This window comes from Cibotium barometz, chromosome 3 (genome assembly GCF_041138505.1).
Source record: "Cibotium barometz isolate CiBa-2024 chromosome 3, ASM4113850v1, whole genome shotgun sequence".
Classification (NCBI taxonomy): Eukaryota; Viridiplantae; Streptophyta; class Polypodiopsida; order Cyatheales; family Cibotiaceae; genus Cibotium; species Cibotium barometz.
In genome coordinates, this window is record NC_141048.1 from 28,556,080 (window position 1) to 28,700,258 (window position 144,179).

General features: G+C 44.7%; 1 protein-coding gene across 1 annotated transcript; it reads right to left on the bottom strand.

Annotated features, from left to right (window-relative positions):
• Positions 1–14,141: 14,141 nt before the first annotated feature.
• LOC147639903 (uncharacterized) lies at positions 14,142–87,301 on the bottom strand. The gene is made up of 6 exons (XM_086775228.1): positions 87,145–87,301; positions 86,941–87,077; positions 16,112–16,211; positions 15,953–16,019; positions 14,692–14,770; positions 14,142–14,527 (listed from the first exon to the last, which is right to left on the bottom strand). The coding sequence occupies exons 1-6, from the start codon at positions 87,197–87,199 to the stop codon at positions 14,483–14,485; spliced, it is 483 nt and encodes a 160-aa protein (XP_086631354.1). The 5' UTR covers positions 87,200–87,301; the 3' UTR covers positions 14,142–14,482.
• Positions 87,302–144,179: the final 56,878 nt, after the last annotated feature.

Here is a 144,179-nt window from a genome sequence, read left to right on the forward strand (position 1 = left end):
GTAGAAACAGCCTCAGCCCAATAACAATGGGGCATATTCTTCTCTTCCATCAATGCTCGCGCAATCTCAGCAATGTGCCTGTTTTTCCGCTCAGCAACTCCATTTTGCTGCGGAGTATATCTGCATGTGAACTGTCTCCGAATACCATTCTTCTTCAAGAATTCAGAGAACTCATTGGAGAAGTACTCTCCCCCTCCATCTGACCTTAGGCACTTTACATATTTCCCTGTTTGCTCTTCAACCAAAACTCTGAAATTCTGAAAGTGAGTGAACACCTCACTCTTCTCCTTCATGAAATATACCCACACTTTTCTTGTGTGGTCATCAATGAAAGTGACATAGTACCTGCAGCCTCCCATAGACACGGTCTTCGTAGGACCCCATACATCTGAATGCACAACATCTAGTGCATTTCTGCTCACATATCTGTTACGTGGAAACACATGCTTTGTTTGTTTCCCAAATTGGCATGCTTCACAGATTTTATGCATACCTTCCACCTTAAATTTTGGCAGCCCTGTCACGATTCCTTTTGTCTGCATAGACTTCAATCTCTGAACATTTACATGTCCAATTCTTTTATGCCATATGTCTGTGTCTGCAACAACTCCTGAACCATTTGCAAACATTGCAGCACTCATTTCAGGCATGTCTACATTCAACGTAAACATTCTACCCACTCTGTTGCCTTTTGCAACCAACCTGCACTTGTCTTTAAAGTCTTCAACATAACACCCATCAGGGTTAAACCTAACCTGCAAACCCTGCTCAATCATCTGGCATAGATAATGGCACATCTCCAACGTGGGCAATTGGATGAGCAGTGTCATCCCCTGTTTCCACAAAACCTGGTCTTTCCGGGTTTTTCATCTCCTTGAACCACTCCCCATGACTCGTCATGTGGTTCGAAGCGCCTGAATCCACATACCATACATTATCTTTTTGTGCTGCATCAACATTTTCAGACATGGCATTCACGACATGCTGCATAACAAACAACCTCTCATTATCCTCATTATTTCTACTTGAGGATGCATAGTTGTTTTGCTGCACTTTCCCATTTTGCATGTCAGCCTGCTTTTTATAACATTCTGCCTGCACATGTCCAGGCTTACCACAATAATAGCATTCACGTGCATCACTGTATTGCCTTTGCCAATTTCCACGGCCTCTTTGACTCCCCCTGCCTCTGAATTTGTTTCTTCCACCTGCGTGTTGTTGTTGTTGTTGATTCTGGGACTGTTGTTGTTGCTGCTGCTGCTGGCCATAATTCTGATTACCTGTTCGGCCACCTCCTTGACCGCGTCCACGGCCTCCTCTACCTCGTCCTCTTCCTGAACTCGTGTAGAAAGCCTGTTGCTCTGAACTGTTTTTGCTTTGTGAAGACTGTTGGTCTTCACCCAAGTTCTTCTCTTCGATAATCAGCATAGACACCAAATCTGTAAAGTTGGGAATGTTTTCCCGAGTCTGAATAGACGTCTTAAACGCCTTGTATTGTGGCCCGAGACCACGTAGACAGACTTCCACCTTGTCATCATCATCTACTGACACACCAATAGATGCAAGGGATTCCACAATACCCTTTATCTTCAGCGCATAGTCATTCACAGACATGCTCTTTTTCTCCACAGTATGTTCATTCTTCAACTGTATCTTGCGTGCCTTGGTATTTGTTTCATAAAGCTTTACCAAGGTGTCCCACGCCTCCTTGGGAGACTTGGCATCCTGAATGTGACCAATCATGGTGTCCTGTATACTAATGGATAGCCAATACATAACCTTCCTGGCTCCTTGGTTCCAGTCTTTAAACTCTTTCACATCTGCAGCAGTAGGATTTATGTCCGGTATCTCCGGTGCCTCTTCATGTTCACCTTTTATGTAGTCCCAATAGCCTTTTCCCATCAGGAAATTAGTGAACCTGAACCTCCACGCATGGAAGTTATTCTTATCCAGCTTCTCTGCCACAATCTGTGTTATGCCATCATTAGACATCTTGTCAAACACACAATTTTACCAGAAACTGCACTCTGGTTTTTCTGCACAAATGCTGTATTTTCTGCACAGCGGTACTGTAGCCCACTCAAATGTCACAACCAGTGACCTCAATGCACATACATACACCCAATGGCAACTGTAGACCTCTTTGCAGCACCCACAGTGTCTGCACAGTCAATCTGTCTTCCTGCAGTACTTAAAACAGAGTTCTGCAGAGAATCGATGACTTACCCGCAGTGCTCGAAATCGCCTGCTTTCTGAAAAACGGAGGTCCAGACGCGCCCGAAACGCGTTTTCGGCCCGAAAATTGTAGTCCAAAGGACTGTATAGTTGCCCTATAGCTTCACTCCCGCGAAGAAAGCTCCTCAATCGGAGATCGTTTGCCGGTGCCTCCCGTAGAGCTCCCAACAAGGGTGTAGTCACCAACAAGATAGGGAAGAGTAGTTGAAGCTCTTACCCTCGTACCGCTTCCTGTGGTTCTCTTGCTTGCAGCTCAGCCCTTAGCACGAACCAGGCTCTGATACCATGAAAAGATGCAAGGGGGAAGAGAGCTTGAGCTCTTGCAAGCACATACACACACTCACAAAACCCTAATAGAGAACACACAAGGTGAGAGGCTGAAAATCTTCTTCTTCTCTACTCAACACTCAACACACCATATACAAGAATAAGAGTACACACAATATGAAAGGTACTCAACCAATAGATACACGGGTTCTCTATAGTGTGAACCCGACTAAATGAGCTGGCGCTATAACTATGCCAGTCTCTAGAATGGCTGTCACACAGCCTGTCATCCCACTGGCAGCATATCACCCAAGATCTCACCAACCATGCCAGTGGTGTAAGTGCGGGGCCTATCCCCCAGGCGGGTCATCAGTGTCCACCGCCTCACTAGAGCTCGATATCTCAACAGTAATACAAGTGGAGTACACACATCTTCCAGAATAAGTGCTAGAGCACCTTGTTGGTTCTTTTCGCCTATCCATTGGCCCAAGGAGTAATAAGCACATGACTTGCAGTGGAAGATCTTATAGCTTCTCAGTAAGGTGGTAATGATTTCATTGAGACAACATGGAAGCCTCTATCACTAGTGACTTCCAAGAGACAACCAAAGCAGACAAGGATGTGCTCGTATAAGAACCAAGCCATCGTGTTAGCCGTGCAATCCTTGGTGGCTTGGGCTTTTGCCCACTTGGTTGTGTAATCGGTGTGGTGTCCCACTGGGTCGCCCCACGAAATCAAGACCCCATTTCTTGAATGAGGACCAAGAGAGAGAGAGATCTAGAGAGACCGGTTAGATTAACGGCAAGTGAAAAGATTTGGAAAACTTAATGCAATCTTTAAACATTGTTGGCCACCACAGGTGCCGTGCTAGAACAAGAGGGCACCCGAGATGTGGGTGGGGATAATGACCATGACTAGGGCCGGAATGGGCATCTTTGACCAAGTGAGGTACTTCATGAGGGCTGACACACCATCGTAAAACACCATCATGACCAGCCTTGTAGAGTTGGCCAGCTATGATTTGGAAGGGTCAGCTCTTCACAAAAACTGGCACTTGTCCCAGGGGGACTAGCGCCAATTGGAAATTGTCCTATGGAAAGCAAGGCAAGAGCATCCCCATACCAGTCTGGTGCGGTATCAACTTTAAAAAGAACACTATCAGGAAGGTCATCCTTAATACCTTTAGGAAGGCTCCCCAATGTCGATGCTAGGAGAGGTGGTCCGCCATGACGTGATGTTTTCCCTGTCGAAGGAGGATCTCAAAATCGATTTCTTGGAAGACCAACAACCACCACCAGACATGACCGCCACCTAGGGTTTGTTGAGAAGATACTTGAGAGCATGGTGGTATGAGATGAAGATGAAGTGGGAGCTTGAGATAATGTCAGAACTTTTGGCAAGCATACATTATGGCCAAGCCTTCCCCTTAGTGGTGGTGTAGTTTTGTTCAGTGGGTGTGAGGAGGCAACTGGCGTAGTAGATTGGTATGTCCATCTTTTATTCCACACTAGGTTGAGTAAGAACCGCGCCCACAGTAGTGAGGCTTGCATCTGTATAGACATGGAAGATGATCATCTAGTCGGGTGGGATGAGAATGGGAGCTTTGATGAAGCGCTTTTTAAGGTAGGAGAAGGCGGTAGAGGCTGGGTAAGACCAGTAGAAGATTGTGGATGGCTTACTAGGCGAGTCAGTAGAAGGGCCACATCGACATACATATCGATAAAATGGCGATGATAGCTAGTGTGTTTGATAAAGACTTGGGTTCCTTTAGGGCTGATGGGAGGGGAAAGGCAAAGGATGGCAACAATTTTATCAAAGTCGAGAGACAAACCTCTAGAAGAGATGATGTGACCTAGGAGTGTGCCCTGAACCACCAAGAAATGACACTTAAAGGGATTGAGGCATAGCTGGGAGGAACAACACTTGGCAAAAACTAGACCTAACTGAGAAAGATGTTTTGAGAAGGCCTCTATCCTAGAGACAAGGTGAGTGCCTGTGAAGTTAGAAAAATCATCGATGAAATTACAGAGAAAGCTGAGGAGGTACTCCATGAAGATATTGGTGACAATGCATTGGAAGGTGGCCGAAGTGTTGCACAGCCCAAAGGGCATCTTGCTGTAGGTGTGAGTTCCTGCTCTACGAAGTTAGAAAAATCATCGATGAAACTACAAAGAAAGTTGAGAAGGTACTCTCTGAAGATATTGGTGGTAGACAATCTGTTGGAAGGTGGCCGGAGTGTTGTACAACCCAAAGAGCATCTTGTTGTAGGTGTAGGTACCCCATTGGCTGACGAAAGTTGTCTTGGGGTGGTCGTCCTGGTAGATGGCGACCAGGTTATACCCACTAAACCCATCCATGAAGTTTTACAGGGCATGCTCCGCAACATCCTCTAAAACCCGATCCATGAATGGGAATGGAAATCCATCCTTGATGGTTGCTTTGTTTAGGGACCGAAAGTCCACAGACACGGATCTTGTTGGTCTTCTTCTTGGGAGAGATGACCATGGGGGAAAGCCATTCAAAGTGATCCACTAGGGAGATGATTTCCGTGTCCTCCATCTTTTCCAACTGCACCTTGACAGCCTCTCCATATTTCTGATTAAGCTTATAGGCCCACCCACAAATGGGTCGAGTTGATTCTTGGAGGGACATGGTGTGAACACCAATATTAGCTAGAATGCCTTCCAAGTTCTTTTATGTCTAGGCAAAGACATCCTTATAAGATTGAAAGAAAAAAACTAGCAGGATGGGACGAGGCTCCTCTGTAGTACCGAGATTGAATTCCTAGACGGGACCTTGACAAGAGGGAAGGCTAGCCAGATTGTGGTAAATTGGGAAGGTGTCATAGTGGTCTTCCACCCAAGACTTAGGACACTCCCCCACGGGAAAAGTTGGTGCTTCCACAGACTCGTGTGGTGGTTCTCTATGCTGCGGCAGTGGGGTAGTGGTCAGGTGCTTGTCAACCTTGTGTGAGAGGGATTTGAGCATCTTATGCCCTCTGTGGAGATCGGTAAGGGTTGGTGGAGTCATTTGGTACCTTTGATGTCCACCATGTAGGATGCGAGGCCTTCTACCACTTCAAGCCAGTTAAGTAGTTCCAACTCACAACCACCATCAGGGACAAGGCCTCCTTCCTACATAGGCCAAGAGGTGGTCTTCTAAGAGTTGAAAGATGAAGTGGGGGCTACTATGACACCACAGATCCCTTGGTCTATACCTTCCTCCAATTTTAGCTCCTATGGACGGACCATGCTCTTGAGGAATCCACAATCGATCAAAACACTAGTGCAGGACATGTGTACTAAGCCATGGTCGACCAATGAGTAATGAGTAGGTCCCTCTGACTTCAAGAAGCCGGATCACTACAAAGTCTAGTAGAAATGGGATCCCCTGGATAACTACAGTGACACCTTCTACCATGCTAATGGATGTCACCTCCTATTGTTCGGCCATCCCAACACAAAAGTTGGCTTCCCGTGTAACCTTGAGACCTACTGCATAGAGTGTGAATTCTAGCATAAGGTTTACCCTAGAGCCACCCTCTGACAATTGCCCCAAAAAGTGGGGCACCATGAATCTCCACACACAGAGGCGGGGTATTTGTAAGGGAGGGACTGGTATAGCTGATACCCATGTAACCAGCAACACTTGACCCTGTAGGCAGTGGAAACCCACGATACTTCCCACCACTAGAGTTGGGTGGCATCCCATTGAGTTTCTCTAGTAGTGCACGGAGACATGGTCAGACACTAGGGCTAATCTAGAGAAAAGCAAGGAGGTTCACTATCATTGCATTTCCCTTAGTATATCCTCCACAGAGAAAGGTGTAAGCTATGTTTGGAATGTGGGAGGAAGGAGGTAGGTGGTTTGTCTAACACAGAGGGGTGGTTGTGGAGGTTCTTGACGGCTTGCAAGAAGGACAGGTCTATGACCCGGCGAGGGAGTGGAGGAGTGTTATCCTCCCATTTCCTCCTTAGGCATGGCCTTCCTTCGTGTTATCGGGTAACCACTATTGAGGATGGTGGATCCTCATGATGGTTGGTGTGGGAAGTGGATGGTGGATGTCCTAACTAAGACTAAGTGGGTGGTTGGGGCTGGTGGAAATGTTAAAAGTGGATGCCCTTTGCTTGGGGAAATCCCAAGTATAATGATCCTTGGATTCTGATAGTGCCTTTGCAGGGCGAAGCACCTTCAGGAAGGGGGAATTGGTTTTGCTAATGACCATATTCCCCACATCTGTAGGGGTTGGGGAGGGCGAGTAGGGTAGTTCATGGGGGCTGCTACCACGGTGGCTAGTGCAGGAGGATTAGGAATGAGTGGTGGAAGGTAAAGTAGGTTGCCACCAAAAGAGGTGTAGGAGTGTGGAAAGTTGGTGGAGCGAGGGCGGCTACGGCACACTAGGCTAGCTTGGGAGCTGTGGCGATGGGGTGAGGGGCTTGTTGATGAAGTTTCCAGAACCCTTTCAAATAATAGCAGTCTTTGTCTTCATGTCGTCCTTTTTTGAAAAAGGAGAAATACCTCCTCTTTGGGCATTATTGGATGGTGTGTCCAATTGACTGCCATACAGCACACCATAGCCTCTTCTTGGCTTCTTGTTGCATCTTCAATTCCTCAATCTCTCTTTTAAGTTGGAGTAGGATACTTTCCGCGCTCCAAGATTTTTGACTCACTTTGAGTGCCTCCGGCTCCCACTTCATCCAATGGTGTCACCATTGGATGTACAGAGCCCATATTGCTCACATGAGTCATACATTTACAAGTTGGAAAGCTAGCTCCTAGAATTGCAGCAATATAGTTGGTGGGGGCCGACTCTCTCGAATCTTCTATTAGGTGGACCTGGGCCAGACTTGTAATGACACACCATGAAGTCGTCGGGGTAAGTTGGTGAGCGGACCACAAGCACCATGGTCCATGTCATAAGTTCCAATACCCTCTCCCTTGGTACCAGTTATAGCCTCCCCAACTTTTGGAGGACGCGGTCCTCATAGTTACCAAGATGGAAGGTGCATAGGAAGGTGTTCTTCAAGCTGGTCTAGTCTGCAACGTGGTCGGTTGGAAATTGATTGAGCCACTTACACGTACTAGTAGACAGTATGGAGCGAAACACAACACAAGTGACAATATTGCAAGAGGAATAAGAAGCTGGACAACACTTACACTATTCCAAAACATTGTTACATGTCCTTCACTATATTGTGCACACTCAGCAGAGGTCATAGTGAAGAGGATGAGACACAGCTCAAGGTGATGACAAGTGACTATAGCACCGAAGGCTAAGGCTAGAATGTAGCATGAAGGATTTCCTTCACGATTAGTCGAAGAACCATATAAGAAGTCTGGTAAGACGTGGTGGAGTAGGTGGCATCTCCTATCTTTAGTAGATGCCCTCAAAGTCGCAATCTCTAGTAGAATCTCCTATCTCTGAGAGATGCCCATTGGAGTGTCAGTCGACACCTTCAATGCCGGTGCATGCACCGCTCTTTGTGTCCGTTGTGGTGCGCCTTCGCTTTTGGATGGTCCGTCGAGTACTCTAGGTTGAGCCATTGTGGCGGTGTGATGTTAATGTGGTCCATCCAGTGTGAACACCCTTGGTGGCTACACGGTCAACATTAGTAAGAGGGATATGTTAACCACTCCGTTGGTTAACATGATTTCGCCCATCCAACATATTGAAAGGCGCTTTTCCATATTACTAATGCAAACGAGAACTTAACTTTTATAAGACAATGCCTCCGTGATCTACGCATCAAGAGCTTTCCATAGATATGTTACATGATATGGTTTTATCTGCTAGATTTTAAATTCCATTTTTCCCCCAAAATTCAAATTCGAATAAAGTAGCCGTTTTGAAGCTTCTAATTAGAAAACGTTTCTTCTTAAGAGAAAAGGTTTGACTCCCTTAAACTGCCAAATAAAAGGGCCCAAGAAGACTCCATTGAGTTCCTAATGCAGCGGCCGAGCAGGGAGAGCGCCTTTTCCATGTTACAGTTTTCTTCCGTGGACTCCGCCGTGAGTACCTTCCGCTCCTTTCTAGGCTAGGAGCATTGGTGGGCTCGGTGCTTGAGACTGGCCCCACAGCAGCTTCAGTGGTGGCTAGAGCAGCTGGGCTACCTTCGGTCAGAGTTTTGGTTCCTGACATCTCCTCCCTTCCGAAGGTCATTCAGCTACCTAGGATAGGGGGGGATGGATTGATCAAAGAGTGGAGTTTTCGGGGCTCCCGAACCAATGCTTTATCTGCAGGCAAGTCGGCCACATGGCCAAGGCCTGCCCTCGCAGGAGACCCCGACCTTCACCGCAGCAGCAGGCCCCCGATGGCCCGCCCACAGATGCGGCTCGCCAAGCAGCCTCCGGGACACCTGCTCAGCCCACAGAGACCTCGGAGTGGCAGCCTGGACAGGGGCGCCGTTGAGGGAGACAGCCACAGCAGCACGCCCAGAGACCGATGCAGCAGTAACCACAGTCTCAGCATCACTGGGTTCCCGTGAGGAACAGCTTTGCTCCCCTCCAGGAGGAGACCCTAGCGCCGACTAAGGACCAGGAGATGCCAGCACCCCCTCCTTCGCCCCCACCCCCCCTCCCGCCTCGCTTCCACCTTCGCCTCCTCCCGTTCCCGCTCCGGTTTTGGCAGCGGCTCCTTCTCCACCCCCTTCTCCCCCCCCCCACCCCCCCCGCCCGCTCACCTCACTCCCCGGGAGGCCCTGGTAGTTCCCTGGCGCTCACCTGCAGTCCGGCGGACACTGAGCACCGACCTTGCTCGAGCACCACAGAGGAGACCTACCATGCTGATTCGGGCTTCACGGATATCCTCTATCCGCAGTCGGCTGAGTCGTCTCGACACTAGACAGCGCTCGGAGGCTTTTGATTACTCCTTCACGCGGCTTTCTGGAGCGGAGGGCCCCCATGAGCCAGCACCCATCAGAGTTCATGTAGTGATACCTCCGGCCCGAGGGGAGGAGGCACTTGATTCAGCGGTGGCCTTCTCATTCCCTCTGTGGCCCTAGCGACCGAGAGTGGACTCTGGATCTCGCTCTTAGCATTTTGAAGACTCAGGCAGTTGAGTTTTCTCACCATGTGAGCGATCTGGAGGTGACAGACGTGATAGGCCGACTATGGGAGTTGGCTCATTTTTTTCTTTGATACCGAGAGTGTGGATGCCTCCGGGATTCGACATTTGGTGGTTCGCATAGTGGCAGACTTAGCACTCGACCCTGGATATGTATGCATACACTAGGTTGCTCTGTCTGAGCGGGAGGCAGTCGCCATGGGACACAGCCACTGGCGCCTGATTCGAGATTCTTGCAGCACACCGGGTGGGCAGATTCGTAGCCGCTCGGATGGGGACTATTCTGCATCCAAGCCGCTTGCGAGGGCCCGCCGTAGACAGCCTCCACCTCAACAGGCCATCCATGAGGATCACCTCATGGAATGTACAGGGCCTTGGCGGCGCACACTACATACGTTATCGTGGTTGCTTGAGGCAGGAGCTTCAGAGATGCCTGGTTGGGGGCAGTATTGATATTCTGATGATGCAGGAGCACCATTTGGGTGAGAGCAGGATCCGGAGATACGGTTCGGTGATGCCTGGTAGATGGGACACCTTTTGGTCTGCAGGGTTTGGCCCCTTGGGTGGGCAGGGAGGAGTATGTGTGGTCATTGCGGATGTATGGCGGCAGGCCATTGTGGATCGCGGGATCATTGTGCCTGGTAGAGCACAGTATGTCATTCTGAGGATGCATGATGAGCTCTTTGGCGTGCTCAATGTCTATGCGCCCAACCATGCTAGTGCCAGAGCAGAGTTCTGGACCCAGGTTACGGATGCATTGCCAGAGGCCGCACATTGGTGTGTCGAGGGAGACTTCAACATGCTTGAGGACCCGGCTGATAGGGTGGGAGGCAGTCATGTTACAGTGCACGGCACGGAGCTTGCAGCGTGGGAGCGATTTTGCATGACACTGAGGATCACTGATGCATGGCAACATGAGGCTTTCTTCCGCTCTCAAGACAGTCTTAGTTTCTCTCGGTCGGATCGCCGACAGGGAGGGACTAATCTATCACGGATTGATCGCTTCTATGTGGGCGACAGGTTAGGGGAGCGAGGGGGCTCCGTCGGCATTCTCGCTGGCACCTCTTTTTAAGACCATGCGCCAGTTATTTTGACACTTGAGGAGAGGACACGGGAGACCAGCTTGCAGTTGAGGATCCCAGAGAGGGTACTTACAGATCCTAGTCTCGCTGAGGACATTGAGAGGATTTGGCATGACAGCCAGAGCTCAGACCAGGATGCAGCAGGCCAGTGGGCCCAGGGACTCATCGAGCTCAGCTCTTTTTTGCACGCTGCAGCCTTGACACGGCTGGGAGAGACTCGTGAGCGGGAGCGTCGGTGCAGTATCCTTGACAACATTTTCACACCTTCTGGGAGGCGACGGCCCGAGCTAGATTTCTCGGTGAGGACCTGATCGTGATGCTTCTCGATTTTGAGAAGGCATACGATAGAGTCGATTGGGGTTTCTTAGAGGTCACTATGCTTCGCCTGGGCTTTGAGCCAGTTTGGATTCGAGGAGTGGCGGCTCTATATTCCACAGCTCGTAGCCAAGTGCTGATGGCAGGAGGACGGGGGCCGAGTTTTGAGTTGACCAGATCAGTCCGTCAGGGGTGTCCTCTCGCCCCGTTTCTTTTTCTCTTCTTTGCTGAGGCTATGAGCATGTATCTGACGGTAGAGGAGGTTGGTTTGAGAGGACTCCAGCTCCCAGTCCGGGGGAGGACCTGCTCGATGCTGAGTTTGCTGATGACCTGGGTTTATTTTTGCATGGCCAGGAGGCCAATCTTCAACGGGCAGAGGAGTCGCTTCAGGTTTTTAGTGCAGCTTCGGGAGCATTGATCAATTGGCGCAAGACCGTGGCCTTTTGGATCAGTAGCGCTCCCACTCCGGCATGGAGCCCAGACCCAGGTTTTAGATGGATTCCTCCTGGCACAATAGTGCGGTATTTGGGATGCCAAATTGGACTAGATTTGTCACCTGAGCAGCAGATTGCCCCGCTTCTTCTGAGCATCCGAAAAAAGCTTTTGTATTGGAGTACAGCTCGGCTATCCTTGGCTGGGAGGGTGGTGGTGGCAAATCAGGTGCTTTTAGCGACCATGTGGTACATCACGTCTTGCTGGATCTTCTCGAGCTCTTGCATCAGCCAGGTACAGAGGCTTATCAGGAACTTTCTTTGGTCTGGGCGGGATGGTCAGCCAGCCCGCGCTAAGGTTGCTTGGGCAGTTATTACACTTCCGCTGGCCCAGGGGGGCTTGGGCATTATAGATCCAGTTGATCAGAGTAGAGCCTTATTGGGGAAGCTTATTGTTCGGGAGCTGCTTCCAGGCGGCGCTGAGCCTTGGAAAGAGCTTCTTTTTCAGCGGTTGCAGGCTCGGGCTCCCCCAGCAGGGGGCACTTGGGCACCAGAGATACGATGGATCTTCATAGAGATGAGGAGGACAGGCCTCAGTAGACGATGGGAGGACAGATTTGCCTTGAGCATCCTGCGAGCTTGGGAGTTGCTGAGACCGGGACTCTCAGAGACCTCCTTGTGATGAGGAGCGAGCCAGACAACCGCTCATCTGGAGCCCAGCGGTACGCACAGAGCAAGGTCATATGCTGGGTTCTCGACCTCGTCTAGCTTGGGGACCATTGGCGGCAGGCCTAGCACGTAGTTTTGGAGATTGGCAGGCCTTCTGCAGTCTCCCAAAGGAGATCCAGGTGGAGAGGCTGAGTCACTTCAAAGGGGGGCTGATTATGAGGGATGACATTCAGGAGGCACTCACAAAGGAGTGGTTCACGCCTCTCGAGCCAGTGGCCCCACAGTGGATGGGAGCCTTTACACGGTTGGAGATCCTGATTGCTGTCAGATGCCTCTACTATGAGATCCAAGATGAGGGCAGACTTCAGAGAGTGGAGGCACAGTCGCCTTTGGTTGCAAAGTGCATCTTTCAGAGGATACGGGTAGTGGCCGCCGCTTCCCGAAAGTGGCATATTGATCCAGACCGTGCAGATGTGGACTCTGATTGGCGCATATGGGCATATGCAGCGCGCCCCTTGGCCCGGCTCCAGTGGAACCCTGGCGAGTACAAGTGGCATGATCCTTATGCATCCCCCGAGGCCAAAGAGATCACCTTTTTCCAGTACACTGTTCGGTTGGGGGGAGATATTTTGACGGCGAGGAGGATGGTCTCTCCAGCTGCATCGGAGCATTGGCGGCTACAGGGACTCTCACGGGAGTTCCTGGAGGATTTTTGGACCAGGCTCTGGGCTAGTCGACAGGCACGCACGATCTCGACTTTCCAGTGGTTGGTCGCCCACAGGGGCTCTGCAGTTGGCACCTGGCTTGTCTACAGCGGTCTTCCGACGGCCTGCGTTCGATGCGGCCACCCTTTGGAGACACAGAGACATTGCCTATGGGACTGTCCTCAGGCGCAACAGATTTGGCTGCGGATGCTACGCATTCTGGCCCCCCTCTCTCCAGAGGACATGTATACGTGGGGTGCCGTTGCTTGGTCGACTTCGTCAAGGCCTGCTATGGGCTACGAGACGGAGCAAGACAGCCATGCCATCAGATTCATTAGGGGCCAGCCTCGCCTCGTTCCTTCACCGGATTTCTCGTCCGCCGACTGGACACAGGAGAGGGATCTACGATGGGAGCTCCTCAGCAGCCTCACCATCTGGTTCACCTAGAGAGCCCAATGTTTCAGGGCCTTTGAGGGGAGACTAGAGCCACCAGCAGAGACTGTTTGGGGGATTTGGCAGGAGTTGATCCACACCTTGCGAGGACAGTATGACCGCATCCGGGGCGACTCGGATGAGGCGATCTTGCGGCGCAAGGCCTTTCACATCACTTGGCGCAGCGGCCCCTTCTATACCCTACACACGGGCTCCCCCCGATGGCACTACTATAGGCCACCGGTTTGGCTTTTCCCCCCTCCTATTGTATGATATAGCCCCTCAGTTCTTTGTACTAATATTTATATTTTTCTGCACCTAGGGACCTAATGTGTGTTTTTTTATATAACTAATGAAAGGATCTTTTCTCGGGGGGAAAAAAAAAGAAAAACAAACAATTAAGCCTATGTAGTATTGTATGCATCTTAGGCACACTGTCTTATTCATGCACACACCAAATCTTAGCACTATGTGCATCTAATTTTCTCCAATCTATCCTTAATGCATTGGATTCACATAGCTCACCAACTATATTTTTCTATCTACAATGTAGTGTATAGTTGTTGAGTATGACTTACAAAGTTGTTGAGTATGACTTATAAGACTGAACGAGGCATTCCCTTCTCAAATATAACTCTAATATCATGGCTCCATTTGGCTAGCACATACAGTGTCAAGTAACCAGATAAGCACATGTCAAGCATTCAAGAACAATTAAACCTACACAGTGTCCACCAACTAGAAGTGTTGTTGCAAGTTTGAGAAGGCCAAAGCAATAACCAAATGCTTGTCTGTATAAGAACATCATACAACATAGTCTTTGTAACTTAACCAAGATGCATAGATTCCACCATCACATCCTACATAACGCATTCACTTGCATGTTACATGAACTCAAACCAAGGAAAAAACTCACCCTAAAATATGAATGTGCACAAGTGTCTTTGAAAAATAATGCTGAATACCTGTCTCTATTTGAAATGTATGGTCACAAGGCATGCAGCTTCTAAAAAGGCAGAGACTCAATTGGCTAAAACGAGTAGGAAGATACACGGCTATTAAAAGTGAGCTTTACATACCAAATAAAGAAACCCACCTTCCCCCCCAACACCCCTTTCTTTCCTTTTTAAAAAAGGAATCTAATTTTTAAATAGAATCTCCAAAATATTAATTATGCCCAAGCAAAGAAAAAAAGAACCAGATATGCCAGCTCGCTCAAGAACTTGCAAAGTGATTCCCCACCGCAAATTGGGACAACACCGACGACAAAACGTCCTTGAACTTTTATCCCCGAGGAACTGTTTTGAACATCTCCGCTAGCTCGCCAGACTGCCCAAACAAAACAAGGACGGACATGTATAATTTGGATTTTACATAACTCTTACCCTCGTGTGTGCACACACGCACGTGCATTTGCACACACACGTCCAAGCATGGTGTGAGTGCACTTTCATCAAGCCTTTTTACCGGTGTAGAACTTCGAAATGACTCACCTCGTGCATCTTTTTCAAGATATCAGAGCCTCCGACAAATTCCCCTTTTATGTACACCTGAGGGAAAGTTGGCCAGTTGCTACAAACCAACAAAAACATGAGAATTGTTATTAGATGTAAAATAGTATAATGTTTAGAAAAGTATTAACAAGTCTGCCTGCTTGGTCTCTCTCGTTAGCCACCAAGCAAGATGTTGGCACAAAGTCCTGCATAAAACAGAGAGCTTAGTACGGGGAGTTTATGCAACTATGCTTTAATGGAGGTTAACTTCCAGGTATCTGTAAAAGAGGCTTCCTCTACCGGTAGATGAAACCTTGTACCAAACGCTCATAGGGAGCCTTCTCTATTGTTCGCACAATAGACACAACATCATCTTCTTCATTGGCAGTAATAAACAAGCCCCCCAGAAGGCACCAATGTGATACCAAAGCCCATCAAAACAATCAGGTTTTTGCCATCACCTACGCTTCAGTGGTAAAACCTTGAGCAGGTTGTGTAAGGTAGCTTGCACTCAGACTCGAGGTGCTCAGTGACAAGCTCATGGATCGTGTCCTGGATAAGCAAGAAGCAGCCTATGATGCGGGAAGTTCAGCTTTGTACGGATACTCTCAAACAGGCTCTTTGGGGCTGGGAAACACTTGAAAGAGAGAGCTGGGACGTGGGCGTGCGGGGCAGGGGGGGGGGGGTGCAGGGGGGAAAGAATTGGACCTGCTTGTACAAGAGTATTCACAGACAGGGTACCCTTGTCTTTAGTGGCACTGACCATGGACCTAAGGAGGTGACCTTGGTACGGCCTATTGGGCCACTGCCAGCCTCCATGATCACAAACACACCTGTGTAAATAGCAAACATAACTTTAAACAATCCTAGCCTCCAGCAGCCGGTACATATCCCATTGGTGAGAGGTTCCTTTTGTAAAGCAGTGGAGGTCCTGCGCTCAAAAATCTCACCACCTTTGTCCACCCACACTGTCCTACTAGGCTAAACACTCATACAAGCATCAAAAGGAAAGATGCATGTGGCAAGTGAACATGGCAGCTAAACACTCTGAATTTGCAAGGTGAGATATCAACTGACAACAACCTCCTATTTGAATGGCTATATGCAATCCTTGTAGATCTCATCACACTCCGAGGGGTGATGGGGAGTAGATTCAGAGCGATTTGGTTACTTCCCACTAGATGGTTGTCTCCCATTGACACAACTACTACTTGGCATTTTAGTTTGCTAGTATAGCCACAATTGCACACCAATTGCACACCTAAAGTTCTTCATTGCTTGTCGAAGTTCTTGATCTTCCAAGATGTTTCTTGCTGCAAAAGGCACACCTGCAAGTAAAAATGCAACCCAAATTACCATACCAAACTGACTTTCATAGTAACTAGCACACGCACAAAAAAAAAGAGTGGTTCTTAAGTACCATGCACTTGCAATATGCGAGTGGCCATTGCGCTGAACCCACACTGTGGAGCATCAGGAACACCTTTCATATAAAGCAACACTGGATTCTCCTTTATGTCCTTTAAAAAAGTATGTTACATGTCAGCTTTGGTGATACAAAAAAGAAAAACTGCAATAATAAAACGATTTAATTTTACAAAAAAGCCCTTGTTGATAGGACAAAGAGATATTGAAAACTAATTCCAGCAGAAAAAAAATGGAAGGCTACAAGCATACTGATCAATATATAAACTTTTCTCTATCCCATACATTATCCCCAAATACAAAAGGCGTACAAGAATGAATGCTAAGCCCCTTTGGAGAAAAGTATACCTTCATAAGTGTGGAACATATCCCACCTTACATATTCAAAGATTTTTTTTTTTTTACCACCACCAAAACAAACACAAACAAGAAAAGTATACCTTCATAAGTGTGGAACATATCCCACCTTACATTTATTTAACCACCACCAAAACAAACACAAACAAGAAAAGTATACCTTCATAAGTGTGGAATGTGGAACATATCCCACCTTACATATTCAAAGAATACGCATTTATTTAACCGCCACCAACAACAAACACAAACAAGGGAAAAAAAAAGAAACAGTTTTGCAAAGACTACAAGGACAGAAAACAAACAAATTTCTGAAAAAAATGAGAGTTCAACAGAGAGGAAACTAAGCAGGTTATGATTTGAATCAAGAAAACTGGTCTATAAAAAAAAAGGGGAGAGACAGAGAGAGAGAGAGAGATGTTATTAACATCTACGAGAGATACGAAGGGTATATGAGACCGCAAAGATGTCACATTACATGTGATCCATAAGTAAACTCGATGCCACAACATGAAAAAAGAAAAACTAGCTGCCGAAAGAAAAATACACGGTCAATGTACTATGTAGGCCGTGAAGTATAATATAGGGGGCAGCAGAGGTGTCAGAACTCATAATGAGTTGTCCTCAAAACTGCCCGGGTCAAAAAGAGAGTAAGAGAGTTCAAAACTGACCGCTCTAAAAAGAGAGTAAGAGAGTTAACTGCTCCTTTAAGCCTCACATCTCTTCCCTAAGCTTTGCCTAAACTTAAAAAGCAAAAGTTTGGTGATGGAAAGAGAAATGTAGGCTGAGATCTGCCTGGTGCACGCCTTGGAGTATCCAAAAGGGACGCCCTCTTTAGTCTCTAAAAAGGTTATGTATGCTTTTAGAAGCGTGTAACCTTTTTCACTTGTTCAGATATGTTTGCCCATGAAAAGCAGCCCCCCATTTTTCCCACACGTTTTTTTCATGAAAGGCGTGCACATGTATGCTTTTTCTATTAAAACATATGACTCAACGAGTACTACTAAAAAAACGTTTTTACAAAAAAAGGGGTTTTAATGGTGTTTTAAATCCTCGCATGTGCTTTTTGTCCGGCCTGATGCCCTGGCTTCATACAATGTGTTGTTGTCTCCATCGCCGCTTTTGATTAGCGCAGCCCTTGTGCATGTGCTCATTGCCTCTGTTTGCTTGCCTAACACAACCGCAGCCGATATGCATGTTTCCACGCACTCTCTTCAGCATGCAGTCCATGCTCGACTCATACTAACCCCTCCCATATCACGGCTATGCACACCAACACCAAGGCCACCTCTAGCGTTTCTGCGCTTAGGGTTCCGACATGCAAAACAGCCATAGCACAGCACCTCCCTCTGCATACACCCTCTTTCATGCACTCCCTCTCACACCCAACAGATTTGCAGAGCCTTCTACAAGCTAACCCCATGCTCGATATCCTTGATGGCCCCCTCCTCCTACCGGGGGGTTAGCTCCATAGGTTGTATGAGGATGATGGTCCCACTTTGTATCGTATGGCTCGGATTTGACATTCCCAGCTCATAGCTCTAGTCTTTGTTTTCTTTTGTTCAATGCTGAGATTACTTTTTTTTTTTCCGAGAAAAGATCCTTTCATTAGTTATATAAAAACGCCCGTAGGGCTACAAAAGATCTCTCCTGCTCATAAGAGAAAAAGAGCAGTGAATACAGCAAGGCAGCCCGGGAGACTCTCCCTAGGTGCTGCAAAATACAAGCATCAGTACTAAGGACTGAGGGGCTAAATCATACAATAGGGGGGGGGAATAGCCAAACAGGTGGCCTATAATGCCAACGGGGGGATCCCGTGTGTAAGGTGTAGAAGGGGCCGCTGCGCCAGGTGGTGTGAAAAGCCTGGCGCCGCAAGATCGCCTCGTCCGAGTCGCCCCGGATGCGGTCATACTGTCCTCGCAGGGTGTGGATCAACTCCTGCCAAATCCCCCATACAGTCTCTGCTGGTGGCTCCAGTCTCCCCTCAAAGGCCGTGAAACACCGGGCCCTCCAGGTGAACCAGATGGTGAGGCTGCTGAGGAGCTCCCATCGTAAATCCCTCTCCTGTGTCCAGCTGGCGGACGAGAAATCCGGTGCCGGAACCAGGCGAGGCTGGCCCCTAATAAATCTGATGGCCTAACTGCCCTGCTCCATCTCATAGCCCATAGCAGGCCCTGACGAAGTCGACCAAGCAGCGGCACCCCACGTAAACATACCCTCTGGAGAGAGGGGGGCCAGAATACGCAGCATCCGCAGCCAAATCTGCTGTGCCTGAGGGCAGTCCCAAAGGCAATGTCTATGTGTCTCCATAGGGTGGCCGCATCGAACGCAGGCCGCCGAAAGATCGCTGTAAACAAGCCAAGTGCCAACTGCTGAGCCCCTGTGGGCGACCAGCCACTGAAAAGCCGAGATCCTGCGGGCCTGCCGACTAGCCCAGAGCCGAGCCCAGAAATCCTCCAGGAACTCCTGTGAGAGTCCTTGCAATCGCCAATGCCCCGCTGCCGCTGGAGAAACCGTCCTCCTCGCCGTCAAAATATGCCGTCCCAGCCGAACAGTATACTGGAAAAAGGTGATCTCTGTGGCCTCAAGGGATGCATAAGGATCATGCCACTCGTACTCCCCGGGGTCCCACTGTAGCCGGGCCAAGGGGCGCGCTGCATATGCCCATATGCGCCAATCCGGGAGCACATCAGCAGGGTCGGGATCAATATGCCACTTCCGAGAAGCGGCAGCCACTACCCGAATCCTCTAAAAGGTGCACTCTGCAACCAAAGGCGACTCCACCTCCACTCTCTGGAGTCTACCCTCATCCTGAATCTCATAGTAGAGGCATCTGCCATCCTCAGTGCTAGCTCTGACAGCAATCAGGATCTCCAACTGTGTAAAGGCTCCCATCCACCGTGGGGCCACTGGCTCGAGAGGCGTGAACCACTCCTCTGTGAGAGCCTCCTGTATATCATCCCTCATAATCAACCCCCCTCTGAAGTGACTCAGCCTCTCCACCTGGATCTCCTCTGGTAGACTGCAGAAAGCCTGCCAGTCTCCAAAACTACGAGCTGGGCCTGCCGCTAAAGGTCCCCAGGCTAGACGAGGCCGAGAACCCAGCATATGACCCTGCTCCGTGCGAACCGCTGGGCTCCAGATGAGCGGCTGCCTGGCCCGCTCCTCAACACAAGAAGGAGGCCGCTGAGAGAGCCCCGGTCTCAGCAGCTCCCAAGCTCTCAGGATACTCAAAGCAAATCTGTCCTCCCATCCTCTATTGAGGCCTGTCCTCCTCATCTCTATGAAGATCCAGCGAATCTCTGGTGCCCAAGTACCCCCTGCAGGGGGCGCCCGAGCCTGCAGTCGCTGCAAGAGGAGCTCTTTCCACGGCTCAGCGCCTGGAAGCAACCCCCGAACAATAAGCTTCCCCAATAAGGCTCTGCTCTGATCGACTGGATCTATAATGCCCAAACCGCCCTGAGCCAGCGGAAGTGTAATAACTGCCCATGCAACCTTTGCCCGAGCTGGCTGACCGTCCCGCCCAGACCACAGAAAGTTCCTGATCAGCCTCTGTACCTGGCTGATGCAAGAGCTCGAGAAAATCCAGCAAGACGTAATGTACCACATGGTTGCTAACAGCACCTGATTTGCCACCACCACCCTCCCAGCCAAGGATAGTCGAGGTGTACTCCAATACAATAGCTTCTTCCGAATGCTCAGAAGAAGCGGGGCAATCTGCTGCTCAGGTGACAAATCGAGGCCAATCTGGCATCCCAAATACCGCACTGCTGTGCCTGGAGGAATCCATCTAAAACCGGGGTCCGGGCTCCATGCCGGAGTGGGAGCACTACTGATCCAAAAGGCCACTGTCTTGCGCCAATTGATCAATGCTCCCGAAGCTGCACTAAAAACCTGGAGCGACTACTCAGCCCGAATAAGATTGGCCTCTTGGCCATGCAAAAATAAGCCCGTGTCGTCTGCAAACTCAGCATCAAGCAAATCCTCCCCCCGGACTGGGAGCTGAAGTCCTCTCAAACCAACCTCCTCTGCCGTCAAATACATACTCATAGCCTCCGCAAAGAAGAGAAAAAGGAAAGGGGCGAGACGACACCCTTGACGGACTGATCTGGTCAGCTCAAAACTCGGCCCCCGTCCTCCTGCAATCAGCACCTGGCTGCGAGCTGTGGAATACAGAGCTGCCACCCCTCTGATCCATCCTGGCTCAAAGCCCACGCGAAGCATAGTGCCCTCTAAGAATCCCCAATCAACTCTATCGTATGCCTTCTCAAAATCGAGAAGCATCACGACCAAGTCCTCGCCAAGAAATCTAGCTCGGGCCGTCGCCTCCCAGAAAGTAAAGATGTTGTCAAGGATACTGCGCTCCTTGACAAATCCTGTCTGAGTAGCATGAATCAACTCCCCCAGGAAGGGCTGTATCCTCAAACTCAAGGCCTTTGCTAAGACCTTGTAGACAGTATTGAGGATCGTAATAGGCCTCCAATGCTGAATGTCATCTGATACTCCCTCCCCCTTGGGGATAAGATAGATCAAGCCCTCTGAAAAGCTCTGCGGCATCACCCCAGTGTCCAAAACATGCTGAAAGCCCCTGCGGAGGCCTGGCCCCAAAAGGTCCCAATAGCACATAAAAAAGGCCGGCGTCAGTCCGTCCTCCCCTGGGCAACTATGTCGCGGCAGGACCCTCAAGGCCTCGGCAAGCTCAATCTCTGACAGAGGCGCACCTAGAACTGTACGCATATGGTCTGTGACCCTCCTCTGCACATGGGCCCACACAGTCTGTCTGCAAACATCTCGATCCTCAGTGGCTGGCTCCGCTGAAAGCAGGTCACTATAAAATGCAGTGGCAATGGCTCTGATCTCCCTGAGCTCAGTAGCTACCGATCCATCCGGTCTACTAAGCTGGCGGACTCCTGCTCGCGCATGACGGGGTCCAGTGATCTCAAAAAACTCCCCAGTCACTCTATCACCAAGCTGCGTCCACTGAGAGGCCTGACGACGATAGTAAAACTCATGTCTCTGCTCCTCTACCTCTCTAACCTCCTGACGTGCCTGGCTCAGCTGGGACGCCACCCACTCACATGCAGGCTGCTGCTCCTCAAGGAGCTGTAGCGAAGCAAGGCTACGTCTCAGCCATTGCTCCCGCTCGCGAATCTCTCCCAGTCGTGTCAAAGCTGCAGCGTGTAGAAAAGAGCTAAGATCAATGAGTCCCTGGGCACACTGGCCCGCTGCATCCTGGTCAGAGCACTGACTATCATGCCAGATCCTCTCAATGTCCTCAGCAAGACTGGGATCTGCAAGTACCCTCTCTGGGATCCTCAACTGCAAGCTGGGCTCCCGTGTCCCCTCCTCCAATGTCAATATAACTGGCGCATGATCTGAAAATGAGGTGCCAGCGAGAATGCCGACGGAGCCCCCTCGCTCCCCTAACCAGTCGCCCACATAAAAGCGATCAATCCGTGATAGATTAGTCCCTCCCTGCCGGCGATCCGACCGAGAGAAACTAAGACTGTCCTGAGACCGGGAGAAAGCCCCATGCTGCCATGCATCAGTGATCCTCAGTGACATGCAAAACCGGTCCCAAGCTGCAAGCTCCGTGCCGTGCACTGTAACATGACTTCCTCCCACCCTATCTGCCGGGTCCTCAAGCATGTTGAAGTCTCCCCCAACACACCAATGTGCGGCCTCTGGCAATGCATCTGTAACCTGAGTCCAGAACTCTGCTCTGGCACTAGCATGATTGGGCGCATAGATGTTGAGCACACCCAATAGCTCATCATGCATCCTCAGAATGACATACTGTGCTCTACCAGGCACAATGATCCCTCGATCCACAATGGCCTGCCGCCATACATCTACAATAACCATGCATACTCCTCCCTGTCCACCCAAATGACCAAACCCTGCAGACCAAAAAGTGTCCCATCTACCAGGCATCACCGAACCATATCTCCGGATCCTGCTCTCACCCAAGTGGTGCTCCTGCTTCATCAAAATGTCAATGCTGCCACCAACCAGGCATCTCTGAAGCTCCTGCCTCAAGCAACCTCGATAGCGTATAAAGTGTGCTCCGCCAAGGCCCTGTACATTCCATGAGATGATCCTCATGGATGCCCTGCTGAGGTGGATGCTGTCTCAGCCGTACGGCGGGCCTTCGCAAGCGGCTTGGATGGAGAGTAGTCCCCATCCGAACGGCTGCGAATCTGCCCACCCGGTGTACTGCAAGAATCCCGGATCAGGCGCCAAAGGCTGTGGCCCATGGCGACTGCCTCCTGCTCTGACAGAGAAACCTCGTGTATACTCACATATCCAGGGTCACGTGCCAAGTCTGCCACTATGCGCACGACCAAATGCCGAATCCCTGAGGTATCCACACTCCCGGGATCCAAGAAAAAATGAGCCAACTCCCAAAGTCGGCCTATCACATCTGTCACCTCCAGATCGCTCATGTGGTGAGAAAACTCAACTGCCTGAGTCGTCAAAGTGCTGAGAGCGAGCTCTAGAGTCCACTCCCGGTCACAAGGTCCACATAGAGGGAACGAGAAGGCCACCGCTGAGTCTAGTGCCTCCTCCCCGCGGGCCGGAGGTATCACTACATGAACTCGAATGGGTGCTGGCTCATGGGGGCCCTCTGCTCCAAAAAGCCGTGTGAAGGTATAATCAAAGGCCTCCGAGCGCTGTCTAATGCCAAGGCGACTCAGCCGACTGCGGATAGATGAAATCCGTGAGGCCCTAATCGGCATAGGTCTCCTCTGTGATGCTCGAGCGAGGTCAGTGCTCAGCGCTCTCCGGACTGCAGGTGAGCGCCAGGGAACTGCCAGGGCCTCCCGGGAAGGTGAGGCGGGCGGAGGGGGAGGAGGAGGAGGCGAGGGAGGTGGAGAGGGAGCCACTGCCGAAACCGAAGCGGGGGCGGGAGGAGGCGATGGTGGAAGCGAGGCGGTGGGAGGGGACGGGGGTGGGGGGGTGAAGGAGGGGGAGCTGGCATCTCCTGGTCCTCGGTCGCTACAGGGGTCTCCTCCTGAAGGGGAGCAAAGCTGTTCCTCACGGGAACCCAGTGAGGCTGAGACTGTGGCTGCTGCTGCAGCGGTCTCTGGGCGTGCTGCTGTGGCTGTCTCCCTCGGCGGCGCCCCTGTCCAGGCTGCCACTCCGAGGTCTCTGTGGCCTGAGCAGGTGTCCCGGAGGCAGCCTGCCGAGCCGAATCTGTGGGCGGGCCATCAGTAGCCTACTGCTATGGAGAGGGTCAAGGTCTCCTGCGAGGGCAGGCCTTGGCCAGATGACCGACCTGCCTGCAAATGAAGCACTGGTTCGGGAGCCCCGAGAACTCCACTCTCTGATCTATCCACCCCCCCCCCCCTATCCTAGGTAACTGAATGACCTTAGGAAGGGAGGAGATGTCAGACACCAACACTCTGACCGAAGGTAGCCCAGCTGCTCTGGCCACCACTGAAGCTGCTGAGGGGCCCGTCTCTAGTACCAAGCCCACCAATGCTCCGAGCCTGGAGAGGAGCGGAAGATACTCCCGGCGGAGACCAGGGAAACAAACTGTAACATGGAAGAGGCGCTCTCCCTGCTCCGCCGCTGCTGGGTCAAATCCATGCTGCCAAGGTCTGAAGAAAGCCCGAGCACTCCTGATGTCAAGGGGACTCATGGCAAGGACCTTGGCAACGCTCTGGGCGGCCTCGAACTCGATCTGATAATGTCCCCGGCCCAGAAGCTGTACATCCAGGATCTTGCCCACATCTGCAAGAAGGCGGGCCTGAAGAAGATCCCTGATCTCCCCTCTGCTGGGGCGAGTGCCGACTATACGGCAGATGGTGGAATGAGCCTGGAGGCGTTCCACCTCTGCGGTGAGGCTCGCTTCCTCTTCCGGCGAAAGAGAAAGCCTGATGGGGGTGACCTCAGGGGCGGGCGAGGGGGCTGCGGATGAGTCCCTCTGAGGCGGGGCGGGAGGAGCCTCCATCAGAGTCTGAAGCTGCGGCGAAGGCGAGGCGAAGGCGGGAACCTGCTGGAAACGAGTTGCACACAGAGAGGCGGAATACGGAGCGAAAAATGAAATCAAAACCCCCAGGGGGCGGAAGCAAGAAAAGGAGGGGGGGGGGGGGGGGGGGGGAAGAAGGCGAAAGAGATAAAACCTTAAAAAAAAGGGGGGGGGGGAGGGCAGGGGCTGCGCGCAAGAGGGATGGGCGGAAAAAACGAACTGGCGGAGGGGGGGGGATAAGTCGCCGCAGAGAGGAGGAGGGCGCGAAGACAAGGGGGGGGAGGCGTAAGGGAGAGGAAGGCGGCGAGCAGAGCTATGGGCAGCAGCGAAGGCAGGCGGAAGGGGGGGGGCGCAGCAGCGGATGTAGACGGGGGGGCTAAACGAAAGGCGGCGGAGGTCAAAGAAGGCGGCGGACAATGCAGGCGGCGGGCAATGCAGGGAAGGCGGAGAAGGAGGAAGCGAGGAGGAAACGAGGGGGCGAGCAGGCAGGGAAGGTGAAGGGCGCAGTGCAACAACGCGAGCAGGGAGAGGTGGGCGGGAGCTTCAGCGACCTCTAGATGTTAATAATGCTGAGATTACTTGGACACTATTGTATCACTTTTGGTTACATAGACCCACTGGGTCTTTTGAAGACATTTAATATGACTTTCTTTCTCTCTCTTACCCTCAGGATCACACGTTTCAAACATGCATGAAAAAAAACTGAAAAAGCACCAAACCTTTTCAACCAAGATCAAAACCCTAGCAAATACCATGAGAAAAATGCCTTGGATTCTCAACACACTTGCATTCTCGACAAACTTGCAACCACGCATGAGACATGCAAACCTTGCTTTTCACCTCCGTGTTTAGGTTTGCCCAAATACCAACTGTAATGAGTAGAGAGAGATCACTATGTACTACTGTATATACAATGCTGAATAGAGATACTCAATGGTAGCACTGCTCTTGAGCTCTCAATGACTCAATGATGGCTGATTGATCAATGAATGAATATGACTAAGGTCTAGACTCCTATTTATATTGTCTAATATTGGTGGGTTGGGTACCAAGCCTTATATTAATGTCCAACTAAGTGTGTTCACACAATAACCCAATAACTCTGTCCACACTTGGCTGCTCATTGGGTGCCTAGACAATACTACAAAGGATCTGGCACAATAGCCCTTACAAACACATGAATCCGTCCACATACTCGACCTTTGAGCTAGCCAATGGGTAGAAGCATGTCCACGTCACACTCAGGAGAGTGTGACACATGACATTCCCTCCAGCTTAACTTGGAGCACGGGTGTAAATGATGCTCCACCGCTCCAATCTTATTGTCTCCAATGATGTCACCGCTACTACCTCCACAGTAATTATGGGCATTGGAACTAGCCCCTCTGCCTCTGGATGCTCAGCTAGCATGGTAGACACTACTGCAGAATCACTCATCTCATCCTCTTCCTCAATGGATTTGAAGAGAAAATTCTAAAACTCGCTTAATGACTCCTTATCCTCGGCAACTAGAATGAACTCTGGGATGGGTGGTTGTAGCATGCAACCAGCATGATCATGTAGCTCGCAGCAAGGATTTCTTTATACTTTATGTTAGTGAGCATGAAGCAAGCCACTTTAATCTTTAATACAAAAGATAGAGTTGTACAAAGAGAATATGTAGAGTCGACACCAGATTGGGTCTCAACTACCCACTGAAGGGCTCCCACTTGCAAGTACGACTATTTGCTTTATTGCTTTGGAGAACTTTCTTTACAATGCAGAAAACTTACTGATGACCATCGACTGAGGAATGCCAAACGCAAGGACAAGGTAGACCAAACATCAACTGATACATCAAGCGGACTGAAGAAAACTTTGAAGCCACTATGCACACCCAGATCTGCTGAGGAAAATGCAAGACTGAAGGCTGAATGCTGAAGAGGACTTCAGGATGCCTTGGACTGAAGCACAATGAACAGCAAATTTTGTATGCACAACTCTTAGGACTCAAGCACACATGTTTCTACTCTTATTCACTGCTGAAACTATGAGAGTGAGATGATTAATGCAATAGACTGAAGGCACCTTATATATGAACACCTTGATGCTGGTCAGTTTTCTCTTCATGTTGTCCGCCTGTTAATATTGCTCACGACTGCTGAAAATAGTCATTTATGCCATCGCTTTTCACATGTGGCTGGGCTGCTGGGTCTGCTCACCAACAGGCTGTTGGGCTGGCCAACTGGGCAATACGATGGCTGGCCCCCATCCCAAAGCTCAAGTGCTTGCCCGTTTGGTGGCTATTGGTGGCCCTTGGTTGGCCCCCTTTGGTGGGCCATGGGTTGCCCATGTGCAAGTCACTTATATTGGCCATAAGGCAAGCCTATGCCTTATGCTCTACATGCTTCTATATGCTTGTTATTTATTCATGTGCTAGGATCACCTACATCCTCTGTTCTCCAAGTGGGTTAAGTGACAGACGCTCACACCTAAGGCTTGGAAAGACCTACGTACCTCTTGCCTAACACGTCCTTGGACTAGGGCTCACAATGGGGTCACGGCATACAACATAATCCCTAAAAAGTGAGTAACGTATTTGCCGTCATAGCATTCTCTATCATCTGTGACATGTTTGTTACTCGAGTCTTTATGCAATAGTTACGCACTTCCTTGGGCAGCCCACAACAATACTTCTCCACCTGCTCAGACAAAGGCACTGCACGATAGGAAGTAACTGGGAGTAAAGCTTCCCAAAACTTCTTATTATAATCCTCAAGATTTTCACACTTTGATGCATCCAACTTGTGCCATGTTGTCATTACATCCACCTCAAAAGTAGATGTGAGCCATACGGAAGAGAACAGTTTGGTCCACAATAACCCATAGCTCCCAAAGTTAGGAAATAAACCAAGAAAAGGAACTGTAAACAATAAAGATCGCCACCATAACCATCTTTTGTATCATAAAACTAAAGAAAATTCAAAAAAAAATCAAGAAAATGGATCAAATGCATGAGCTATGATACCAATGAAAGAAAGGAGGGAGGAGGGACTTGTTAATGTGGAGTCTAGACACATTAGACATCATTTACATAGAGGCTAAGGACATGGTGAAGGTCACCATGAAAGCTTTGAGCAAGGCTTGAATTGATATTGAGTAAAAGATGATAAAAGTGATATTACACCTTGGCCTTATAATTGTCTTATATATACTCTTGGCCACTATTCACACTTAATAATACCGGCCCCCACATGAGGCCATGCCTAAGACCATAGTCCATTAGGTCACAAAAACAAATCCATAAAATTAGTTTATAATTGAATATTCTTATTGGATCCCAATGGGTTTGTTGTGTAACATATAACCATAAAGGTTTGTGGTATTAGTTTCTTTATTATAAATTTATTGTGTGTGAAGTTTCCTATGTGATTTGAAAAACTCATCTATAATAAGATATATATTACATTTATAAAGTTTTGAGGTACATCAATATGTATATACATCAAAAATATATATGTAATCAGGTAAGTTATTTGAATATGTGGCATTGTGTGTGAGAATGTTAAAAACAATATAGATTTTGGTGGTGTTGTTGTGTGTGTGTTTGTTTTTTTAAAATCGATTTTGTTATTGTTAATATTATTGTTATGTGTGTGTGTGTGTGTGTGTGTGTGTATGTGTTCATTCATGTTTAATATGATGACTTTTGTATGTATGTATAGTGTATATTTATATATATATATATATATAGATAGAGAGAGAGAGAGAGAGAGAATTTAAGTTTTCCAGATTGTAATAATATTGATACATAAATATTAAGTATAAGAGTTTTAAAGAAAAAATATTTTAAAAAAACCAATTAATCATTTGTGGTTCAATTCTCCACATAGGCAAGCCATTCGCTATATAGGAAATTGAATTACCTAGATAATAGCCCATATTTCCTATTCATTCTCTATACAGGAACTTGAATTGCTTAGATATTGGCAAATATGTATGGGGGCATGCAGCCCGGTATGCATAATGGTATGTTTGGAAACATGGCTGGAATGAGGATTTGCTCTATTCATTCTCTATATAGGAAATTGAATTGTGAACAGTTGTGTTATTTTTAAAGTTGACTAAACTATTACTTATAAGTGCTTATAAGTGGTGAGACATTTACATTTTATAGTCTTCTAGCTTTCAAGGCATGGCATGCACTAAGCAAAGTGCTAAGAGGAACCCTACTAAGACTCGCCCCAACATAGCCCTAGGTCAATATACCAACGGAGACGACCACCATTGCAATGCATTGCCATTGAGAAAAGTCGCAGCTTTTCTCACCTTAGAGGATTCCGTGTAATTTCCACCGGAAAAAGCAGCAACAAACTGCTGTAAAAAGGTAAGTGCCTTTAGCTTATCTTTGGCCCCACTGAATGTGTCAAATTTCACTGCAACTCCCCCTTCCTTATAATCCTTCGCCTTACCCATAGGCGTTAGATTATCGTTAAGGAAGTGGCTTCACAAGATTGCTACCCCCGGCATTCATGCCCATCATAGGGTCAATATTGCCAGTTCCCACACCTGGCATTCCATACATTCCGGGCATGTTTCCAAACATACCACTATGCATACCGCGGGCTGCATGTCCCCATACAATTTTCCTTGCATTCCGGACTGCATGCCACCATACATATTCCCTTGCATACCAGGCTGAAAACTAGCTCCAAAATTCCCTGGCATACCCATGCCTCCCTGAGGATAACCCCCATTCATGGATTGGAACACAGAGCCAACACCAAAATAGCCTGGACGCATAGACTGTTGTGGAATAGATGGCTGTCCGAAAAAGGAACTCTGTGAGTTTGCACCAAAAGTGTGTTGCATGTTCGGAAACTGTCCAAAAGAAGGATCCTGTGGGAAGGCACCACTATTGCCCTGAGGTGGGTTCTTAGAACGCACTTTCTTCTTCTTCTTTTAAGGCTCAGAGAACGGGATCTCATAAATTCAGCAAACTTCTCACTTTGAGTGAGCTGCATAAACACATCCATTACCCCTGCCAAACGATTTTTAAACTGAGCATCATCTTCCTCTTTACTAGGCATATCTTCTGGCTATGTTACATCCTCATATTGTGCATCTTCTGCAGCCTGTTCTCCTGCAAGAATATCCTCAGATTCATTTCTCTCAAGAGAGGCCTCTTACTCTTCCTCTTCATCATAAAAATATTCATCTTCTGTGTCTGACATATTGCTGAATTTTTCAGCAATGACTTTCCTCGAGACAACCACGAGCTCACCCCCTTAATAAAGTTGATGATGGGTCCCGGCAACGAAACCTTGAAACCGGCCTCTGGTTGAAACCAAAGTGCGGTAAACTAGCAGTCACCTTTCCAATTGTAGTCCAGACAAATAACAAATGAACAGGAGCTAGAATGCTCCAGAACAAAAAGGGAAACGACACCTGTTGGCCCCAAATCTTGGCGCCCCTTTTAGTATTTCTTTATTCAAATTCAATGGAAAGTTTAACTGAGTACAACAAAGCCAGTCAAGGAAAGTAAACCTCCATGTCCAATCTGGCAGCCCTCAAGACCTCTTAGCATAGAGGATTCACATCCAGATCTGTGTCCCACAAAAGCAACACACTGTAGTCTCCTCTAATCAACCAAGACAATACAACAGGGCAGCCTTGAGCACACATCTGGCTGTTCCATGTTCATGGCTTCAAACTCAGCCCAAGTACAAATCCATTGTCCAACCCTATTTCCACCCTTCAAACTGCCATACCCCTCCTCTCACAAAGGGCCAGAAGAAACAACTCTGTAGCCGACATAAGCCAATGGAAAGAAAGAGAGAAAGATATGTTCAGAGTTTACCAACTGTTATGCGCAGTTCTGCACCGGAGGGATTGACCGTACCAGTCTGTACTTGCAGCCGCCTGTGTCAGCGACTCTGCAGCACACGTGTGTACCTGTCTGTACTATTCTCCCTGCAGCCGCCTCAAAACTGTACCTGCAGCTGCCTACGTCAGCCAGTCAGCAATAACCGGACGGAACCTGTCTATACCCGTATGCACTTGCAACTGTCCTTTTGATGCGCCGCCTGTATCCTTGTGATGCGCCGCCTATACCAGCCCCCCTTCTGAAATAGGGGAAACACTTAAGATAGTCCACTAAGTCTTAACTTGGAAAAAATTTCCTATTTATCGACACCTTAACGATGTAGAGATTCAAGGATACAATTCATAGGTAAGACCTAGTCCTATCCCACAGGGGGAGTGTGATCTTCTAAAAATCAAATCACCCATAGGGTAATTGATCATAAATTGGGCAACTACTAGACTTGATTTCTAGAGGCAACGCTTTTTTCCTCATCCATGCAAGGCACAGCCGCTGGCTTAGTCTTCTAGAATAGAGTTGCCCAAAAACCTATTTATCTTGCAATCTGTTGGAAAGCTACCCGACTAATCGGGTCCACCCGTCCGTAGGATGGTGCCGTCGAGGCATTCCATCCTCCCAATTTCCACCCTACTCACGCGTCAATTTGTTTTCTAATTAATCCTACCACACTGTTTGACATAAATAAACATGTCCCTTAATTAAGGCCCTTTTCACAAGGTTTGTTAAAACAGTCTTTTTCCACAATACAATAATGCAAAAGACAAGATATATATAAAAAGTTTATACATGAATCAATTCCATACAAGCCAAACCGGCTCTCTTATTATTTTCCTTTATACTGCCGATGATCTAGAATTCGGCCTTCCAGTCTCTACATGCTGGGCAAAACCCTACGGGACCATACACCTCATCGTCGACCGTTGGCGAGGACTCAAGCCGGCCTGTCGCCCTCTCTTAGGCTCCATCGCTCGATCCTCCCGCCCCTCAGAGGAATGTCTACACACTAGGGTGGACTTATTCACCGCACTAGCCTGGGCTCTCAGAACTAGACAGCATCATAATCTCTCGCCTCAATTGGCGAACCTTATTCTCCCAATGGTATGAGGGATACCTTGGGCCATTCTCGGGCTTTGCTAACGACGCCGCCCGGCTACACAAGCACGGAACGGAGTTAGCATCGAAGCCAGGAAAAACTTGCACTCTTTAAGATAACAATTTCAATGCAATTCATTGAATACATCATCACTTAATTCGTAACTTCATACAATTTTATGTCATTATTTTAAAAGGAAAAGATACACGTTTATTAACACTAATATTTTAAAAAAAAACTCTTCTTTAAAAGATGACCAAGCTAACCTGGCCACCATTTCCTTGAGAAGCTTGTAAAGGGAGGGTTGGAGCCGCATCGGGAGCATCTCCTTTAATCTCGTTGTTGTGCGCTCCCCCCAAGGCAATATTCTGATGTTTCCGGAAAGGGGCCATCTTGGACGTCGTCTTGTAGGGCTCACTGTCGTGGTCGAAACGCTCCAGTCAGATCTCAATTCAGAGATCGTTTGCTCACTGTATGAGCAAAAGACCACAGCGCATGAACCCTCTCTTAAGGCTGAAATCTCTTACTAAAGTCCACGCAAATGGGTTGGGGGGGGGGGGGGGGGGGGAGGGGGGTAAGGACACTGCCTCCTAGCAAGAGGGGGATAGAGGAAAATTGCCTTATCTGAAAAGTGGCAAATGAGGGGGTGTGGAGAGGGATGGCTGCAAGGGGTGGCTGTACTACAATAAGTATACTGCACAGGGACAGACGGCGGTACGGACGGCGGCACAGCAGAGCATAAGCTACGCAGAAATGCGTGTTGCCCATGAAGCACCCCAGGGGTTTATATAACTGTGGGATACGGGTATGGGCGCTGCGCAAAGCAAGGACGAAAAGACAGTGTACCAGCAAAGGCTGTAGATCAGTGGCCTGCATGGCTCGAGGGGAAAGGTACGGTGTCGGTTAACAGGGAAAGGAGTGATACGCATGGACCTTATCTGGTCAGGGACAGCATGGGTGTCCACGTAGCGGTACGTGTGGACCACACAGTGGACGGCCGTCCTTTGGTTCTTGTGCGGCCATCCTACCGGCACCCTGGTAAGTGTGTACGGTCCAAAGTTTGGGGCGGGGTGCCCAAATTTGGGATGTCGGCCTCGATTTGCGTGCCGGACCGCCCCGGGGAGCGAAATTTTTTTTTGTCCGAGATGTTCTCCTGGTCGTTGGGGTACAGACCGTTCGTCAATCGGATGTCCGGTCGTGCATTTATTAGGGTTTCAAGGTCGTCGCTTTTTAACTAAAAATGACTAAAATTTACGTATAAGCTTGATCCGGTGTCCGTTTTGGATGCTGTAAAATCCTATATTAGGGTAAAATCGTGCGCAAATTCCAAATTTGGACTCAAAATTTAAAGATTCTAAGTAGAAATGAATCATTTAATAAAATCATTGATTTTTATACCATAAAAACTCATAAATTTGTCTATTACATGGACATTTCTTTATTAGTGAAGATGGGTATGTTACATCCTTCCCTCCTTAAAGAAATCAAGATGTGCTCATCTCGTCATGAATTGGGGATAATCCTTTAAGAGTGTAGCTTCATCTTCCCAAGTTGCATCCTCTTCAAGGTAATCTTTCCACTGTACTAGATGTTCTACAAGAGTTCTATTTTGGAGTTGCCTTTCCCTGGAATCTATGATGCTACTGGACTGTAATTCAAGGACTCTTTGAGTAGGGATTACAACTTGTTCATCATCAAGAATATGATCGAGAGTGGATACATAAGGTTTTAACAAACTTACATGAAATACATTGTGGACTTTGATATGGACTGGGAGATGGAGTTTATAGGCACTTTTACCTAGCCACTTGATAACTGTATAGGGACCACAATACTTAGGGCTGAGCTTTTCTTATATTTCCCAGTGATAGAGAACTTCGTTTCGGTCACACTCGTAGAAGAACTGTCTCCTTCCTTGAAGATCCTTTCAGACCTCTTGGTGTCAGCATAATGCTTTTGTCGATCTTGGTTGGGCAGTTTTAATATCCTTTTGGATTGCCTTGGTTTGTTCCTCCATCTCTTCGAGCATTTTCCTGGATGCCTCTTCCTATGCTCTGATGATAAGATGCATTGTAGGCGACTTCTACCAGAGAAAGGTATTGAATCCACCTTCTTGGTTCCCGTCCACAATATGCTCTGAGAATGTCTTCAATTACTTGATTGACTCTCTCAGTCTGGCCATCGGTCTCCGGATGATAAGCTGTGCTAAAGCAGGGTTGAGTTTCCAGAGCTTGAAATAAGAACTGGCAGAACTTTGAGCTGAAGTCAGAATCCCGGTCACTTACTATCCTTTTTGGGAGACCATGAAGTTTGAGGACTTCTTTGATGAATATTCGAGCAACATCAGAAGCTTTGAAGGTCTTCTTTGCTGGCATAAGGTGAGCTACTTTGGTAAGTAAGTCCACTACTACCAGAATGGAGTCATATCCTTCTTGAACAGTGGGGAGACTTGTGACAAAATCCATACTAATGCACTCCCACTTCATTTGGGGAATATCCAAGGGTTGAAGTTTCCCAGGCATCTTGACCCTTTCAACTTTGATCCTTTGGCATGAGAGACATTGCTTCAAGTACCAAAGGACATCATTTTTCAAGCCTGCCCAATGAAAGCTCCTTCTTACGGCATTTAATGTTTTTGCATAGCCTGGGTGTCCTGCACCAGGACTATCATGAGCTTCATGGAGGATTAGTTTCTTTAAAGCAGGATTCTTAGGGATACATAGCCTGTGATTGAAGTAGAGGCTTCCTTCATGAGTGGAGTATCCCTTGATTAGATTCTTCTCTTTCTCTAAATTTTCCCCTTCTTCTACTAACTTCATCATCCTCTGATAACCTAGATCATGAGATGAGACTTCTTCCACCTTGACCAGTATGGGATTATTTGGCATTGAAATTGCACTCAAGAAAGATTTGTGGCTAAGTGCATCTGCTACCACATTATCTTTCCCAGGGCGGAATTTGATGTCGAAGTCATATTATTGTAGAATTTCAATCCATCTCCTTTGCCGCATGTTAAGGTTAGGCTGGGTGAAGATCCACTTCTGACTTTTGTGGTCAGTTACAAGCTGGAATTTGCCCACCAAGAGATAATGTCTCCATAATTTGAGGCAATGAACAACTGCTAAGAGCTCCAAATCATGGGTGGCATAATTTGCCCACCAAGAGATAATGTCTCCATAATTTGAGGCAATGAACAACTGCTAAGAGCTCCAAATCATGGGTGGCATAATTTGCCCACCAAGAGATAATGTCTCCATAATTTGAGGCAATGAACAACTGCTAAGAGCTCCAAATCATGGGTGGCATAATTTGCTTCATATTGCTTCAGCTTGCGGGAAGTATAAGCGACTGGTCTTCCTTCTTGGCCTAAGACACCACCAAGTGCTAGACTACTGGCATCAGTAACCACTTCAAATTCCTTGGTGAAATCAGGAAGTTTCAGGACTGGGACAAAAGTAATAATGACCTTGAGCTGATCAAAACTGTTTTGATGAATTCGCAGCCACACTATTTTGCAATCCTTCTTAAGAAGATCCGTCAAAGGTGCAGCTACCAAGGCATAATCTTTGATAAAAATCCTATACCATCCAGTGATTCCCAAAAACCCACGAACTTCATGAACTGATTTAGGGGGTGGCCACTCCAGAATATCTTTGACCTTGGCGGGGTCTACTGAAATGTCATCTTTGGAAATGATGAACCCAAGATACTCAATTTGATGAGTAAAGAAGGTACATTTGCTCTTCTTGGCATAGAGTTTCTGTCTACGCAACAATTGCAGAACTCTACGCACATGCTCCTCATGCTCTTCCATTGATTTGGAGTAGATTAAGATGTCATCAAAAAAAACAAGCACAAATTCATCCAAGTAAGGACGGAATATATCTTGCATTAGGCGGTTGAAGGTTGCAGGAGCATTGGTTAACCCGAATGACATTACAGTAAACTCATAGTGGCCATAACAGGTATTGAAGGCTGTCTTGGGTATATCTGCTTCCTTGACTTTGATCTGATAGTAACCAGACCTCAAATCCATTTTTGAGAAGACTTTGGCCCCATGAAGCCTGTCAAGAAGTTCGTCGATGCGAGGGATAGGATACTTATTCTTGACAGTGACTTGATTTAGTCCTCGATAATCTATGCAGAGGCGGAGAGTTCTGTCCTCCTTTTTTTGGAAAAGAACATGTGTCTCCCAAGGAGAGCTACTGGAGCGTACGAATCCTTGCTCAATGAGTTGGGTAAGTTGCTCTTTAAGTTCAATGGCTTCAGGGAGGGACATTTTATAGGGCGTTTTTGAGACGGGTTGAGCTCCAAGGATCACCTCGATTTCATGATCGACTTCTCGAGGAGGCGGTAGCCCTGTAAGCTCGTCAGGGAAGATGTCAGAGAATTCTTGGAGCCAAGAGGGTTCTGTCTCCTTACTAGGTTCAATGGCTTTGTTGAGCTTGACTAAGAAAACTTACCGACCCTTACGTATTCCCTTGAGAACATGTTTTGCCTTGACTACCCTAGATTTAGGTTTTCCTGTTATCCCCTGAACAGATATTACTTTGCCATGCTTATTTTCAAAAGTGATACTCCCTTGGTTACAATGAATGCTAGCTTTGTTTGCAATTAACCAATCCATCCCAAGGATTCCATCATAAATTCCTAATGGCAAGACTCTAAAGTAGTTCGTTCATTACCTAGCTCAAAATCAAGGTTTCCTATAGAGTGGCGAGATACTACTTCTTTCCCACTGGCTAACTCTACAGTCATTCTTCTAGCTGTTTTTTGACCCAAGTTTAATTTTTGCAAACACCTAGGAGAAAGAAATGAATGGGTACTGCCACAATCCATCAAAAGCTGGAATGGCTTACCGTGATGAGTGGCTGGGGTTTGGATTACACCAAATTGTTTATTCGGACCTTGGTGTTCTACTACCGCATGGACGGTGGCGCGCTCTTCTTCAGCCATTTCCAAGGTCGGTTCTTCACTTATAATACAGGCGGTCCTAGCAACTGCTCCTCCGCGGCCTCTGCCACGCCCACCACCTCTTGCACCTTGGTGGATAGGGGTTCCACGGCCTTGATTTCCTCTACCACCTTGGGGAAATGATGTTGTCATCTTGGGACAGTTGGCCCTAAAGTGTCCCGACTCATTGCACTCAAAACACAGAGAGCCTTCTCTGGAAGAAGCAGCATACGAGCGGGGGACACAAGAGTTGCTTTGTCGCCCTCTGTTGTGGTAGGGGAAATTCTGTTGGGTTTCTTGTAGGTTGATCTTTAGGATTTGCTTCAGGATAAGATCTCTTTTGAGGCTTAGGTTTGTCAGTCCTCATTTCTTTCACAAGGGGCTTTGCTCGTATGAGAGCATCCTGTAATGTGCTTGGCCTCATTGCTTCAAGGCGGGAATCTAAGGGTTCATTTAACCTTTGGCAGAAACGAGCCACTTACTGGGAAGTAGTCATAGCTGGGGCATACTTCCAAAGAGTGATAAATTTGGAATAGTAGTCCTCAAGAGTTAAGCTGCACTGCCTAATAAGACTAAAAAACTCATTCATCTTTATGGATTCATGGGATGGGGGAAGATATCTTTCCTTCACGGCCTACTTGATGTCTTTCCACATTTGAGAATGCTGGGTGACTCCCTTGTCACGGCACCACTGTTTCCACCAGAGTTTAGCATCTCCGATTTTGTAATTGGTATCAGAGCCGATCTTAGCTCCTAGGAATTGCCATTTAAGGACTGTTTTGCAATGAATGTTTTACCTAACATAATGCTAATTAATAAAAACATCCTACTAAAAAAACAAGTTGAATTGATGTTTAAATGATTGTAGAAAGAGGAAGATGCCTACTCGAAGTTTCTAGTTTTCCAATGCATCTTCGAGTAGGCATCTCTAGAAACCGTCTCGAAGATGCATTGGAAAACTAGAAACTTCGAGTAGGCATCTTCCTCTTCCTACAATCATTCAAACATCAATTCAACTTGTTTTTTTAGTAGGATGTTTTTATTAATTAGCATTATGTTAGGTAAAACATTCATTGCAAAACAGTCCTTAAATGGCAATTCCTAGGAGCTAAGATCGGCTCTGATACCAATTACAAAATCGGAGATGCTAAACTCTGGTGGAAACAGTGGTGCCGTGACAAGGGAGTCACCGAGCATTCTCAAACGTGGGAAGACATCAAGCAGGCCGTGAAGGAAAGATATCTTCCCCCATCCCATGAATCCATAAAGATGAATGAGTTTTTTAGTCTTATTAGGCACTGCAGCTTAACTCTTGAGGACTACTATTCCAAATTTATCACTCTTCGGAAGTATGCCCCAGCTATGACTACTTTCCAGCAAGTGGCTCGTTTCTGCCAAGGGTTAAATGAACCCTTAGATTCCCGCCTTGAAGCAATGAGGCCAAGCACATTACAGGATGCTCTCATACGAGCAAAGCCCCTTGTGAAAGAAATGAGGACTGACAAACCTAAGCCTCAAAAGAGATCTTATCCTGAGGCAAATCCTAAAGATCAACCCTACAAGAAACCCCAACAGAATTTCCCCTACCACAACAGAGGGCGACAAAGCAACTCTTGTGTCCCCCGCTCGTATGCTGCTTCTTCCAGAGAAGGCCCTCTGTGTTTTGAGTGCAATGAGTCACGACACTTTAGGGCCAACTGTCCCAAGATGACAACATCATTTTCCCAAGGTGGTAGAGGAAATCAAGGCCGTGGAACCCCTATCCACCAAGGTGCAAGAGGCGGTGGGCGTGGCAAAGGCCGCGGAGAAGCAGTTGCTAGGACCGCCTGTATTATGAGTGAAGAATCGACCTTGCAAATGGCTGAAGAAGAGCGCGCCACTGTCCATGCGGCAATAGAACACCAAGGTCCGAATAAACAATTTGGTGTAATCCAAACCCCAGCCACTCATCACGGTAAGCCATTCCAGCTTTTGATTGATTGTGGCAGTACCCATTCATTTCTTTCTCCTAGGTGTTTGCAAAAATTAAACTTGGGTCAAAAAACAGCTAGAAGAATGACTGTAGAGTTAGCCACTGGGAAAGAAGTAGTATCTCGCCACTCTATAGGAAACCTTGATTTTGAGCTAGGTAATGAACGAACTCATGGCCACTTTAGAGTCTTGCCATCAGGAATTTATGATGGAATCCTTGGGATGGATTGGTTAATTGCAAACAAAGCTAGCATTCATTGTAACCAGGGGAGTATCACTTTTGAAAATGAGCATGGCAAAGTAATATCTGTTCGGGGGATAACAGAAAAACCTAAATCTTGGGTAGTCAAGGCAAAACATCTTCTCAAGGGAACACGTAAGGGTCAGTAAGTTTTCTTAGTCAAGCTCAACAAAGCCATTGAACCTAGTAAGGAGACAGAACCCTCTTGGCTCCAAGAATTCTCTGACATCTTCCCTAACGAGCTTACAGGGCTACCGCCTCCTCGAGAAGTCGATCATGAAATCGAGGTGATCCCTGGAGCTCAACCCGTCTCAAAAACACCCTATAAAATGTCCCTCCCTGAAGCCATTGAACTTAAAGAGCAACTTACCCAACTCATTGAGAAAGGATTCGTACGCTCCAGTAGCTCTCCTTGGGGAGCACATGTTCTTTTCCAAAAAAAGGACGGAACTCTCCGCCTCTGCATAGATTATCGAGGACTAAATCAAGTCACTGTCAAGAATAAGTATCCTATCCCTCGCATCGACGAACTTCTTGACAGGCTTCATGGGGCCAAAGTCTTCTCAAAAATAGATTTGAGGTCTGGTTACTATCAGATCAAAGTCAAGGAAGCAGATATACCCAAGACAGCCTTCAATACCCGTTATGGCCACTATGAGTTTACTGTAATGTCATTCGGGTTAACCAATGCTCCTGCAACCTTCAACCGCCGAATGCAAGATATATTCCGTCCTTACTTGGAAGAATTTGTGCTTGTTTTTTTTCATGACATCTTAATCTACTCCAAATCAATGGAAGAGCATGAGGAGCATGTGCGTAGAGTTCTGCAATTGTTGCGTAGACACAAACTCTCCAAATCAATGGAAGAGCATGAGGAGCATGTGCGTAGAGTTCTGCAATTGTTGCGTAGACACATTTTCTATGCCAAGAAGAGCAATGTACCTTCTTTACTCATCAAATTGAGTATCTTGGGTTCATCATTTCCAAAGATGACATTTCAGTAGACCCCGCCAAGGTCAAAGATATTCTGGAGTGGCCACCCCCTAAATCAGTTCGTGAAGTTCGTGGGTTTTTGGGGATCACGGGATCGTATAGGATTTTTATCAAAGATTATGCCTTGGTAGCTGCACCTTTGACAGATCTTCTTAAGAAGGATTGCAAAATAGTGTGGCTGCCAATCCATCAAAACAGTTTTGATGGGCTCAAGATCATTATTACTTCTGTCCCAGTCCTGAAACTTCCTGATTTCACGAAGGAATTTGAAGTGGTTATTGATGCCAGTAGTCTAGCACTTGGTGGTGTCTTAGGCCAAGAAGGAAGACCAGTCGCTTATACTTCCCGCAAGCTGAAGCAATATGAAGCAAAATTATGCCACCTATGATTTGGAGCTCTTAGTAGTTGTTCATTGCCTCAAATTATGGAGACATTATCTCTTCTTGGGGGACAAATTCCAGCTTGTAACTGACCACAAAAGTCTGAAGTGGATCTTCACCCAGCCTAACCTCAATATGCAGCAAAGGAGATGGATTGAAATTCTACAAGAATATGACTTCGACATCAAATTCCGCCTTGGGAAAGATAATGTGGTAGCAGATGCACTTAGCCACAAATCTTTCTTGAGTGCAATTTCAATGCCAAATAATCCCATGGTCAAGGTGAAAGAAGTCACATCTCATGATCCAGATTATCAGAGGATGATGAAGTTAGTAGAAGAAGGGGAAAATTCAGAGAAAGAGAAGAATCTAATCAAGGGATACTCCACTCATGAAGGAAGTCTCTACTTCAATCACAGGCTATGTATCCCTAAGAATCCTGCTTTAAAGAAACTAATCCTCCATGAAGCTCATGATAGTCCTGCTGCAGGACACCCAGGCTATGCAAAAACATTAAATGCCGTAAGAAGGAGCTTTCATTGGGCAAGCTTGAAAAATGATGTCCTTCGGTACTTGAAGCAATGTCTCTCATGCCAAAGGATCAAAGCTGAAAGGGTCAAGATGCATGGGAAACTTCAACCCTTGGATATTCCCCAAATGAAGTGGGAGTGCATTAGTATGGATTTTGTCACAAGTCTCCCCACTGTTCAAGGAGGATATGACTCCATTCTGGTAGTAGTGGACTTACTTACCAAAGTAGCTCACCATATACCAGCAAAGAAGATCTTCAAAGCTTTTGATGTTGCTCGAATATTCATCAAGGAAGTCCTCAAACTTCATGGTCCCCCGAAAAGGATAGTAAGTGACCGGGATTCTGACTTCACTTCAAAGTTCTGGCAGTCCTTATTTCAAGCCCTTGGAACTCAACTTTGCTTTAGCACAGCTTATCCTCCAGAGACCGATGGCTAGACTGAGAGAGTCAATCAAGTAATTGAAGACATTCTCAGAGCATATTGTGGACGGGAACCAAGAAGGTGGATTCAATACCTTCCTCTAGTAGAATTTGCCTACAATGCATCTTATCATCAGAGCATAGGAATGTCACCATTCAAAGCACTCTATGGGCAAGAATGCTTGTCTCCTCTAAATTTCTCTGATCCGACCATAAGAGTTGAGGCATCCAGGAAAATGCTCGAAGAGATGGAGGAACAAACCAAGGCAATCCAAAAGGATATTAAAACTGCCCGAGATCGACAAAAGCATTATGCTGACACCAAGAGGCCTGAAAGGATCTTCAAGGAAGGAGACAAAATTCTTCTACGACGAGTGCGACCTTCTCTATCACTTGGGAAATATAAGAAGCTCAGCCCTAGGTATTGTGGTCCCTATACAGTTACCAAGTGTCTAGGTAAAAGTGCCTATAAACTCCAACTCCCAACCCCCCCCCCCCCCCCCCATTTGCGTGGACTTCAGTAAGAGGTTTTAGCCTTAAGAGAGGGTTCATGCGCTACGGTCTTTTGCTCATACGGTGAGCAAACGATCTCAGACTTGAGATCTGACTGGAGTGTTTCGACCGCGACAATGAGCCCTACAAGACAACGTCCAAGATGGCCTCTTCCCAGAAACGTCAGAATATAACCTCGGGAGGAGCGCGCAACAACGAGATTAAAGGAGATGCTCCCGATGCGGCTCCAACCCTCCCTTTACAAGCTTCTCAAGGAAATGGTGGCCAGGTTAGCTTGGTCATCTTTTAAAGAGTTTTTTTTTTAATATTAGTGTTAATAAATCTGTATCTTTTCCTTTTAAAATAATGACATAAAATTGTATGAAGTTACGAATTAAGTGATGATGTATTCAATGAATTGCATTGAAATTGTTATCTTAAAGAGTGCAAGTTTTTCCTGGCTTCGACGCTAACTCCGTTCCGTGCTTGTGTAGCCGGGCAACGTCGTTAGCAAAGCCCGGGAATGGCCCAAGATATCCCTCATACCATTGGGAGAATAAGGTTCGCCGATTGAGGCGAGAGACTATGATGCTGTCTAGTTCTGAGGGCCCAGGCTAGTGCGGTGAATAAGCCCACCCTAGTGTGCAGACATCCCTCTGAGGGGCAGGAGGATCGAGCGATGGAGCCTGAGAGAGGGCGACAGGCCAGCTTGAGTCCTCGCCAGCGGCTCACGATGAGGTGTATGGTCCCGTAGGGTTTAACCCACCATGTAGAGGCTGGAAGGCCGAATTCTAGATCATCGGCAGTATAAAGGAGAAAAAGAATAAGAGAGCCGGTTTGGTTTGTATGGAATTGATTCATGTATAAACTTTTTATATATATCTTGTCTTTGGTATTATTGTATTGTGAAAAAAGACTGTCCTTGTGAAAAGGACCTAAATTAAGGAACATGTTTATTTATGTCAAACAGTGTGGTAGGATTAATTAGAAAACAAATTGACATGTGAGTAGGGTGGAAAGTGGGAGGATGGAATGCCCCGACGACACCATCCTACGGACGGGTGGACCCGATTAGTCGGGTAGCTTTCCAACAGATTAAGTGAAAGCCCTACGCTAGATAAATAGGTTCTTGGGCAACTCTATTCTAGAAGACTAGGCCAGCGGCTGTGCCTTGCATGGATGAGGAAAAAAGCGTTGTCTCTAGAAATCAAGTCTAGTAGTTGCCCAATTTATGATCAATTACCCTATGGGTGATTTGATTTTTAGAAGATCACACTCCCCCTGCGGGATAGGACTAGGTCTTACCTATGAATCGTATCCTTGAATCTCTACATGGTCAAGGTGTCGATAAATAGGAAATTTTCTCCAAGTTAAGACTTAGTGGACTATCTTAAGTGTTGAAACCGGCCTCTAGTTGAAACCAAAGTGCGGTAGACTAGCAGTCACCTTTCCAATTGTAGTCCAGACAAATAACAAATGAACAGGAGCTAGAATGCTCCAGAACAAAAAGGAAAACGACAACTATTGGCCCCAAAGCTTGGCGCCCCTTTCGGTATTTCTTTATTCAAATTCAATGGAAAGTTTAACTGAGTACAACAAAGCCAGTCAAGGAAAGTAAACCTGCATGTCCAATAATCTGGCAGCCCTCAAGACCTCTTAGCATAGAGGATTCACATACAGATCTGTGTCCCACAAAAGCAACACACTGTAGTCTCCTCTAATCAACCAAGACAAGACAACAGAGCAGCCTTGAGCATGCATTTGGCTGTTCCATGTTCATGGCTTCAAACTCGGCCCAAGTACAAATCCACTGTCCAACTCTGTTTCCACCCTTCAAACTCCCATACCCCTCCTCTCACAAAAGGCCAGAGGAAACAACTCTGTAGCAGACATAAGCCACTGGAAAGAAAGAAAGATATGTTCAGAGTTTACCAACTGTTAAACGCAGTTCTGCACTGGACAGGAATGTCAGTACCCGCCTGTACTTGTCCGTATAGGTCAGCACCTGCAACACACATGACTAATGCATTGCCTGCACATACCCGCCTATGTGATGCGCCGGCCAGTCTCTCTCCACGCAGCGCAGCCCAAATAGTACCTGCAACACTCGTGTACAACTATGATGCGCCAGCTGTCCGTACAGAACTGTACCCGCAGCACTCGTGTGTACGGCTTCCTGCAGGCGACCAATTCCACCCTGTTCTCCATGCAGCCAGTCGACTCCTCCTTCTCCAAAAAGCGAGAGAGAGACGGAGAGGGAGGCGTGTACTCTAAAAGTAGAGTAGCCCCCCTCCATAATTATCCTAGTGGCCCTCCCTTAAAGTTTTTAAAAACTAAGGGCCACCCAAGATTTATAAACCTTATAAAATTTAATACCTCGGTCCCCCCTTCACACTTGGGATTGTCCACACATATTACTTTTGTCCGGACACCCAAGTATGCATCTTTAAGAATTTATCTTGCTCACCAACCACCATGCTCACACTTATGCTGTTCCACTTTCACAGGGTCATGACAGTATTCTGCTTTCTACTCCTCTTTGATTACGAGTGGCAGGCTCAGCACCATTACCTGGGAGGAGCTTGTGCCATAGTCACAGGGGACAGAAGGGACGGACTGTTGGAACGGAGGGACGGCGGGTCGGGACGGTTCAGCAACGAGGACGACAGGGCACGGTCGGACATTCTTCAGACCTTGGCAACATGGCTTTGACCCAACATTAGGAACTCAATGGAGTCTTCTTGCGGACGTCCCCCTGGAGGCGTCCCTCACAAGGGATGGTGAAGGGGACGGCAGTAGAAACGGGGACGGCTAGGAGCCGTTGCGCGCAGTCAGACTGGTTTTTTTTGCCATTTCTAGCCGTTTGCCTTGGCCATTTCTAGCCGTTTGGCGAGGCCTTGAGCCTTTGAGGCTTGGGCCTTGGCCCTTGGCCCTTGCCTCTCTCTTGCCTTGAGTCTTGGCCTTTAGGCTTGAGCCTTGGGGCCTTGGCCCTTGGCCCTTGAGGCTTGGCCCTTGCCTCTCTCTCTCTCTCAAGTCTTGCCCTTGCCTCTCTCTCTTGCCTATCTAATATCTATATAAGAACAAGGCTACAAGGCTACAAGCACACACACACCCCTTCAAGTTTTCAAAGTTCAAGCAACTCTCTCTCTCAACCTTCAAGCCTCAAGCCTCAAGCTACACTCTATGAGTGTATCTACTCTCTCTAGTCTCTCTCCCTCAAGCTTCTTCTAACTTAGTAACTTCCAAGCCTCTCACACAAGGCTCTACTCTCTACTATCTAGACTCTCTCTCTCTCTCTCTCTCTCTCTCCCCCTCAAGCCTCTTGAGTCTTCCAACTTCCAAGCTTCTAGGCCTCTAGGTTCTCTTTCTCTCTCTCTCTCTCTCTCTCTCTCTCTCTCACCTGAGCCTATTCGAACCTGTGTCGCCTCTCTCTCTCTCTCTCTCTCTCTCTCTCTCTCTCTCTCTCTCTCTCTCTCTCTCTCTCTCTCCAATCAGTACATTGAGTCGTGTACATTGAGCCTTCCCTGTCCGCCGCCTTCCCTCCCGCCTGCTGTTCGCTTCCGCCGCCTGCTGTTCGCCCTGCTCGCTTCCGCCGCCTTCCCTCCCGCCTGCTGTTCCCCCTGCTCGCCGCCACCGCCCTGTTCGCTTCCGCCGCCTTCCCTCCCGCCTGCTGTTCGCCGCCCCCTCTCTGTTCGAACTTTCTGTCACCCCCACCCACCTGCTGCCCTGTTCGCTATACGCCGCACAGTTCTGCTGGCAATATGCTGGCCAATATGCTGGCCAGTCTATCTATCCGTTAGGCCACGCACCCCCCCTTTCCCCACGCACCCCCCCTTTCCCCCAAGGCAGCAGCATAACTCTCTCTCTCTCTCGCTTCTTCCATGGCTTCCCCCTTGCGCAACCCGACGAAGGCGACCTTTATGGTCACAAACAAGAGGATAACAAATGTGGAAAAGAAGATGAAGGAATGGAAGGCAGAGATGGAGGGATGGTGGAAGGAGAAAGCCAACTTTCTCCAAATGGTATTCAATGAGGGTAAGCGGTGGAAAGAGGAGAAGGAGGACCTCATAGCGGAAGTCAAAGACCTTCACGGGGAAGTCAACACGCTCAAAGGCGTAATTTCAGCTCTTCAGAGGGAGCTTGCAGAGGCCAAGGCAAATGGTGGACTTGAAGGTGAAATTCAGCCATCCATGATAGAAGAGCTCAAGGTCATCAAGGAACAAGTACGGGCAATTAAGGAAGAAGAGAAGCAACACGAAGCAAAGACTTCCTCATGGGTGGAAGTCATCACCAAGACTCAAAAGAAGATGGATGAAGCGGAGAAGTGGATAGAGGTCGCCAAGAAGGGTAAAGGTAAGGAGATAACAACCCCTACACCTACAATCATTAACATGACTTTGGAAGAGGAACAACGAAGACGTACACGTGCTTTGCATGTGAGGATTACCGGTCTTAAAGACGGGGATAAAGTTGAAGAGGTGAAAGAGCTTATGGGGTTGATGGGGATTGACAGTCCGGCACACGCAAAAGCCTGGAGAGTGGGCAAAAAAAGCGGAGGCAACGGAGAAACATCAAAGGAAAGAGCTCTCATACTTCGCTTCCCCTCTATTGAGGCGAAGAAGGAGTTCTTGAAGAGACGACCCACTTTAAAGAATACAGGCATTTTTCTTGGTGATGATCTTACTCTTTCACAGCTTGCACATATGAAGGAAGTCATGCCAGAGATTAGAGCGGCAAGAGAAAAGGGAAAGATAGCATTTTATAGAGAAGGGAGGGTGGTCATCGTGGAGCAACGCTCTACATGACGGTGCGAGACCTATGGGACCAAATTAAAGCTGGCAGCCTGGAACTGCAATGGATCCCTCAAACTTGATGTAGGTGCCTTTGAGGACAGCTTTAGAGATAGAGATATAGTCTTCTACTCAGAGACTCACCAGGCCCCTGGTCAGATGATGCCACAGGTGACAGGATACAGATGGGAGACAGCTTGCAGAGTAGGGACGAGAACGGTACACAGTAGTAGAGGATCAGGAGGGGTGGCAGTTCTTTTCAGGGAGGAGCTGCAACCGCTTCTACACATCGTTCGGAGAGATGATCAGGCCAGATATATGTGGGTGAGACTGAGGGCCGACACAGGCAGATTCCTGTATATTGCCATATGCTATTTTGCTCCTAGTACATCGACATATGCAGCACCTAGAGGGCAGTCTCCTTTCTCTATGCTAGATGATGACATATGGGAGTTCTCTAGGGATGGAGACATCATCCTGTTAGGGGACTTTAATGCCCGGACGGGCAACCGCTAGACAGCCTTTTATGATACCTCGGAGGAGATGCTGAGAGAGCTGGACACTCTGGATATGGGATTAGACAGACGCTCACAGGATGTGGAGTGCACAGAGTATGGGAGATATTTGGTAGATATGGGGACTGCACATGGGTTGGCCATACTTAATGGCTTGCAGAGGTTTCCGTCAGCAGAGCTGGATTTACTTGCTTTCCACATAGACATGGTGCTAGCACAGTGGATTATGTTATGGCTATGCCCAGCTTTGTTTCATGCATTGAGGACTTCACAGTTGGATCTCGGCCCATTGGGGTAGTAGTGGATCATGCATTGTTGACATTGACTATCTCTTTTCACTGTACCACAGCTCAGAGGACACGAGGGGCAGATCACACTCGATATACTTTTACCTCAGAGACTGATGCTGTCTACACAGATGGGATTTATAGACGTCTGTACACAGAGGAGCCAGGGAGACCTTTGGAGGAGTTGACCCATATACTGACAGAGACTTTACATGATGCAGCGAGAGAGGCATATCCACATACTCAGCCTGGACAGAGACAGCGTTCTAGATGTATGCCCCAGAACAGCTGATATGATGAGGAGTGCAGAGAGACCAGAGCCCGACTGCAGAAGCAGGAGGTTGCTTTGGGAGTCACTACTCACCGACAGTCACGTATTGCCTTCCGACGCCTTGTGCGAAGGAAGAAGCGGGCCTTCCTTGCTCAGCTAGAGCAGGAATTATACCAGCTATTCTTGAGCCAGGATTCGAGGGAGGCTTGGCGTCTGTTTCATGAGTCCTCCCCTGCTTTGGCCATCACTTCTACAGAGGTCTGGGGTAGTTATGCAGCATCTCTATATACAGTTCCTGGACAGAGACCTTTTCCTGACCCACCAGCACCATGCCCACAGACATGTACTTTCTTTACCGCAGAGATGGTAAGGAAGGCCATTGATAGGATGAAGACTGGGAGAGCATATGATCATGATGGATTGGTCGCTGAGCACTTTATTCATGCGAGAGACATGCTGGCAGAGCTTCTAGCAGTGATGTTCAATCGTGCTATGTGCGAAGGCTTACCCGAGACTTGGAGTAGGTCCACCATCGTGCCTATCTTCAAGTCAGGGGACCCTATGGAGCCAAGGAATTATCGCACTATTATGATTGGTCACACACTAGCACGATTGTATGCATCCATTCTTGAGCAGCAGTTGAGTAGATGGGCAGAGAGAGTTGGCATTCGAGCTGAGGGACAGGCAGGGTTCAGGAGAGGTTTCTCTACTCTTGACCACATCTTGACTCTGCGGGCCATTATTGAGGAGGGCAGGTCGCATGGGCGACGGATTTATTGTAGCTTTGTGGACTTCCGCAAAGCATTTGATACAGTGCCCAGAGCCAGATTGATGAGGCGATTACAGGAGATGGGGGTACCCACAGAGCTCATATGGGGGATTATGGCTTTATATAGATCAGTTGCATGACAAGTACGCACCCCAGAGGGGGTCTCTACTTTGGTTCACTCCACTATAGGAGTGAAGCAAGGTTGCCCGTTATCTCCTTCATTGTTTGGTATGTATGTGGATGAGGCTTCTGACTACATTGAGAGATTGCGGGACAGAGGAGCCCAGCTAGCAGGTACATGGATCCCACTATTGTTATATGCTGATGATATTGTGTTGATCTCTGACTCCCCTGAGGGTATGCAGCGTCATCTGGATGCTTTACATGAGTTTGCACATGATAGTGGATTGTCTGTCAACCTTGGCAAAACCAAGGTTATGGTGTTTAACACCACGCCACAGTGGGGTAGGCGATCAGCTTCCACATTTACATATGGACAAGAGATTGTGGAGTATACAGATGCATATACATATCTTGGGGTAGTATTCAGTGGGCCAGTGTTTTCGATGAGGAGAGCAGCAGAGACTAGATTGACTAGAGCACATGCAGCCCTGGGTGGTTTGGAGAGGATGTGTTCGCAAGTTCAGTTTCAGGAACCTCGAACGAAACTTTGGCTTTTTGACACTCTAGTGACATCAGCTATGCTTTATGGAGTGCAGATATGGGGACCTTCAGTGGGCCATCACAGCACAGGCGGGTGGAGAGGTATGGAGAGGCCTTTGGTATCTATGATTGCTACGATTATTAGAGCCAAGGCCGTGGTACCTCATGAGATTATTCGAGCAAAGCTGGCGGCTGCCCCTCTGGTGATTGAGGCTCTTACGAGACCAGTCTCCTACATACATGGCTTGTGGGATCTCCCCCGAGACAAATAGGCACCTCCATAGTGTACCCCTCCGTCCCACATGATATTGTATCCCCTCACTATATTCCACTCACCTCCATAGCGTACCCCCCCTCACTATATTCACACCCTATAAGGGTTTCTGTTTACCTTCCAGTTCCAGTTTCATTTTCTAGGTGCCAGTAGTATCATCTTTATTTTTCATTTTCTGGGTTTTTTTATCCAGACATTGTATCAGATCCACCATGATGTAACTTTTGGTCTCATAGGTCATTATGGCCTTTTGAAGACGTTAATATAACATTTCATTTCATTTCTCTCTCTCTCATTGCTCAAGGCTCAATCCATCTTCAACCATAGCATCCTCCTCAACCGTCAATGCCTTCACTCTTTGATTGGCGTATTTTGTTAATACGACTCAAAAGCTTACCATTTTAGTGTAAATTTGTGCTCATTTTGATGTACTTCCAAAGTAGAATAAGTGTGGAGTAGAAAATCTTTTAAAAAAAAGTATTTTTTGAGTGTCGTTCCCTCCCCTGTCCCCGTTCCCTACTTATGGCCATCCCTCGTCCCGTCCCCGTCCCTGTCCCCGTCCCCGTCCCTCGTTACCGTCCCTCGTCCCTTGTGACTATGGCTTGTGCCAATGGTCCTGGACCAGGAGGAACGTTTCACGAACCCTCCTCACAGCAGAGGTTCGGAGGCCTTAACTAGCCAACGGTCGAAAGGCCGGAATAACACTAAGGGCAAAGGGAAGGCTTCACCGGAGAAGTCTTCTGAGAAGAAGCCCGACTCAGAACAAGAGAAGCTAAAGGCCGAACGATCCTGCAATGATTGTGGCGAGAAAGGCCACTATTGGAGGAAGTGTCCTAAGCGGACTGGGAAGAGTGCTGATTCTTCAGCCACAGCTGCAAAGACTCCTGCATTTGTGCACTTAGAGATGATGGACTCCGATGCTTCATCATCTTCGAGCGAGGAGGCAGTCGACTTCATCGCGAAGGTATCTTGACTTCATCGCGAAGGATACCTGGGAGTGGTTTCTTGACAGTGGTGCTTCCAGGCACATAACTCCATCCCGTGACTTCTTTTTGGAACTGAAACGGCAGTCAGGTCGCATTTTTATTGTGGTGACAACTCCACTATTCCGATACACAGTGAGGGCCGGATGGAGATTATTCCCGACGGCAAGGGGGGCAAGCATGCTTCCCGTGTTCTTTATGTCCCTGCTCTGGGTTTTCATCTTCTGTCAGTGCATGAAGTATGCAAGACTGGCTTTCAGGTGGAATTTGAGGAGCATTCAGTTGCTCTACGGGACCGTGAGACTGGCCAGGCTGTTTGGGAAGGCGGTGTGGAGAATGGTATCTACAAGCTCTCTGCACTCTCCTCGTTGACAGGTTCTCAGGTCGGAGATTTGTGGCACTTTCGTTTTGGCCACTTCAATGTGGATGCATTGCGGCGAGCTTTCCGAGACCAGATGGTGGTTGGCTTGCAAGATGTTGGCAGTAGGCAAGGACGTTGCAGTTCTTGCATACGTGGTAAGCAGCACAGGGAATCCTTTCCGAAGCAGGCTTCTAGGCTTCGAAACCGTTGGAGTTGATTCACACTGACTTGTGTGGACCTCAGCAGACACCATCATTGGGAGGATCTCTCTATTTCATGTTGCTTGTTGATGACTGTACCAGATTCACGTGGGTCTACTTTCTTTCACAGAAGGACCAAGCTTTTGCACGGTTCAAGGATTGGCACGTGATGGTGAAGAAAGAGTCTGGATTGCAGGTAAAGACTCTCAGGGCTGACAAAGGAGGTGAATTCTCCTCGACTGTATTTCTCAGATTTTGTGTAGACCATGGCATCAAGAGGGAACTGGCCAATACAAGATCACCTTCGGGGAATGGAGTTGTAGAACGCAAGAACAAGACTGTGGTGGAGATGGCGAGGACCATGCTGGAGCATCGTGATCTTCCTCGTCCACTTTGGGGAGAGGCTGTGGCAACGGCTGTCCATACCCTCAACCGATCTCCGACGACTTCAGTACCTAACATGACTCCGTTTGAGGCACACTTTGGCAGGAAACCCGATGTCTCGCACTTCCGTGTTTTTGGGAGTGATGCATATGTTCATATTCCGAAGAAGCAGAGGGGGAAGCTTGACTCCAAATCCCGCAAGCTTATATTTGTGGAGTATAATTCTCTTTCCAAGGGATACAGATTGTATGATCCAAACAGGAATGAGATTGTTGTCAGCCGGGATGTGGTCTTTGATGAGCATGTTCCAGTATCCACAATCGAGAAGCCGCCACTTCTTGGAGATCCAGAGGAGTCTGATGATGATTCCCAGACCATTACTCCCGTTGATCACCCTCAGTCAACACAAGAGGTTGAGCCCGCAGCTAGAGTAGAGCCCCCGCAACAGCAGGAGGCTCCACGATCTATTCGAGTACCCAAGTGGTTGTTGGACACCCTTCGGGAGTCAGGTGTCACGGAGTTACCCTCCGAGTGGACCACAGAGGACAGCCCTCGAAGATCACATAGAGTCCGAGACAAAAGCAATATAGCGGAGCTTCTTCTGATGTCTCGTATTATGCGGGACAAGGAGCCCACTTCCGTCAAGGAAGCCCTTTCACAAGATACTTGGAGGAAAGCCATGAGGCGGAACTTGATGCCATCGAGAAGAACAACACATGGGAGTTGGTACCAAGGCCGTCAAAACGGTCAGTCATTGGTGTCAAATGGGTCTTTAAGTCCAAATATGCGTCAAATGGGTCGGTGGACAAACACAAAGCCAGACTTGTGGCTAAAGGTTATGCTCAGCGGCCAGGCATCAACTACGAGGAAACCTTTGCACCGACAGCACGGATGTCCCCGATTCGGACCGTTCTTGCCCTTGCTTCTTCTCAGAGGTGGCCCGTGTATCAAATGGATGTAAAATTTGCGCTCCTTATGTTAGAAGTCATCTCCTGTCTATTTTTATACGCCAGGGCCTCTGTTGTGGGTGTGCCCACCCTGTATAGGTGTTTTATCATTTTTCCTCACCCACCGTATTTTTTCCCATTTTTCCCTTGGTGTGGATGGATGCCAGATGGTTGGCAAGAGCCCATGGTGTTGGCCGACTGCACCTCATGGCTGGCCGACCTGTTTTACATAGTCGTGGAGGTGCTGGTGGCTGGCCGACTTGCTCCTACAATCGTGGAGACTACTACTGCTGGCCGACTGCTTTATGCAGTCGTGGAGGGCCACTAGCGCTGGCCGACTGCATGCATGGGGCATATAAATAGGCCCCATGCTCCCCACCATTGTATCATTCAGTTTTCAGCGGGATCTAGTGTATAGAGAAGAGTTTACACGCCTATTTCTCTGTGTATCTTGTGCTGTCTATTCTACTTGCTCTTGTCAACCCAAGTTTGGTTATCATTTCCGCTGCATATTCTGACACCTTAATGGTGACCTCCAAGAGGAGGTGTATGTTGAGCAGCCTCCAGGCTTTGTTGGTCCAGGATCAGAAGGAAAGGTTTACAGGTTACGTAAGGCCTTATATGGTCTTAAGCAGGCTCCCAGGGCTTGGAATGTTCGGACTGGATTTCAGAGATCGGTTGCAGATCCTAACCTGTATTTCTTTCGGGAACGTGGGATGGTTACGATTATCATCCTTTATGTGGATGATCTCATTCTCACCGGCGGTCATGTGGAGCACATTGGAGTGACGAAGACTGCCTTGTCAAAGGAGTTTGAGATGACCGACTTAGGCTTACTCCACTTCTTTTTGGGATTGGAGATCTAGCAGACCCAGAGGGGGTTTTTTGTCTCTCAGCAGCGGTATGTTCATGAGTTGCTTGAGGCCTTTGGGATGGAGAACTGCAAGCCTATTACTTCGCCGATGGACCCAAACACAAAGTTAACCTGTAATGATCCTTGTGAGCCAGTTGATGCCTCGCAGTACCGGAAGTTGGTTGGTTCATTGATCTGGTTGCTGAACACCAGATTGGACTTGAGCTTCTCCATGGGGCTGTTGAGCTCTTTTATGCAGACACCATTGAAGTCTCATTGGGACGCAGGATTGTGGATCTTGCGGTACCTGCAGAGTACAAAGGATCTAGGACTCTTTTACACAAGAGGGGATGGAGTCAGACTCCAAGGTTGGAGTGACTCAGATTGGGGAGGAGATCCAAACACGAGGAGATCTACTTCAGGATACAGTTTTACCCTTGGCTCAAGAGCAGTTTCGTGGAGCAGTAAGAGGCAGCCAACTATTGTCCTATCTTCGACAGAGGCAAAGTACCGGGCTGCTTGTGGTGCTGCTTGCGAGGTTATGTGGTTGCGGAGGCTGCTAGGCGAGATTGGGTTTCCACAAAAGGAGACCACAGTCATCCAGTGCGATAACCAGAGTTGTATAGCTATTGCTCGGAACCCGGTCTTCCATGCTCGGACCAAGCACATGGAGATACAGTATCACTTTGTACGTCAGAAGATCTTGGCTGGTGACATCTTGTGTAACTTGGTTGAACACAATGCTAATCAATACACTTAAATACACTAAGATTTGAAGGACACTTGCTCATATACAAGAAGTAAATTGCTGAATTGATAAGAGACACACAATGAGCCGGAACAGCCGACCCCTCCCTTGAGTAAATTGTATTACTATTGGAGAAATTCAATACATAGCTTCACGGGCATCCATTGCCAAATCCTCCATGCCAATGCATATGAAATTCAGCATTTAGAAAACAATGGTATGTCAATGTAGATCACCAAGGAGCTGCCTTGATGCCCGGCCCAACTTCAGTGCCCATATTCTCTACCATTGGCTCTATGTTCTACCAAGCAAGGTAGCAACATCTTCAAGAGCACATAGGACAAGAGAAATACTACACAGGGCGGCTAAACAAGAAGTCCTGCCCTTCTACTGAATAAGTAATGACAACACATTGTCCAATTAGCTTACCAGTCTTCATAGAAGTTGTTGCAAGCGGAAGCCTTCACGTTGGAAGCTTTAGAAGTGTTGATAAGCTTTAGAAGTGTTGATATCTTCGATTTGCCGCAATCCTTCGCGACAAAAGTCTTCAAGAGGATGAAGGGAACCCTGGGAAAGCTTCCCCTATGGTTCAACTTGAGAAAGGAAGGCTGAAATTAGGGTTTTCAGCAAAAAGACCAGAAATTACAGCAAAAATGAGAGCTGTTTTGCTGAATTTCAGTCATTGGGAATGAGTAGGAGAGTGATTAGCACTTGGAAACACTCTTGGAAGCTTGGAAAACACCCTAGCAAGTTGGGTATGGCTATGGAGAGCTTGGAAAATGGAGAAAAATGGTGGAAAAACAAAGTTTTCAGCCTCCAAAAATCCTTATGAAGAGAAAACACCAATTTTCTCTTAATAAGTAAGTGAATTGGGGTCCAATCACATGAGAGGACATGGGGAGATGCCCATTTATGAGTAAAAAGGGAGGATCAGGTCCTGGACATTGAGTCTTGTCCGCCTCAGGACTTCAGTGAGTGTGAACTTGGAAGCGGTCATAATTTGTAAGTGACTTTTGGGCGCCCAAACTTTAATGAAGTGGGAACGCACTCACTTATAAATATTGGCCAAGTCCTAAAGGCTATTTGAGCCTAGATTGGGTAATACTTACCACCTGTTCACATACCACACAACCATGTCAGCAGACAGTTTCACACGCACGGTTCACAGGCGGGCGTCCCCTAGCCCGGAACTACACATAGGTAGCGAAGCAAGGCTGCGTCTCAGCCGATGCTCTCGCTCGCGAATCTCTCCCAGCCGTGTCAAAGCTGCAGTGTGCAGAAAAGAGCTCGATGAGTCCCTGGGCACACTGGCCTGCTGCATCCTGGTCAGAGCACTGACTAACATGCCAGATCCTCTCAATGTCCTCAGCAAGACTGGGATCTGCAAGTACCCTCTCTGGGATCCTCAACTGCAAGCTGGGCTCCCGAGTCCTCTCCTCCAATGTCAAAATAACTGGCGCATGATCTGAGAATGAGGTGCCAGCGAGAATGCCGACGGAGCCCCCTCACTCCCCTAACCAGTCGCCCACATAAAAGCGATCAATCCGTGATAGATTAGTCCCTCCCTGCCCCGGCGATCCGACCGAGAGAAACTAAGACTGTCCTGAGAGCGGGAGAAGGCCCCATGCTGCCATGCATCAGTGATCCTCAGTGACATGCAAAACCGGTCCCAAGCTGCAAGCTCCATGCCGTGCACTGTAACATGACTGCCTCCCACCCTATCGGCCGGGTCCTCAAGCATGTTGAAGTCTCCCCCGACACACCAATGTGCGGCCTCTGGCAATGCATCCGTAACCTAGGTCCAGAACTCTGCTCTGGCACTAGCATGATTGGGCGCATAGACGTTGAGCACGCCCAATAGCTCATCATGCATCCTCAGAATGACATACTGTGCTCTACCAGGCACAATGATCCCTCGATCCACAATGGCTTGCCGCCATACATCTGCAATGACCATGCATACTCCTCCCTGTCCACCCAAAGGACCAAACCCTGCAGACCAAAAGGTGTCCCATCTACCAAGCATCACCGAACCATATCTCCGGATCCTGCTCTCACCCAAGTGGTGCTCCTGCATCATCAAAATATCAATGCTGCCACCAACCAGGTATCTCTGAAGCTCCTGTCTCAAGCAACCACGATAGCGTATAAAATGTGCTCCGCCAAGGCCCTGTACATTCCATGAGATGATCCTCATGGATGACCTGCTGAGGTGGAGGTTGTCTCAGCCGTACGGCGGGTCTTCGCTAGCGGCTTGGATGGAGAGTAGTCCCCATCCGAGCGGCTGCGAATCTGCCCACCCGATGTACTGCAAGAATCACGGATCAGGCGCCAGTGGCTATGGCCCATGGCGACTGCCTCCCGCTCTGACAAAGCAACCTCGTGTATACATACATATCCAGGGTCGCGTGCAAGGTCTGTCACTATGCGAATGACCAAATGACGAATCCCTGAGGCATCCACACTCCCGGGATCCAAGAAAAAATGAGCCAACTCCCATAGTCGGCCTATCACATCTGTCACCTCCAGATCGCTCACATGATGAGAAAACTCAACTACCTGAGTCTTCAAAGTGCTAAGAGTGAGCTCTAGAGTCCACTCCCGGTCGCAAGGGCCACATAGAGGGAACGAAAAGACCACCGCTGAATCAAGTGCCTCCTCCCCGCGGGCCGGAGGTATCACTACATGAACTCGGATGGGTGCTGGCTCATGGGGGCCCTCTGCTCCAAAAAGCCGTGTGAAGGCGTAATCAAAAGCCTCCGAGCGCTGTCTAATGCCGAGGCGACTCAGCCGACTGCGGATAGATGATATCCGTGAAGCCCGAATCGGCATGGTAGGTCTCCTCTGTGGTGCTCGAGCGAGGTCGGTGCTCAGCGCCCTCCGAACTGCAGGTGAGCGCCAGGGGACTGCCAGGGCCTCCCGGGAAGGTGAGGCGGGCGGGGGGGGAGGAGGGGGGGGGGCGAGGCGGGTGGAGAGGGAGCCGCTGCCGAAACCGGAGCGGGGATGGGAGGAGGCGAAGGTGGAAGCGAGTCGGTGGGAGGGGACGGGGGTGTGGGGGGTGAAGGAGGGGGTGCTGGCATCTCCAGGTCCTCAGTCGTCGCCGCAGGGGTCTCCTCCTCCTGGAGAGGAGCAAAACTGTTCCCCACGGGAACCCAGTGAGGCTGAGACTGTGGCTGCTGCTGCAGCGGTCTATGGACGTGCTGCTGTGGCTGTCTCCCTCGGCGGCGCCCCTGTCCAGGCTGCCACTCCGAGGTCTCTGTGGCCTGAGCAGGTGTCCCGGAGGCAGCCTGCCGAGCCGTCTATGGGCGGTCCATCAGGGGCCTGCTGCTGTGGTGAGGGTCGGGGTCTCCTGCGAGGGCAGGCCTTGGCCAGATGACCGACCTGCCTGCAAATGAAGCACTGGTTCGGGAGCCCCGAGAACTCCACTCTCTGATCAATCCATCCCCCCCCCTATCCTAGGTAGCTGAATGACCTTAGGAAGGGAGGAGATGTCAGACACCAACACTCTGACCGAAGGTAGCCCAGCTGCTCTGGCCACCACTGAAGCTGCTGTGGGGCCAGTCTCTAGTACCGAGCCCACCAATGCTCCTAGCCTAGAGAGGAGCGGAAGATACTCCCGGCGGAGTCCAGGGAAGCAAACTGTAACATGGAAAAGGCGCTCTCCCTGCTCAGCCGCTGCTGGGTCAAAGCCATGCTGCCAAGGTCTGAAAAAAGCCCGAGCACCCCTGATGTCAAGGGGACTCATGGCAAGGACCTTGGCCACGCTCTGGGCGGTCTCGAACTCGATCTGGTAATGTCCACGGCCCAGAAGCTGTACGTCCAGGATCTTGCCCACATCTGCAAGAAGGCGGGCCTGGAGAAGATCCCGGATCACCCCTCTGCTGGGGCGAGTGCCGACTATACGGCAGATGGTGGAATGTGCCTGAAGGCGTTCCACCTCTGCGGCGGCGAGGCTCGCTTACTCTTCCGGCGAAAGAGAAAGCCTGATGGGGGTGTCCTCAGGGGCGGGCGAGGGGGCTGCGGAGGAGTCCCTCTGAGCGGGGCGGGAGGAGCCTCCATCAGAGTCTGAAGCTGTGTCGAAGGCAGAGCGGAGACGGAGAACCTGCACGAACCGATCTGCACACGAGGGTGGGGGAAGGCGAAAAGTAAAAAGGGAAAAAAATAAAAAATCCCTGGGGGCGGAGAAAAACAAAGAGAAGATGAGGGGGGGCTGAGGCGGCGAAGACGGATCCCAAGGAGGGGGGGGCGGAAACAGCACGAAAAGGGCGATAGAGAGCTGGCGAAAGGGGGGGGGGGGGGGGGGGGTGAGGCGCTGAAGAGAAGGGGGGGTGGGCGCAATGGCGGTGAGCTACGGGAGGGGGGGCGACAGCGAAAAGCAACGGAGGGGGGGGCGCTTCAGCGCAGGCAAGCCAAGCGGGGGGGGGGGGGGGCGGCGCAAACCTGAGGGCAGGCGGAAGGAGGAAAAAACGAAGGCGGGCAGGGTGTTGGGAGTGCAGACAGAAGCGCGAGCAGGGGTGGGGAGCGCGGAGCTTCAGTGAGCTACAAAAAACATGTATCATTCCAAACAGCATGCAGTTTCATTTGCAGGCAAGCACATAAAGATGCTATGCAATGCAGCATTGGCATGAGCAATTTCCGTTCATGAAACCATATAAGATCAGGCGTTTCCAGGCAAGTATATGCGATACCAGACCCAGTGGAAAGCCAATCCTCCAGGCGTTTCCGGGCATGTACACAAAGGCACAAGTCCCAGCGGAAAGCCAAGTCCTCCAGATATTCCGGGCATGATAACGTCAAGTCCCAGCGGAATATCATATCCAACTATACACCATGACACGTGTCAATCACATGCATAGGCACATTCCATAAGCCATGGACACCAATCCAATATGTACATAGTGTGAAAGCAAGAGTGAACCATTCGGGTGGCCAAATGGTGACATTCCCCCCCGCTTCTAAACAGTTGTCCGCAACTAAAATGCATCCAAATATGTCTGAAGCACATGCGGGCAATCTTTGAAGAACTGTTCATCTACCCATTTAGCATCAATGGGAAGATAGTTCTTAAACTTCACAAGGTAACGCCTCACAACTTTGCCTGCAGAGCAAGCTTGCGTTGCTCTGGCTGCAAGATCTCAAGCTCATCCACTTCTGGTGGATCCTCAATGACCATTTCACTGGGCTCCGGCCCTACATACTTGCGAAGGAGACTCACATGAAAAGCATTGTGTATGTGCCAATGACTAGGTAATGCGAATCTGAAAGCCACTTCATTGATCTTCTCGATCACTCGAAAAGGCCCATAGTACTTGGTTGCAAGCTTAGGATATGCACCCTCTTTGCCAGGCCTCTTTGCAAGTCTTGCTTTCTCAAATTTCAGCAATACCCAATCATTCTCTTTAACATCCAATTGCCTTCTATGCTTGTCGGCAGTCTTTTTATGCTTATCTTGTGACCTTGCAATGGTTGTCCGCACCTGAGCAAAAGCAATATCCAAGTCTCTTACATACTCATCAGCTACAAATATCTCATCCTTTGTGCGAAGGATGGGTGGCAAAACCACCTTACCATAAATAATCTCAAACGGGGCCTTTCCCGTAGATGCGTGCACTGTGTTGTTGTATGCAAATTCCACAAGCGGTAAGTACTTCTCCCAAGAAGACTTCTAATCCGCCACATAACATTTCAAGAGATCCAACACAGCTGAATTTGCAGCCTCACTTTGCCCATCCGTTTGAGGGTGATAAGCTGATGAGAAGTCCAATTTGGTGCCCATATTATCAAATAAGGCCCGCCAAAAGAGACTTGTAGTCCTAGGATCTCTATCCCCCACAATGGACTTTGGCATTCCATGATGTTTGAACACTTGTGCAAGATATATTTTAACCATATGCTCAGCTTTGATGGTCTTTTTGACCGGCAAGAAATGGGCTTGCTTGCTAAACCCGTCCACAATTGTCCAAATTGCATCATTACCATGTTGGGTACGTGGCAAGTCCATAATGAAATCCATTGTAATAATTTCCCATGGCTGCGTGGGAATAGGCAATGGCTGAAGCAAACATGGTGCCTTTTGCCTATCAAATTTGACCTTTTGACAGGTATTACATGCACGTACATGTGCCTCTATGTCCTTCCGCATACCTGGCCAAAAGAAATACCGCTCAATCATGTGCGTAGTAGGCATTATGCCTCTATGACCAGCATATGGAGGAGCATGGCACTCATCCAAAACCTTTTGCCTCATGTCAGACACCACACATAGGCAATTATCTTTCATGAGATAACCCTCTTTGATCACATATGAGGCATGTGCATGACCAGCCATCAAATCAGCCCAAATAGTGGCAAAATCAGCATCCGTATGATACAAATCATGCATGGTAGACAAGTCCCCATGAGAGACAACCGAGATAGCTACTACATACGGCTTTCGTGAACAATGCATCGGCCACTACATTCTTCTTTCCCGGGGTGTGCAAGATCTGAAAATGAAACATAGAGAGGAAATTGGCCATCCTCATATGCTTCTCTGATAACTTAGTTTGAGTAAGAAAATACCTCAAACTCTGGTGATCTGTCTTCACAGTGAAATCAGCCCCAAGAAGATAGTGTTTCCATATAGTAAGTGCATGAATTACAGCCAAGAGCTCTTTCTCATATATGCCAAGAGATAGCTCCGCATCATGCAACCTACGGCTGTCATAAGCCACGGCGTGTCTCTCTTGATTAAGGACAGCTCCTATGCAATTTCTAGATGCATCACATTCCACACAAAAAGGCTTTTGCAAATCCGGAACGATCAACACTGGACCATGAGTAGTTGCATCTTTCAATTTGAGGAATGTATCTCTCTCTACATTAGTCCATTTGAACACCGCCTTCTTCTTTGTCAAATCATGCAAAGGAGAAGCAATCCATGCAAAGTGCCGAATGAACCTGCAGTAGTAAGAGCATAATCCAAGAAAACTACGGATCTCATGCACCGAACTCAATTCGGGCCAATTCTGAATTGCATCAATCTTTGCAGGATCCATCCGCACTCCATCTTTGGACACAATATGCCCAAGATAATGTATCTCTGACAAGAAGAACTCACTCTTCTTTGCATTTATGAAGAGTTTATGCTTATGGAACTCTTCAAAAACAATAGCCAATGAGCTTTATGCTCTTCTTCGGTCTTCGAGAAGACTAGGATGTCATCAAAGAAGACACCTGTAAATTTCTTGTACCCACGGAATATGCGATCCATCATTCTATTGAATGTAGCCGGGGCATTTGTAAGACCAAAAGGCATAACAAGATACTCATAAAGCCCAAATGCTGTCCTGAAAGCAGTTTTGTGTACATCCTCAGGGACTACACGCACTTGATGATATCCACTCTTAAGATCAATTCGGCTAAAGCATGCCGACCTATCCAACTTGTCAAGGATGTCGTCTATGCGTGGAATCGGAAACCGATTCTTGATGGTAAGCTTATTCAAAGCTCTATAATCCACACACATACGAAAGGATCCATCCTTCTTTTGAACTAAGAGGACGGGTGAACAATATGGGGAAGAGCTTGGCTGAACCAAACCCTTCTCAAGAAGCTCATTTACTTGCTTCAAGATCTCCTCTTTTTGGGATGCACTTACACGATAGGCTGGCCTATTAGGTGGTGAGCTACCCGGCACAAGATCAATGCGATGATCTTCCGGTCGTATAGGTGGTAACTCATCAGCAAAACAATCATTGTGCTCTTGCAAAAATTTCAACCTATCATTACAAAGAGTGTTTACATGTACATCATTTTCCTCAATAGGATCTCGTACAAAAATCAAGTACGCAAAAATACTCTTTTTCATTACTTTCTTAATTTGTACATGAGATACAAGGGGAATGGTATCACCCTCTTCACCAGCATCAATTACATGTTCTCGGCCTTTATGCATGAAGGTGATCCTGTTAGTCTTGTAAGCCTTGCACGGATCAATACGTGTATACCAAGGCTTTCCAAGCAATAATACATCACAGCCATTCAAAGGCGCCACAAGAAAATCCTCATGATCCACATAGCCTTGAATGTGTATGAGCAACTTGCCAAAAATAGGCATGACCTGCACTTCTCTACCAACAAAGGCAGCCCCTGCTTCAATTTGAGGATCCATGTCCTCCACTTCAATACCCAAAGCAGCTACCATCTGAGTGGATATGAAATTCTCCGTTGCACAATCATCAAAAACATAAACAAAGCAGGCTGATCTTTGAGTTGTCCCCAAGCTTTGCATACAACCCTATCTTTGCTATCATGTGAAGTGTTGCCCTGCACATCCGGAACTATATGCACATTAGGCTTCGGTACATTAGTATTTTCAGCTTTGTTCTTCTTATTTGGGCATGCTCTTGCCATGTGCTCAGTGCTGCCACAAGTAAAGCATGCTCTTATTTGGGCATGCTCTTATTTGGGCATGCTCTTGCCATGTGCTCAGTGCTGCCACAAGTAAAGCATTTGCCTTCACGCATATATTGCTCCTTCTTCTCAGCACTAAGACCAAAGTTTGCCGGCTTATAAGGGCGCTTTTTAGCAAACTTATTTTCAGCTTTTGGACCTAATTTGGCTTGGTTTTGGTCCCTTTTAGGTGGCTGTCCATCATTTTGCAGGTTTTTCACAGCCCTCTCTTTGCCTTGAAATGAGGGTTTAGCCTTATTGGATCGACTCAATTTGAGTTCCAATTGCTCGGTGGCGGTGGCGACTGCGATTAATTGGTGTAAGGTATGACCAGGATACATTTGTAATCCCGCTTTGTACACGGGTTGCAATCCCGATTGAAACCTTCTCTTCCTTTCCGCCTCGGTGACATGCATAAATGGAGACACCTCCAAGAGCACTTTCCAAAACTTTTGTACATATGCATTTACCGATTCCCCCTCATTTTGCTTTACCCAATCCCACTTCATTGTTATCTCATTCAATGCATTGGGAGGCAAGAATTGAGCATAGAACCTCTCCTTGAACTCTTCGCATGATCTAACAGGATTCGGTGAGAGCTTCTCCGTGAGCCACCAATGGGCAGCAGTGCCTTTCATGAACATGCTTACATGCCGGATCATGGATTTCTGAGTGAAATCCTCATCACTGAAAGCAATATCAAACTGGGCAATAAAAGCAAGTGCCTTTGATGCATCATATTCCCCATGATATGTGTCAAACTTCACAGATTTATCTCCGGCTTTGAAGTCACGAGACTTTGATGCATGTGAGTGCATCTCAACATGTTTTCCCCCATGTTTGTCCATTGGGACAGCCCGTTTAATTGGCATCATTTTTGGACCAAAAGGTGATGCATAAGGCATAGATACATGTGCCCTGTAAGCATGAGGCATGGCTGGCCCCTCAACATGCATTGATACATTTTCAGCCGTAACTTCTCCCTCACGAGCACACTCGAAGGCATGAGTGGCATGAGAGATACGCGGAATACCTGCACCAACAGAAAATTGCAGCCCATGTTGCATGTGTTGTGCATGTACATTTTCAGCCGGCAATGGTATTTGACATACATTTTGACCACTGCCATAAACATTGTATCCTTCACGAGCTACATGAGGTATTCCTGCATGGCGTGAAGTCACTGATTGTTCCTCTCCCATAGCATGGAGATTTATCCTCTTAGACATAAGTTCTTGTTCGGGCACCAGTGGGGATTCCAAGACATGTGGGATGGTTGCCTTTTCTGCATAGGCATCCTCGATACGAGCCAAGTATGCACGTGCTGCATCCCTCCGTTGCATGTGCAACTCTTGAGCAATCATTGCCATTGCATGATCCATATAAGATTCAGCTTTCTTGGCCTTCAAACGATCATGTATCAATGGATCCTCGCGGCGATAGAGATTCAATTCTTCTTGTTGCGCATGGAGAAGAGCCTGCATACGAGTAAGTTCGTCCCTCAAGACTATGGACTCTTCTTCTTGCATCTTCTCTTTGCCACGAGACGGCTGTCCCACATATTCACGTTCCCTATTGTGCACCACATGAGTTTGCTCATCCTGTAAAGCATTGGAGGCATGCATTTCATTGTCCCTGCCTCTTGTATTAGCATCTCCAATTGTATGGCTGTCCATAATGTTCTAAGTGTAGAGATAGCTAGTGTTCACGGTGATCGTCTCTCACGATAGAAGTGAAAGAGAACCGTATGCTCTGATACCAATGTAACTTGGTTGAACACAATGCTAATCAATACACTTTAATACACTAAGATTTGAAGGACACTTGCTCATATACAAGAAGTAAATTGCTGAATTGACAAGAGACACACAATGAGCCGGAACGGCCGACCCCTCCCTTGAGTAAATTGTATTACTATTGGAGAAATTCAGTACATAGCTTCACGGGCATCCATGCCAATGCATATGAAATTCAGCATTTAGAAAACAATGGTATGTCGATGTAGATCAACAAGGAGCTGCCTTGATGCCTGGCCCGACTTCAGTGCCCATATTCTCTACCATTGGCTCTATGTTCTACCAAGCAAGGTAGCAACATCTTCAAGAGCACATAGGACAAGAGAAATACTACACAGGGCGGCTAAACAAGGAGTCCTGCCCTTCTACTGAATAAGTAATGACAACAGATTGTCCAATTAGCTTAACAGTCTTCATAGAAGTTGTTGCAAGCGGAAGCCTTTGCGTTGGAAGCTTTAGAAGTGTTGATATCTTCGATTTGCCACAATCCTTCGCGACAAAAGTCTTCAAGAGGATGAAGGGAACCCTGGGAAGGCTTCCCCTATGGTTCAACTTGAGAAAGGAAGGCTGAAATTAGGGTTTTCAGCAAAAAGACCAAAAATTACGGCAAAAATGAGAGCTGTTTTGCTGAATTTCAGTCATTGGGAATGAGTAGGAGAGTGATTAGCACTTGGAAACACTCTTGGAAGCTTGGAAAACACCCTAGCAAGTTGGGTATGGCTATGGAGAGCTTGGAAAATGGAGAAAAATGGTGGAAAAACAGAGTTTTCAGCCTCCAACAATCCTTATGAAGAGAAAACACCAATTTTCTCTTAATAAGTAAGTGAATTGGGGTACAATCAGGTGAGAGGACATGGGGAGATGCCCTTTTAGTAAAAAGGGAGGATCGGGTCCTGGACATTCAGTCTTGTCCGCCTCGGGACTTCAGTGAGTGTGAACTTGGACGCGGTTATAATTTGTAAGTGACTTTCGGGCGCCCAAACTTTAATGAAGTGGGAACGCACTCACTTATAAATATTGGCTAAGTCCTAAAGGCTATTTGAGCCTAGATTGGGTAATACTTACCACCTGTTCACATGCCACACAACCATGTCAGCAGACAGTTTCACACGCACGGTTCACGGGCAGGCGTCCCCTAGCCCAGAACTACACATAGGTCATGCAGGCATGAAAACAACATGCAGTTTCATTTGCAAGCAAGCACATTAAGATGCTATGCAATGCAGCATTGGCATGAGCAATTTCCGTTCATGAAACCATATAAGATCAGGCGTTTCCAGGCAAGTATATGCGATACCAAACCCAGTGGAAAGCCAATCCTCCAGGCGTTTCCGGGCATGTACACAAAGACACAAGTCCCAGCGGAAAGCCAAGTCCTCCAGATATTCCGGGCATGATAACGTCAAGTCCCAGCGGAATATCATATCCAACTATACAGCATGACACGTGTCAATCACATGCATAGACACATTCCATAAGCCATGGACACCAATCCAATATGTACATAGTGTGAAAGCAAGAGTGAACCATTCGGGTGGCCAAATGGTGACATCTTGCTCCTTTATTGTTCGACGGAGGACAATGCGGCGGACCTCTTCACGAAGTCTCTATCTCAGGCTACGCTCAAGCGGCACTCCAGCTCCCTTGGGTTGATTTCACAGCCAGGAGCTGAGAGGGGGTGTTAGAAGTCATCTCCTGTCTTTATCAAACACCAGGGCCTCTGTTGTGGGTGTGCCCGCCCTGTATAGGTGTTTTATCATTTTTCTTCACTCCAGGTATTTTTTTCCCATTTTTTCCATGATGTGGGTGGCTGCCACAGGCTGGCAGGAGCCTCTGATGCTGGCCGACTGCACTCATGTGTTCCTGAAGACTGGCCGACTTGATCAGAGAAGGTCGTGGTGTTTTTCTGCTGGGTGGCCGACTAGCTTTGCCCAGTCGTGGAGGGCTGGTGGCACTTCATGGGCTGGCCGACTGCATCCATGGGGCCATATAAATAGGCCCCATGATCCCCACTTTGTATCATTCAGTTTTTTCTCGGGATCTTGTGTATAGAGAAGAGTTTACACACCTATCTCTCTATCTTTCTTGTGCTGTCTATTTTCTGCACTCTACTTGCTCTTGTGGTCTCAAGTTTGGTTATCATCTCCGTTGCGTATTTTGACAAACAAGGGAACTCTTCTCGGATCAAGAGATCCGGTCCAATGCAGACGTCTATATGCGTCGTGTGCTTGATGATGAAGCACAAATCAAGATGGACGAGGAGCTCATTGCCTACAACAACTTGACCGGGCAATCGTACACTCGTCCTACTTCTAGAAGAAGAGAGGTGATGGTGAAGCCACTCTCATGGTGGGAGACGTATGGCTATTCCACCCCATCTCTACAAGTTTTTGCCATGAGGATCCTTGCCCAGGTGACGGTCATTTGCCATTGCCTCTTCTTATTCTATTTACTCATATTATTAAAATTTAAATTTTTTGTTTTTTGCTCTTAGGATTGCTCTGCAGGTGCATGCGAGAGGAATTGGAGTGCATACTCCCTCATGCACACGAAGATTAGGAACAAGCTTAGTACATCCCAGTTAGAGCGCCTCGTATATTGCCGCGCTAACTTGCGGATGGTGCGAAATCTTCAAGAGCGAAGCAAGTAGACATCTCGATTCTCTAATAATCAAAATTTATAATTTTAATGCTTTCTATTTAGTCTCGACTATCTTGTAACCTAGAAGTTACAACTTACATGTTATTATTCTGTCAACTTCAATGTAGGTAAATCCCGATGACATCCAACTCACTGCAGAGAACCTTAGGAGCATTCAACCAAGGCAAGAGACACCGGAAGATGCCATCTATGCTGAGCTCCATAGAGAGCTACAAGAGATAGATATGTGCGTCACCCGTACTCGAGGTTGTGAGCGCCTTGCTGCTAGTGGTTCTCATTCCACCACCACGAGCAGAGGAGGAATTAGTGTATTAGTCGAGGCTGCCAGATTATACGGGGAGGAGCTCGACCACCCATCCAAACATATCGGCGACGGGGCTCTACTAGCTCTTCTACTTATGCTGCAGATGAGGATGCATCACTTGGTCAGGATGGAGCCCTTGTGGATGTAGATGCTCGGAGCCCCAAGTATGATGATGATGGCAATCTCATCTCAAATGGGGATTTTCATTTAGAATCTAGTGAGGAGCCTTCTCCTAGTAGTGATGAGTCTAATGCCTCAAGTGAGGCTGCTAGTGGTAGATCCGATAGTTCAGACTCTCGAGTCTGAGACTCTAAGTGAATCTTTATGATGATCATTGATGATGGCATGTAATATGTATGAATCTTTTTGATGTATGCATTCTTAATCTATTGTCTTCGACTCTTTTGAGTGTTCAATCATTCTTAATTTTTGTAAAATTAAATGGTGATATCATCTAGACTCGTCAGGACTCACTCTACAGTCTAGACTCTACCGTCTAAGGTCTTGAAAGTTGACTCTAGTCTCTCTCTCTCTCTCTCGCTCTCATAATCTATCTATCTATCACTATATATATATATATATATATATATATATATATATATATATATATATATATATATATATATATCATGATTCATTTATGTATGTATGTATATATATAAGAGACGCCTCTAACACGCCTCTAGCATCTCGAAAAAATACAAGTCTTTCGAGGCGCGTACCAAACGCCTCTGACGCCTCTAACAACCTTGATCCATCTTGCCATAGAAGTTCTCAAACTTCACATCTTTGTCTCCTGACTTGAACTCTCGGCTTCTCTTTTGAGAACGAGACCCGTCTCTAGCCTCATGTCTAGGCTTAGGAGACTCATGCCTGGGTCTCTTCCCACGTACCCAAGACACGCTCCTGGAGTGGTGAGAATCTTCACTTGAAGAACGCTCTCGGCGTGAAGATGGTGATGAGGATCTACATCTCCTGATTTACTGGAATCTAATGTGCTTCCACGCGAGGAGTCCTTTTTGTACCTGCATCACCCAATACATCCTTTTTGCCTTTCAAATAAGATATGGCCAGCTCTCTAGGATCTTCATATCCCATCTCTGCTGCTATGGCCTCAAGGCTACATCGTCACCTGAACCCTTCTTTTTCTTTTCATTCAAAACCCTTTGCACATCAGGGTCATTCTTGAGAGTCCGCAATTCAGCTGTCTCCTCATAATAGCATCTAACTTGACGCTTGAGAGCCTCTAGCTCTGAAAGTACATCGGCCTGGTCAGAATATGCGGATTTAGCAGACCGCTGTGCATCTGAATGCTCACCAGACCTTGCTTGCATGCTCATGTTTCACAATCTGCATGCTCAGCAAAAAGCTTTCCATATGCCCAAAAATCGTCTTTCTCAAGCAAAGAAAGAAACCAATGCTCTGATACCACTGTCACAAACGGGCACGTGTATATACGGAACCAATTCACTACCAAAACAGCATACATACATCAACCATTCCTGCCATATACATGATTACCATCATTGTGAAACATTACATGAGCATATACATCCTGCAAACATAAACCAACTTGCACATGACACAACACTAGGGGCTGGAGTGGGCCAACCCCCCCCCCCCCCCCCCCCCCCCCCCCCCCGAGGTATCTTTATTACCAACAGAAGTATTTATATGTACAAGATGCGGGTGCCCGGAGAGTACACACTCATCCAGCCGACACCAGATTTATCCAACTGTGAAAAACATAGGTAAACACATTACTTGCAACTCCTCGGTCACCAACCACTCTTGTTGCAACACCCTCGTCCACCAACCAAGGTTGAGCGATCACCAACCGCTCCTATAGAAATACCCTCGGTCACCAAACAGGGTAGAGTGATCACCAACCACTCCTATACTTTGATAGAGCGGTCACCAACCCTCTAATAAAGTGATATCCCAAACCTGCAAAACAGTAACCAGCCATGGTTTTGGCTCACTGGCCACCCACAAGTTCCACTAGATCACATCCCCAGGCCTGATACATGTCCAGGGACATGATTGCTCAAGTTTCATTGCGAGAAACCTCTTGCAAACCTGTAAAAACAGCCAATAATGGCCCTTACAACAATCGGCCAGCTCCTGCCGAGGCTCTGTTCACTCCGTCCAAGACCTGTTCTCAGCAGAGTAGCACAAAAACAGTCCCAACAGCCATGCGCCAGCTTCTGGAAACAAATCTAACAGCCTGCAGCCCTGTAGATGCAGTCGGCCAGCCCCTGTTGAGAGAGAAAGAGAGAGAAATAGCAGCTAGCCAACCCTGGGACTCTTGCTCTTGGCATGTACTCCATCTGTAGCTCATGCAAACTGAGTAAACTTGCTGTTCTTCCTGTCCAAACAACTCCTAACAGTCCACGTATTTCAAATGAGTGCTCTACAAGTTAGGGCTTGCCCACATTGGCCCTCCCACACCCAGAATAGCAACTCGTGGAGCTATTTGTGAGTGCCCGGGTGCCCATCTCTCATAATTGGCCTTGGTTCATTAAAAATAGTCCAGCCTGATGTGAACTCACTTATAAAATTATAAGTGTGTTTGCCCACACTTTAAGTGAATGTGAACCCTGCATCCAATAAACCTTAGTAACATGAAATAATGAATAAATTGGGTTAAGTGTGCACACTTACCACCTGCAAAACACATAAGGAAACCATATGAGTCCCAAACAGGTGTGCACACGCGTATCCACGGGTTGTCCAGGCGTCCCCGGTGCCCGTGGACATTCAAAGGCAAAATACCAAGCAATGTCCAGGCATCAAAAACAAGTCATCCATGCATGTGCAACTCACATACATTTGGTGCACAAACATAGTGGATGAAATCTCCCAACTTACATCTTGTACATCCAACTAGCCCCTTCACAGGCGTCGTCCACACAGGACCAAAAAGTACTCACCAAGGTAACCACTCTTCCATGAGTCCAGAGTCACTCACCAGGATTACCACCCTTCCATGAGTTCATAAATCATGCCAGGAACTCACACCACGATACCAATCCTTCCATGGAGCCCTTCCACATGTATTCAATCAATGACATCATTCCAGACGTCTGCCAAAGAAGTGGTGACATACACCATGACCAAAAGTATGTGATCTTGGATCATCCCCACTTGGTCTGAAACGGGCCTCTGGTAGAAACCAAAGTGCGGTAGACTAGCAGTCACCCTTCCACTTGTAGTCCAAATATAAAAACAAATTCAATTGGAGCTAGAGTGCCCCAAAACTGAAATGAGAACGACACCTCTTGGCCCCAAAGTTTGGCGCCCCTTTCGGTATTTCTTTATTCAAATTCAAAGTGATGTAAAACTGAGTACAACAAAACCAGCCAGGAGAATACACCTGTATGTCCAATCTGGCAGCCCACAAGACCTCTTAGCACAGAGGATTCACACACAGATCTGTGTCCCACAAAAGCAACACTCTGTGTTTCCCTCTGATCAGCCAAGACCATTCAGCAGGGCAGCCTTGAGCACACATCTAGCATATCCATTGAACATGGTTCCACAACTCAGCACAAACATACATCCACTGTCAAATGTTTCCACCCTTTCAATCTGCCATACCCCTCCTCTCACAAGGGGCCACATAACACAACTCTGCAACAGACATAAGCCAATGGAAAGAAAGAAAGATGGACAAGTTCAGAGCTTACCAAATCAGCACGTGATTCTGCACTCGTGAGGCCAATCGTACCAGTCTGTACTTTCCTCCTTGCAACTACTTGACTGATACACCAACTAAGCTCTGAGAAAGCTCTGCCTGCAGCTGGAGATGCACCGCTCACTACTGTTCAGGTCTGAACAGAATTGGAACCAGCTGTACCTGTCCGTACAGGTCAGTAAATCACCAATGTACATGTCCGTACAGTCTGTGCAGCCGCATGTACCGTACATCAGTACCTACACAGTAGTCGCCTGCTGTCTGTTCCTGCCAGCGCAAACTGTACCAGCGCCGCTTGACCCTGTTCTGTCCGTACAACTGTACCTGCAGTCGTACAGCTGCCACGTGGACTGTACCTGCAACTGTACCTGCCTGCCGCCTACACTCTGGTCGTCAGCGCCGCCTGCATCCACAGCCGTCACCAGCTCTATACGGCCTGCAGCCCTTGGGTCTGTACGGCCTGTTTGATAGGGCAGTTCTGTACGCAGCCAAACACCAGTAGCAAAACAGTCAACCTTCTTCTCCTCAACGCATGAAGCTTGCACGTAATCCCAAAAGCGAGAGAGAGAGAGAGAAATGAAATGAAATGAAATGATATATTAACGTCTTCAAAAGGCCAAAATGACCTATGAGACCAAAAAGGTTACAACAATTGGTGGATCTGATACAATGTCTGTGTAAGGAAAGCTAAAAACAATTAAACAACTAACTGAAACTGAAACAACTATGAGGAAAAGTACGGTACCAGGAGCTCCTAATGGATAACATGTGGGAGGAAAACTCCAGCAACAAAGGTAAGCATCATACACATCACTATCCAAAGATGTCTCTCATCGGTCGATGGCGGATATCCTCAATGTCCTCCATGGTGAGTACTCTGACTGGACGTCTCCCATGCCGTGCTAGTATGGTCCTGATCCTCTGAGAGAGAGAAACGTGTAACTCCAAAAGTGGAGTTCTCTCTCTCCAAAAATATCCTAGGGCCCAGCTTTAATGTTTATAAAAGTTCCTAGGGACCACTTGGGCCTAGGGGCCACCCATGAAAAAAACATTAAATTTCATTAATGTTCTGGTCTCCCTTCACACCTGAAGATGTCCACACATCATTCCCTTTGTCCGGGCACCCCAAATGTGAATCATTTAATATTTATTTTCCTCTGCAACCACCATGCCCACACTCGTGCTGTTCCATTTTCACAGGGTCATGACATACCCCCCTCTTGAAAAATGGCAAGCGTCCTCGATTGCATTCTGGTGATACAACAAAATATCGAAAGTGAAATATACAATATGGCAAGATCAGTGTCCCAATCTCTCTAAGCCATGCACATGTAACATCATTCACTGCAAACCAATGGCGTAGTAATAGTCCAAGTTGTGTACCACTGTGAACCATACACAACCACAAGATCCAATGTGACTAGTACACATATATCATAGAAGTCCCGTAAACAGATGTACTGTCAGCCATCAGTACCTTCGGGTGAGACAAAAACTGCACCAAGCGACCTCTAGATGTCATCTGAGCCTGTCTGTATCAAGGGAGTGGAGGTGCTACCCCCCTCTTGAGCATTAGGCAATGCTCCAGACCCATGCCCTGCTGAACCTGAATGAGCCAAAACAAGAGTCGGCTCCAACTCAAAGGCATCGAGATAAAGCTGCAAAACCTGAGGTGAATCTATAAAGTCACCTTCCTCCATCCACTTCGCATCCATTGGTGAATAGTTCTTGAACTTCACAAGATAGCGACGGGAAACTTTACCTCGTACCTTTCTTTCCTTATGTGCCAGTATCTGCTCTAGAATAAGAACCTCATCAAGTTTCTCAACTTCCGGCTGAGCCTCATCTGATATATCCTCAGGCACATCCCCACGGAAAGGTCTAAGGAGACTCACATGAAAAGCATTGTGAATCCTCCAGTGATCTGGTAGCTTCAAACGATAGGCCACCTCACCAATCTTTTCCAATACCTGAAAAGGCCCATAATAGCGCAAGCGCAGCTTAGGGAATAAGCGCTCTTTACCCTTCAGCTTCTTGAGCCTGGCCTTTTCAAATCGCAAAAGAACCCAATCACCCAATGTAAACTCTAAAGCACGTCTGTGACGGTCTGCGGCTTTCTTTTGCTTTTGCTGAGTTTTCTGGAGTGCCAACTTAACTCTCCGATAAGCTTCATCCATACTCTCCACATACTGATCAGCCTCAAAGATCTTATCCTTTGTATGCAAAATAGGTGGTACCTTCTTCCCTCCTTCCACAATCTCAAAAGGCGCCTTGCCCGTGGAGGTATGGACAGTGTTGTTATATGCAAACTCCACCAAAGAAAGATACTTTTCCCATTGTTGCTTGTGCTCTGACACATAACACTTAAGAAGATCTAGCACTGTAGAGTTAGCCTCTTCCGATTGACCATCTGTTTGTGGATGAAATGAAGATGAAAACTTGAGAGTTGTACCCATGTTGTCAAACAACCCTCTCCAGAACAAACTCGTCATCCGTGGATCACGGTCACTAATGATATACGTAGGCAAGCCATGATACTTGAAGATGTTCGCCATGAACAACTTCACCATATGATCAACTTTGATCGTCTTACGCACGGGAATGAAATGAGCCTGCTTACTGAACCTACATATGATAGTCCAAATGCCATCATTGCCCGTTTGTGTCCGTGGAAGATCAAATATAAAATCCATGGCAATGCTCTCCCATGGTCTATCGGGAATAGGTAAAGGCTGTAGTAACCCTGGTGTCTTTTGATGGTCAAACTTAAATCCATGGCAATGCTCTCCCATGGTCTATCGGGAATAGGTAAAGGCTGTAGTAACCCTGGTGTCTTTTGACAGTCAAACTTTACCTTCTGACATACGATGCATTGCCTAACAAAGGCATCAACATCTCTTCTCAAGGTTGGCCAATAAAAGAAAGTCTCCGCTGCTTTTACCGTGGCATCAATACCTCTATGACCTGCATACGGTGGAGCATGACTTTCGATCATAACCTTGAGGCGCAATTGCCTGGTAACACACAGTCTACCATGCATCAACAAAAACCCATCTCTGAGAGTATAGTGCTCATGCCACTGACCCTCAGATATCTGATCATACAACCTTTCAAAGTCCTCATCATGGGCATACTGCTCTTTCATTTCATCAAGCTCATGATGATAAGCAAGTGAAACTGCTGAGACCTGTGGCTTGCGTGACAAAGCATCTGCCACAACATTCTTTTTGACTTCCACATGCACAATCTGGAAGTGAAACATAGACAAAAAGTTTGCCCATCGCATATGCTTCTCTGAAAGCTTAGTTTGCGTGAGGAAATAACGCAAGGTCTGATGATCTGTCTGCACAGTGAAATCAGCCCCAAGCAAATAGTGTTTCCATGTAGAAAGAGCATGAATTACAACCAACATCTCTTTCTCATAAACCTGTAAATGCTTCTCGGCATCTTGCAATATTCTACTCTCATAGGCTATCAAATGTCCTTCCTGCATGAGAACTGTCCCAATGCTACTTCCACATGCATCACACTGGACAACAAAAGCCTTTCAGAGGTCCGGTAATACCAATACTGGATCCGAAGTAAGCTTTTCTTTAAGCTTTTTGAAGGCTGTAATTTCCTGATCAGCCCATCTAAACGGAGTTGCCTTCTTTGTTAAGGCATGAAGGAGCGAAGCAATTTCAGCAAAATACCGTATGTACCGCCTGTAATAGGAACACAATCCCAAAAAGCTGCGTACATCATGCATTAATAACCAGCCTATGGTTCCGGAGTTCTGCAAACACAATGGCCAAATGCCTTCTATGCTCCTCCTCAGTTTGTGAATGCACAATCATATCATCAAAGAATGTACCCACAAACGCTCTATGAGGCCGGAAAATCCTGTCCATCATTCTGTTAAATGTGGCAGGTGCATTTGTCAAACCAAAGGGCATAACCAAGAACTCATACAACCCAAACGTGGTTCGAAATGCTGTCTTATGCACATCCTCGGATCTAATACGTATCTGATGATACCCGCTTTTCAAGTCAATCCGACTAAAAAATGTGGAGCCCTATAAGCGGTCCAAAATGTCATCGATCCTCGGAATGGGGAATCGATTCTTGATGGTATTCTTGTTCAGCGCCCTGTAGTCAATACACATGCGCCAAGAACCATCCTTCTTCTGCACTAAGAGTACAGGTGAGCAAAAGGGTGATGAGCTAGGCTGTATCAATCCTTTATTCAAAAGCTCCTGTACCTGACTCATAATTTCTTCTTGTTGGACTGCACTAACACGGTACAGCGGTCTATTTGGTGGAGTACTACCAGGAATTAGATCAATGGCATGATCTTCTGGCCTCTCCGGAGAAAGTTCCCTTGGCAATGACTCGGAAAAACAATCTTGGAACCCACATAAGAAATTAGTCCTGTCCTTATCTAACATAGACAAATTAGACTTAGACTCATCATCTTTTGCATCCTTTACATAAATCAAGTACACAGAAAGATGCTTCTTCATTACTAATGAAATTGCCGAAGCTGATACAATAGGAACAGATTCCCCTTTAAGTTTTACATCCAAAACATGTTCTTTCCCTCTATGAGTCAAAGTGATCTTCCTATTGTATGTATCCACCACCGCATGTACTCTGTGGCACCATGGCATACCCAACAAAACATCACATCCATCAAGTGGCATGATGAAAAACTCTTCGCTGTCCACACAACCCTGCAAATGAAGCCCGAGCTTCCCAATAATAGGAGTGACGGGTTCAGCATACCCTGGACAAGCCATGTTAGCCTCATATAACGGCCCCATCTCCTCTGCACGAATCCCCAATCTGCCAGCCAAATCCGGTGAAATAAAGTTGGCTCTAACACCTGTGTCAAAGAATATCAAGGCATTTTGATCTCTTACTTTGCCCCATGCCCTGCACAACTCAGTCTCTTCACCACCTGGCTGTTCCCCAACAAGATCAGGAACTAACCCTGCAGAAGGTTTTGGTTTCTTTGACTTGGGCTCCCCTTTATTGTCAGAGTCCTTTTGGGACTTTGAAACCGGCCTCTAATAGAAAACCAGAGTGCGGTAGATTAGCAATCACCCGTCCACTTGTAGTCTAGATGTGAAAACAAAACAGATTGGAGCTAGAGTGCCCAAATCTGAAAACAAGGCGACACCTGTTGGCCCCAAAGCTTGGCGCCCCTTGCGGTATTTCGTTATTCAATTAAAATAATATGAATGGCTGAGTACAACAAAAATCAGCCAAGAGTTTACACCTATATGTCCAATCTGTTACAACAAAAATCAGCCAAGAGTTTACACCTGTATGTCCAATCTGACGGCCCACAAAACCTTCTTAGCACAGAGGATCTATGCACACAGCTCTGTGTTCCACAATAACGCACTGTGCCTCCCTCTGATCAGCCAAGACCACTAAGCAGGGCAGCCATGAGCATACATCTGGCATAACTCAAGTGCATGATACATCATCTCAGCTCATACATACATATGCTGTCCAAACTCTGTCTCAACCCTTGTCAATCTGCCATACCCCTCCTCTCACAAGGGGCCAGATAATTCATATCTGCAACAAACATCAAGCAGTAGAAAGAGAGATAGATGAACAGAAACGGAGCTTACCAAATTCAGCTCGTAAAACAGCACCGGAGGAAGCACCGGTACCAATCTGTACTTGCAGGCACTTGTATCCACAACCCTGCTTCACATATGTGCATGTACTTGTCTGTACCTTCCTCCTTGTGTTCACCTCTATGCTGACTTTGAATGTACAGATCTGAAAAACAGCCCCGTACCCGTCTGTACTACCTCGGGATACGTGCCAGGAGTTGTACTTGCACAAGCAGCCTGCTGTCCTGATTCTGGTCGCCTGAATCTGTGTAACCAGGCCTGTCCAGCAACCTGTCATGCGCCGCCTGCAGCAACTCTGCTCAGGGAAGCTTGCATCAGCCCTGTCCGTAAAGGGCTGTACGGCTGTCGTAAAGGGCTGTACGGCCTGTACCTGAACCTGCAGCCACCTGTTGACAGTCGCCTGCTATGGCTGCCTCTGTCCCACAGCTCTGCGCCACCTGTACTCAGCAGTACCTGCAGTCGTACAGCACTGTACGGCTGCTGTACGGCCTGTTACAGCACTCAGCTCACAGAAAACAGCCACAACCAGTCTTCAGCAGCAGCCGCCTAGAGTTTCCTCAGCTTTTTCCACGCTTGTGTGTATGCGCTTGAGAACTCCACGATTCCCAAAAGGGAAGAGAGAGAGAGAGAGGAGAGAGAAACACTCCAAAAGTGGCTCCTCCCCAAAATAATCCCTAGGGCCCCAAACTTTAAAAGTTCCCTAGGGCCACTAAGGCCTAGAGGCAAACTTTAATAAACATTAAAGTTTAATGTTTCTAGTTCCCCCCTTCACACCTAGGGATGTCCACACATCTTAAACTCTGTCCGGGCACCCCCCATGTGAATCATAAAAAATATTCTAACTCTGCAACCACCATGCCCACACTTGTACTGTTCCATTTTCACAGGGCCATGACATACCCCCCTCTTGAAAAATGGCAAGCGTCCTCGATTGCATTCTGGTGATGCATCAAAATATCCAAAGTGAAATATACAATATGGCAAGATCAGCGTCCCAATCTCTCTAAGCCATACACATGTATCAACATTCACTGCAAACCAATGGCATAGTAATAGTCCAAGTTGTATACCACTGTGAACCATACATATCCACAACAATCTCATGTGACTAGTACACATATATCATAGAAGTCCCATAAACAGATGTACTATCAGCCTCAGTACCTTCGGGTGAGATAAAAACTGCACCAAGCGACCTCTAGATGTCATCTGAGCCTGTCTGTATCAAGGGAGTGGAGGTGCTACCCCCCTCTTGAGCATCAGGTAATGCTCCAGACCCATGCTCTGCTGAACCTAAATGAGCCAAAACAAGAGTCGGCTCTAACTCAAAGGCATCGAGATAAAGCTGCAAAACCTGAGGTGAATCTGTTAAGTCACCTTCCTCCATCCACTTCGCATCCATCGGTGAATAGTTCTTGAACTTCACAAGATAGCGACGGGAAACTTTACCTCGTACCTTCCTTTCTTTATGTGCCAGTATCTGCTCTGGAATCAAAACCTCATCAAGTTCCTCAACTTCCGGCTGAGCCTCATCTGATACATCCTCAGGCACATCCCCACGGAAAAGTCTAAGAAGACTCACGTGAAAAGCATTGTGAATCCTCCAGTGATCTGGTAACTTCAAACGATAGGTTACCTCACCAATCTTTTCCAAAACCTGAAAAGGCCCATAATATCGCATACTCAACTTAGGGAATAAGCGCTCTTTACCCTTCATCTTCTTGAGTCTAGCCTTTTCAAAGCGCAAAAGAACCCAATCACCCAATGCAAACTGTAAATCACGTCTGTGACGGTCTGCGGCTTTCTTTTGCTTCTGCTGAGTTTTTTGGAGGGCCAACTTAACTCTCCGATAAGCTTCATCCAAGCTCTCCACATACTGATCAACCTCAAAGATCTTATCCTTTGTATGCAAAATGGGTGGTACCTTCTTGCCTCCTTCTACAATCTCAAAAGGCGCCTTTCCTGTCGAGCTATATACAGTGTTGTTATATGCAAACTCCACCAAAGGAAAATACTTTTCCCATTGTTGCTTGTGCTCTGACACATAACACTTGAGAAGATCCAACACTATAGAGTTAGCCTCTTCTGACTGACCATCTGTCTGTGGATGAAATGACGATGAAAACTTGAGAGTTGTACCCACGTTATCAAACAACCCTCTCCAAAACAAACTCGTCATCCGTGGATCACGGTCACTAATGATAGACGTAGGCAAGCCATGATACTTGAAGATGTTCGCCATGAACAACTTCACCATATGATCCACTTTAATTGTCTTCCGCATGGGAATGAAATGAGCCTGCTTACTGAACCTGCATATGATAGTCCAGATGCCATCATTTCCCGTTTGCGTCCGTGGAAGATCAAATACAAAATCCATGGCAATGCTCTCCCAAGGTCTATCCGGAATAGGTAAAGGTTGTAATAACCCTGGTGTCTTCTGACGGTCAAACTTTACCTTTTGACATACGATGCATTGCCTCACAAAGGCATCAACATCTCTTCTCAAGGTTGGCCAATAAAAGAAAGTCTCCACTGCTTTGACCGTGGCGTCAATACCTCTATGACCTGCATACGGTGGAGCATGACTTTCAATCATAACCTTGAGTCGCAATGGCCTGGTAACACACAGTCTGCCATGCATCAATAAAAACCCATCTCTGAGAGTATAATGCTCATGCCGCTGACCCTCAGACATCTGATCATACAACCTTTCAAAATCCTCATCATGGACATACTGCTCTTTCATTTCATCAAGCTCATGATGATAAGCAAGTGAAACTGCAGAGACCTGTGGCTTGCGTGACAAAGCATCTGCCACTACATTCTTTTTGCCTTCCACATGCACAATCTGGAAGTGAAACATTGACAAAAAGTTTGCCCAACGCATATGCTTCTCTGAAAGCTTAGTCTGCGTGAGGAAGTATCGCAAGGTCTGATGATCTGTCTGTACAGTGAAATCAGCCCCAAGCAAGTAGTGTTTCCAAGTAGAAAGAGCGTGAATTACAGCCAACATCTCTTTCTCATACACCTGTAAATGCTTCTCAGCATCTTGCAAAACTCTACTCTCATAGGCTATGACATGTCCCTCTTGCATGAGAACTGCACCAATGCTACTTCCACATGCATCACACTGGACGACAACAAAAGCCTTTCGGAGGTCCGGTAACACCAATACTGGGTCCGAAGTAAGCTTTTCTTTGAGCTTTTTGAATGCTGTAATTTCCCGATCAGCCCATCTAAACGGAGTTGCTTTCTTCGTCAAAGCATGAAGAGGCGAAGCAATTTCAGCAAAGTGCCGTATGTACCGCCTGTAATAGGAACACAATCCTAGAAAGCTGCGTACATCATGCACGGTCCTCAAAGCTGGCCAATTAAGTATTGCTTCCACCTTTGCTAGATCCATACGGACTCCATGACCAGACACAATATGCCCCAAGAAATGTATCTCCTGCAAAAAGAACTCACTCTTCTTGCCATTCACAACCAACCTATGGTTTCTGAGTTCTGCAAACACAATGGCCAAATGCCTTCTATGCTCTTCCTCAGTTCGTGAATGCACAATCATATCATCAAAGAATGTGCCCACAAACTCTCTATGAGGCCTGAAAATCCTAATTCTCCTGGCAATGACTCGGAAAAACAATCTTGAAACCCACATAAGAAATCAGTCCTGTCCTTATCTAACATAGACAAATTAGACTTAGACTCATCATCCTGTGCATCCTTTACATAAATCAAGTACACGGAAAGATGCTTTTTCATTACTGATGAAATCGCCGAAGCAGATACAATAGGAACAGATTCTCCTTTGAGTTTTACATCCAATACATGCTCTTTCCCTCTGAGTCAGAGTGATTTTCCTATTGTAAGTATCCACCACCGCATGTACCCTGTGGCACCATGGCATCCCCAACAAAACATCACAGCCATCCAAAGGCATGATGAAGAACTCTTCGCTGTCCACATAACCCTGCAAATGAAGCCGAAGCTTCCCAATAATAGGAGTAACGGGTTCTGCATACCCTGGACAAGCCATATTAGCCTCATGTAACGGCCCCATCTCCTCTGCGCGAATCCCCAATCGGCCAGCCAAGTCTGGTGAAATGAAGTTGGCTCTAGCACCTGTGTCAAAGAAGATCAAAGCATTCTGATCTCTCACTTTGCCCCACACCCTGCACAACTCTGTAGCTTCACCACCTAGCTGCTCCCCCACAAGATCAGGAACTAACCCTGCAGAAGGCTTTGGTTTCTTTGGCTTGGGCTCTCCTTTACTGTCAGGGTCCTTTTGGGACTTTCTTTTGGGACAATTGAATGACATATGCCCCTCTTCAGTACAGTAAAAACACTTTTGAGCATCTCTCAAAGCCTATCTTTCCTCAAAAGTCCTCTTGGGCATTGGCAACTTCTTATACTTTGTCTCTGAAGACCCTTTAGCATCACGAGAAGCATGCCCAAATTTTTCAGCTTTCTTGCTCAATTTCTTACTGCCTTTCAATCCAGATGAACCACCTGTGAGTAACGCATTAACTGTCATAGCATTTTCAATCATCTGTGACATGTTCGTTACTCTTGTCTTTATACAATAATCTCGTACCTCCTTGGGCAGCCCACAACAATACTTCTCTACATGCTCAGATAATGGCACGGCACGATAAGAAGTCACTGGGAGTAGAGCTTCCCAAAACTTCTTGTTATAATCCTCCAAACTATCACACTTTGAAGCATCCAACTTGTGCCATGCTGTCATAACATCCACCTCAAATGTAGATGTGAGCCATACGGAAGAGAAAACCTGCTTAAATTGGACCCATGTAGTGGGTGCTATGCCCTCCAAAAGAAGAGTAGACCACCACTGCAAAGCATTGCCCTTGAGAAAAGTGGCAGCTTTCCTCACCTTAGAGGACTCTGTGTAATTCCCACCAGAAAAAGCAGCATCAAACTGCTGTAAAAAGGTAAGTGCTTTCAATTTATCCTTGGCCCCACTGAATGTGTCAAACTTCACTGCAGCTCCCCCTTCCTTGTAATCCTTCGCCTTTCCCATAGGCGTTAGATTATCATATGGAAGTGGTTTCGCAAGATTGCTGCCCCCAACATTCATACCCATCATTGGGTCAACATTTCCCATTCCCATGCCAGGCATACCATACATTCCAGCCATGTTTCCATACATTCCATTATGCATACCTGGCTGCATACTACCAAACATATTGCCTTGCATCCCAGGTTGCATGCTTCCAAACATATTTCCTTGCATACCGGACTGCATACCACCATACATATTCCCTTGCATGCCAGGCTGAAAATTGGCTCCAAAAGGCCCATACATACCCATGCCTCCCTAAGGGTAACCCCCAGTCATGGATTGGAACACCGAACCACCACCAAAATAACCTGGATGCATATTCTGCTGAGGAATAGGTGGCTGTCCATAGAAGGAACTCTGAGAGTTTGCTCCATAAGCATGCTGCATATTCGGAAACTGGCCAAAAGATGGTTCCTGTGGGATGGCACCACTATGACCCTGTGGAAGATTCTTCGAACGAACCTTCTTCTTCTTTTTCTCGGGCTCTGTGCGGGGTTCTATGCGAGATCTCATAAATTCAGCAAATCTCTCGCTCTGTGTGAGCTGCATAAAAGTATCCATAACACTAGCCAAGCGATCTTTGAACCGAGCATCATCATCCTCTTTACCATGCACATCTTCTGGCTGTGTTACATCCTCATAAGGCTCAACATCTGCAGCCTGTTCTCCTGCAAAAATATCCTCAGATACATCTCTCTCAGGATACATCTCTCAGCCTGTTCTGCAAAAATATCCTCAGATACATCTCTCTCAAGAGAAGTCTCTTGCTCTTCTTCTTCATGATAGAAGTACTCATCCTCTGTATCAGACATGTTTGCTGAATTTTCAACAATGGCTTTCTTCAAAGCAACCACGAGCTCACCCCCTTCAGAAAGTTGATGATTGGTCCCGAGGATGGAACCTTGAAACCGGCCTCGGATAAAAAACCAGAGTGCGGTAGATTAGCAATCACCCGTCCACTTGTAGTCTAGATGTGAAAACAAAACAGATTGGAGCTAGAGTGCCCAAATCTGAAAACAAGGCGACACCTGTTGGCCCCAAAGCTTGGCGCCCCTTGCGGTATTTCTTTATTCAATTAAAATAATATGAATGGCTGAGTACAACAAAAATCAGCCAAGAGTTTACACCTGTATGTCCAATCTGACGGCCCACAAAACCTTCTTAGCACAGAGGATCTATGCACACAGCTCTGTGTTCCACAATAACACACTGTGCCTCCCTCTGATCAGCCAAGACCACTAAGCAGGGCAGCCATGAGCATACATCTGGCATAACTCAAGTGCATGATACATCATCTCAGCTCATACATACATATGCTGTCCAAACTCTGTCTCAACCCTTGTCAATCTGCCATACCCCTCCTCTCACAAGGGGCCAGATAATTCATATCTGCAACAGACATCAAGCAGTAGAAAGAGAGATAGATGAACAGAAACGGAGCTTACCAAATTCAGCTCATAAAACAGCACTGGAGGAAGCACCGGTACCAATCTGTACTTGCAGGCACTTGTATCCACAACCCTGCTTCACATATGTGCATGTACTTGTCTGTACCTTCCTCCTTGTGTTCACCTCTATGCTGACTTTGAATGTACAGATCTGAAAAACAGCCCCGTACCCGTCTGTACTACCTCAGGATACGTGCCAGGAGTTGTACTTGCACAAGCAGCCTGCTGTCCTGATTCTGGTCGCCTGAATCTGTGTAACCAGGCCTGTCCAGCAACCTGTCATGCGCCGCCTGCAGCAACTCTGCTCAGGGAAGCTTGCATCAGCCCTGTCCGTACACTGTACGGCTGTCGTACAGGGCTGTACGGCCTGTACCTGAACCTGCAGCCACCTGTTGACAGTCGCCTGCTATGGCTGCCTCTGTCCCACAGCTCTGCGCCACCTGTACTCAGCAGTACCTGCAGTCGTACAGCACTGTACGGCTGCTGTACGGCCTGTTACAGCACTCAGCTCACAGAAAACAGCCACAACCAGTCTTTAGCAGCAGCCGCCTAGAGTTTCCTCAGCTTTTTCCACGCTTGTGTGTATGCGCTTGAGAACTCCACGATTCCCAAAAGGGAAGAGAGAGAGAGAGAGAGAGAGAGAGAGAGAGGAGAGAGAAACACTCCAAAAGTGGCTCCTCCCCAAAATAATCCCTAGGGCCCCAAACTTTAAAAGTTCCCTAGGGCCACTAAGGCCTAGGGGCAAACTTTAATAAACATTAAAGTTTAATGTTTCTAGTTCCCCCCTTCACACCTAGGGATGTCCACACATCTTAAACTCTGTCCGGGCACCCCCCATGTGAATCATAAAAAATATTCTGACTCTGCAACCACCATGCCCACACTTGTACTGTTCCATTTTCACAGGGCCATGATAGACTTTCTCTTGGGACAATTAAAAGACTGTACAGTAAAAACATTTCCGAGCATCCCTCAAAGCCTCTCTCTCCTCAGGAGTTCTCTTGGGCATTGGCAACTTCTTATACCGCGTCTCTGTAGAACCTTTTGCATCACGCGAAGCATGCCCTGACTTTTCAGATTTCTTGCTCGAGTTTTTACTTCCTTTAAATCCAAATGAGACTCCAGTGAGTAACGCATTAGCTGTCATAGCATTCTCTATCATCTGTGACATGTTCGTTACTCGAGTCTTGATGCAATAGTCACGCACTTCCTTGGGCAGCCCACAACAATACTTTTCTACCTGCTCAGACAAAGGCACCGCACGGTAAGAGTAACTGGAAGTAAAGCTTCCCAAAACTTCTTATTATAATCTTCAAGATTTTCACACTTTGATGCATCCAACTTGTGCCATGCTGTCATTACATCCACCTCAAATATAGATGTAAGCCATACAGAAGAGAACACCTGTTTAAATTGTACCCAAGTAGATGGTGCTATGCCCTGTAAAAGAAGAGTAGACCACCACTGCAATGCATTGCCTTTGAGAAAAGTCGCAGCTTTTCTCACCTTGGAGGACTCTGTGTAATTACCACCAGAAAAAGCAGCATCAAACTGCTGTAAGCAGATAAGTGCCTTTAACTTATCTTTGGCTCCACTGAATGTATCAAATTTCACAGCAACTCCCCCTTCCTTATAATCCTTCGCCTTACCCATAGGTGTTAGATTATCGTAAGGAAGTGGCTTCACAAGATTGCTACCCCCAGCATTCATGCCCATCATAGGGTCAACATTTCCAATTCCCACACCTGGCATGCCATACATTCTAGCCATGTTTCCAAACATTCCATTATGCATACCGGGCTGCATGCCCCCATACATATTTGCTTGCATTCCAGGTTGCATGCCCCAAACATGTTTCCTTGCATTCCGGACTGCATACCACCATACACCCCTGCATACCAGGCTGAAAATTTGCTCCAAAAGTCCCTGGCATACCCATGCCTCCCTGAGGATAACCCCCAGTCATAGATTGGAACACAGAGCCACCACCAAAATAACCTGGATGCATAGTCTGCTGAGGAACAGATGGATGTCCGAAAAAGGAACTCTGAGAATTAGCACCAAAAGCATGCTGCATGTTCGGAAACTGTCCAAAAGATGGATCCTATGGGAAGGCAGCACTATGACCCTGAGGAAGGTTCTTAGAACGCACCTTCTTCTTCTTCTTTTCAGGCTCAGAACGGGATTTCATAAATTCAGCAAACTTCTCACTTTGTGTGAGCTTCATAAACACATCCATTACACCATCCAAACGATTTTTTAACTGAGCATCATCTTCCTCTTTACTAGGCATATCTTCTGGCTGTGTTACATCCTCATATTGCTCATCATCTGCAGCCTGTTCTCCTGCAAGAATATCCTCAGATTCATTTCTCTCAGGAGAGGTCTCTTGCTCTTCCTCTTCATGATAAAAATATTCGTCTTCTGTATCAGACATGTTGCTGAATTTTTCAGCGATGACTTTCCTCGAGTCAACCACGAGCTCACCCCCTTAAGAAAGTTGATGATGGGTCCCGGCAACGGAACCTTGAAACCAGCCTCTGGTAGAAACCAAAGTGCGGTAGACTAGCAGTCACCCTTCCACTTGTAGTCCTAATATAAAAACAAATTTAATTGGAGCTAGAGTGCCCCAAAACTGAAATGAGAACGACACCTCTTGGCCCCAAAGTTTGGCGCCCCTTTCGGTATTTCTTTATTCAAATTCAAAGTGATGTAAAACTGAGTACAACAAAACCAGCCAAGAGAATACACCTGTATGTCCAATCTGGCAGCCCACAAGACCTCTTAGCACAGAGGATTCACACACAGATCTGTGTCCCACAAAAGCAACACTCCGTGTTTCCCTCTGATCAGCCAAGACCATTCAGCAGGGCAGCCTTGAGCACACATCTGGCATATCCCATGAACATGGTTCCACAACTTAGCACAAACATACATCCACTGTCCAATCTCTGTTTCCACCCTTTCAATCTGCCATACCCCTCCTCTCACAAGGGGCCACATAACACAACTCTGCAGCAGACATAATCCAATGGAAAGAAAGAAAGATGGACAAGTTCAGAGCTTACCAAATCAGCACGTGATTCTGCACTCGTGAGGCCAATCGTACCAGTCTGTACTTTCCTCCTTGCAACTACTTGACTGATACACCAACTAAGCTCTGAGAAAGTTCTGCCTGCAGAACAGCTGGAGATGCACCGCTCACTACTGTTCAGGTCTGAAAAGAACTGGAACCAGCTGTACCTGTCCGTACAGGTCAGTAAATCACCACTGTACCTGCCCGTACAGTCTCTGCAACCGCCTGTACCGTACAGATCAGTACCTACACAACAGCCGCCTGCTGTTTGTTCGTGCCAGCGCAGAGTGTACCAGCGCCACCTGACCTGTTCTGTCCGTACCACTGTACCTGCAGTCGTACAGCTGCCACGTGGACTGTACCTGCCTACGTCGCCTGAATCTGCAACTGCCAGTCGCCTGCACTCTGGTCGTCAGCGCCACCTGCATCCACAGCCGTCACCAGCTCTGTACGGCCTGCAGCCCTTGGGTTTGTACGGCCTGTTTGATAGGGCAGTTCTGTATGCAGCCAAACACCAGCAGCAAAACAGTCGACCTTCTTCTGCTCAACGCATGAAGCTTGCACGTAATCCCAAAAGCGAGAGAGAGAGAGAGAGAGAGAGAGAGAGAGAGAGAGAGAAACGTGTAACTCCAAAAGTGGAGTTCTCTCTCTCCAAAAATATCCTAGGGCCCAACTTTAATGTTTATTAAAGTTCCTAGGGACCACTTGGGCCTAGGGGCCACCCATGAAAAAAACATTAAATTTCATTAATGTTCTGGTCCCCCTTCACACCTGAAGATGTCCACACATCATTCCCTTTGTCCGGGCACCCCAAATGTGAATCATTTAATATTTATTTTGCTCTGCAACCACCGTGCCCACACTTGTGCTGTTCCATTTTCACAGGGTCATGACATGGTCAATACAGATCAAGACCAACATAGCCTAGACGACAGCATTATCATGGAAAGCCTCATAGGTCAACATCACCTAGACAAGGGTGTCATCAAGAGAAGTTTCATGTGCCCTTTTAGTACTTGATCTAGTAATTATTTAGATAATTAAGTACATGATTTCATGTACATGTGTTACAAAGAGGTCTCATGGTCGATTCAGTCTTGAAAGCCATAAATCTTGAAGGTGCATAAGGCAAACTTACTATTAAATGACATTAAGCTCATGGAATCTGGTAATTTCCACGAAAAGAAACAAAAAAACTTTTATTTATTTAGTTTCAGAAAGTGTAGGGGTTTATTTGGTAGGTAGTGAGGTGAGGTAACCTGCACTCAGGCAAGAACACGCAGACAAATTTTATTTTCTTATTTATTTCTTTGTTTATTTATTTATTTTGAGAAGCTTATCGCCCCGCTCGAATTAAAAAATAAAATGAAATATTTACCTTTTCTATTTGCTCCTTTACTGATGAGATTTCATTAGGAGCTTTGTGGATTGGCTTGAAATCATTGTGGGTTTCCTCCCCTTCAATTGTAGAAAGATTCTGGTGGTGTTGTTGCAGGACAGACCATGCGCCCACTCCTGTACAGCCATGATAAGGATTATTTATATATATTTGCTATTACGAAATTACAGGAAATAAAAATACCTGAATGGTTACATGATCGTCTAAGGACTGCTAAAGCCCTGGAAGCAGACTGCATGTTGCTCTGCTTTACGTTTCTTGAGAGCAAAATTAAAACTTGACCTCACGCAAATTCAAAGAAATATTATTATTATTATTTACATTTCTTCTAAAACTTTCATTTTCAACTTATAGTTTGTGAAAATGGAGGACAGGGGTTTGACACGTCAGACGGACATATGGCGGTGTTCAAAAAGTACCCAGCCATGTGGATACGTCGTGGCCCTTTCTTCCACGTGGCCCAACGCCCTCTCTCTCAACAATAAACTTTTTTTTAAGTCAGAGAAAAAAAGGATGACCTTTAAGACAAATTTTGTAGGCTAACCGGTCTATGACTAAAAAATCAAAAAAAAAAGAATCTTTAAGTTCAAGGCACCGTTTTTCTTTATTCGAACCGTGTAGATTACACAAAGACTGTTTTTTCTGACACTACCCCTATCAGTTTCTTTCTGACACTACCCCTAAATGGTTTCTTTTTTTTGGGGGACCAATAATAGTTATATATTTATATCAGCCAAAAATGATCAAGTACACAAGATGACAACAGAAAACTTTGGGTTGCTCCAATAGACACTTTTTACTTCATTTAACAGTTTACACAACAAATCCTATTTCTTATCTTTAAATAGAAAGCTATACTGCTCCCAAGATATCTTGTAACCAAGCATTAACAACCTCTGGCACTCAAGATTGTAAGATCGTTATGGGACCAGCCTTACTGATTGATTTATGACACACAAGAGTGCCCTACTATGGGTGTGTGGATGCTATTCATAGGGGGTAGGTATGCATGCATGCCTTGTGCGTCCATCATTGCGTATGTGGTACAACCTCTAGGTGATTGCTTTTCCAGCTCCCCCGCCTTTCTTGGACTAGATCTTTGTTGTGGGTCTAGTGCCCACCAGGTTCTCTATGAATGCAACAAAAGTGTAGTCCATCTACTTCTCCTTGAGATACCACCTTTTAGTTCTTGGGCCAAGTCTAGGTGATCTCTTTTTCAGCTCTTCAAACATACGAACCTGCAAAGTAAGCAAAAGTTAGAGGCCAGCTCCCAGTATGTTTGAAACCACATCCAAATTAGGGTAGAAGTCAAGTGATGCTCCTCTGCAAATTCTGCAGCAAACAGTCCAACTTAGCACAACTCATCTTATTTACATTGCATACAGCCCAACACATGTGAATACACTTATGCATAGCATCTGAAGCATCAATTCCAGTGACAGAAACCTTGTGAAATATAATGGCATCCCTTGTACACCAAATCTCCCACTACACACAGGCCATGATTATGTTAAATAAAAATCCAGCTTGCTCATCATTAAAAGACCATTTGCCCAGAATCCAGACACCCCAATAGGTCTAAATATCTAACCCCTTCTCAACCCATTTGATTATCTTAGTCCAAGTTCCTCTGGGCATTCCCAGAACACATGTTTTCCATCCTCCAAATGAGACCTGCACGTGGGGCAAGTTCCACCAGAAATATTTTTACTTTGTAGTTTAGCCCCAATAGGGAGGGCCCACATGCCAACCTTCCATAAAAAAACCTGAAATTTCATAGGGATCTGGCATTCCCAGAGCTGCTTCCACCTCTTTTTCCATGATGCAAAGCTCCAGTTTACTTTACATTGATATCCCCACATCTCATCATAGAGTCTATAGAGGTCTTTGGTCTTGCCAATGGTAATCTTAACACCATTAGCCCAATTCCAATCTTTGATCCATGTGGAATCATCAAATGCAGTGGAGTACCAATCCTTTTGAATCAAAACAACAACCTGGGTCATCAGATCTCTCTCTCTGCTTGATAGCTGGAATTCCCAAGTAATCTGATCCAAATCCTTCCACCCCACAACCTCCCAATCCCAACAGTCCTTCAGATGCCTTAGACCTTTATTGTTTAATTTTTTGGCAGAGAAGGTATCACGCAGACCTAGTGGGGGATTGAACTTATGGGTCCACCATATCCCAAGACTGAGCATATAATTCCCAGTTACCCTGCACCCCCCATCCCAAGACATAAGGCTAAGGCATTCTTTCCATCTTTTACAAAGCATCTTACAACAAGATGAAGTAGTAACTTTAAGAGGAGCAAAGGAAAACAATTTATCAATCCAACCATTTGCCTTTTACATAAACCTTAGAGGCATCAATTATTTCTCTTACCACCATAAATGCCCAAGAGTCACTCTGAAGCAAGCATTTAGGTAGCATGAGAGCACTCCTAGCAATGCAGTGAGTGGGCATATGAAGAATGCCAATCCCCTTGCAACCTTTGGGGCTAACACCTTGTCCCAAGCCAACCAGGCAGGGACTCTTTAGTTCCTTTGCTATTTCTCCATTAAAAATCTCTGACAAGTCCAATAATCTTTTTCCACTGGCATTTACCAAATTCCATTACTGGGCAAAGGAACATAATGTATGCATTCATAGCTGTATTATAAATATCCAATCTGTTGTGGAATGGAACTCTAATGCCCTCCCATTTCCTCAGCTTTTCCAAGAATCCATTGATAGCCCAATTAGTCTGTTTATTAGTGGTGCCCACCCCAAAAGGAATACCAGGCAGTCTAACAATGTGGCCCTTCTGTACCACCTCACAACCCCACCTTTGCATCTCAAAGTCATTATCTGTTAAGCTGATTATTCAGGACTTTTGTATGTTGCATTTGGAACCAGAAGCATCAGCAAATTCCTGCACAGTATCTAAGGCCATTCTAACATTATCATTCTCACCTCTAAGGAAGAGCAAAGAGTCATCAGCAAAGCACTGTATAATCAATTGATCATTATATTTCAATTTGAGGCCATTGATGGTCCCTTCTCTACAAGCATTCTCAAGTGACACCACCAAGGGGTGAGAGGCAATAGAAAAAAGAAGAGGAGCCAAAGGGCATCCTTGTCTCACAGATCTGTTAATCTCAAACCCTCCTATAATCCTTCCATTTAACAGCACCTTAGAAACACCACCCCAAGATAAAGTGTAGATACAAGTTGCCATTTTGTTCCCAAAACCAAGTTTTTCCATAATTATTGCTACAAAGGACCAATGCACCGTATCATAAGCTTTTTCCAAATCCAGTTGAAGCATAATGCATTTTTGTTGAGTATTCATGGCCACATCTCTTCCTAACAAGGCAGCAAAGATGTCATAAATGGACTTGCCCTTGCATTTTTGCTAAGTATTCATGGCCACATCTCTTCCTAACAAGGCAGCAAAGATGTTGTCATAAATGGACTTGCCCTTAATAAATGGACTTGCCCTTAATAAAGCCATATTGTTTTTTGGATATTACTTCTTGCAAGACTGGAGTTATTCTAAGAGCAATCACTTTAGCCAATATTTTGTAGATCACTGTAAGCAAAGTAATAGGTCTCAAGTGGCCAAATCTATTGCAAGCAATTTACTTTGGAATCAGCTTCACCAATCCTTCTTTGAAGTCCTTATGCAAACACCTGGTGCTAAAAGCCTTTCTATAGATTTCCCCAACAATATCTTTTAAAGATGGCCAGAAAGCAATGAAGAATTTAGAAGAGAGTCCATCCCACCCAGGAGCTTTATCCCTTCCCAATTTTAACAAACCCACCCAGCACTCCTCAACATCCACTTCCCTTTCCAGCCAGTTGGCTTTGTCAATATCTACCTTCTGATTGATAAGCCCCAGCAATCTATTTTCAGCTTGAAACCTCCTCAATGAGCAATCCTCCTTCAAGATAAGGGTAGACCCTAGAAACTTTACCCATTTCCTAGCCAAGATATTCATGTCCCTCAAGGGGGTTCCATCATCATCAAGGATAATTCCTGTCTAAGATATTCATGTCCCTCAAGGATAATTCCTATCACCTCTATGTTGTCTCTACCTTTAGCGAGTTTAAATAAACTACTCTTAGGTTTTCTTTTGTTGTTAAATAGTTTCCATTTGGACCACTTTTCCTCCTCACTAGCACATTTGAAGTCTTCACTCCCTTAATGCCAGCTTGACATTTATAGTACAAGTTAGTCTCATCATCAGCATTCAACCCACAAGTTTGTATTTTAAGGTGAAGTTTCTCTAGCTAAGAGGTCCATTTCCTCCTTTCACATCTCTTTTCCTCTGCTCTCAATTTGCCCACAGCTCTAATAATTCCTTGCATTTCATTAGCAAACTATCTCTAAGCCCCATCCTCACTCCCTCTCCTTCTAAATCTGTTAATAGGCAGCTTCCGTCTACTCCACAAAGACATCATCTTTCAGGAGAAGGTTATTGACTCTTAAAAGCTTGGTGGGGAAATGAGAAAGATCAGAATTAATCCCATTAACTTCCTCCTAGCCCCAGAGCAAGGGCATATGATTAGATAGGGCAGAGCTACAGTCAATAGAGACTCTTAATGTGTGAGGAACCCAAGAAGCTTGCTGAATAAAAAAAATCCTATCAATTATGGATGAGGAAGATAAATATTGTAGACTGAAATAGGTGACTCGGTTTATCCCTCCAATCCCCTAACTGCTAACTATCCACCAGACCCAAATCTCCTCTAAGATTGTCCCACATTCTCTTTTCCTTGCCCATTAAAACAATGCTTCCTTCACATCTCTCAACAACTATCCCTCAGCGGGTTAAATGGGTTTGCGTATAGAGCAGGGCTCAAGCTTCCTTGGGAGTTACTATCCCTCAGTGGGTTAAATGGATTTGTGTATAGAACAAGGCTCAAGCTTCCTTGGGAGTCAAATTTATTGACCTCAACCCCTTGATTTCCCTCAACCCCTTGATTACCCATGTAGCTTCCTTGGGAGTCAAATTTATTACCCTCAACCCCTTAATTACCATGTAGCTTCCTAGCTTCCTTCTTAGCTTGTCTCACACTAGATTTTCCTTTCACTCTAACCCACTCCCCCTCTTGACTATCCTCTCTCAATTTATTCATCAGTTCCTTGCCCTTCAGTTCTTCCTTCTGATTCCCCAGATGCAGAGGTATTTTTACCCTCATCAGTTTTATCCTCCTCCTTCACCTCATTTTCCTTTTTTTTTTTCTATTCAGGGCAATTTTTTGCAATATGCCCAAAACGTCCACAATTGAAGCAAGCTCCAAGGAAGGCCCTAAATTTCAAACCCAACTCTAGATACCCCCCTCTCCCAGCCATGCAAGTCCCTTCACGTCGACCACCCATCTCAACATGCAAACACACAAGTGAAATAAAATCCGAATCCAATCCCACTACACCACTCCTTCACACACGTTTCGCTCCCTTCCCACACAAATTTTCACCCCTAAATGGTTTCTACAAGGCCGATTAATTAATGAGGGATAGGAACCTTAGGAATATTTGTTATGGCTCACCCTAGCCCTCATTGAAACACATCCAAAAAGAGATTACCTGGTGAACCACAACTGTTGTGAGGATCTTTCCAATGGCCGAGCTCGTAACCCTTGAGGTCTCCAAGCTCTACAACTCCTTGAGAAGCAATTCCATTGCGTCTCCTACGAGCGTTGTCACACCGCTGCGTTACACTATGGGTCCTTGTCCCTCCTCCTCTCACCTCACTTCACTCACACACACTCACTAGCATGCATTGGCGAGAGAGATTAGCAAGAGGATTAGCAAGAGCAAGACTCAATTGCACAATGGGAGAGTATGTTGTATTATGAGAGAAATTCACTTATAGACATGGCTATAAGTGTTCACACTCACTTAAACTGTGGTCGACCGGGCACTTTAGGCTCATAAGAGGCCTAATGCTATTACAATGACTACTCTCATAATATATCCATGAAGTACATCACTTAGGACTTCATCCTAACTTGTTACCACACGCTCTTGAAGTGAGAATTGCCATGAATACTCCGTCACACCATTATGGGCGCCCGTCCAAGTTGTAGCTTTCGACACTATTACTTCATATCTTGAATGTATGACCCTTTGGTGTATCTACCGTGACTTCTTAATATAAGATAATGGCGATAGCTCTTGTTAATCCTAGAATTGGATTAACATTTCCCCTTCCTGATGGCAATGGCATCCACGTGATCGCGGTGAAGACCTTTATGTGGGGAGAATGAACAAGCTTTGTCGATGGCTTTGATGTTGAATGACGTTCAATGGTCTTTGTTCCTCCGAAAGGAATAAGAAAAGCTAGTTAATGAATGAATAGGTTAGTGGTGTATTGGGAATTCCTAATGGGGTGGGGGGTGGGGTTTTTTGCGAATGATTGCATTTTTATATTTGTGTGAGCTCCCTTTTTTTTGCTCAATTTGTTTCTAGCAATCATTGGCAAGGTTACATGTGATTTTTGTTAGTGGTGAGGACACTAAGAGGTGTTAATAATAGGAGAGAACAGAGAGAAGGATCCAGAGGAATGTAGACTTAATCATCATCAAAACGAGATGGTGATTCTCAGTTCCTCATTTGACTCATTGAAGCGACATTCATCATTTGAAGTAATTGGCTTGTGATGATGTCCCTTTGTGTGGTAGGATTCTTGTCAAATGTTGTTGTGTGGTAGGACCTGATCTTGTCTTCTTCTACCCATGTGCTGTTTATATTTTTATGTATATTTAAGTGCTATTATGAAGCAGATTTACATGAAGTACAAGAATTGAGTCATATAGACTCATATTGAACTGCTCTCTGTTGAAGTAGCCACTTGTTGGTGAGGATTGAAAGAATTACGTCGACTTGCAAGGCTAATATAGATATCTTCACTCACGAAGGATTGAAGATCATTGAGTTGTGAAGATTGTGGTGTCGTTTGGAGAGGTTTGTAATTTGAAGGAAAATTTCAGGCAATGGGTTGTACCATTGACCAAGCTTTCGCCCACCATGGCCCCCCCATCCAAGGATGTACCTGGAAGTTGTTGATTGTGAGGCTTTGGTGTGCAAATGTTCTCTAGTGCATGAGTATGAATATGTACTCATGGACCAATTGCTACATTAATTTAGATTAATAAATATTGAACTTCTCTCTGTTGAAGTTGCCACTTTGGTGAGGATTGAAAGAATTACGTCGACTTGCTAGGCTAATATAGATATCTTCACTCACGAAGGATTGAAGATCACTGAGCTGCTACATATAGACTCATATTGAACTGCTCTCTGTTGAAGTAGCGGTGAGGATTGAAAGAATTACGTCGACTTGCAAGGTTAATATAGATATCTTCACTCACGAATGAAGATCACTGAGTTGTGAAGATTATGGTGTCGTTTGGAGAGGTTTGTAATTTGAAGGAAAACTTCAGGCAATGGGTTGTACCATTGACCAAGCTTTCGCCCACCATGGCCCCCCCATCCAAGGATGTACCTGGAAGTTGTTGATTGTGAGACTTTGGTGCAAATGTTCTCTAGTGCATGAGTATGAATATTGTTAACCTATGACGGACATTGAGACATACTATGTTTTACGTCATTAATTAAATATTATGAGTCATGGGCCGGGCTTGTCGGCACCATATGTTAAGGATGAAGGGATTGGGTGATCGCCGATGAGAGGCGCACCTTGAATATCAGTAGGATAAGGGTTAGGGTCGGTCGGCCATGTATGGGCGCCCAAGTGTGAACGGCCAAGTCACCTATAAGAGTCAAATGTAACCCTAAAATCCTCATTCTCATGTGTTGTGGATACAAGAGTGCTCTTGCCTTATCTCTTTGGTTTCCTTCTCCTGCGTGTGAGAGAGAGAGAGAGAGAGAGTGAGGGAGCGATCGAGCACTGTGTAGCGGCACGGCGGCGGAGAGGCGGTAGAGCGGCGATGGCGGCTCCTCCTTCACGGCTGCGATGCGGGAATCCTTCAAGGCGGCGGTTGAGCGGTGAGTGACACCGCGGCCAAGGCTGAACCCTAAAGAAACCCTAGAAAACTTATCCAAAAAAACAGAAAATAAAAATTTAAAAAAAATATAAAAAATAAAAAATAAAATTTTATTTTTAAAGAAAGAACCAAACATGTGGAGAGGAAAGATTTTCTAATTGGAGAAAAAAAATTTGAAAAGAAAGAACCCCAATTGACCCACGACCCCGGCCCCGGCTTTGGTCTCGGTCTTTTGATATATATGTTTAGGAGAGTGAGCCTCCATAGCTTTCTTTCAAGTGAGAGCTTATGGGAAGTCGTGCCCTATATGTAGCCCACTCCCCAAGGAGTAAAGTGAGCATGTGGGATAAAGCCCTCACCCTTTCCTCCACAAGCAAATAGGCTTTTGCCCCTTTCCCCCAAAGGAAATGGACTGTTTTGAGGACTACAGGAGCTCTAGATAGGCGAACACGGTGCTGTAAAGCACACTAGGACCCTTTGAACGATACGCTCGTTTCGAGCTATCACATGCCCTAGTCCAAGTTTGACCGTAAGTAAGGGGGTCAAAAACGGGTTAAAAACAATCTAAAAACAAGTAAAAACGGGGTGCGAAACACCTAAGAAACCACTTGTGTGAGTTTCAAGGGTAGTTACCAACACACGTAGGTTTAGACTCCTCACCCGGATCTGCTAAGTCTATCTCCTTAACTACCGCAGGACCATCGTAGACACATCTACTCCCATTGGTAGGTGTTCGTTGGGCTTTTGTGTAGACCACTTTACGTTCCCCTGTGGTAAATGATTTGAAATGCTTGGGTGCGGGGTGTAAGTCTACTGGTTCTTGTTGTGCCAGGCTTTTTTCTTTCAATTCCGCCTCCTTTTGTTGCTGAGCTAACTCTTGGTTTTGTCGCCTTCTTGCAGTACGACTTAGTTTCGGCTTCTCTTCGATCTCTAATTGGGCGATGTCATGAGGTTGCGGAATACACCACATGACACTTTGGAGGTATTGCCCCCAATTATCTGCTATCTTCCGATGAGCGTCAATGGCTCCTACATAACTAAGCCATTCTGCAGTGGATCTTTCCTTGTTTATTGCAGTGCGTACATTAGCTTGATAGCGTTGGCGCTTATGTCTCGTTTTCTTCTTACCAAGTTTTTGATTTCTGTTTCTATCAGATTCGAACTCACTTGGTCGATCTTCACTTTCGGATGAGCTGCATGAGGCCACTGTCCTAGGCCTTGAGCACCTTGCTTCCACATTTGGGTGAATATTTGATTCATCCCCCCCATCAAGCTCAGAGTCAGTTTGTTCTTGAGATTCATACTCAGAGTTGCATTGGTCAGAGTCTTTGCTACTTTCAGTGTCGGTGGAGTTGTCGCTTTCTCGCCATCAGGAGTCAAGTGCATAACACCTATCATGTTTATTGGCACTAACGGTGGCATATCTTGCCCCTCAGGTGTTACCCAGCTTGTGCCTCTATTTCCCCATGTGTCTATGGTTGCCGCTAGGTGTACCCAATCCATGTTATCCGACTCAGTCATACCTGGTAGGACATCCATATAAGGAGAATCCTTCCCATCATCAGTCTCTTTTTTGCATGTATAGCAATACCTTAATGGGGCGGAGTGAATAGTGGTATCCGATCGATTATCGATGATAACCTTGCTTCCTAAAGGATGTGCACGACCATTCTCAAGATCAACTCGAATGACAGAGTCCTGGAATTGTAGGTAGACATGGTTTTTCGACCAATCATGCACCATTTGTGCTTCCCTCATGAAAGGACGTCCTAAGATCATTTGATATGACATAGGATGCTTGGAGAAATCCATTACAATGAAGGTATGTTTTACCTTGTATCCCAGGACCTTGATCTTAAGGTCCCTTAACATTCCAATAGGTTTAGCTATGGTTCCGTTTGCCATCTTAACCACTATGTTTGTGACTTCAAGGTGAGGTCTTCCCATAGATTCCCAACAGTTTTTAGTCACAATGCTCACGCCAACACCACCATCAAGGATTCCCTTTAGAGTTAATCCCTTGGTAGTAATGGGGAGGGTTGCATTAGATTCGTCACCTTCAAAGTACTGTCCCAACTTGTTCACAGGTATTTCAACGACTGAGTCTTCATCTAGGTTGGGTTGTAGATCCCAATGTTCCCCTTCATCTTGAAGCGTGTCGGGTCTATCCATATTTGCAAATTGTGGTAGCCCCGCCTTTAGTTCTCCATTGAGAAATGCCCGAAGAGCTAAGAATAGCTCAGGATCTCCGTATAATTTGGATATGATCGTGGTTCTGATCTCAGAGGACATGAAATCCATTAGCTTGGACACATTCAACGGTACTTTTCGAGACATCGCCCCTTGACTAGGGACTGGTGAAGATGGAATCACTTCCTCTTCGATGGGGTCAGGCATTCCCTCACTAAACATTCTTTCAAGCAAAAAGGGTGTTTGCCCACTTCCTGATGTCCTATCCTCACTTTCTTCCCGAATGATACTAGGTATCGCTAACGGTTTATGGTTCCTGTGAGGTTGAACTTGCGTAGGAAACACTGTGTCTGGAATTTTGATTTTTCTCGGGTTTGGCTCCAGTTCTCTTTGTGTTTCTTCCACCAAACCCCTTAAGTGTTGCACTTGTTCAATCCTCCTCAATTGGGTTTGGGTAAGTACCAATCTTTTTCTTGAGGGTTTTTGGCCCACGTGGCTTGTCTTGGGGAGTCTCAGTCAATTTGGGTGATCGAGAGTGCATTAACTGACTTGGTTGTGGGGCCGAGGAAGTTTCCTTCTATTTCCCCTTATTTATGTACTCGCTTGATTCTCCTTCATTGAGCTCCCGTGTGGGTTCCTCCCTTAAGGTAGTGGCTTTGGTCCCCATGGTTTCTATTGAATCAGAATCATCTTCAGGATCATTCATATACACGGGGTCATCTCCTGTCCCTATGTTAGTCTTTGAACTGGGCTTGGAGCTCGTGGCATTAAGCGATCTCTTTCGCCGTGTTTTCTTTTTCTTTGCCTGAGCGATTGATGCAGTATCCCTCTCTTCAAGAATGTAGTTTTGATTTTGAAGCGTTGACCGTGTAACTACATTCGCGGGTACAACAGGTGTGGTTCCTCGTGCTTGGTTGGTGACCTCAACCAAATTCAATGGCGTAATCTTGGGTGCATTAGGATTATGTGGACATTGAGCGATCAAATGATCTATGCCACAACGATTACATGTAAGTACCGGCATTCCTGATGTGCCCCCTTGAATTGGTTGCATTTGAGTAGCGATCTTCTGTAGCCTATTAGGGCACTCCGCTACACGATGCGGTCCACCACAATCGTAGCATTGAAGAGGTGGTCTCCTCGCCAAGGTATTAAGGTTTTGCCCTCTTGTGGCGAGAGCAGCCGCTTGATATACAGGCTTGACTTGCCCGAAATGATCCTCCATGTAGTACTGGGGAATCATTTCAAACGTATCAATTCCGTATGGAGCAGTGGGGTCTATCTCCTCTTCATAATCCCCACATGCACTATGTGACTCACAACCCATCTGGTTTACAGGGGTAATCCTTGGATGTGGAGGTTGTGGTCCTAGCACTGGCGGTGGTAACGGCACAGACTGGACTACATTCGGGTTCCTTGGAACTATGTGCTGTGACGGTTGCTCGATAGGTTGTGCAGGCATTAGCGCGAGTACTTGAGGTGTATTTGACCAAGCTAGTGGTGCCTGGTTTGCCAACATTCGCTTAAGTACTAGGCAATCCTTAGATTGATGGCCGTACTTACCACATGCATTGCAATTCCCATTGAATTTAACTCTGAATGTGGGACATTCACTCGTGCTATGTGGTCCTAAGCACACCGAACACCATTGTTGCTCTCTCCTTGGGTACATATAGCTATTCTGAGGAGCTCGATTACCCCTAAAGTATTCTTGGAGAGCCTTAGTAAGGTCGGTCACACAGACATTTCAGATATCTTGGGCTCCTTGGCAATAGGTTTTACCGTCATTGGCTCGTGCCCAGATACTTGCGAACTAACGGATTTTGTTTCTGAAGACACCTTTTTACCTGCAATCATCAAGTTGTCTTCTAACTGGATTGCACGTTGTAAGACCTCTAATGACTAGGCCATTGTAAATGTCCTCGTGGCGCAATCCTCGGATGAATCTATCGAGCAGTTGGTTATTATTGAAGCGCTCATCGGGAGTGCAGCGAGAATTTAGATGCTTCAATCGACTTATAAAGTCTCTCACTGACTCCCCTTCCTCACGTTCAGCTTTTTGGAGTTGAGATGCTACTCCCCAAAGCACACCCTCACGTATGTATTCTTTCAAGAACAATCTCTTGAGAGTGGGGTAGTGAGTGCGCTCTTCAACCCTTAAGGTTCGATACCAATCTCCGGCCTTCCCACTCAAGGTTAAGCCTAAGGCTTTACACTTATGCAACTCATTGTGCTCTTCCAAGGAATCACACACGTGTTCAAAGACTTCAATGTGCTTCCTAACATCCTCGTTACCACTGAAGTTTTGAGTGAGCTTAGCCACTTGTACTGCCTTGCTTCTAGGTTCTCTCTCAAACATGCCCCACATGTTTTCCGCAATGGATCGTCCGATCGTCCGAGCAAATGCTGCGAGATCACCTAAGTGAGCAGGCATAGTTGGTGGAGGCACTGCTGGGATAGCCTGGCTGATAGGAGTTGGCGTTGGTCTGAGTATGTTGGCAAATGACGTAGGATATGATATGTGACTAGGCCTAGCTCCCCTTGGATAATGGTTATGATAAGGTGGTCGTGGAGCATACGCCATTGGCATACTAAGAGGCATAGGAGCTACATGAGCATGAGTAGCGATAGGTACATATGGTTGATAGGCACTGGCACGCACTGTTGTAGGTACTGTTCCACTAGGTAGCGGTGTCGTACTAACTACAGCGGTAACAGGTGCACTTTCAGCTATGCTCATCATTGGGGTAGGCATTGCGGATTCCCTAATGGAAAGTTGAGCCAAGGTTGGAAAGCTAAAGTTACTACTTGTGGGCTCAACTTGCATTGAGACTCCAGGCGAAACAACATACGAAGGGTCTATGGGACTCACCGAGGGAGTCTCCAATTGTGATAGGGTTGGTTGTTTAGCCTTGCTCGTATCCAAAAAACTCATAGGGCCAGTGGAAACTAGGTCCACTCCCCTATTTTGCCTCTCAATTTGGATAATTCTATGAATAACCTCACATATCATTTGCTGTTGCTCTTCTAGATTAGTGACGCTAGATGTAGATCGTAGGACTTCTAACCAACCTACATGGTATGTGTAACCCGTGTATAGGTCCGTTAGAGTCTCTGTGTGTAGATCATATTCCCAATTTTCATTGAGAAATATCCCATCTAGACTTGGTGTGCCAAACGGTTCTCTTGAAGTGGACGCAATGTCACTTCTTATGGATTGGCTTCTAGGGACCTCTACTTTAGGAAGAGCATCGGAATGTGGTAGCTCAGTAGGGCCCTCATTAAACGAAGTGGGTAGAATATCCACATGGACACTCTTTGGGAGGGTAGGGTCTACATGAGATGTGAATGGCGAATCCACTACCCCACCTTCTTCATTTACTTCGCTTGTCGTATGTTCAGAGCGTGTAGCTCTACTAAAGGTCTCTATTAGACGACTAAACATGCTAGATCCGGGTTGTGGGACCCACACTGGCATGTTTTGGCTTGTCTCCTCAGGGTTCTTGGTAGGGTGCCCTTCCATGGCTTCTGAGTCAGAGGATGAGTCACTATCCACTATTCGTGGATCTTGGGTTGCACTCCCTTGGGTTCCAGCCAAAGGCCAAGATGCTAACGTGGAGGGATGGTGTGAGCCTGCGTAAACTGAAACACTTTCTAGTGGTTCAGGCTCTAGCACCCGACCAGAACGTAGATGCATGTGACGTGGGTACCAGTTTTTATTGCTCAAGACCTCACCAAGGCGGAAGAAGCTGCACTTACGAAGCTTCTTAAAGAATTCAAGGACATATTTGCTTGGACATATCATGATATGAAGGGTGTCCCACCCTCGGTGGTGCAACACACGATTCCAATGATTAGCACTGCTAAACCAGTCCAGCAACGTCCCTACCCAATGAATCCTAAGTATGCAAAGATTGTACAAGAGGAAATTGAAAAGCTGGTAAAATGTGGATTCATATACCCAATTGAGCACTCAGAATGGGTTTCTCCGATAGTCATCGTGCCAAAGAAGAATGGGAAACTCAGAGTGTGCGTTGATCTCAAAAAGGTTAATGCAGCCACTAGAAGGGATCATTACCCCTTGCCATATTCTGAACATGTGCTTGAAAGAGTGGCAGGCAAGGAGGCATATAGCTTTTTAGATGGGTACTCGGGTTACAATCAGATCACAATTGCAGTCGAGGACCAAGCTAAAACAACATTTATTACGGATTTTGGAGTGTTTGCCTTTCGCGTCATGGCTTTTGGCTTGACCAATGCACCTGCAACATTCCAACGATTGATAAACACGGCCTTAAGGAATATCTAGGGGACTTTTGTGAAGCTTTCTTAGATGATCTTTGTGTTCATTCCTCTTGGGATGAGCACTTGATGTGTTTACGAAAAATATTTGAAAGGTGTAGATTATATCGCATCTCATTGAATCCTTTCAAATGCTAATTCTGGGTTAAACACGGAGTTATCTTAGGGCATATAGTGTCCAAAAATGGGATTTCCACAGACGAGAGTAAAATCAAGGTCATTCTGGAATTGCCCCCACCCACCAACTACAAGGGAGTCCAACGCTTTATGGGCCATGTTGGTTATTATAGAAGATTTATTCTATTCTTCGCCGAGATAGCTCGACCATTGTATAAGCTTCTCATTGAGTTTATTTGGACCAAAGAACGTGATCGTGCCTATGAGCTATTAAAGAAGGCCTTGGTGAGTGCTCCAATCTTGAGAATGCCTAATTGGGATTTACTCTTCCATGTGCATATTGATGCATCAAACTTTGCTATTGGGTGTGTGTTAACTCAACCTGGAGAACACAAGCTAGACTACCCCATTAGCTTTGCCAGTCGCCAGTTGAACGATGCTGAGATGAACTACACCACTACGGAGCGAGAAGGGTTGGCAATGATATATGCAGTAAGGAAATTTCGTTATTACCTCCTTGCCACCAAGTTTGTTTTCTATGTGGATCATCAAGCATTGTTGTATCTGGTAAACAAACCATGCTCCACAGGAAGAATCACACGATGGCTATTGATTCTTCTTGAGTTTGATTTCACGGTTGTTGTGAGACCTGGCAAGAAACATGTTATGGTTGATCATTTGTCTCGCAAACCCAATGGTGAGGCTCCTACGGGGGTTGATGATGACTTACTGGACACTTCCCTGTTCATGGTGGAGACAATGCCTGAATGGAGTGAGAAGATTGTTAACTTTTTGGTTAATGGCTTTCCACCCTAGGAGCTTCGTAAAGATCTAGCTCGAAAGTTGATCAAAGAATGCAAACCCTATTGCCTAATAGCTGGGACACTTTATAAAAGAGGAAAGGATGACGTTCTTAGGCGTTGTGCCCGAGAGGATGAGTATCTATACATTTTGCAAGAGGCACATATGGGCGTAGCCGGTGGTCACTTCTCAGGAGACTTAACCGCGCGAAAGATCTTACAATTAGGGTATTGGTGGCCCACTATGTTCCAAGACGCATCACTCTTTGTGAAGGGTTGCGATGAATGCCAACGATACAAGAAACCCCAACGGAAAGATCAGATGCCCCTACATCCAATCAAAGTAAACCAACCATTTGAAAAGTGGGGTTTAGACTTTGTAGGTCCGATTAGCCCAGTGGCCCGAAACACACAATCTCGCTATATTATTGTGGCCACTGACTATATGACCAAATGGGCTGAAGCGAAAGCGACACGTAAGGCAGATGCGAGGACAACAGCCAAGTTCCTCTTTGAAAATATAATCACACGCTTCAGTTGTCCTTTTGAACTTGTGAGCGACAATGGTACGCATTTTATAAATGAAGTGATTAAGGAGCTCACAACAAATTTCATGATATCCCATCATAAATCTACTCCTTACTATCCGCAAGCGAATGGCCAAGCCGAGAGTACCAACAAGACTTTAATCTCTATTTTGACAAAGACAGTTGAGGCTCATCGCACGAATTGGGATCTAAAGCTTACGACAGCTTTATGGGCCTATCGTACTGCATATAAAGTGGCTATTAATTGCACACCATTCAAAATGGTATATGGCCAAGAAGCAGTCATGCCGTGGGAATTTGTCATTCCTAGTCTTCGTGTTGCTACTCAAGAGGGTTGGGATGGTAATCCCTTAGCAGAGCGTCTGTATATCCTTGAGCGGCTAAATGAAGAAAGACAATTGGCTGTGTACAATGCCCTTGTGGAGAAGGATAGAAGGAAAAAATGGTTTGATCGCCATTTAAAGGACAAGGACATCAAGGTTGGGGATAAAGTCCTGATGTATGGAGTGCGAAACGAAAAAAAGAAGCTCAAATATGCTGGTAAGGGACCATATAGAGTATGTGAAACTACCCCGCAAGGTACCATTAGAGTGGAGACTCTCGACGGAGTTGAAACCATTGGATTCCTTAATGGGAGTAAATTCAAAAGATACTATGACCTCCTGAGCCACGAGGAGTTACATGCAATCCATCAAAAGAAGGCAGCTAAAGAACAAGCTGAGCTTAAAAAGATACAAGCGAGAGTCGAAGCCAAAGAACGTCAACAGCGTGCTAGGAGACAACGAGAAGCCAACTTGGGAATTACGCAAGTATTTTTCGAGGAAGCAGAGGAGGATGCACTGGAATCTGACCCACCTCTAAGATACCCAATTGAGTTACAGAGTCCTTACGGGGAGGTGCTGTATAATGCATTATTGGATACAGGAGCTCAACACAATTTGCTATCATATGGCGTGTGGTGTCAACTGGGAAAACCACATTTATCCAAGAGTTCTATCCAAGTTCAAGGAATCAACAAGAAGAAAACCCCTGTCTCAGGAATTCTGCACACTCCAGTCGCTTATGACAAGGGAACCATAATTCAAAGCTTTTTGGTTATGCCTGCTGGTACCATGGAAGGGACTGTAATCTTAGGGCGCAAATGGATGATGGCCACCAAGTGCAATATCGATTGGGCAACCAGACAAGTCACAATGCAAGAACCAACACTAGGTCTGACCGCTCAAAATCCTGCACCTAAGTCATCCACTCAAATATTAGATAACAAAAAATCACAAAGTCCAGTGGCAAAACCATCTTCGATTGTTGGCCACCCCTCTAACGCTTCAACGCCAAGAGTGGAAACAGGCAAGGTGGTCCCTAAAGCTTCGCTTACTATGCCAAAGAGTACATACAAATGGGTCCCCAAAGCTTCGTTAACAGCTACTTCCCCTGCTCAATCTCGTTCAGCCACCAAGAAGCCTCGTAAAAGGAAAGCAGCTACCCACCCGAGAAAGGGCAATGTAACATCGCGATGGATCCCTAAAAAATTATTAGTAGCCCAAGGGTACTACGAGGGAAATGACCAGATTTGGGTCCTTAAACATAAGCTGAATCCCTCTACATCACCTGTAAAACCTTGCAAACCAATTGTTGCCACCCTAACGATAATTCAAGATCGTGGTAAGGGAAAGGTAACAGAGTGCTCCACACCACTTCTTCCAGAGTTAGTTTGGATTCCCAAACGATATCGATCATTACCACCTAGCTCAGGAAGGGGGGAGCCACATGAAGCTTCTAGCTCCTCATGCCAGGCACACACTGATATAGAAGTTTCTACATGCTCTACACCTACTCTTGCCAACACCCAACAAAAAACCGATGAGTCTACGTCTCCCCTTGTAATAGTATCATCGGAAACCATTTCCTCCATTCGTCAATGGGAGCGTACACTATCATCTCTACAATTGGATGTGGCCACAAGGGTCATAAAAAGCTATCTGCCCACATCACAACCTATGACCCGCTGGACAAATTGGTTCCAAGAGGCTGCAACATCATTGCAAATAATATGATCTACCCAAGGAAAGGGGGAGCATGTACTCACGCTCGACATTCTAATGCTTCCTCCTTATAACCTTCTCCCCTGACCATGTAATTGCCAAATTCAAGGGGATGTATATATATAGCTTCATACATTTTTTAAAAAAAAAACAAAGAAAAGAAAAACAAAAAATAGTAAAAAGAGCAAGAGCACAAAAACAAGAGAAATATCCGTATACAATCAAGAACTAGATTGACCTGTCATAAACCTACTGATGCTATATCTGTGTTTGCAGATATGGCAGATGCCCGATCATCATACACTTCATCCACTCCTACCTTTGGTGAGAGGTATCATCTGTACCTTTCTCAGATATTCCACATGTGCTATCCTGTAATTGAAACTGAATGGGATCATATAGATGTACTAGCCAGAGAAGAAAATGTTGAGGAATTAGAATGGCTAATTTGCCTATTGACCATGACTGACCCCTACTCCGTAGAGGACATATCCCCGATAGCCCAATGCTTTCCTTTCCCACAAGATGACTATCCTCGCATGGTTACATTTTTGATGAGTTTATGTGGATGGGAAAATGAAAAGGAAATATCTGACAATGATGAATGGACGGATGAAACTCATGGCACTACTGAGGTTGACTTTATTTGTTTGGATGATGCGGATAGAGGCTTAGCCTTAGGGCTAGAGCCAGGACTCTACAACATCCTCTTACCGTATCTTGAGTAGTAGTGTGGTGACTGGTAGGTAGGTTAGTGTTTTCAAGTTTTTTCTAGTTTAGATTCCTTAAACAAGTCTTGAAATTTTCACATTGATGTGCCTCTCGAGGTATAGTGCTTGTTAGTTGATTGTACAGGTTGAAAAGTTTGAGGTGGGTTCGCTTTCAAGTCCTGAGACTGCCGCAACGTTCATCAAAATATATCTACATCAAATTGCAAGCTGTCTCGTCAAATCAAGGAGATCTCCAATTACAAGTGTCATTCTTCCATACCCACTTTCTTTTGTTTTTAGTGTTCAATTAATTGCATAAACTATAATGCATGACCACATGGAAATTGTCAATGTACTACTTAGTTTTTGAAGTTGCTTGCATACTAGTGTAAATCATTAATGAGCTTAACTTTATTGGAAATATTCCTAGGCAGCATGACGTCTTTAGTTAACCTTGGAATACGATTGTCTTAGGTCTAGGGTCAAACCATCTTAATGTTTGACACCTGGCCATGTGTGTGTTGACCTCTAGGACATAGCTATTACCCCTTTGTCGAAAGGATGCAAGACAAATTATGGTTCAGGAGCGAAGATCAAAAGAAATAGATTTTTTTTAAAAAAAAGCCTACAATAAATGGCAATACAAGTCTATGATGTGCTTTAGTGTTGGCCTATCGCCTTATTGATACTTGGTAGGCGAGGAGTATTCTACTTCAGACCGATGCCTTGGTTGGTAGGGGGTATGTTTGGGACATCATAGCATAGCAGAGGCTACACTCCAACCCACACACTTGTCAATCCGTGAATGCAACCCGGTTAGCGCATAGAGGCTATCCCGAATGGGAGAAGATGAGTTAACCACACACTAATGACTTCTAGTCCTACTCAATCCTTCTTCAACACTCAAGCAATCAATCTTACATAATCAAAGCATCAAGATTAGGCTACACTTAAGCATAAAAATGTAACTTATGCAAAGAATCTAACATGCAAAGAGCTATCACACAAGCCTCAACTACACATCATTTCATGCAGAAGCTTCATCACATGCACTCTACAACTCACAAATCAAAACATCATTAAGAAATCTAGATTAGCAAGTATGTAGACCAAAACCTCATATCATTGAAAATGTAAAGAATAGAGAGTACAAGATTGAAGCATGAATGGAGATGGAGAGCCTTAGGAGAGCACTTGAGATGGAGCTATGGGGTAAGCTCTCTCTATGAGCCTCTCAACCAAATGACCAAAGAGTCCTCTCTAGCTCTCAAATGGGCCACCTTTTATACAAAAATTCTAGAACTCCCAAAAGTTCCCATGTGGGATTATTGTCAAGCCCTCTCCCACATTCATCTACAACTTTGAACTCTTTTCAAGAGCCCTAAGTGTCTTTTTTGTTGCATCCTTGTATTGATCTTCATTCGTCATGCAACACTCCCCCCTTCCTATTTTGCGCACATCCTGGAGCGCGGTAGTAGCAAGAGCTGCAACAAAAAAGCAATGGATACAAGTAAAGTCTTTTTATTGAAAAAAAAGAAAAGAAAAGAAAAACCAGCAATGATAATTTCACACATGAGCATACAAGTGCACGGCTGATTAAAGTTTTAATGAGTACTAAACTAGGTGAGTAAAGACTAGTCAAAGTGAGACTTAAGTGGTAGATAGTGCTATGCAAAGGCAAGTGTGCTTTGTACACCGCCGGTTATGACCACAGTCTCAATGTCCTACAAGTATGTAAGTTATTCCTAAGTGGCAAACCTACTCCTAAATATGAGCAAAGATGATTAGAACTCTTTTTTTTTTCTTTTTTTGATGTGTGTGTAGAAGGTGATAAAGATTAAGGTTCCATCCCAAAGAGACCCAAGCAATGGCCAAGAGACCTCCGCCAAGAGAATCTAAAGACCGCTAAGTATCTCAAAGGCGACCGACCCTTTTTCTTTCTTTTATGACTTTTTTACTTCTAATCAAAAAACAGAAAACACACAGGCGCCCTTGAGATCACACACTCATCAATGCCCTTGCAAACTCTACTCTAATCTACCCTAATCCACGATTTTGCAATCAATGGAGCACTTTGTAAGAAGTAATGGTTAACACCCTTCACTAACTTAGGTGTGCGTTCCCCGGTAGCGGCACCATTGTTTGGGACATCATAGCATAGCGGAGGCTACACTCCAACCCACACACTTGTCAATCCGTGAATGCAACCCGGTTAGCGCATAGAGGCTATCCCGAATAGGAGAAGATGAGTTAACCACACACTAATGACTTCTAGTCCTACTCAATCCTTCTTCAACACTCAAGCAATCAATCTTACATAATCAAAGCATCAAGATTAGGCTACACTTAAGCATAAAAATGTAACTTATGCAAAGAATCTAACATGCAAAGAGCTATCACACAAGCCTCAACTACACATCATTTCATGCAGAAGCTTCATCACATGCACTCTACAACTCACAAATCAAAACATCATTAAGAAATCTAGATTAGCAAGTATGTAGACCAAAACCTCATATCATTGAAAATGTAAAGAATAGAGAGTACAAGATTGAAGCATGAATGGAGATGGAGAGCCTTGGGAGAGCACTTGAGATGGAGCTATGGGGTAAGCTCTCTCTATGAGCCTCTCAACCAAATGACCAAAGAGTCCTCTCTAGCTCTCAAATGGGCCACATTTTATACAAAAATTCTAGAACTCCCAAAAGTTCCCATGTGGGATTATTGTCAAGCCCTCTCCCACATTCATCTACAACTTTGAACTCTTTTCAAGAGCCCTAAGTGTCTTTTTTGTTGCATCCTTGTATTGATCTTCATTCGTCATGCAACAGGGTAGCCTTGCCTAAAGTGAGCTAATAGATTCCTGGATAATGCCTTGTGTTAAACATGGTACCAGGATCGATGTTAGTTTTGCCTTAGGAAGGTCGCCATTGTGTGTAAAAATTGTCACGTGCATTTAAAAAAAAAAGAGAGGCAAAAAGCTCCTGTAACTCTGATGTTTCTTGTGTCCCTAGGCTTGTGGTATTAACTTATTCTTAGAGTAGACACAGTGTGGTCATGTGTTTATTTATTAAGCTTGGTTATTTTCCTTGACTTAGGCCAGTTATAAACCTTGATTAACCTTTGACACCTTGCTTACTCTTGATTTACTTTCAATAATTTTAAACTCCTGTTAATTTGCTACACTAGCTCATTCATGTGACCCTTAAACTAAGTTCTCATAGCAACATCCATTGTGGTCTAACATGCTTGAATTTATACACTTTATATCTTTTGAATTCCAGCATACCTTCACTCTACTTCCCTGTTTTGCAGACGGTCTACCACAACAACCCTCTCGAGCTTACCATACCATAGCTTCCGAGGACGGAATCTACATCAGGAAGGGGGGCATGTTAACCTATGACGGACATTGAGACGTACTATGTTTTACGTCATTAATTTAAATATTATGAGTCATGGGCCGGGCTTGTCGGCACCATATGTTAAGGATGAAGGGATTGGGTGATCGCCGATGAGAGGCGCACCTTAAATATCAGTAGGATAAGGGTTAGGGTCGGTCGGCCATGTATGGGCGCCCAAGTGTGAACGGCCAAGTCACCTATAAGAATCAAATGTAACCCTAAAATCCTCATTCTCATGTGTTGTGAATACAAGAGTGCTCTTGCCTTATCTCTTTGGTTTCCTTCTCCTGCGTGTGAGAGAGAGAGAGAGAGAGAGAGAGAGAGAGAGTGAGGGAGCGATCGAGCACTGTGTAGCGGCACGGCGGTGGAGAGGCGGTAGAGCGGCGACGAATGTAAATTCCATATCGCCTATCGATTGTTTGAGTAGTGTATCTAAAGTAACCTGGAACTTTAATGTTTTGTCCATTGGCTCCTCTTGCAAGACTATTGCTTTTAGGGATGAGTTTAGGTTGTCCCAATGACACCCAAGTGTCTATTGTCATGATGTTATAACTAGCTCGAGGGCTAATCAATGCGCGTTTGTGCTTAACATCATTGCCTGTAGGGAAATCCAACCATACCATGATAGAATCTTCCAAAGGAACCATGGGTGTTTCGGTTATTATTTTAGTTTCAGATCCTATTTCTGTTTCATATTCCCATTCACTTTCATCCTCTGTTTGGGTCTCAGCTTTTTCAAGAGTACCCAATGCGTACATTGGCACACTTATCCCTCTGACAATTCTTAATGAGGGCTGTTTGGAAACTTGTGAATCTTCACAGTCTTATTTTATGGAGTTCATTATGTCCTTGTATAACTTAGGTTGAGCCCTTAAAGGTGCAAGTGCTGATGTGATGCTGGCTTTATCACTCATGAGAGAGGAGCATTCCTCCAAATGAGGTTTAAGAGACTGTTTTAATCTTGTAAGGGAATTATCAAATTCCTCACGTGCTTTCTCAAGCGTATAGTTCGTATAATTTATTTCAAATGACTCTTCTGTAGAGAGTATGTCTTCCTCTTGAAAGGGAAAGCGGTACTCCTCTAGGCCTTGTATCTTGGTTGTTGTTTTAGGTTTGGCATTATAAGGCTCAATCACAACCGGTGACCCTATAAGACATTCAACCAATCTAAGCATGCTCTTCTGAGCTTGCTTTTTGCATTCTGCATATGTCATGTAATTATTATTATCCATTTGGGGTGGTTGGGTGGGTTCTAGTTTCTTGATTGGTCTATGTGGTGCACTGAGCGAAGAGTAAGAACTTGTTTCATCCTCACTTAGTGATGTACTTGAACTTGTTTCATTCTTTGACTTTCTTTGGTTTGTCAGTTTTTCATTATGTTTACCCATGCAATGAGATCAAATTTTCTTTTGGGTTTTTGTATCCTATGTCGCACATATGGGTGTTGAGGTTTGTGTGGTGGTTTTTGAGGTGGATGCTTCTGCATCATGTATAGCTTTTGGCTCTTTTGTGTTTATGTCCCCTTTTGGGTTTATGTCCTCTACAGACTCCTTTTCCTTGTCTTTTAATTCGACCTTGGTTTTGATAGTTTATTGTCCTTTGTTTTTCTTGGTTTTAGAAGGTTTTGCTCCTTCTTTTGGGTTCTGTTTTGAAGCATGTTCTTCTACCCATGTTGAGATATTGTCTTTTGCGTTCCTTTTGACTATTTCTCGTGCCTTGGCTTATAAGCGTGTAAGCACATTCAAGGGCATCGTGGACAATTGCCCGTTTTGTACACTTAAGATGTTAAGAGTTATATTTTGTGAGACAAGTTGCATTGAAGCAACTCGTCTTGGGCAATCTTGGAACATGTAATCAATGCCACATCATTCACATATGGGTTGCAAGGTGTTAGTGACTATGGAAGTATTCTAAACTGTGCAGTTTGCCACCTTGTGAGGTCAACGACTATAGAAACACTGAAGTGTCCAATTAACTGCTTGCTGAGCAGTTTCTACCCTTTGGATTGTTTCTGTTTGGTGCACAGGAGATGGAGGTTTTGAGTACATTGTGGATAAAGTGGGACATTTTTTAGTATCATGGTCAAAGGTTTTACAATATATGCAGTATAGAAGAATAGGTACCTTGTATGCATAATGAGGATTGGGATGATCGTAGTAGTGATTGCACTCAACATAAGGCATTTTGTTTCTCACTTTTAGAGGCATTAAGGATGTCTAGTTTTGAAGGTTTTCATTCTCTCTTAGAGATGTTTTCTGTAAAGTTTTAAGCAAGGCTGCATAAAATTCAGGGAATCGATCTTTCTTTTACCATTGCCTCACTTGGTTTAGATGAGGAACACCTCGTAGCATGATCATCTTCTAGCATGTTGTCATCTAAACGTATTGCTTCTTTGCAACATTGATTGAATGTTTCCGGATTGGATACAATAATCAAGTTGTGTAAGTTGTTATTCTTTAAGCCAATCATGAAACATCTCTTCAATTGAACATCGTTCAATTTTTCCCATGACTCACAATGTGAGTCCAAGAGTTTTATCCGAAGGATAAAATCTCTAATGGATTCATTGGGTTGACACTCAATTGAATAGAGTTTTGTTGTTGCACTCCACCGATCACCTTGTCTGGAGGAAAAGCCATGTATAAAGGCTGATTTCAAGGTTTTGAAGTTGGTCTTGATTGCCGGCATCAATGGCGATGAACCATCGACTAGATTTCTTTCTAAGCATAAGTTCAATGCATGTACCTTAGTGGGGCAGTTGGGATTTCCAAATGCTTCACATCTCTGTTCAAACATTTGAATGAATTGAACAGGATCTGTTGTTCCGTCTATTTGCCCATAATTTTGGAAATTTGAACGGCCGTATTTCTATATGAGTCACTGAGGCCGTATGTGAGTGCTCTTGTTGGAAGAGACTCAATGAGTCCTTGGGCCACCCCCTTCCTAGACTAGTCAATATGTCCAAGGTGTGGGCATCCAGGAAAGGGTTGGTACTTATAGGATTTGCGGGAATGTTAGGTAAGGGACTAAAGCCCGGCGGGATCGAAGTGATAGGGGGTGTAAAACCTGATGACACGCTTGTTATAGGTATGGCCAATGACATTGGGAGGTGAATTTGTGGCATAGATCTCAATGGCTCGAAGATGTCAGCCATTGGGTTCAGTCCTTGTGTGATCCCTGGCAATCCCTTTATCGTGGTCATGTTAAAGTGCCTAAATGCTCCTTAATGAGCAATCACAGTTTTTTTTTTTGCTTTTTATACTTTCCCATAGCTCGTTAGCCTCAAGAGACTTGGCGTACTCTTCGCTGCATCAAACGAGTGTCCTTTTGCCTCCCTAATTCGCTTAGGTGTGCTATATGCACGTGAACGACCTGAGATATTTTTCCAGAAAAAGCGTATGCTAGAAACTTCCCAGATGGGAGAGGAGATCCTAAAACCTATTTTCCATCACTGTCACAAGATTAAAAATTTTTTTGAGAATTTTTTCCTCCTTGTTTCGTAGCATGTTTTTGAGGGTGTTCCAAAAGGAGTTTTGAAAACTCTGTATGAGGGATTCTAGTATTTTTAGAGTACTACGACTTTGTTTCCCTGAGTCGTCCATGATTTTGTCTTGTAGACTCCCCAAAAAGTAGTCCAAATATGGCTCGTCGTCGTTTTCCTGCTAATGTTTGTGATTTTTCGTGGTTTTTGGGCTGTTTTTTTGCCTCGATTTTCGGGTCAAATTTTGAGACTGCTAGTCAGAGGTCAAAGTGATCGATTTTGACTTCGGACGGCCAATCCAAAGTCAAAGAGCTTAATGTCAGCTTTTCGATGAGCCCTAGAGCGTCTTCATCGGATATACGGTTTAGGAGATACAAGCCTCCAAAGTTTCACGTAGTGACTTTCAACTTTAAATTCACACCGAGAACTCCACGGACTTCACGGAAAATTTGAATTTTTTTTAACGCCTGATTTTTCATGGCCGGAATTTCTCACGGCTGGAATTTTTCACTGGAATTTCTTTCACGGCTAGAAGTTTTTTCATTGGAATTTCTTTCACGGGCAAGAATTTGTTCTTGGAATTTCTTTCATGAATTTTCTTTCACGGCGGCGGTCGAAATTTTTCACTGGAATTTCGGTTGGAATTTTCTTTCATGGCCGGAATTTCTTTCACGGCTTTTTTTTTGGGAATCTAGTAGGAAATACGAATTTCCCTTTTTGGGGGGGGAATATCTTTTGAATTTAAAATAAAAGGGTATGTACATTTTCCCAAAAAGGTAAGTGGGAAATAAAAAAAGTCAACCTTTTAATGACACCCCTTATACTCTTCATAAATGACTCCCAAAATGGACAATTTTGATAACTCATGAGCTCATTAGCCTTAATGAGTTATGTAAAAAAGTGATTAAGGATTAATTCAAGATTAATCTTTTCCTCTTTTACACTAATCAAGGACTCTAATTAACCACTAATCCCTAATTAGTTCACACAATTGAGCATATCATTGGATAGATCAAGGGAATGCTAATCATTATATATCAACAATTATGTAAATTAATCTAAAATAGGAGATTAATTAGACTCTTAATTATGGTCTCCTCTTTTAAGGAAAAATTAAGTAAAGAGAGCCAAAATTCTCTAATTGATGAAAAAATTTGATAGGTGTTTTGATGCATCTAAATGCTCTCGAAACACTTAAAAACATCAATTTCGACTACTCATATGTTCAATTTAGACCCCCCCAATTAACACATTTCTAATTTTTTGGCCTCTTGAGAGCAAGATTAAGCACCCTTAATGACAAAAAACCAGTCTATTAAGAGAAATTAGTCAAATTCAAGGGTTTTTTGATGATTTTAAGAAATTTTTTTAAAGATTAAGCTACTCCTAATGCTTGCTAGCACTCTAATCGAAATAATTTCAACAACAAACACACAATTAAACTAGAATTAATGATCTTAGTTCTATGTTTAACACTAAAGAGAGCTAACATTCACTAAAAATTGCATTCTCTTGCATTGTTTGATGCAATGGATGTAAACTAACTATGTGCAAGCCCTAAGAACATGAAAAAACCACAATAAAAACAATAAAAACATAAATTAATCTAAAAATTAAGTAAAAAACATTCTTTTCAAAAACAAAGAGAGAGCTATTCTCCACCAAATCTCAGACAAATTGCCATCAAATCCACATCTTTTTCATGGGAAACCATTAATCAAGATAATGGGCAATGGGTTATGCGTAAATTAGAGGCAAAATGATGGAAAAAGCCAAGGGATGGTTCCCGACAGCAGTAGGGCCAAAAATGTTATGGCTCACCCTAACCCTCCTTGAAACACATCCAAAAAGAGTTTACCTGGTGAACCGTAATTGTTGTTGTGAGGATCTTTCCAATGGCCGAGCTTGTTGTTGTAACCCTTGAGGTATCCAAGCTCTACAACTCCTTGAGAAGCAATTCCACCATGTTTCCCACGAGCATTGTCACACTGTCGCGTTGCAGTACAGGTCCTCGTCCCTCCTCTCACCTCACTTCACTCACACACACTCACTAGCATGCATTAGCAAGAGAGATTAGCAAGAGCAAGACTCAATTGCACAATGGGAGAGTATGTTGTATTATGAGAGAAATTCACTTATATATATGGCCATAAGTATTCACACTCACTTAAACTGTGGTCGACCGGGCACTTTAGGCTCAGAAGAGGCCTAATGCTATTACAATGACTACTCTCATAATATATTCATGAAGTACATCACTTAGGACTTCAGCTTAACTTGCTACCACATGCTCTTGAAGTGGGAATTGCAATGAATACTTTGTCACACCATTACGGGCGCCCATCCAAGTTGTAGCTTTGGACACTATTGCTTCATATCTTGAATGTATGACCCTTGGGTGTATCTACTGTGACTCCTTGATGCAAGATAATGGTGGTAGATCTTGTTAATCCTAGAATTGGATTAACAATATTTTTCTCTAAGGATATAAACCTTAGAAATCATGTCGGTTCATTTTCTAGGTGAAACTAAATTGAAGAATATTTCCTATTTTTGGTATGATTGGACAAGTATCAGCAATACATGTGGTTGTCACCTCACTCTGCTAGTGACCAAGTCTTCTTTGACGTCAAAAAGTTCTCTTTTTCATAGTCGACCAAGAGGTGTTTTGTGATCTCTCTCTCTCTCTCTCTCTCTCTCTCTCTCTCTCTCACACACACACACACACACACACACACACACACACACACACACACAGAGGTGAGGTGATGATTTCTTTACACACTAGAGTTACACTTGGTGTTACAAGTAGGGGTGAGAAGCCATGCCTCTCATGCTCAAAACAATTGCTTTGGGTTGCTTCCATCTTTGGAAGCCTCACCTTTATCTTCATCTTGGATCATGATATTTGCTACTTCAGCACGTTTCTTGTGCCAAAAATCCTTTTCCATGCCATGACCAAACTTCCCATAGTAATGCCAAGTCATCTTTGTCCTTGGTCCTTCTTTGGTTCTTGATCCTGATCCTTTGAGAAGAATGCTTTCTCCTCACTTGATGTAGCTTAGGTTGCCTTTCCTCAAATTTGCTTCTCTTGTGCTACTTCCACTCCTAGGATGGCTAGATCTTGGAGGTTCTTCAAGGTAGCACCAAGGGCCTATACTCCTCTAGTGTCATGCTTTTCAATAAAATGGCTATGGCATCTTCTTCTTCTATGGGTGCCCTAATGCTAGCTAATTGTTGTGTTATACTCTTCATTTTATTAAGCTGTGATGAAAGAGATTCATTGTCTTTGATGTCCAAGCCAAAGAATTGTACTTTTGAGCTTATTTTTGAATTCTTTTGTTTTTTCCCAAAGAATTTCTCTAGTTCATTCCAAGCATCCTTAAATGTATCTTTTGTGATGCAATGTGATGAATAAATCCACCCTCTAATCCTAATGCAATGATGGCTAATCCCTTTACATCATGGCTTAACCAAATGTTCTTTATCCTCAGGGCACTTCTCTCCTCCCACCACTAACAATCCCCAAAGTGATTCCTTACCAAGAACTTGACCTTGGCTTGCCAAGTATGAAACCCTTCAACGAGAAGTGTTTCAAGAGGGAAGACCTATTAAGGATTCTGTACTTCCAAACTAGCACCCTTGTTCTCTAGTTGATATAGGCAATGAGTCTCTATCCAATAGGTTGGGCAATAAGTAGATTTTATTTTATTTTCTTATGTTTATTTGTCTTCTTAGCTCTGTGCTCTCTTATCTTTGTTCGTTTCCCACCTATGTGCTACAGATGAAGCACTTGTTTTGCTGCAAAATGCATTGCTACTATCATCGATTTCTCTCAACCAACAACAACACCTTTGTTGCATCTGTCTATCTATTGGAACCCACGAAGTGTTCTTTCTCTCTTTTTTATCTATTGTAGAGCTACAATGCTTGTGAGCTTGATCTATGTAGTTGCATTAATGATTGGGCTATGCTAAAACCTAAAGTTGGCTTTTGCTCTTATCTTCTTCTAGCATATGTGTTATATGCACATTATATGTGCATATACTAGGAGGATAACCCACCCAAGACATGTGAACATGGGAGCATGGGAACATACTCTAGTGGGGCAAGGCTTAGGACCTTGCGTTGAGGTTAGGGTCAGGCATCCAAGGGTCACACATGGAAATGGAGAGTCAAGAGTCACTTGAGGGCCCTCCTATATAATAGGGGCATGGGGCACTCTCAAGGGATGTTCTCTTGTATAGAGCATTGTGTCTAATCTCTTGCCATTTCATGCTAGAGCTATGTGCTACTGGAGTGAAGTCATATCTCTTGGTGGTATGGGACACTAGGGTAAGGTATGTGGTACTTCATTGTATTTGTGTGTGTACCCTTGGGCTCGGGGGCATCAGAGTGGTCTCTAGTTAATTTTTGATGTTTTTCTCCTCTTATTTTTCTCTCATTATTCTAAAAATTTTAGCATTTTAAAAGTAAAATTTAACATTTAATAAGAAAAAAATGTTATTTTTTGGTGGTCTATACATTGGGAACATCAAAATGGTAGTCAAAACACAGTGCTTCTCGACTTGGATGGACGTATCGACATTGCGGGGAAATTCTGTGAGTGAAAATGTTATTTTTTTCTATTTTTATGGTTAAAATAAGCATTTTATAGATTTTTAACCAAAATACTGCACAAGTTATTGCAGATATTTTTTGGTAGAAATGATTCCCTAAATTTTTACATTTTAAAGGAAATTTTTCTAATTATTTAGGAAAATTTAAGAGCATTTTACGATAAAAAAGGCATTTTAATGCATTTTTTCCACAGGCATGCTATCAATTTTATGCTAAAATTCAATAGGGGTAACATGTTGATGCATCGGGTTCTCTCCCGTGTGCATGGCATTTTTTCCATCTCTCAAATATGAGTTTTCCTTCATTTTCTTTCTCTTGCATGGGAACAACTCTTATTTGGGTGGATTAATTAAAATTTAATCATTAATTAATCCACATAGCTAAATGTGATTATCTCATAATTAAGATTGTATATTAATCTCTCTGTTAACATAGAAGATTAGTGAGGAAGAAGATGATGGAAGAAAAGAAGGTGTGGAGATGGAGAAGGGAAGGCTTTCCCCTTCTCCCTTTGGAATTCGCACACAGGTGGGCAGTGGGAGGGGTTTCTTTTCGTTGGCCCCGTCGGTGCACAGTGCCCCCCCCCCACGTTTTCTTCAAAAAAAATTATTAAGCTATTTTTTGCCTTGAAAACTAGTAATTTCATTAAAATTACAGATTTTGATTGGATTTGAGAATTGTCGGGCGGAATTGAAAAATTTCGTGATCGATGGGATTCTCGGGGTAAATATTTTTAATAATTACCAAACTTAGAAAAATTCTAGAAATTATTTTAGAAATCCTAAAAGTTGGTATTTTTGAAATATCAATTGTATTTTGGTAAATTTTATTTCTAAATATTTTCTGGAAAAATTTAGATTTAAAGTGTCATAAGATAGAATTTGGTGGATTCCAAAATTAGTATATTTTGAGGCCCAAATAGAAAAAATTAGGAAAAAATTATGGTAATTATTTTTTCTTGAGTGTTGAAGTATGTTTTTTACGTGCTGACATTAGATAGATGCGGGTTATTCGCATATAATTAATATGCGAGTGTCCTCGTATTTGTAGTTATTTTCGTTTGGATTAATTCTAGATTGTGTGTTCATGATTTTTTAACCATTGTTTAGCCACCAAAATGTTAATTAAAGCATTTTTTCTTATGTGTAGTCAGTTCCAGCAAATTGATTTGCTAGATCATTTTGATTAAAAGTGGGCACGTGAAGTTGGTTCAAGTGAATTGTGATTTTTGAAGAACTTTATTACCATGGCTCACATTGACTTCTAAGTAAATGATAATGTCGATGAGATGAGTGATCATCCCAACTCAGGTAGGGAAGATCTAAAATTCGAAGTTAAAGAAGAGGAGGCTGTTGTGGAAAGAGTGAATTTTTGGAAGTGACAGAGCGCCTAGAGGTAACTATTACCAAATGCCATGACAAGATGGAGTCACTAAAGATGCAGATTTTAACTTTGCAAAAAGCTCTTTTGGTGGCACCTCCTCCTCCTACCAAAGCAGTTGCTTTGTCCTTTGCACCAAAGGTGTATGACGGTGAGAAAAAGGAGAAGACTTCGGAATGTGTAGATGCCTAGCTCAATAGGTGGACTATACATTTTGCCTTTCATCCATTCATTGATACGCAAAAGTCGCAGATGGCGCGTGGGTTATTGAAAGGAAAGGCATTAACTTGGTGGAAGGATCTCAAAGAACATTTGATTCCTACCACTTGGCAAAGTTTCAAGGAAGCTTTTAAAAAAGAGTTTATCCAATCAGAGGATGAATTTGAAATAATTACGAAGCTTGTTAAAAATAGCATGGGAAATCTGTCTTTTGAAAATTATGTGTAGAAGTTTAGACAATTAGTTGCCAAAGCCAAGTCTGATGATCATACCTTGTGTGGGATTTTAATTAATGGTCTAGCTCATCACTATCAGTACAAGGTAAAAAAATGCAAGGTCAAAACAACTGAGGATGCTATTCATGCAGCTCAAGTTTTTCATAAGACTATGGTTGGTGCCAACACTTTAAAACCATCATCTAATGATGAAAAGAAATCCATGTTCACTTTTTCAAATAGTGGACAAAAATGAAACTTGGTTTTCACACCAAAACTAAAAAATTCTGACAGCACTAGCAAGAAGCAAAAATTTTATGAGCAAGGATAAATCACATGTTTCAAATACAAGGAAAAGGGACATACATGGAGCTACAATACCTTCGGCGCTTGGACAAAAGGTGGCACCAAAGAAGTTTATACCAAAGAAATCTGTGCACATTACAGAAGTTCAAGGTAAATTTTCTAAAGTCAATATTACGCATCTTGAAGGAAGCCAATGTTCATATTATACTTTCAGTAAAGACGTTTTTGGTCCAAATGAATTATTTCGTGTTTATGCATCAATAAATGGACATCAGGTTCATATTTTGTTTGATCCTGATAGTACTTACAATTTTATCGACAACATTGTGATACAGAGGATGAAGCTGGAAAGCACACAGAATGATCACATGTACAAGGTGAGGATGGCTAGAGGACAGACCAATTTTGGGACAAGAAGGTGTCAAAACTACCATTAGACATCCAATTGTACTCAGATAGACTTGATTTTCATGTCATGAGCTTGGGCCATGTAGACATCATGTTAGGGATGGAATGGTTTCATCGAAAAAATAAGGATTTTTCTGTTGATTGGGTCAAACATTTGATGTCTTTCCATCATAATAGAAACCTTGTTACTCTTAAAGGGAAACACTTTTATACCCAAGAAAACTTTTATTAATGAGCTTGAGTTAATGGAAAATCTTTTTAACTATGAACTTTTCCAATCGGTTATGGATCAAGTGTCTTTATGTGTTCATTTTGATGTAAACAATGTTTCTTCGGATGTTTGGGAGAGTAAAGTGTTAAATTCCATTAAGAGCAAATTTCATGATGTTTTTCCTGATGAGTTACCTCATGGATTACCTCCTAAACGAGAGGTGGACCATAAAATTGAGTTAGTTCTGAGTGTAGAACCTGTTAGTATTCCTCCATATCGGCTTAGCCAGACTGAGGAAGATGAGGTAGCAAAGCAACTAGCTGAATACTTGAGGATGGGTCAAATTAGACCGAGTCTCCTTGGGGTGCTCGAGTTCTCTTGGTTAAGAAAAAAGATCAAGGTACCTGGCAGATGTGTATTGATTACAAACATCTTAACAAGATTACAATTAAGAATAAATACCCCATTACCTAGATCAGATGATCTTATTGATAGGTTGCAAGGAGCTAAGTATTTCACAAAGATTGATTTGCAAACTAGCTGTCATCATATCCGTATTACAAAGGAAGATGCCCCTAAAATAGCTTTTTAGTGTTACCCTTTGGTCTCACTAATGCACCAGTAACTTTCCAACAGATGATGAATGATATATTTCGGAATTTGTTAGGAAAATGCGTGGTGGTTTTCTTCGATGATATTTTGATATACAATAAGAATTTGGCTGAGCATGAGGATCATCTTAAAGAGGTTCTAGGAAGGCTCGGGAAGGAGAAACTATATTGTAAATTATCTAAGTGTGATTTCTTTAAAAAGGAATTGTTATGCTTGGGTCATAAGATCTAAAAAGGTTTTAGAATGGCCAGTTTTGCATATGGTCAAGCAGTTAAGATCTTTCTTAGGTTTCGTGGTATTTCTTCAAAAATCTATCAAGGATTATTCGAAGTTGATAGTGCCTTTTATTAACCTTCTTAAGGGTAAAAATAAGAAGTTTAATTCTCACATTAAGTGGAATGAGAAGCTACAGGAATTTTCAGTACTTTGAAATGTAAAGTTCAAGATGCTCATGTGTTACCCTTACCAGATCCTAGCAGGCCTCACATTGTTGAGACTGATGCTAGTGATTTTGTGGTAGGTGCAACTTTGTTCCAGGATGGGAAGCCTGTAGCCTTCGGGAGTAAGAAACTCAACGATGCATAGACTAGGTACCCAGTTCAGGAGAAAGAGTTGTATGCAATAATTTATACTTTAAAGGCATGGAGACAATATCTCTACGGGTCTCATTTTATGGTCTTTACAGAGATCATCAGTCTTTACAATTCATTTATGATCAACCATACTTGAAAGTTAGAAAGGCTAGATGGGTTGAATTGATGCAGAGTGGATCGCCACCCACAGACTTAACCCAAGCGGAGGAAGAATTGCTAATCTCTACTCTGAGAGAGTATCGAGATATATTTGCTTGGAGTTACAAAGACCTTAAGGGGGTAGATCCAAAGATCTACTAGCATACAATTCCCATGCGAGAGGATGCCAAGCCATCCAAGCAGCGTCCTTACATGTATAACGATAATTTTGCCAAAAAGATCAAAGAAGAGATTGACAAGCTGTTAGCGGCTGAATTTATTTGAACATACAGAATGGGTTTCACGGATTGTGGTAGTACCTAAGAAGAATGGAAAACTACGAGTATGTGTCAATCTAAAGAAAGTAAATACTGCTACTGTCTGGGACCACTATCCGCTTCCACTCACTGATCATGTATTGGAGAGGGTAGCTGGTAAGAAGGCATACAGTTTTCTTGATGGATTTTCGGGCTACAACCAGGTATCTATTGATCCCAAGGATCAACACAAAACCGCATTTGCTATAGAATGGGGAGTGTTTGCATATAGAGTCATGCCTTTTGGTTTGACTAATGCTCCAGCCACCTTTCAGAGGTTGATGAGCCATGCGTTCAAAGAATACCTACGATTATTTCTTGAAATATTCATGGATGACCTGTGTGTGCATTCCATCGACAGAGAAGAACACATTGAGCATCTCAAAAAAATCTTTGAGAAATGCAGAGTGTATCGCTTATGCCTTAACCCTGATAAATGCAAGTTTATGGTTAGGCAAGGGAAGATTCTAGGCCACATTGTGTCTAGGAATGGTATATCCACGGATGCAGAAAAGATAGCTGTTATTGTTGAGCTACCTAGAACTTACAATGCAAAAGGGGTACAAGTTTTCATGGGTCATTGCGGCTACTATCGTAGATTTATCTACATGTACGCTGAAATAGCACGGCCATTGTATGCACTCCTTGTTGTATTTGAATGGATAGAGGATTGTGAAGAAGCCTTTGAAAAGCTGAAGAAAGCATTAGTGACGGCACCTATTCTCAGGTCGCCGGATTGGGATAATTTATTCCACGTACATATAGATGCTTCGGCTTTTGCAATTGGCTGTATTTTAGCTCAACCAGGCGAGAACAAAATGGACTTTCCAGTCTCATATGCTAGCGCCAATTGAATAGTGCTGAAAAGAATTACACCACCACGGAAAGAGAAGGCTTAGCTATGATCTATGATGTGAAGAAGTTTCGGCATTACCTTTTGGCCAACAAATTTACATTCTTCGTAGATCATCAAGCTTTGCTTTACCTTGTGAACAAGCCATGTGCAACCGGAAGGATTGTACACTGGTTTGTTATTCTACTTGAATTTGAATTTGAAGTAGCGGGGGTAAAGAAGGGAAAAATGCATCAGCGGGTTGATCATCTTTCCAGGATAACTTCAGGAGAAGCACCCATTGGTATAGATGATGATATTCCTGACGCTACTCTATTCTTGGTTGAGATAGCACCAAGATGGGCAGAACCCATCATTCAAGTTTTAACGACAGGATTTGTTAACTCCATTAGTCCCACCAATGAAAAGATAATGACCATAGAGCATTGGACATTTCTGTGGAGAAACAACTGCCAAACTTATACTATGGTCAGGACTATGGTGGCCTACGCTTTTTCATGATGCAACAGAGTATGTCAAACGATGTGATCAATGTCAAAAAGCCAAACCTCCTACCAAGTATGAGGACATGCCATTGAGACCAATTATGGGGGTTAGAGCTTTTGCCAAATGGGGAATTAATTTTGTGGGACGACCGATTAAACCACCAGTATGCCCTACACAGGTTGAGTATATCATTGTAGCCACAGATTATCTTACGAAGTGGGTAGAAGCAAAAGCCACAGTAAAAAACGATGCTAGGACCATTGCAAAGTTTTTATACGAACACACGCTACGGTTTACCTATTGAGATTGTGAGTGACCAAGGTGTGCATTTTATCAATGAAGTCATTACCTTTCTTTTGGAAGACTTTATGGTCATCCATAAGAGGTCAGCGCCTTATCACCCGCAAGCAAACGGTCAAGCTGAGAGCACAGACAAGACTCGTTGCACTGTGCTTACAAAGATTGTTGAGGAACATAGAACAGATTGGGAACAGAAACTTCACTTAGTTCTATGGGCTTACCGAATTGCTTACAAAACGTCCATAGGCACGACACCTTTCAATTTAGTTTTTGGATTGGATGCTATCCTTCTGATAGAATTTATTGTACCTACACTTCGAGCTGCGAAACAACTTGAGTGGACGGATCATGAATTCTCTTCACAGATCGATGAATTGGAGAGGCTAGATGAAGACAGGCTATTGGCAGTCATTGGCATCATGTATGGTGAAAAACGACGCCAAAAGCATTGGCATGATATGCATGTGAAGAAAGGTCGCTTCAAGAGAGGTGATCTAGTGTTGCTTTACACATTGAAGAAACAAAAACGCAAGCTGAAAATGTGAGGACTTGGTCCATTTGTGATCAATGAGCTTAGTGCGAGTGGTGCAGTAAGGTTGGAAACCTTAGATGGAGAGCAAATGACTAACTTCATCAATGGTAGCTGCTTGAAGCGCTATGAAGAACCTCTAACAGATGATATGCTGATACGCATACATGCTAGTCAGACAGGTAGAAAAGCTCAAGCTTTGTTACAAAGTCAAGAAAAAGAAGAAGCTATGGCTAGAGTAGCACTAGCACGAGAGCGCCACAAGGCCCCTATCATGGCCATCCACTTGAATGATGATGAAGACTTTGTAGATCCCTTTCATATTGATGTAAGGATCCCTACTCAAAGAGCAATCTTTGCAGCGTCTGCACTTATAGGTTCGGGAGCCGACTGCAATGTTTTGTCTTATGAAGCGTGGACATCATTAGGCCAACCTTTGCTCACCAATGCATCATTGAACTTCCAGAGTTTCTCTGGTGATGAAACCCCAGCCCTAGGCAAGTGCTGTATTAATATGTCCATTCAGGATCAATCTATGCATGTGACTTTTTATGTTGCTAACAAGAGCCAAGTAGTGGTGGATGTTGTTCTAGGCAGATCATGGATTAGAACCACCTGCCCCTTGCCCATATATATTGGGGCTCTTGCCCCCCCCCAAAGTTTGTACCGAATATCTTGTGTATATAGCAAAGTTTACACCACTTCTCCTACCTTGCACCTTTGTGTCTTTCTGCTCTCTTTGGCAAAGCTCAGAAGTGTTCAAACATCTCCATTCACACCTCCTCCTATTTGTCCCAATGCATTTCCTATGCCTATCGCTAAAATCTCACCTCTGACTAAACTTCAATCTCTTGCACATACTCTGAAATGGGTACCAAAAAGAGTCCAACAAAAAGGAACCTGTGCCATACATCAACACCCCAAAAACAGTTTGCATAATGTTACATCCAAAAAACAAACTCATTTTTGAAAGAGCTATCATGCTACAAAAGCTACTTTTTGGCAATTCATCTGACGAATCTATTAGCTCTATTTCCGCCATGCCTGTACATACTAGTATTCTTCGTTCAACTTGCATTAAATAAAAAAATCTGAACACTCCCTTATGTGTTGTGTAGAATAACCAAATGGAGACTTGGCTAGACACATGCAGTCCATCTTTGGACCTAGATAGCACTCACCCTGACCATCAAGGGGGCTACAGCATTGCACCTTTTCAGACGCAATCCCGATATTTTTATGCCCCAGTGGGTGAGGATTGCTGTGGAAGATAATTTGTGGAGTTATACTACCAGCAACATCATCTGTTTCCACACTTCCCGCGACTGTGCTTGTATGGTATTGGGGAATGCTTCCCATATATGTTGGCAGTGTCGCATATACTTCCGTCGTTATGGCACTGGTATGATGCAGTAGATCATGGGGGTCACACCTCAACGACATAATCTCTGGGCAATTATGATGCCCTAACGTGGACCCAACCAACAAAGACTCCCGGAAGAGGAAAGAGCTCAAACATGGCGTGAGGACACCCTTCGTTTGCTAACCCCTCCCATTTTGCAGGTTCTTCTTCCCCATGAATCTACATGTCAGTTTTGGCTCAATGTGAGTGAGTCTTTAAAACCATAGGTGCCTCTTTAGCCTTCATATTGTGCCCATACCATATGTTAGTGAAGATGCACTTCTTCCCTTGCCATCTTCTCCATGGGTAGGATTACGTTCTGGGTTATCTTTACATCCTGAAGCTATTGATGTCCACCCACCTGAGAATGCAGACATACATCCACCCCCAGTACAAGACTAGAATTTGTACTCTCTTAATAAGAACTAGAAGCCAGGGCACTTTTTCCCATTGGGTTTTTCCCCTCGGCCAAATCCGATGTTTAGCACCAATGTTTTTTATTTTGTCTTTTTAATTTTTTTTCTGTTTAGTTTGTTTTGTCGGAAAAAAACAGATACAAGTATTACCACCAATTGGGGGCATTATTGCTGCCTTGGTTGTTTTGGTGATTCGAGATGTTGGTGTTGGGTTTTGACCTCTATTTTCTTTGGCTTTAATGCCACACTCATTATCAATATGTCTAGGCCTTTAGAAAATGAGTGCACAATCTATTTTGGGAGTATTCTTCCAGTAGTGAGGGAGGGGTTTTGTGGTGTTGCCTTGATTACCTGGGTTGCTATTCCCCTTCCCTTGCTGCCCTTTTTGAGTAGAGGTGGTATTAGACAAAAGGGTCCCCTCTTGAGTAGAGGAGGGTCGCAACTGATAGTCATACAATCAAGTGCAAACAATTCTTATCACCAACCAGCGCTTTAACAGAAATAGGTGAACTCATGCCAATCTCTAATGTTTTCTGTATTTTTCTTGTTGCTTGATTGTTTATAAATTTCACTTTACTAAGCATGGCAATATGCATCTCCTTTGGTCTAGAGTAGGGATAGCATTTTAGTAGCTTTAGACTTGATAGTGTAAGTTTGACCGTAATTATTTTTACCCATTTAGCAATACAAAGTAATTAGTGTTTTGTGCTAAAGGTAGAGTTCCAGACCTAGGATAAAGAGACTAAATTAATCATAGGACGGAAGCGAAGGTGGCCGCAAGAAGGCGAAGGTGGCCGCAAGGAGGTGAAGGCGGCGGAGGTGAGTAAGAGAGGGTGGCGAAGGCGGGCGGCCGTCTCTGCCTCACCCGCACAGAGAGAGAGAGAGAGGAGGCGGAGGTAGATGCAATGGAGGAGGAAGAGAAGGCGAAGGTGACGCCGGTGGCATTAGCTCACCCGCGGAAGAGGAGGCGGAGGTAGATGCAGCAGAGAGAGAAGAAGAAGGCGAGGAGGCGAACGCAGCAGAGAGAGCGAGGAGGAGAGGCCGGTGGCGTCAGCTCACCCGCAGCAGAGGAGGAAGAGAAGGCGACCGGATGAGGCTCAGCAGAGGAGGAGACGTGGCCGCAGAGAGGAGAGTGGACGTGAACGGCGCAAAAACGGAAACGATAAGGGCCAGCGCAAAAAGGTTAGTGTTTTTATTTTTTTATTTTTTTATTTATTTTTATTAATCTTTAATTTTTAAAAATCTACAATTTTTGCATACCAATTTTCATGTTTTTTTTGCATTTTTTAAAAAATTTAAAAAAATAAAAAAAGAAAAGAAAAAAATTCTGTAAATTATGTGTTTTCTTTGGAGTCTAGATTTTTTGCATATTCTAGATTTTTTTAAATTTTTGTAATTTTTTTTGCATAATTAGTGTAATCTACATAATTAGTATAATTAGCATAATTCGTATTTTTATGTAATTATTTAAAAAAATAATAAAAAAATAAAATAAAATATGTATTTACACACATATTCATGTTAGTTGCATTTAGTGGTTAGGTAGGGTTTAATATATATATATATATATATATATATATATATATATATATATATAAAATTTAAAAATTGGACACTGCAACGTGCTAAAAATAGCGTATGCATCTACGCTCGGGAACCATACTAGGGGGACGTAACACTAGTGCACCATCTAGGGTAACCACTCAAGGGAGTGGCACTCAATCGGTTGTTGGAAACTTGGAGAGCATTCTCGAGACATCTTCGGAGTCTCAAACAGAGAGCCTCTCAAGAACCGTGAGTAATATTTCAATGGACGTAAATGAGTCATTTGGCATGAATAGACCATCCACACCCAAGGGCCAGGATAGCCAAGAAGTTGCTAATGCAAAGGGGTGAAGGACTGCACGTCAAGGGCAGAGTTAATTTACTGACCATAGAAAGAAAATGTGGTAGACAATGCGCTCAGTAGGAAAGCCTCCTTGCTTGCAATAACATGAGTGTCAAATCCATTAAAATCAGTGAAGCAAGAGGGAAGATCATGCAGCTAGATGGATTCTTTGCCCCCTTATTGCTACCCTACTGATGCAGGAAAGCAAGACTCCTCCTCAGGAAGAAATGAGTCGAGTTCTTGGGTACAAATTGGATGAAGGATGCATGTATTACAATAATCGGCTATGCATTCCTAATGAAAAGGAAACAAAGGGAAAAATTCTGAGAGAAGCCCATGATAGCTCGATAGCTGGACATCCAGGGTTCATAAAGACGCCATCTTTTAGCCAGGACTCAAAAGGGATGTACTTAATCATGTACGTTAGTGCTTAACATGTCAAAGAGTCAAGGAAGAAAGGGTAAAGATGCCAGGAAAGTTGCATCCCTTAGACATTCCACAAATGAAGTGGGAATGTATCAGTATGGATTTTGTTACTGGATTACCGATAGTGCAATCAGGTTACAACTCCATTTTTGCGGTAGCTAACAAATTAACCAAGGTTGCCCATCTGATTCCAGTAAAAGAAACCTACTCCGCAGTTGATGTTGCCAGAGTCTTCCTCAAGGAGATTTTCAGGTTGCATGGCTTACCTAGAAGAATAGTGAGCGACAGAGACTCTGAGTTCACATCAAGGTTCTGGACTGCATTCTTCGAAGCAGTGGAAACTTTCTTAGATCTCAATACTGCTTATCATCCCGAGACAGATGGCCAGAGACTGAAAGAGTAAACCAAGTAATTGAAGATATTCTTCGGTCATGTTGTGGTGTGGCAGATAACCCAAGAAGTGGCTAAGCTACTTACATCTAGTAGAGTTTGCTTACAATGCCTCTTATCATCACCGAAGTATCGGGATGAGTCCATTCAAAGCTTTGTACGGACAAGATTTCCTTACACCATTAACTTGGTTCGACCCATTGATCAAGGTCGAGATGTCCAGATAGATGCTTGATGATGTGGAGCAGCAAATACATGCCCAAGATAGACAAAAGCATTTTGCAGACAAGAAAAGGACGCAGAGAGTGTTTGAAGAATCAGATATGGTCTTCATTCGTGTATGACCCAAGAGAAGTTCTTTATCTCTAGGGAAGTATAAAAAGCTGTCTCCAAGATACTGCGGGCCGTACACCATTACTAAGAAAGTAGGAGATCTAGCTTATGAACTTCTTCTGCCTCCCCATCTCAAGGTGCATAATGTATTCCATGTCAGCTTACTTAAAAAGTATGTACCCAGCCCAAGTCATGTGTTGGATGATGAACAGTTGACTTCTTAGTCTCAAGACCAGATGGAACTCCAACCCAAAGAAATCCTTGATGTTCGAGAGAAGGCTCTTAGGAATAGAGTCCTTAGAGAGTTTCTGGTCAAGTGGAAGTTCTGTCCTTTAGAGGACGCCACTTGGGAAAGAAGAAAACTGATAAAGGACTACCCCCACTTTGCGAGATGAGGATATCTCGTGTTTTTCAAGTGGGAGAGGATGTAAGGTTCCTCCTCAACCCTAAAAGGTGTATAAGCTCTCCTCTCAGTCCCCTGTAATCATCCTCTATTTCAGAATGCAAGAAAACATTGTTTTACTTGTTTTTGGTCTAGAGAGAGAAAATATTCTAGAGAGAGATAATTCAATTTTTAGATATTTTGGATACAAATTTTCTTCTTAAGTTCAAAAAGAATTTTCCAATGTGCATTAGAAATTAATTGAATATGTGTATTAGAGACCTTAGCCTAAGGGTCCACATTTTTAAAATTTTTTGATTAAGGTCCAAAGAGCATTCTAAAGGGCCAATAGGATTAATCCAAGTGTTTCAATAAGAAAAATGCAAAGAATAAAAGAAAATCCCAAAAAATGAGTAAATTCTCACATAAGATGAAGAGTTGACTAAGTAGTAGGTTTATTAGTTAAAAAATGAGGTTTATTAGTAAAAAAAATGAAATTTTGACACCTTAGTAAGGAGGGAGAGAGCTCATGAAGGAGGCACCTATTTCACATCATTACTCCACATTTTAATTCAAAAAAATCAGATATTTTATCTCTCCTCTCTCCTCCTTCTTCAAAAGTGAGCTAAACTAGTCCAAAACTTGTCCAAAATGGATCAAACGGAAGCTGGAAGCCTCTAGATCCTAGTTGGACTTGGTTGGTGGCCTCCCTCACCTATAATTAGACCCTCATTCTTTTGTATTTTCATCTTTGTGTATTTACATGCCAATATTATCTTTAAATTAGTGTAATTTTATTATCCCTCTATTTTGCTTCTTCTTAATTCCTTTAAGCTTGTTTATGATTAAGAAAATTTATATTAAATCATTTTAAGTTGAAAGAGAGTTATGTTAACATTTTTGTAAGTATTTTCATATAGGAATGATAAATGGATATTAAAAAAAAATAAACAAGAGGTTTAAATGTAATTATGCTTATGTATGCATAATAATTTTTTAGTTTAAAAAGAGGAAGTCTCACCATATTTCATAATTATGTATAAATATTCAGAAGTAGAAAGAGGAAGTCTCACCATATTTCATAATTATGTATAAATATTCAGAAGTAGAATTTTTGAGAATTCTCAAAAAATGTAGTGAAGCTATGGCAAAAATTTTAAAAATTAATTGAATTCTATGCATAAAATTTAGATACAAAAAGAGGAATTCTCATCATATTCTATGCATAAGCATTTTAATGCTAAAAGAAGGATTTTGTTATATTTTTTGAAAATATGTTTATAGTATTTATGCATAAATGTTTAAATGGAGAGAAAAGAAATTTTTTTAATATTTATTTTTATATGTGCATGTATAAAAATCTAGATGCAAAAAGATAAGTTTTCATGATATTTTATATACAAACATTTTAAATATCAAAAGAGGAATTATCATCATATTTAAAAATAAGTATATTCATGGTATATATATACATGGGTATTTTTATTTATTTATCATAAAGAGAAATTTTTTAATCATACTTCTAATTAGGAAAATGCATAAATTAAAATTTTGGTAACAAAAGACAAGGTTTCACCATATTTTACGTAGATAATTTAGGGCATGTTAATGCTGAGGTTCAAATAGAGAATTTTTTTTATAGTATAATTCTATGTGAACATTTTAAATAAATGATGTATACATATTCACAAAAAGGATCATTGGAAAAAGAAATATTCTTGTTAAACTCCATTATTTAACGAATGGAATTATTTATAATTCTATTATGTCAAGAAAGAATGAATTTTCATAATTTTGGATTTTTACCATTATGATTGGAAATCATAGTTATTTTATCAGATAAATAGGAGAAAAATCTTTAGGAAACAAATCTAGGATTAAATCCGAGTAATTCAGGGTTATACCATGACCACGTGAGAAAGGTGGGTCAGAATTCTTGCCCATCTCTTGAATCAGAATTCAAACTAAGTTTTGTGACCATTCCCATTTCTTTCAGTACGAAGAATGGATAATTGATTGACTTAGAGAAGTTTTTCCCAAGACGACCCAAAATCAATAGGTTAGAAATTCGTTGTAATTGATGAATGGATCATTGTAATACGTGATTCGTGATTTTCATTAAGAAATCTTGGGTTGAAATTAAGGGAGTCTCGTGGAACCAAACTCAATGGGAAATTCTTACTTGCATAGAAACTCTATTTTTTTAAAAAGGACTATCTTATGCCAGAATGCTAGAGGAAGCATTTGGCTTATGGTTTAATCTAAGGAGAGTTATGTTGCAACAGCTGGCGGGGAGTCATCGAAGGACATCTCCCGTGAACAAAGCCTGCCAAGGTCTTGACCAGCCTTGGTATGGTTGAAAATGGTGCGCTTCCGGTACGATGGGTGAGGGCCGACGAAGGGGTCCTTGAGTGAAGTCCTAGGACACCTAAGGAGGATCCTAGAGGGTTCTGTTGAGGCGATGCATAGGCTCGTGGCTGCTAGGACACCCATGCGTATGTCGAGGAAGATATCCATGGATGGCAAGAGAATTATTTAAGTGAACTGTAAAACTATGAAATTGGATCTTGTTGGTTGACTAGCTAGTCTTCAACGGAGAGTTCGGATGAGACTTGTTTGTAAAATAATGGAACTGGAACTTTGAGAATCATGATGGAAATACTATGGTTTTATTGCAATTTTATCTTGAAGATAGTTGAATCTAAGAAAAGGCAATTTCATATTGGGTGCGTAAGTGGTGTGTCTGTTTCATAAAATTACATGAGTGCCGACTATAGGACAGCATCATGATGGGAGCACTTATTATACATCGTGATAACACGATTAGTATTCAATGTTGAGATATCGAGCTCGTCTAGTGAGGCGGTGGACAGTGATGACCCGCCTGGGGGATAGGCCCCACACTTACACCACTGGCATGGTTGGTGAGATCTTGGGTGATATGCGGCCAGTGGGATGACAGGCTGTGTGACAGCCATTCTAGAGACTGGCATAGTTATAGCGCCAGCTCATTTAGTCGGGTTCACACTATAGAGAACCCGTGTATGTATTTGGTTGAGTACCTTTCATATTGTGTGTACTCTTATTCTTGTATATGGTGTGTTGAGTGTTGAGTAGAGAAGAAGAAGATTTCAGCCTCTCACCTTGTGTGTTCTCTATTAGGGTTTTGTGAGTGTGTGTGTGTGCTTGCAAGAGCTCAAGCTCTCTTCCCCCCTGCATCTTTTCATGGTATCAGAGCGTGGTTCGTGCTAAGGGCTCAGCTGCAAGCAAGAGAACCACAGGAAGCGGTACGAGGGTAAGAGCTGCAACTACTCTTCCCTATTTGTGTTGGTGACTACACCCTTGTCGGGAGCTCTACGGGAGGCACCGGCAACGATCTCTGATTGAGGAGCTTTCTTCGCGGGAGTAAAGCTATAGGGCAACTAAACTGTCCTATTGGACAACATAGTTTGGCCAAAAACGCGTTTTGGGAGCGTCTGGACCTTCGTTTTTCAAAAAGCAGGCTATTTCGAGCACTACGAGTAAGTCATTGATTCTCTGTGCAGAACTCTGTTTTAAGAACTGCAGGAAGACAAATTGACTGTGCAGACACTGTGGGTGCTGTAAAGAGGTCTACAGTTGCCATTGGGTGTATGTATGCACATTGAAGTCACTGGTTGTGACATTTAAGAGTACTACAGTACCGCTGTGCAGAAAATACAGCAGTTTGTGCATAAAAACCAGAGTGCAGTTTCTGGTAAAATTGTGTGTTTGGCAAGATGTCAAATGATGGGATAACTCAGATTGTGGCTGAGAAGCTTGATAAGAATAACTTCCATGTTTGGAGGTTCAGGTTGACGAATTTCCTGATGGGAAAAGGCTATTGGGACTACATAGAAGGTGAGCATGAAGAGGCACCGGAGATACCAGATAACTGCTGTGCAGATGTGAAAGAGTTTAAAAACTGGAACCAAGGAGCCAGGAAGGTTATGTATTGCTATCCATTAGTATACAAGACACCATGATTGGGCACATTCAGGACGACAAGTCCCCCAAGGAGGTGTGGGACACCTTGGTAAAGCTTTATAAAACAAATACCAAGGCACGCAAGATACAGTTGAAGAATGAACTTCATACTGTGGAGAAAAAGAGCATGTCTGTGAATGACTATGCGGCGCTGAAGATAAAGGGTATTGTGGAATCCCTTGCATCTATTGGTGTGTCAGTAGATGATGATGACAAGGTGGAAGTCTGTCTACGTGGTCTCCGACCACAATACAAGGCGTTCAAGATGTCTATTCAGACTCGGGAAAACATTCCCAACTTTACAGATTTGGTGTCTATGCTGATTATTGAAGAGAAGAGCTTGGGTGAAGACCAACAGTCTTCACAAAGCAAAAACAGTTCAGAGCAGCACGCCTTCTACACGAGTTCAGGAAGAGGATGAGGTAGAGGAGGCCGTGGATGCGGTCAAGGAGGTGGCCGAACAGGTAATCAGAATTATGGCCAGCAGCAGTAGCAACAACAATAGTCCCAGAATCAACAACAACAACAACAACACGCAAGTGGAAGAGGCAAATTCAGAGGCAGGGGGAGTCAAAGAGGCCATGGAAATTGGCAAAGGCAATATAATGATGCACGTGAATGCTATTATTGTGGTAAGCCTGGACATGTGCAGGCAGAATGCTATAAGAAGCAGGCTGACATGCAAAATGGGAAAGTGCAGCAAAACAACTATACATCCTCAAGCAGAAATAATGAGGATAATGAACGGTTGTTTGTTATGCAGCATGTCGTGAATGCCATGTCTGAAAATGTTGATGCAGCACAAAAAGATACTGTATGGTATGTGGATTCAGGCGCTTTGAACCACATGAAGAGTCATGGGGAGTGGTTCAAGGAGATGAAAAACCCAGAAAGACCAGGTTTTGTGGAAACAGGGGATGACACTGCTCATCCAATTGCCCATGTTGGATTTGTGCCATTGTCTATGCAAGATGGCAAAGTGAAGTACCTTGCAGATGTACTTCATGTATCAAACATAACAAAGAATCTAGTTTCAGTTGGCCAGATGATTGAGCAGGGTTTGCAGGTTCAGTTTAACCTTGATGGTTGTTATGTTGAAGACTTTAAAGACAAGTGCAGGTTGGTTGCAAAAGGCAACAGAGTGGGCAGAATGTTTACATTGAATGTAGACATGCCTGAAATGAGTGCTGCGATGTTTGCAAATGGTTCTGGAATTGTTGCAGACACAGACATTTGGCATAAAAGGATTGGACATGTAAATGTGTAGAGATTGAAGTCTATGCAGACAAAAGGAATTGTGACAGGGCTGCCAAAATTTAAAGTGGAAGGTATGCAGAGAATATGTGAAGCATGCCAATTTGGGAAGCAAACAAAGCATGTGTTTCCACGTAACAGATATGTGAGCAGAAATGCACTAGATGTTGTGCATTCACATGTATGGGGTCCTACGAAGACCATATCTATGGGAGGCTGCAGGTACTATGTGACATTCATCGATGACCACACAAGGAAAGTGTGGGTATATTTCATGAAGGAGAAGAGTGAGGTGTTCACTCACTTTCAGAATTTCAGAGTTTTGGTTGAAAAGCAAACAGGTAAATATGTAAAGTGCCTAAGGTCAGATGGAGGGGGAGAGTACTTCTTCAATGAGTTCTTTGAATTTTTGAAGAAGAATGGTATTCGGAGCCAGTTTACATGCAGATACACTCCGCAGCAAAATGGAGTTGCTGAGCGGAAAAACAGGCATATTGCTGAGATTGCGCGAGCATTGATGGAAGAGAAGAATATGCCGCATAGCTATTGGGCTGAGGCTGTTTCTACAGCAGTATACATCATGAACAGGACTCCAACTGCAGCCATACATGATGTAACTCCAGAGGAGAGGTTTACTGGCAGAAAACCAGATGTGTCTCATCTGAAAGTCTTTGGATGCATTGCATATGTGCATGTGCCAGATGAGCTGAGAACTAAGCTGGATCTAAAAGTTGAAAAATGTGTGTTTATTGGATACTCCGTTGAGCAAAAGGGATACAGGTGTTATAACCCTGCTACACGTGAGTTGAGGGTAAGCAGGGATGTTGTCTTTGATGAGATGAGCAGCTGGTATGCTGCTGAAAAAGAAGCTGTTGGGGCTGATGTGAGTGGAAGTGTGGTTGCACAGAATGCAGGTCAGCAATCACAGTCTTTGAGTGGACCAAGAGAGTCCTCATCTAGTGGGTCTATTGATAGACCATGGAGTGGTAGGCTGCGTCATAATACCAGTCCTGCAAATGTGATTAGTACATCACGTAAAGGAAAAGAGAAAGTGGTTGAGCCCCTTGGTATGCTTGAGATTTCTGCAGGGCATTCTCATGTTAATGGAGAGTCTAGTGGCTCAGATATGAGCCTTGATGAGGAGCTTGGGATCCCAGCTATGAGAACACCTAGTGTAAAGAAGGCTATGGAAGCCATGAATGAAAAGCTGCAAAGATCAGGGAGAGTGAAGAACCCTGTGTGCAGAGATTTACATATGATGGTTATGTGGCACATCACTATGCATATATTGCAAAGGTTGTGCAGGTTGTAGAGCCCACATGCATTGATGAGGCTGTTGGAAATGTGTGTTGGTAGAAAGCTATGGATGAGGAGATGGATACACTATATGGAAATGAAACTTGGGATTTAGTGCAATTGCCTGAAGGCAAGAGAGCCATTGGATGCAAGTGGGTGTACAAAGTAAAACATAACAGTGATGGAAGCATAAACAGGGACAAGGCTAGATTGGTAGCCAAAGGATATGCGTAGACATATGGCATTGATTATGAGGAAACTTTCAGCCCAGTTTGCCAAGATGGCAACAGTGAGAGTTGTGATAGCAGTGGCTACGTCAAAGCAATGGTCTTTACATCAGATGGATGTAAAGAATGCATTCTTGCATGGGGATTTGCAAGAAGAGGTGTATATGTTGCAGCCACCTGGTTATGAGGATGTGGGTCACCCCGAGCATGTTTGCAGGTTGAAGAAAGCCTTGTATGGCTTAAAGCAAGCACCAAGAGCATGGTCTGACAAGATCTCTGAATATCTTGTCACTATTGGCTTTCATGTAGCCAATGCAGATTTCTCGTTGTATGTGAGACATGGTGATAGAGGAGTTGTGCTTGTTGTCATCTATGTAGATGACTTGATCATTATGGGGGACCATGATGCAGAGATCTTTGATGTAAAGATCTTGCTTAGACAGAAGTTCAAGATGAAGGATCTGGGGGAGCTCAGATGTTTCTTGGGCATTGAGGTGATTAGGTCACCACATGGTATTAGATTACTGCAGAGACAGTATGGCTTGGACATGTTGTCCAAGGATGGTATGACAGGCTGTAAGCCTATTTCTGTGCCATTGGATCAGAATGGCAAGTTGAGTGCAGATTCAGGAGAGATCTTGAAGGATCCTACTATGTATAGGCGCATAGTAGGAAGCTTGATCTATATGACGATCACCAGACTAGATTTGAGCTATGCTGTTGGGTTGGTGAGTCAGTTTATGCAGGTTCCACGGAAACCACATTTGGATGCAGTGAGACGCATACTGAGGTATGTGAAGTCTACTTTGCATTGTGGAGGACTATTCTATGAGACTGGGACAGAGATATGTGTACATGGATACACAGATGCTGATTGGGCTGGTAGTATCTCAGATAGAAGATCTACCAATGGATTCATGTTTTCTTTGGGGAGTGTTGCTGTGACTTGGAGCAGCAAAAGAAGCAGCCTACGGTTGCTCTATCGAGTACAGAGGCCGAGTACAGAGGAGCTACTATGGCACCATGTGAGGTAGCTTGGTTGAGAAAGCTACTTGCAGATTTGGGTCTATCAGTGGGATAGACAAGTTGTCATTTTCTGTGACAACATTAGAAGTATACAGTTGGCCAGGAACCCAGTCTTTCATGCTCGTACGAAGCACATAGAGGTCCACTACCACTTTGTCAGAGAGAAGGTCTTGGCAGGAGATCTTGACCTTGTTTATGTTAGCACAAAGGATCAGGTAGCTGACATCTTCACCAAAGCATTGGGTACAGAGAAGCTCCACAGATTCAGGGCCTCGCTTGGTGTACATGAGATGGAGTTGAGCTCGAGGGGGAGTGTTGAGATATCGAGCTCGTCTAGTGAGGCGGTGGACAGTGATGACCCGCCTGGGGGATAGGCCCCACACTTACACCACTGGCATGGTTGGTGAGATCTTGGGTGATATGCGGCCAGTGGGATGACAGGCTGTGTGACAGCCATTCTAGAGACTGGCATAGTTATAGCGCCAGCTCATTTAGTCGGGTTCATACTATAGAGAACCCGTGTATGTATTTGGTTGAGTACCTTTCATATTGTGTGTACTCTTATTCTTGTATATGGTGTGTTGAGTGTTGAGTAGAGAAGAAGAAGATTTCAGCCTCTCACCTTGTGTGTTCTCTATTAGGGTTTTGTGAGTGTGTGTGTGTGCTTGCAAGAGCTCAAGCTCTCTTCCCCCCTGCATCTTTTCATTCAATTAGCTCTAGTAATCTAGTTTATCATGCAAGGAACAATGCAAGGACCAAACATATAGAGGTCCATTATCATTTCATCATGGAGAAGATATTAGATGGACAATTTAACTTAACATATGTGAAGACAGAAGAATAGGATCATATATCTTTAGAAAATCACTTGGTAAAGAGAAGTATGAGTACTTCAGAGACAGAATTGGAGTACATGAAATGAACATGGTGAGCTTAAGGGGGACTGTTGAGAATGAAAGCTCATGGATGGCAACTGGATAGTATTAGTCTAGATGTGTGGACAATAGTCTAGTAGTGTGTGTGGACAATAATGGCCATGCCTAACTAGCTAAGTGTGTGTGGACATTAGCATTAAGTTTCCTTTCAGTGTGAACTAAACATTATGTGTGGGTGTTGTCTTTGGTGAAGGAAAATGAAGCTACCTATGGAGCTTCTCTACATTATGTGAGATGGATTAATGAGAGCAATTAGGGTTTGTGTGTGTCTCATTTGATCTCCCCTATTATCTTTTCACTTACAATAGCCTAAGAATATGGTACCAAGGGGGTGTTGAGAAATATGGTGCCATGGAGCACAAGTCTTAGTAGGGATTTAGTATTTAGCACTGAAATCAACCACATGACAAGGAAGAATAACCCGAGATGAGCATGCAAGGATACTTACCTCATATAAAAGGGGTCATTTTCAAGAAACCAAATCATGAGAGCTATCTCAAGTCTTCCTATGAGTACAAGTCTCAATCTTGTAACCTAATTGAACTTGATTTTAAAGCTTCATTAGCACTACACACTCATCATAATGAGTAATCTTAGGACCCACCCACCTTAGCTCTCTCACACAAGACACCTTTGCTTGAGGTACTCATGTTTTAACACTGTCTTGTAAACATCTAACCATACTTGGCCACCATCCACAATCTAGGTGCTCAGGTACTCACCACAATGGCTACTCCTCATAAAGGGGGCCTTACCATCACCGCATATTAGCAAAATGAGGAAGAGCATTGATGCTTTTCCAACACCTCTCCCTAATGTCCATAGGTGAACTATCTCTTTTGTCCACCAACACCGAGTCCCTAATGTCCATAGGTGAACTATCTCTTTTGTCCACCAACACCGAGTGGATGAAGATGGTGCTTCAACAAATATCTCCCAAGAGACTTTGTGTAAATATTTGCATAACTCTCTATTGTTGCAGTGGACAAGCTCCAACTCTCTATCCACCATGATAAGCTCATGTATATCAACACTGTCACTTCCTTTTGAGAAACACCCATGTATCCTAAGATCCTTTGCAACAAGATTGATTCACATGAAGCAAAGCATGATGCCCTGTACTTAGCCTCTATATAAGAAAGTGCAAACATAGGTTGCTTCTTGTTGACACAAGATGTAATTCAAGACCCAAAAAGAAGACAATAATAAAAAATAGATACAGTAACAATCTCTTTCGCAATTTGAGTCACAAAATCCATTTCACAATTTATAAGTGATGCCATACCTAATGGTACCTTTAATGTACTTTAACACCTACATCCTTGCCTTCTAGTGGTTCTCGGGGCTAATTTAAGCACACCTGCTAAGGACAATAACTAGAAAGATGACGTTAGGACATCTTAGAAAGATTAAAATCCCTACCAAGTTCCTATACTCCTTCATAGCCACAAGTGGAGAAGCATCTTCCACAAAAAGCTTTGCATCAACCTCCATGTGTGTAACCCCCTACCAAGTTCCTATACTCCTTCATAGCCACAAGTGGAGAAGCATCTTCCACAAAAAGCTTTGCATCAACCTCCATGTGTGTAACCCCCGCTAACTTGCACTTAGCCATGCCAAAATGCCTTCAAAATATCTCCTTCATAATTTTTTTGAGAAATCTTGCTAGATCTCAATCCCCAAATATAAATGCATAAGGCCAAGGTTTATCATATCAAACTTTGAACTCAACAGCTCTGCCAGATCTTCTCTTTATGGTTCCCCACCATAATGAGGTCATCCACATAGGATAATCATCATGTTCCTACCTTGCTTAGAACTGGTGATTTGAGTGATCGATGATCCCCTTAGAATTGGTGAGTGATCAACAAGGATTCCACTCCATTAACCAAGTCATAGAAGTCCCACCTTTATTACCTTGAAGAAAACACAGACAAGTAGAGGTCACCAACATGATCTTATTCTATATTCTTACCCAAATGGTGGTAGCCAATAGGTGGGACTAGGATTTGTGGAAGCATTATGGCATATAGGATTATTGTGGGGTGTACTATTAGGAAAACCTACATACAATGTGCATTCAAAGGGTATTAAAATTACCCTTTTCTATGAATTTTGACTTAAACCCCTTATTCTTTACAAACTTATGGTTTTTTTTCAAAATGACATTTAAAACCCCCATATGTAAATAGATTTCTATAAAATTTTCTCAAAATAATGGTAAAAAAGAACCCTCCTAATGATCACACATAGTAGACTTACATATTTTTATAAGTGAACCCCCTAAGATAGGATTACACACAAGGTTATAACATATGAGACATAGCATTACCATGGGCATAAAACTGGGCAACATCATATCATGGGAGCAGGATAAAAGGGTGACATCATTACATCATCATTGGGGTATACATTTCCACGTAAACATCATACATTGTAGCATCTTCTTCATCATGAGGCTCAACACTTGTAGCCTCATTCATCATCAACAGAGCAGCATCATTATCATTGACATGTAGCAGAACATCACCATCACATAGCATCCTTGACATATTCATGACTTTAACTTCCATGGTGTAGACATTGGCACTGGCATAGCATGGCATTGCATCATTATTGCATGTAGAGGTATCATTTGGGCACAAATTTACATGGCATACATTTATCATATATTTTTGTGGGCTCATATATTATTGTCACATGTATGATGACATACATAGTATAGCTGAAGGAAGTTTTCCTTCATAAATAACAAGGTCCCAAATTTAAAAACATACCTTATCGTGATGAACAATTGTAGATTTAAACAAAATTTTTGAACTGGTCATTTTGCTATAGTAGCTTGCATAAATAGAGCAATTCCAAAACAATGCCATGGTGGTGAGGGAGTCTACCTTGGTGTACTAAAGAATCTCCCAAGGTCTAAAGAGAAATTGTGAAGACTACGAGGAGCACTAAGCTCTGCAAATGAGAGCCACAAATTGGGAAAGAAGATAAGATGAGTTTAAGATATAATTAGTAGGCTTAATGTTGATGATTAGAGAATTGAGATAATGAACTAGTCCTGCAATGAGAGCAATGGAGAGCTAACCCCGAGCTACTCTGATACCATGTTCACATGCATGTATAAGGCTCACCATGGTTGTGGTGCAGATGGTGGCTCAAAGTTTGAGGGGCTCATGGTATAGTGAGTGAAACAATGATTAGGATAGATTAGATGAACTTACAGCAAGGAGAGCACAAGATAGAAATACCAACACAAAGCTTGAGTTGATTGCGTAACATTGGGAAATGCCCCTTTTATACATAGCCATACACCCATTTGCCTTAACATCACATATGGAATAAATTTGAATCATCATCCGTGCCCTAGGTTTTAAAGAGAATGTGGGGGTGAGGGAGAGCTTCAAACCCTAGCAAGCAAACACACACACACAAGAGAGAGCAAGACACAAGAGAGACATGGATGGCTGAATTTTCTTCTATATTCTTCTTTACTACTCAACCAACAACAACATAAAGATATGAGTACACACTATATGGGTTAGTACTCAATGACTACAACATATAAGGGTTGGTCCATAAAGTGAACCCGACTAAATGAGCTGGTGCTATAACTATGCCAGTCTCTCTAGTAATCCAAAATGGCTGTCAGACACACCCTATCAACCCACTGGCCACATATCACCCATAATCTCACCAACCATGCCAGTGCCGTAGACACGAAAACTATCACAGGTGGGTCATCAATGTTCTCCGTGGCACTCGTTGAGCTCGATATCTCAAAACTCCCCCTTAAGCTCGATATCTCAAAACTCCCCCTTGAGCTCAACTCCACACACTGCACTCCAAGTAAGATCCTAAACTTGTGGAGCTTCTATGTGCCCAATGCCTTTGTGAAGATGTCACCCACCTGATCCTCTATGTGCTGACATATACCATATCTATATCTCCTACTAGAACCTTCTCCCTCACAAAGTGATAATGCACCTCAATGTGCTTTGTTCTAGCATGATATACTGGGTTACTAGCCAACTGTATATTGCTCATATTGTCACAATATATGACAAATGTCCTATCCACCACCACGGGCTCTCCCATGTCACCAAGTAGCTTCTGAAACCAAGCTACCTCACAAGCTGCCATAGCAGCACCCCTATACTCTGCCTTTATACTAGACAAGGCAATTGTTGGTTGCTTCTTACTACTCCAACTCACAGCAGCACTCCCAAATGAGAACATAAAACCACTGGTAGATCTCCTCTCTGCAATACTACTAGCCCAATCAGCATCCGTGTACCCATGCAAATGTATCTCTATACCAGCCTCATAGAGAAGTCCTCAATCAACTATGGACTTTATGTACTTGAGGATCCGTCTAGCTGCATCCAAGTGTGGCTTCCTAGGGGCTTGCATAAACTGACTCACAAGTCCAACCACATAGCTCAAGTCTGGCCTGTTGAAATTTGAGCTAAATGATGAGCTATGGTGGATCAAACACTAGAATCAACATAATTAACAAAGTGATTAGCAAGTGATTAAGACGTAATTAGTGAATAATTAGCACATAGATTAATGTAGGCATGGATACTCAAAAACCAGCAAATTCTCATTAGGGCTATGCCTCAATTTATAGTGTTTACATCAAGCATCAAATCCCCTTGATTTCTCCATGATTCACTCCCTGAATATCTCCACCTCTTGCCTGATTCTCTCCACCTCTTCTCTTTTCCCTGATTATCTCCCAGAATAACTCCACACTCCTAAATTCCCTCATGCTACCCATTATTCTCTCCCAGTAGATTCTCCTTACCTTTTCACAGGTTCTTTCACAATTACATCTCCTCTTTTACAGCCTCTATCCAAGAGCTTGTTCCCACACACACCCTATTCACTTGAATATTTCAACACCTCCCCTCAAGTGAATAATCCTAACACACCTGGACCCTGTATCAAGTTTCCCTCTTACTTGATAGCCTGCGACCAGTGCCTCAAGTCCCTAAACTCCATAGTCCTTGACACTCTCTCTCTCTATGTGTCCAAGGCTACTATAAGTGCCCGTGACCTTGACTAAAGTGCTCACACATACATCTACCACTTGGCCTACATCATCGGTGGCTCAGAGGTGGTTTTACTTTATTGGGGCAGGTTACATTGGGTTGTGGGTTCTCTCTCTCTCTCTCTTTCAGAAAAGATGATCCGACTCCACTTCTCTTGGAGCCTCCATGAAGTTTGCCGATGTCGTTCCTTCTTCACTGGGTTTGCTGTAGCAGTCTCTCGCCATGTGTCCTGGCTTTCCACATTTGTGGCAAGTGAAGGTCCTCCCTCCTACTCTGCCTCTTCCTCGTCCTCGTCCTCGAGAGAGTCCTCCTCGGGTGAAGAATGCTTTTTCCTCTCCTGCTGTTGAGTCGAGCTCTTTCTTCTCTTTGCCTCTGCTCTCTTGCTCTAGTAGAGCTGCTTCTATCTCATGTATCTTCAGTTCAGGTACATTCTTTAGTGTTGCTACAATGTTTTCATAATCTCCTTTGTCCACACTCTTCAAAAGTACAGCTAATGCTTCATCATCTTCTACCTTTTTGCCAATAGCTGCCAGCTGTTGCTTAATGCTTTTATATTTGTTCAAGTGTGTGATTAAAGGTTCACTTTCCTTCATGTCCAGTTTGTAGAATTGCATTAATAGATTTATCTTGGAATTTTTTGCTTGTGTACCAAATAATTTATTGAGTTCATCCCATGCATCTTTTGCCCACTGTATCCCTGTGATATGATGAATGATCTCATCATTTAAACTGAGTGCAATAAGCCCCAATGCTTTTTCATTCCTACTCTTCCACTCATTTTCCCCTCTCTCTGGGCATTCATCTCTCCCTTCAACTAATCCCCACAGATTTTTCCTCATCAGCAAATACATGGTTTTTGTTTGCCATGTATAAAACTGTTCTCCATTGAATTTGGCTATTTCCTGTGCTGAATTCATGGTGATGTGAAGGGGGTCTTACCTCTTGATCCAAATTCAAGATTCAAGGGCAGTGTCTACCCTTTTACAACTCAATCTGGTGTTTAATAGATGATTACAATAATTTTATCAGCATAAAATCACCAAAAATTACATTAAATTGAGAGTAACCAATTTGTACGGGATGGTTGGAGTATCAAACCAACTCCGATTTGCAATCTGAAGCTTTAGGGATCTGTATCAGATACCTAATGGTTAATTTGAACCCTCAATTGCACCAAAGTACAGTGATTAGCACTGATTAATCATTGATTAGCAAATTAATGCTCTGGTTTGTGTGCAAAAAACAGAGTATGCGGGGAGCTCAGATCTGGTGCCTTCCACTTCAAATGAGCTCAAATGCTTTCAAAGGCATCAATAGCAATGAGTCTAGTAGAGGATTAAGCCAAGAAACACAAGATTTGACCAAATAATGAAAGCTTAATCTCTGTTTTACCAAAGTC

Coding starts and splice junctions, on each gene's coding strand:
- LOC147639903 (XM_086775228.1), bottom strand. CDS start 87,199: ATGCAGTCTGCTTCCAGGGCTTTAGCAGTCCTTAGACGATCATGTAAC. Junction 87,078..87,144: donor ACGATCATGTAACCATTCAG/GTATTTTTATTT, acceptor ATGGCTGTACAG/GAGTGGGCGCATGGTCTGTC. Junction 16,212..86,940: donor TAAAGGAGCAAATAGAAAAG/GTAAATATTTCA, acceptor ACTTTTTTAAAG/GACATAAAGGAGAATCCAGT.